We start from the raw sequence: 117,734 nt of genomic DNA on the forward strand, positions 1-117,734 counted from the left end.
AGCTGACCAATGTGGAGAGAGTCTACAGACACACATAAATATTGTGGACTTTGCCAGGTAGCTTGATTTTGTTATTCTTAGGGACACAGTACATCCCTATTTAAATTCCTGGGAGTAGTTGTTGTGGAAAAATACAATTTATTTTGTTAATGATGTCAGGATTTGGCCTGGAACCTGCTTAGGGACTACACACATACAATGCTTTCACAAGTCTGGGCTTTTTCTTTCAATCTCACACCAATTCCTTGTATCTCTTTCAATGACAAGGAAAAAGGCAGAAATGTCAAAGAGCTTTCCATGAGTGGTTTTCTGTGAATTCCACAGCCTCTGTCTCTTCTCCCTCCATATGAAGCAAGTTAAACATGAAATTTAAAAGCAAAAGGAAAAAGGAGCACTTACAAATGCCCTGTCAAGGCTCAGTCTAGTTTTTCTCCTCTCTCATCTGCCTTTTCCAGAATGATTCCTGAGGGGTGAAAAGCACTTAAAATACACTCTTGATCCTGACCCAAGTCCCACTGCTCCCTTATTCCTCTGATTATAAGGTAAAAACCACTTAAAAATGGGCTTTTTGGGACAATTCACGCATCTCCTTGCTCTCATCTACCTTTATGCTCCAGGAGGTAAAGGTGCTTGAAAAGAAAGGTTTTGTTGATACTCAGCTCAGTTTCCCCCTCTCTGCCCTGCTTGTGTTTTCAGCTCATTGGGTTTCTCAAGTCTCCTCCTCTCTGACAAAGTAAATCTCACAGCATATGATATCATGCTAAAGATCTTGAACTGAAAGTTACCGTATGGCTCCCATTGCATTAACGATTGCTGCATGGGGGAAATATGGATTTTGCAATGACCCAGTAAAAGAGCTGGCATGTCATTTTCTGTTTCCTCTTCATAGCAAAGATATATCAAGATATTAAAAATATTTACATTTACTCTTTGCACTGAACCACTGGCCAGGAGCAAATTCAGATTTCTGGAACTATATTGAAGCCAAGATTTTATAAGCTCAGCTGTAGTGATGGTGAAAGGTGAGGCAAACAGCACGATGCAGAGGCTGATCACAGAGCTCTGGGGTTTCCTTCAGTTGCTGAAGCAAAGGCATCTGCTACTGATGAAGTGCCTTCAGGTATTTTTCATCCCCTCCAGCTGCCAGTCCAACAGAGTCCAGGACCCTGTAGGTCTGCATCCCATCTGCTGGCACATTGCGTGTCCCAGATACTCTTGGGGCATTTAGGGGCGCAGGATGTTTGGTCAGCCTCACTGAGCTCTCCTGTTTCCATCTCTCTGTGGAGCATCTAACTCTTTTTTGAAGAGGAGAGCTCAGATAAGTATGGCTAAGAAGGAAGAAGAAATCTTTCTCCTGCTTACAGTTGCATAAGACAAGAAAAGAAATTAGGGAATATTACTATAATAAAATCTCTTTTCTTGTAAAACTGGATTGTCAGCCAATGAGGGCAGAATGAAAATATGTTACATTGGTTTTGTCCTTTTTATCAGATTTTTTTTAAGCAAAACTCTTTTTACACTTAAAAATCAGTTGCAGACAATTTCCAATATAATAAAAATTAAAATCAATCTAATAAAATATAATCAATAAATAGAGATGCTCCACATCACATTCAGGTGTGAAAATTCCTATTTTATTAGAGTTTTCACTGAACACAATGCTGCAGAACCAGATGAACCAAAGACAGCATGTCCATGACAGCAACCTGCCTCACTGGAAGGAGAGAGATCTGAAAGAAATTGTGTAAGAGAAACATCTCCATGGAAGAGAGAGAGTAGGCAGCACAGAACAATGCCTTGGAGTGAGACTTCAACACTTGTGAGCCCTTTCTTGGGTACGTGTAATGTGCCACTATCTTCAACACAGAGCCAGGGTGGTTCCACACTTACCTGTCCTCCCTTATGGCTTCAGTAAGGCACTAACATTGTTGGCTGGGTGAGGGGTAGGTGTTTATTCTCAGTGTAGAGAAGCTCTAACAGAACACAGGACAGCTTGCTAGAGCCCCACAGTCATGTGTTCTTGTTTTGTATTGGTCCCCAGAGCAACCTTTGGGACATATGTCCAGGTAAAAGTGTGTTCAGTGCACAGCACGGCCACTGCATCCGTTTTCTGTTGCTACAACAGGCAGAACAAAACAGCTCCCACTGGTTTTACCAGAGCCATTTGGGATCCTAATGAGTACATCTAACACAGCAGCTCTGGCTCTGGACCAGCAACGTGAATGTTAAAAATTATGCATATGTGAAGGAGGATAGTTTGTCATATATTTCTGGAAAGTAGTTTAAAAACTTGGCTTTAATAATGGGCATGTTGACAGCAACTGGGCTTTGATGGCCAAGTCCCTCAGATATCAACTGCTTGAGCATCAGAACTATTTTGACGTCAAAACAAAACAGGCTATTTACTTTTTGAAGTTAAATTAAATCCAGAGAGTATGATGCTGTTACAGAGCTGGAGTCCTAGGCCATTTCATCCAAATGAGCCAAGCAAGGTATAACTTATGAACAACTCCATAAAACGCAGGGGCCAGGCTTCATTCCAGCAATATCAGCTAAAAACCTGTATCAGGCCAGGCTGCAGAAGAGCAGCACTAGTGACTTTACAATGCATAAGCCATTTCAAACTCACTCCCTTTTCACTCTCTGTCATTGCAAATGGGATGGTTGGCAAATAATTGATTCTTCTGATATTGGTACAATAAGAAATTATTCTTTACAGTGAATTAGATCAGTTAAACAATATTTATCCAAGTTTAGGTGGGTAGAGTTTCCTGTCTTATAGTGGGCTCAGAAATTTCCTTGGGTATCCCCAAGTAATCCTGGGTAAAGAAAATACTCTGGAGAGGAAAAACAATGGCTGGTGTCTTAATGCTTCTGTTTCCCTTCCCAGAACCATTTCCTCTTTGTCACCTGATGGAGGTCCTGTCCCTACACTCTTTGCCTTTTCTTCATGCAATTGTTCTCTCCACTTGTTCTGGGAAAGGTTGCTGCTTGTGTCCTTAAGAGCTGGCACATTCCCTGGCACATGGACCTCTGCTGGACTTCCAGACAGGGCCCTTGGCTTCCCTGAGGTCTGTTCTTGCTGGAAAAACACCCATGACCTACACAGGGTCATTGCAGGGCAGGCTGACCCTCTTACTTGGGCTGACACTGGCATTTAGGCCACTGGTGTGCTGACCACAGCAACTGACCATGGCTACTCCAGGGGCCATGTGGCTGGAACCAGAGGAGTTCTGGACCCAGCTGGCTCCAGGAATGTGTCTGTTGTTCCACTGCTAGTCTATTCAGGCAGAGAGAATCCCCTCAAACAGCTCCTGAGATCAACTTCTCATCCTTCCTATGGGCAGAAATTTCTCAGCTGAATCTGCTTCCTCTTGAGATGGGAAAATCTTCCCCAGAGGGCTCTGAGGTCCCATTTTGTATCAGCTCCCCTGGGAAACAGAGCTCTTTTTCCTTGGTGAAGATGGAGGAAGAGCATTTCCCTGCCAGTGAGGAAGGAGTGACCTGGTGTCCCCAGGCAGACACAGTCAGTGGGGTTTTATTATCCTGGATTTGACTGCCCAGAATGTGTCTGAAAATCTCATTTGGAAATTAGTATATGATAAATACCTATCCACCTAGACAATAGAAGAGGCTGGTTATGGCCTCAAAGAACTACATTTAAGAGAAATTATGATCTTTTTGGCCTTCAGAAAGATGAAATAAGCAATTTTTCAACTGCTATAAATGAATATTTGTGTCTTTTCTTTTAGCTCTGCAGAGTCACTACAATTACCAATGTTAGGTTCCTTTTCATAGAGCATGCTTGTGTCAGATGATAAAAAATGTAGAGAGGGAAAGTAGTTAAATTAGCAGGCAGATCAAACCCAGCCAGTGTGATCTGTGCCACCAAAGATTCACACTGAAACAGATTTCTTCCATGTCCAGACTTCATGGAGCCCTTTTGGTTCTTTCATCAAGGTGCAGACCTAACACAATAATTTTTGCTTTTTTGATCTCAAGCTTGGCCACTGTAGCACAAGCAAGATCTTTGGGAGAAGCAGTGCTCAGAAAGATTGAGAAATTCTCATGTGAAGTTGTCCTAACTCATGACTTCAAGATTCCATCCAGACCAAAATATTGTCTCCATAGTAGTATACATGGGCAGTTTGGGACATTTTTACTTATAGAAGTGCTTATTTTTTTCTGCTAAAGTAATGAAATTCTGTCAGCCTAGAAACTAAAAAGAATTGCATATTCAGCCAAAGGTACTTTAGAAGAGTCTCCTCAGAATTAAAAACACTAGAATAAATCTTCCTAAATAGGTGCTTTTGGAAAGAGACAAAAAGAACATGTGAGGGAAAATAAATAAAGTGCCCTGACTTCACAGAAGTGCTTATGCACCATCCAGCACCAGGCAGTGTGAGTACTGGATTTATTTACTTCATACAATGTCTGCATCACTGTGTGGCCATTGTGGAGTCTCTGCACAATGACAGGTAAATGACACTTTGTATGTTTGGAATTTGTGACAAATGTCACCAGGCTGAGGGTGCAGAACAGATCATCAGGGTCTCCACTTTGGGGTGGCCACCAAAGGCCTCTTGCAGGGCTACTGCTGCCCCATCTGCTCTGTGCAGAATTGGGACTCTCAGACTTGCTTCATGTTTCTTCCCTGAAATTGCCAATCTTACCTAGGATTGCTAAATACTAATAATGCATGGGAACTTACAGCTGAGTAATGGATTTCCTGATTTCATTAAGACATGGACGTGGCTGCCTGCAAGCACAGAAGATCTGGTGGAACCAGTTGTGGCTATAAAAGCTTTTGGCTGGTAACTGAAGTGGCTTTTTCATTAGTCCTCTCATCTACTCTGTAAGGGTTCCAGCGACCTTTATGTGTTGTATTTTTTAAACTTTCACAGGGTTTCAACTTAAGGAAGCCCAGATTCTTGTTCTTGTGATAAATAAATTCTCGTTCTCTCTGTAAACACAAGAGAAAACTGCACATGCCAGTATTTTATAAACATGCCATGAAAAGCTCTTTTGCAGCTTAGAGCAGAGAAGTTAAATTTCACAATATTCAGTTCCAATTGCAGAATAACAAAAGATGGTAGTTGAACAAAAATGCTATTGTTTCACTGGGAAGCAATTAGGCTGGTGATGGCAGGTCTCAAGTGAGAATACAACTCCTCAGTGATCTATGAGTACCTGCTATTTGCCAAAACTGCCATTATAATAGGAACACTGTCCTGATTGAAAACCCTAATTACCCAGGATTTGGAGGTCTGTGGAAACTGTTGTGCTTTTAAAGCGCTAACTGCACTATTAATACAGGCTTTAAATTGGGACTAGGCTGAAACATCCTGTAAGTTTTATATGATGTTGTACTACCATTGCTTAAGATGTGAACTGTTGGGGTTTTTTTTATCAAGTCTTGATCATAATGGAATAATTTTTCTGTCTGAATTGGATGCACATTGCCCTGTTTTATTTCTCTTCTCTTTCTCTTCCAAGGGCTGTATGCTTTCACACTGAGAACAAATTTCTCTCTTTACATGGGACTGATCATGAATAAAAATGAAGTGTTGGAGAAAGAAAAAGAAATGTGGCTATGATTATACCATGTTTATGTCCACAGTGGACAGATGAAAGCAATAACACAAAGATGTTATTTTAGTAATTATAAAACCAGAATTTATTATGATTTAAAAGCTATCTTAATAAGAAATAAAAAGGCAACGTGCTCTGGAAAAAGTTTCAATGAAAGGATTGAGAACTTAGATTGACATTGAGTTTCTTGGAATTTTTTGCAAGGAAGCTTTTATTTTGTGACATTCAGAAACATAGAACTGTGGTTAATATGAATAGTTGTCACACTCACAGCCTGGCACTTGATCACTCGGCTTGTAATTTAAATTCAACTCCCTGTGAATCCTTGGTTGAAGGGAATTGTTTTGTTATTTGCACACTTACGATGGACGGATTCTTTGGAGGATGATTCATGGTATTCAAGGGTGCTAAATGGTCCTGAATATAAAATAAATAATATATCCATAACCTGTTACAGTGTAATGTTAAAACAGGCTGTAGGCAGGCCCAATAAAAAAATAGGTCTGAAGAGGTGAATGGTATTTTTCAAAAAGTATCAAAAACTTTTAGCAGCTCTTTACCAGTTTTAGTACAAAGAAGAAAGGTAATGCATGTAAGTGGAGAAACATCTTTCCTCTTACGTGGCTTATAAAAAGACTTTTTTTCTTTATTTGGGAAGCTCTATAAGGGGTGAAAGTGTAGTTTTCTGGAGTAAGCTCCTTATTTCTTAACTTACCAACCATGACAGAAAATTAGCATACATATCCTGATTGTGAGAGTTGTCCTTGAGATCTCTACAGGTTACTTGAAATTTAATGAGCAGGATGAGCAGAGAGGAGAGACAGAAAGTGGAATGAGTGGGAAATGAGGGGAATGAGAGGAAAGTCTGCTACAGAAATGATGGCAGTGCTGTGGACGGATTTGGGAAGGTTTATGTAGTGAGGAGAGGAAGAGGAGGAGGCTGATGTCATTTGAATGGACTCAGACTCTTCTCTCTTGTACAGGATCCCAATGGCTTTATGCTCCTGAAATTCAATTGGAAACAAAACTGGGCTTTTTGAAGTGGGGGCTCGATAATCACTGGCACAATTTTATCAGGCTCATGGTGAATTCCTCACTAGCATAAATTTCTTATTTGAAACGGAATTCCTTTTTTAAAATGAGGCATTGGTTTGTTGAGGAGTTCCTGGGTTCAGTGCATGGTTCAGTAGATGGGATGCCATAGTCTGGGTTATCACAGACTTTCCTTCTGTCTTTATGTTTCCACTGCTGAATGTGAGAAAGCTGCCACCTCCTGTATTTGAAGTTCTCTATCTGTATATCCACAGAATGAACTACTAAAAATAATTCCAATAAATGAAAAACACAAATTGAAGAGCTGAAAAAGTAAATAATGAGAAGTCAAAATGAAATTATTCTGGGGTGATTTTGACTTTTTTATTCCTTCATAGTTCTAAAGAGGGAATAACATAAGGGCTACTATATATCTTCTGATAAAATTAATTAACAATCACCACCAGACAGCACTCTAAAACTGTATAACATCAGCTACCAGAAAGTAGAAAATCAAACAGTCACTGCAAGAAAGTATATAATCAGGTTTCTCCAGTGGATTTATATAGCTCTGTGTAGCTTTGAAAATGCAGTTTGGTCCATATTTAGTTCTAAGCCCACTAGACATTATAGGTGGAAGATCAAAACTTTGCCTTAATAATTTACACTAAACCACTTCCTCATCTCATCAGCTTTACCTCGTAATTATAGTAATTAATTGTTCATTAATAACACATTATAATCCTATTAACTTTTTATTGTGTTCCTTAGTAGTTGAATAATTAAAAATGTATATCCTTATTAAATATTTTATTTATTAAATTTTAGTTATATATAGATTTTAAATATTTTTGAGTACAGATAGGAATAATATTTCCTTAGGCTTAAGGCTCTGAAGCAATTGACCTTCTCCTGGGCTCCAGTAGCCAAAAGAATCCCCTTTTCTGCCACAGGGAGAAATGTCTTTTCTGAGGCAGTTAGATAAGATTAGACTGGGGAAACTTTTTGGGGGGAATGACTGGACACATGATAAGGTACATATGTGTACAAAAATGAGTAGTAAAAAATGGGAGTAGCACAGAGGAGAACAGTGAGTTTTAGAGATGTCAATTGAAAACTTCACAGACAAAGATCATAAAAATTGAAAATATGACTATTTTTATGCTAATCAATGGAAGGCATGGAGGAAAAACAGAACTACTGAGCAGAAGACTCATATTTCCTTCCTACTGTATAAAGCCTCGCTGCATAGGAAGGATCATTAGTAAGTCAAATATTTTTTAAGATGGTGTGGACCTGAAAAGAAAACTTAGTGCTAGACTAATGTACAAATATGTATGAACATCCATATAGCAAACAGAGATTTAAGAGAATGATGAAGATGAAGAACAGTATAGGCCAATAATTTTAAATATATAAAAGGGAACATTTATTTTCATATCAGAAAGCATTAAAAAAATCACCATTACTTTGTAAAGGACAGTGGAGTTTTCTCCTGCAGGTGCCCTTTTGCTCTTGGCCTGTGCTCTCCACTGCCAGCTTCTTCCACCTTGGCACTGTGAACCCACTGAGCTCTGTGGGGAGGACAGGTGACAGAAGCACAGTTCTGAACCATCTTTTATGTGGCAGCAAAAAGGGCCTCCAGAACCCAAGCAAAGAGCTCTCAAGGAAGTATTTTCTATACTGTCTTGACTGTCACTGGTACCTTTGCTGCTCTGCCTTCTGTGCTGGTGGTCACTATTACGACAGTGACCAAAGATGTGTTTTAGTGAGGTTCAGAAGGGTTCAGCAGAGATGTGCCCTACTGCTGCCAAGGTAAAGCAAACTTCTCTTCTTCTCTAGCCATCAGTAAAACTGGTTCCTGACAGAATGCCTAGCAGAATGGGGAAGAAAGTATCAAAATCCCTGCTCAGAACTGCCTCAGAGCATAACAGCTTATGGCAGTTCAAACATGGGCTTCAAATGCAGAAAAAAGAGATGTATTGGGAGCACCTGGCACATCTTAGGCATGTCTCCAAAGGGCATTTTCACAGCTGGGGGAGTTGGAAACATTTGCAGTGATAAAAACGTGACTATCCAGAGGTTACTGGCTCCAAAATCCCACCCAGCAACCATGATGCTGAGCCCCTTGTCTTCTGCTGAGCTGGGCTGGGGAAATTTTCAGAAAGACACATACTCTGAATTGTAAGGAAGGTATGGAAGAAGCCATGATTGACAAAAAAAGCTATAATTTTAGACAATAGTGTTATTTCAGTAAGGCCATGTATGTGTGCTTTTTTTTTTTTTTTAATTTCACTTTTCTGCTAGCTAACAACTTCCATATACCAAATACTGCCTTAGAAATGAAATTAAATAGAGTCATGAAGAAAAAGAACGAGGGATTTCCTGAACAAAGCAGAAACAGGCTAAAATAATGCAAAATGTGTTTTCTTAGGAATTTTTCACTGTGTTATGCTGAAAACTGTCTACAAGTAATGTCAAGTGAGCTATTTTCCTGGCAAGTAATATGCTGGACGGGAACCATGGGTTTGATAATTGCTTGTACCTCTTGATGATGAAACATCTTGGCTTTCTTTGAAAAGAAATATGTCTTTCTGCTGTGTGGAGAGAAACAGAGGTTCTTGAACTTCATTATCTGGCCAGAAACCTTGGAATATTGAGAACTTGTCTGAGAGCCTCAGTCACTCCTGATTGTCTCCCACTTCTGCCCGAGGGAGAGTGGCAGCTGGGAGAGACCAGGGAACAAACTGCCGGAAAATCTCTTACAAGTGCCAGTGATGTAGAAAAGAAAGATGGGGGAGATGACTGATCACTCTGGTTGAAAGGAGCCAAGAGTTCCTAAAGCTGGTGTAACCATGGCATTGCACAACTCACACTTACTTTGGCAGTCCCAGAAGGACTCCATCCCTCTGGCTTGTGGTTGGCAGTTTGATGTTTGATGTGGTGAAGTATTGGAAGGTGGTGCTTGGGCACTTGGGTGGTACTAAAGAAAGAAAAAAGAGATAATAACAAATACCCATATTAGCTTAAAAATAAGAGTAAATCCCATTGTCATTCATTTTAGGATAAAGTGGTTGTAACTAGTCAAATTTGACCAACATGATAAAAGTGCTAACAGCACTTTGAGTGTTAACCAGCCTTTGAGAGAACAGCAAATTTTTCACAGTAAGTCTCTGTTCAATGACTGTGTACATTACATGAGGCCTAACAACATGGTGAAGGTCTATTAACCAGTGCTTAACTAATGCTAAATAACAATGACATTCACAGGACTACATCATGAATTTATAATGATATGGGCTATTACAGAGAATACAAAATGAAACAGTAATGAAGGGACATATAAACCTTTATTCTAATTTTTTTACATGCATAAATATTTTTTCTGGAGATCAGCTTCTGCATGGCAGAACAATGTGTTGGCTGGCTGATTCTTTGTTAAAAGAACCCTTGAAAAACAGATGACAAGCAATTGTCCCCTGAGCAGTGCACACATCTACGTTTGAGTTTCAGAAACAAGCTGAGGGATTTTCTTAGTTTCTGCTTATAAATGACAGATATATGCAGAACAGCACAGGCAGCATGATGAGCTTATATAAAGCCCTGGAAATGCAAGATCTCTGTGATTGCATCATACAGGGAATTTGGTGGTTTCTAGTTTAAAAGCTAAAGAAACACCAGCTTAATGTAGGGTGTGATCTCACAAGAGTGATGTGCTCCCTTTCTCTCCACACAAAGAACTTCAGATGAGGCCATTTATACAGATGCGAAAAGTGAGATCCAAAGGGCCAGCTTTGGGATTTTAATACCTGGAAGTAGGTATTCATCTACAATTAGATTATTCTGCACGTAGGTCCCTGACAGAGCACAACCTGGCCTGGGACGTTCTCATGAGCTGGGCTGACATGGCAGGAGCCAGCTCAGTGCAAGCAGAACAGGAGTGTTTTCTCTTGTGTCCTCCCCTGGCACCACACAGGAGAGTAGCTGTGGATAAGAATGGGAAGAGAAGAAGCTTAAATGAAATAATGGGAGATTTTACACCTTTGCTTCATGTAGTGATGTAGTAGTAAAGAAATAGGGAGAAATTTCAGAATCCGAATGCACTGTGTTCCACTCTATTCTGAGGAGATCCTAAGGTGATATGAGACTTCCCCAAATTTCTTGTGTATTCAATATTTTTTATAAAAGACAAAACCAATCCCTAAGTATGTTCAACTTCTCAGTTGCTTAAAAAAAGCTATGAAATCCTGACCCAAAATCCAGACAGTAGAGTCACAGTAAGTAGAGTGAACTGTCTTTTACTCCATTTGTCTTACCAGCTAATTAAAAAACAAAGCTTAAAGGCATAATAATTTGCCCAATTGCAACTGTATGATGACTGATAGAAAGAGGTGAAAGCCCCTGTGAGCGGGAGGGGCAAAATGCTCTCCAGGATAGAGTAAATGAGAGATGAGAAAAGTATCAGTGCAACCAAACTTTAGATCTGCTGAAGGTGATACTTAGAAAGACAAAGGAAATCATTAAAATAAGAAACATATTTGATAACTAGAGAACAGATGTGGTCATCATCTTCAAAGACCATAAAATTCTAGGAAAAAAAAGAAGAGGGAAGAATTTGAATTCGGAATTAATGTATAAAAGACGACAGGCATGTTATGTGGGATGGATGAAGGAAGGTTAGCAACGAGTGGAGAGATGGAAATAAAAACAATATGAATATCTATAAATATTTCTTTCCCAGTTCATCCATCACGACTGTCAGTGATCACCCTGCCTTGACAGGCAACAGATTAGGCTCTGCTACAGGAAGAAGAGAAGAAAATCCTTTCGTTAAATGCTCTTCTTGCTACTGCTATAGCTACAGACTCATTTTTGCTAACTCACAGAATGTTATGTCTTCTTTTCAAGAATGAAAATATACTCCTGTGATCCAATTAATAGGAACATTCAGGTGATCATCCCCCTAAGAATATAAGATGGAAGAGACCATAAAAATGACAGGTGATCTTTGACTTAGGTACTATGAAAAAAATTACACAATATGCCTCATTTGCTCTTTGAAGTTTGCTCTCTGAGTACAGTCCTAGGAGGCAAACTCACTGAATGCAGACTTCAGGCAATAGGGACACACAGTCCCCAAGCAGATTTCCAGAGGTGAACAGAGCAACTTCTTGTGTCCAAGTAGCAGAGAAAAAAGGGCTTCTCAAGTCCTTGTTCACTGAACACCAGGTGCTGCTACATTTCTTACGAAAGTCTCACATTGGAAATGTGTGCAACAAATGGGAAAGGAACACTGCAATCAAGGATCACATGCAAGTGCCTAGAGATTTGCAGGTGCCCAGAACTGCTGAGTTAAGCCTCTGTTAAATGTCAGTCATTTACCTGACCAGCACAGGTAGGACAGTATCCATTCATATCCTACTTGGTGATGTGTGGATAGCTCTACTGAATACAGCTGGCAGGGTAAAAGCACTGCGTTCAGCTGTTTTTCATTAATACACAGCACAGTCACAAAACCTACTTTTTTTTTTTTTTTTTTCTTGCATCCCCTTAAAACAAAAGCCTCAACATGAATTGGTAGCTGCTTAGGTGAATAATAAAATAGCAGGAATGGGAGGCTTGCAAAGTGCTATGACATTTCCTGACCGCTTTATTAATTCCAAGTTAAGCACACGCTTAAGTGCTTCACAGAAGTGGGGTCAATGGCACTGCCAATTTGCAGCACTGAACCTTGTGGCAGTGATGCAGAAAGGTTGAGGCACAAGAATTTTTTCCCCCTTAAGCTGCAAGCTGGCAATGCTTTCCTCATGGCAGTCTCTCTCAGTCTTTCTGCTTAGTGGGGAGGATCAGTGTTCTGTAGGACGTGTTGTTTTTTGGATTACTTGCAAAACAGAGGTCATGCTCGTGTCTGGTCATTAAGAATCCCCAGGCACTCTTTGCTAGCAGAGCGACAACTTTAGTACCCTGGCTAAAGACCAAGAAAGGATAGAAATTCTACCTAGTCTACCTTAAATCCCCCTAGTATTTCTGTTAGACACTCTACTCCTCACTTCTCAGCTCAGAAGCAGATTTGGAATTGCTGTTACAAAATGGCTACACCAGAAATGTTTCCTCTGAGGCTCCAGGCTCTGCAGAGCCCTCTGCATTGTACAGCCAGCAGGCATTGCTGAATTAAAGGATTATTCGGCTTATTGTTCATTTTTTTTCACTCTTCACACTTTCTGGTGGATGTTGAGTAATTTCCCTTGTTTGTTTCTGAGAGTTTTGTTAAAATACACTTAAAAATATGCCACCAAGGAGAGCGGGAGGGAAGAGATCCTCCCCAGCTATAAGCTATTCTGACTGGTACCAATGTAGCATATAATTGAATGTTATTTCCATACAGTCCAGCCAAATGTAGTTATCTACAAGAAATAGGAGCATCTCTTAGGACTTTAGGTTTTTCTTGAATGAAAAAGAATTTATTTCTCATAGGTAGTTTTCAAACTGGGAGCAATATTATTTCTAGATTATATTTTAATAGCTAGTTTGTTGTTTCTGTTTCTGAAGCCATCATAAAGCATCCATAAAGTGGTATTTCTCTTGCATTTTACATGACTCCAGGGCTTGCTGTTCTCGCCTGTCAGGTCTTTTCAAATCACTTAACGTTTACTGGAACAATTCTACACTGCAAGATTTGCTGCTCATCCAGCGTGGTGTTTGTATCACAGCTGCTACACCATTGCCATCTCAATAAAAGGAAGCATTTCTCACCACTTCACTAGTATATAGCAGCATGAAAACAATAATTTCCTTTGGAAAAAAAGCCCACAAACCTTTCATCTGGAAAAAATCAAGCAAAGGGTAATCTTGGTTTTATTTAGAAATGTTTGTGGTTGTTAAGGTAAACTTACAACCCATAGTTAATTTAATAAAAATATGACATAATTGTCCTGGGCTCTGATATTGTTGTACTTTTTTTTTCTTCAAGAGCGGATTAGAATATTCAGACATACTGAATAATGAAAGAGTCGAGTATTAAGGACATAAAATGGAAAATTTTCAATGTCATGCCTGGCAGGGCATTATCCAACTCTTTATAAATAGTGAAAAAAATATTTATTGCATGTTCTCTACTATAATTCAATTATAAAAGTAATTCTGGCTTATTGACATATCATTTGACTTGTTTTTCATAGTTCATTTGCAGATGCCAGAATATGCAGAAACAAGACCAAAGAACAATGTTTCACTTGTGTCTTACAAGAAAACAGTTTAAGGGCAGCCACATTTTCTGACTTTGTAGTTGAAGGTGGTATTTTATTCATTAGCTTCTTCATTGGAGGATAACAGTTCTTACTACCCTCACAAGATGACCATCTCTGCACTTGGAGAGCAACATTTCACTCACAGACACACCTCTTAATTCAGTGAAGAATGTTAACATTATTTTCTTCTTCAAGTTGCACTGCTAAAAAATATCTTCCTTTAGTATTATGAATTAGAGAGAAGATGTAGTGGCCGTGTCTTACATATTTTGGCAATGAATTCTTCAAGTTGTATTTTACAGGATTTGTAGGATTCCCTTTACTTGCCTGGAGAAGTGCACAGGGAAAACATTGGAAACCATAATCCTGGTAGCACTTGAAAGCCATATTCCTCCCTGATACTTTTTCCTGCAACTCCCAGGATGTAATATAACAAGGAAGGTGTTCAATAAAATGTGTGTTAATGTCACAGCTCAGAAGAGATAAAATGAATGTGGGGAAACCTTGCCCAAGTTTCCCTTCTCATTCCAGTTATATTCACCTTACTGTCTATTTAATTTGAAGTGCAGATCTAATTAAAAGTTAATGCATCATTAAAATGATTTGTAATAAGTATATTCAACTCCATGTGGGCATGATATGCTCACATTATCAGGTCCAGACTATAACTGGGATCCTTCACAATGAAGGAAATCATTATTCATAACAAATATCTTTCTGGTGACATTCATTCCATACATAAATGTGATCTAAATGTTTTATCTTTTAAATAAGTTTAACATGTATGAAGACCTGCTGCTGAATAGTTTTTTTCTTGGATGGTATCTGTCGTTAAGAAGAGTATTCCTTTAAGTGGGTTCGACTGTGTTTTTTCAAGAGAAGAAAATAAGCCTTCTACAGAATTAATGAAGCTGGCTTTTTAGCCTAGGGTAAAAAGCTGCCTAATGAAGTAATTCATAGTGACAGCCCATGATCTGAATTATATGAATTATTGCTTATTAATGGGATTAATTGCTTCTCATGCTATAATACAAAATTTATGCACTTGTCCAAAATTTAGGTCTATAATCTGAAACAGAAAGAGGGAAGAAAAGCTGTATTATTTATGTCATGTCCTCATCTCTGAATGTCCATACTTCAACAGAGACTGAATGTAGGTAATTTTAGAAAGAAAAGACACAAAGTGAAAACTATAAAAGAGGGATAAGAAAGAAAATGGTAAGTTCTGTTCAGCTGAGGCACTATATTAAATTGAATTTCTTTACTTTACTAAGGACTTCCATTATCTGTATGCTCTCTTTCAATATATAATAAAACAAAATATATCTCTTAATATACAGCATAATTATGCACTGAGTGTAGAGGTACCTCAGGAATATAAAAATAAAACTTCTAAGATCACAGAAAAGCTCAAAATAAAATAATATCTACTTAGAGGGGTTCATTTATTAAACATACAGTTTTATTTGTATTATGTTATTATTTGCATTGCACATGTGGACTGAGGATTTCATCTGGAGCTAGAAGCCTGACTGCACTTGACCAGACGTAACAGAAAAATGGGCTCTTACACCCAGATTTCTTGTTATGGAGAGGAGGAGTGAGGAAAATAAAACATATGAGTTCTATTCATTCAGAAATGTCAGCTAAATCTGTTTTGCCCGATTCTGGGTCTAACAAGGATATTTATATTCATGTGGTCTTATTTGCCATGGCATCTGTAAGTTCTGTTTAAAGGTATTTGAAGATATGATTCTATATCAGGTCAAATCGAGGACTCTCAGTTATCAGGAAATTAACAATCAGCTAAAATGTCCAAGACATTAGGCAGAAAATTGGGAAATCATTCAAACTGAAGAAGTAACTAAACCTAACTCTCTCTAACCCATCCTGGCTCAGTGCTCTCACCACTGTTTTACACAAAAGTTGTTTACAAATCAAAGCACAACTGCAAAATAGGACATTCCTTCTTTGCTAAAAGGAACTTCACATCAGTGCTGTCATAGAACTGTAGGATGGTTAGGGTTGGCAAGGACCTCAAGGATCCTCGTGTTCCAACCCCCTGCCATGAGCTGGGACCTTTCACTAGACCAGGGTGCTCAAGACCCCATCCAGCCTGGCCTTGAGCATGTCCAGTGTTGTCTTGGATCCTGACTGCACACAGGAGCCTCTAGAACTCTGAGATCTCTCTAGCATTTCTCAGAGATGCTGGGACCACGTGAGTCTCATTCTGCTCTTAGGGGCCGTTGTTTGGAGAGCACTCCAGCAGTGCCAATCACAATGATGCTTTCATAGGTACGATCCTGACACCTTCATGAAAGTAATGTTTGTGTCGTGTTGCAATCCAGCTTCAAAATGAACACCCTGAGGATCGTAACTTGCTGATTTTCTTTTACCATTCTTTCCATTCCCTGGCTTCTAAGGCAGTGGGTAGCCCTGGCCACAGAGATCCCAGAGAGGTGATGATGGTCCTACAGCTTTCCTGGTACACATCTTAGTGTAGATCAGTTCTATCATTATTAGGCTTCTCATTCCCTCTCCCCACCCCTACTTTTTTGTTGTTCTTTGCTTGTTTCTTTTCGTTTGTTTGTTTTTTGGGGTTTTTTTGGGTTTTTTGTTAGCTTTTTTTTTTTTTTTTTTTTTTTTTCAATTGCCAATGTTGAAGACTCCCTTAGCTTGGCATTACAAATAAAGTGAATAAAACATTTTAGTTTCCAAAGTATTTCCTGCATAAGTATTCCAAAGTATTTCCTGCAGACATACAGAATCCAAGCATGAACAGTAACATGCAGGAGCAGTGGTCTACATGCACCTTAACAGTATTACACTTGTGATTAAAGGGGAAAGTTTTTTGCTCTGCATTTTATATTCACTATTTACATTGCAGGTCCCATAGAAAGATGACAAATGGAAACAATGCATATTCAGAATTTAATATATTACTAGAGTTTTGAAAGAAGTATCTTTCCATTTAAAATTCTATAAATAATTTTTAAGGAGTAAAGAAGTTGGTTTTTGGTGTCCAAGTTACGAAAGAATTTTGATTTTATTTTGTGAGGCATGAAAGTTTTAACTTTTTTCTTCCTTTCTTATTCTTGAAATATTTAGGCAGCTGAAAAGGTAACTACAGCACAGAGCTGTATATATGTAAATCTGTAGATGTATGTGCTCTTTATTTTATACGTATATATAGCTAGATAACATAGCTCTCAGAAATATATTGCTACTTATAAATACAAATACAAATACAGATACAGATACAGATAAATATAAATATAAATATAAATATAAATATAAATATAAATATAAATATAAATATAAATAAATATAAATATATTTTCTAGATTTTCTGCTCAGTTCTTGTGACTGTTCCTAACATCCTTTGGTCTGTAAAGCTAGCTGGTCAAGCCCATTAAAGAGCACTCTTTAACCCCTCACTTAATGTCACCCCTGTCAGATGTCTCTTTTTCTCTTTTTCAGCCCCTTCCAGCTGTTCCAGCTGTGTGTGGCACTGAGACCTCACTGGCACCATGGTGCTTCCTCAGCAGCCAGGGGCTGGCAGAAGGAGGGGATTGCCCTGGTTGTGGTACCTCAGCAAGGCTCAGAGCTTGGCTCTAGAGCTCTGCAGCTTTGCTCTATTGCTTACAGGTGAATAAATATTTCTGGAAAATACCTTTCGAGCACAATAAAGTAGTCAGAGAGCAGGGAGGGGTAAAAAAGTATCATAGTCATTGATTGTAATTAATAATATAATTGACTCCGCACCAAAGATAATTCATATTTCACATTCTATTTTCAATTTTTACTTTTCCTGCTTGCCTTGATGCCTGGTATTAAGCATTAGGAAAAAAATATTCTCTTGGGATTAGGTACATTTTATATATTTACCAGTCTTTAAAAATCATAACATTTGACATAATAAAAGGCTTCATACAGTTAATATGTACATTTCAAAATAGAAACATTCTTCATTTTTATTAGTCAAAAAGAATTAGTTTCAAGGCTTAGACCACTGTGAAAATCCTCTGTTGATTACGCTACCACCATTTCCATGAAGTAGTTTTATTGCTAACACAGAGTTTTCATTGTCTGGGCAGAGGTGACTGTGTAAAACACCACTGGGACACAGCCCAGTGCTGTGGATGGTTTGGACATGAACAAAGCAAATACAGGCAAGCAGCCTTCTTTCCACAAACTGGCTTAAATTCCTATCAAAACTAGTTTTTGGGAAGCAGGGCACTTTTGATCCACCTTCTTGGCCCTATAAACTGCACACCAAAAATCTTCATTGGCAGTCAGGTGGGCAAAGGCAGCACACGAAAACTGTGCTGAGAGGAGAGGCTGGGAACGTCTCACTGGGAGAAGTTCCTTGCTTTTCATTAATGTCCAGTTTCCAGTGGAAAACAGAATTGGGCCTGGAACTTCCAGGACAAACCCCTGTTGTTGCCAACAGCCTCGTGCCTCCCTGAAGGAGGTCTTGTTTTACCCATCATCTCATGCCAAAGCAGCTCCACTTCCACAGGGAATATCTGCATTCATGCAAACTTTTCCAGCCACTTTGAACTGGAGTTTAGAAATGAAGGACATTTTCCTTGAAGAGCTGCTGCAAAGAAAAATATTCACACATTCTCGTCATTCTGGATTGCATTCCTAAGAGACCTTGCAAAACAGTCTTGCTATTATCCTTCAATTAACTGGTCAAATCTCTCTATCAGCAAACAGTGAGAGGAACTCCCAGCCAATACATATTATTGCTGTGCTCATTCCCCTCATTCCCACCTGCTGAAGACCCAAATACTTTCCTGTGAGTGTCAGGCATGTGCCAGACACCAAATTGCATCTGACCCTTCTGCTAATACTAGGGGTTGTACTTGGAAAGGGTTCCTTTTTTTTTTTTTTTTTTTTTTTTTTTTTTTTTTGTGGAAAATTTCCAGATTGTTGTGCTTAAAGCTTGACTCACTTTAAAGAGAAGCTAAAAAATAGAATTCCAACACAACTTCCTTTAAGAAAAAAGACATCAGGCTGAGTTACTTAGTTTGGTAGAACAATCTGTAATAATGCCATGATTAAAGTTTCATAAAAATGTGTTCCTTTAAACACAGACTTATATCTGACTTCTAGAGAGCAATTATAGTAACTATAATGTGACTCTTGTGGTAAAAAGTGACATGCACAATGCAGTGAGGCTTTTGAATTTTTAAATTAGTAAGAGCAGCCACGGAGAATATACTTCAAATTTCACCATTAAGGCAAAAGGAGGCTGAAAACAACTTTCAGTCTAGTTCATGTTTCACTTGGAGGTTTGAATTTTGCATTGGTTCCTGGGCCTTAGCCCACTGCTGCAAAGAAGCTGCCTCAGGCTTCAAATATGGCAATTGTTCCCAGGCTGTGTCATTTTCCTCAGCTTTCTTTAAGTCATGGTGGAAAAAGTTAGCCCTGGTAAAATTTAATCCTTCATTAAACAGTAATCTTATTTAAGTTGCTTTTTAAGGATTTGGTTAAATAGCAAGAACAAAAACCAGTATGTAAACAAACTTCTAAATGAATTTACTTTACCACATACATTTTCTGTGTTTAGCTTTTAAAGTGAAAGCTAGACTCATATGACAATGAGACTTAAATTATTGAAGAATGAAGATGGAAAACAGAAACAAATTTCACTTCTGTGATATCATACAGAGAAGAGTAAAATATTTGTTCAGCCTATGAGGACACATAAGAAATTACTCTGGCCAACAATTCGACATGACAGATGAAATTTCAGGTATGAGGTAAACTAAATATTGAAATGAAAAGCTGTGTTAACTGAGTCCCAGGACCAATGGAACAAAACTCCTACGTGTTCAACAAAATTAAACAAACAGTAAAATAAGCAATATTTGTCATGTGCTTTCATTAGCATAAATTATTCACTCAGCAGTATTTTTTCAAAGAATTTTGAAAAAAAAATAGATCAGCTTTGAAAAGGTATTTCCCCTGTTTGTAGACCAGTTGATATCTTCATAACTTGGGTTTGGCAAGCATATTTATAATGGTCTCTATGTTTTTAATTTGCTTTTTTGGGGATTGGGGCTTGGGATACAACTATTTTATCCCAAAAAATTATTGTATTCATGGAGAAAATGCAGTTTCAAAGCTATTGTGCCAAAACCTGCAATTTAAGAAAAGTAGGGTATTTGTGCCTTAGGAGATCTGGGTTCAATTTCTGGTCATGTGGCAATTAGCAGGATTGGACTTGTCAAGGCACTTAGGGGCACTTTTTAACTAATGATGTCAGAGATATGTTGTTCCAATCTCACTGGCAGTCAACATCTGGACACATGAGTTACAGTTCCTGTTAGGTTTATGTGAGTTGGGTAAGTCAATGTTTAAATCTCAAGACTAAGCAGTAGGTGGGAATCAAATGAAGTGGTCGGGTTCTGGATGGGATGTCTGGATTTGCCTTCAGAGCATTCCTGGGCAGCAGCCCAGGGCTTTGCACCAGTGCCTTGTTTTGGGAATTTGGGGTACCTAAAAGTGCACATGGTATGTCTGGAGCATCACAGTGCTCTGTTGGAAATGGAAACATTCTGGGTCAATTCTTCTAAGTTTTTTGAAGGAAAACAGTCTATTTCATGATGTGAATCTGCCTGAGATCCTACTCTTGTACTTTGGCTCTCCATCCTGCAAGGCCACCTGGGAACAAAACAAACAAAAAATCCAGGTCAGGAGTTTGTGTTCTCTGGAAAAGCAAAGATTTTTTTGTAGTTGCTGAGTTTTTGTGTTCATTACCTTGGTTAGTTACCTATTTCCCCCAAACACCAGCAGTATGTATCCTGACTGGCTGATCTCAAAGGTTGCAGTAAATGGCAGCACCTCTTTTACCCCAGGCCAATGCTTGAGAATCTCACTGAGCAGCCAGCTCTGTAGCTTACAGCCTCTCTGAGCTCACCCAGCAACCCAGGAGAACTCTTTAGTTTTCCAATTTAGAGTAGGAAACTTCAAAACAAAAAAACTTTATTCACAAGAAACTCTGCTCTCTAACCATCACTGAGCATAATAAGGCCTTTTAAAATAACTTTGTTTCTTATGGTGCAAAACAATTGAATTTTCTTGTAAAACCTCCATCTTCCATAAATTAAAAATGATAAATAATGAGCTTTTGAAAATTTTATTTGCTTTTTCTCTCATAATTCTATCCATAAATACTGTACTTCCTTGATTTTCTAGTGGTGCAAATTCTCTCTCTCTTTTATTCCTGAATATATTAAAAAAATAAAATTGAAAGGCAGAGTTTTTGAGGTAAAAAAAAATGCTTTCTATGCTTCAGTGGGAACTATGCTTTTTCTAATTCTTTATTTTAAAAGAGTTGCATTATTTCTGGCAAAACAATGCTTAACCAGCACCTCGAGGTAAAAAAACAAAATTAAAAAATAGCAGCTCTAAGGAGCATCTAGCATGATTTCAGCTTCCAATGAACAGGTATCAGCACAATGTATGCCTGGTGTTTTATCCATGCCTACACATTTGTACAGTCTCCTTCCCTTCCAGAAGACACACAGCCATGGTGTAGAACAGAACCTCCTGCTTCTTGCAACATTATGACTTTCTATTGAATTCTTTATGAATTTCTTTTCTTCCTAATGCTCACTCAGGAATTTTAGGGTATTGTCAGTAGTGTCAAAGTAGCCAAGTTTCTTATCTGCCATCTCCAGTATTTTTTTCAATAGCATGATTAAATTTAATAATTCATGTGGAGGATTATACTTTGTAGGTATTTGCTTCAAATGATGTTTTGTTTTTGTATCTAAGGTGCAGAGTTTTGTAGAGATATATTTGAGAGTGTTTGAATAACCACTTTATTAGTCACAAATTTCCTTGGCCAAATTTCCAGATCTGTTAAGGGACTTTCTTCTGAAGTATGTTAAAAATTCAGGACCATGGGTTGTTTCACTGAGAGATAAAAGAGACAGAGGAAAACAGTTTCATGGTCAAAATCAGATTTTTGCCAAAATCCTGTGAATATTTCCAACATCCTTCCCAGTAAGCTGAGACACATACAAGCCATGTCACAATCTCCACAGTCTTGGGAGGCACTGCCACCCTTTCCATCACCACACAATGGAGCAATCCTATTTGATTGTGTAGGGAAGGAAAAGTCACAGAAAGCATGGCATTAAGGTCACACCCACAGGTGGAAGGCACAAACTTTCTGATCTCAAAATACCTGGTTAGGTGTTTGAGCAGTCTGCTGATATCTGGAGTTCACAATAATAGTTTCCAAGATTCCAAAGTGTTTGTGGCAAAGGAAATAACTAAGAAACCATCCTTGCCCTGTCAGTGTCTCAGAAAAAACTGCACAGTGACAGTGCTTAAGCTACAATACAGCTTTTTTAAGAACTTGATGTCAACTAATCTTGTTTCAGGCCACCTGGCAGTATCAGCCTGGCTCTTTCACTGCAGCCCCACTAAGCCTTCCTTTCATCGGCTGTCTTTCGAAACTGCAAATTGGCCTGAATTAATTTAAGCAGGAAGTTAATGCTGAGGGAAGAGCTACTCTTCTTTAAGTTCTTTAGAATTAGCTGTCTCTGACCACTAATAAAGCAGAGCTCTTTAGAGCTGATAAAATGAACAATCGTCACCAAAACGATTCCTGTCCTTCCAACCCTCAGCCAAGACAAGGAATCAATACAATTACAGTTCATAAGGTAACATTTTGTGTTTTTTCAAATAAATGAAATGTGTCTTAATGCCCATGATCTTCCATGAAAATCTTTTTATTAATAACTTTCATAAACCCAGGCCAATAAAAACACAATCCTTTTGATCAGAGAACATCTAATTGGTGCAAAATATTCAATGTCGTACTTGTGCTGGGTTACTCTGTAGAGTGTACTAAGAATAATTTATTTTTTGCTTCTAGGAATATCCTGGTTTTTATCACTGCATATCATGCTCAAAGAGTTTGATAGGGTTTTTTAATCATAATCAGTACTCTCCGCTGGTTTTGTACATAGCCTTTTTTTTTGTGAGGTACTGTCCTTTCCACACTTTTATTTTTACTCCTATTCAAAATGTCATAAGCACTGGGGCTGGCAAACTGACAATTATTTTTAAGTCTGGAGGGAAAAGTCTGTTTCTGTACAACTGAGGAATATATGACAAATAATTTTACTGAAGTAAAATAATTTCCTGGTCTTTTTTTTTTGTTTTCTCTGATGTATTTCTGGTTTTGCCAGCCTCCTGTTCAGATAAATCTTCTCTCAAAAAAACAGCAGATCTATGGATAAGGAAAGAGCACAACCAATCCTTCCTTTGCTGGCTAAATCTATCCTGATATGTGAGTAGGAAATTATGAAAATTATTTTTCTTGGGAATTGTTTAGACTCCCTTTTTTTTTTCCCCAAACCCTTCACTCCCATGCAAATCATGGACATGCTTTTTCTTCCACCAAAGCCAGTGAGATAAGTGATAACATCATAATTTTCAAGATGATCCAAAGCCTGTTTTGACTTGCATTGGGAAAAAAAAAAAAAAAAACACAGCAGAAATACAAAATTTTAGAACAAGTTTGTAAAGATTATGACATGAGGCAGCAGGACAAGCCTCACTTTGGAATGTCCTTCAGCAGCAGCTCACTTGTTCTTATTTGTTTCCTGGTAACTCAGAGAAGCCCTCCCAGTGAATTCCCTGGAACGCTGAGCATGAGGATCACTATTCCTTCCTAAGTAGCCAGTGTCCTTATATTTTGGTACTGACTTGCACTCCTCTTCTTGGATTTAGTATTTCTTTCTACTAATCAGAAGAGTTCTTCTGTGGGACACCTGGAACTCACCAAGTATGTGAGCAACACATGTCTCCACTAAATTATTTTGCGTGTCTGTGCCAGAACATCTTGCTGCAGTAGATGCACTGATGATGTGGTAAATTCACACCAGTTATTAAATATCAGACTATTAATACTGATTGCTTAGTTAAAGAAATAATTTTCTGTTACTCTTCTAGAAATGTAGAAAATATTCAGATGCAGAATTATTTAGTATATCTGAGGGTTATGATTTCTATTAAGCTGGGAGCTTAATTTCTGATTTCTGCTTTCTGAGCCCACTTTTATTGGTGATGTCCTGCATGGTTCTCAATTTCTCCAGCTGACTGTGTGAAGTGGCACTTCATTGATTTTGTGTTTAGGAAGCAGTGCTTCCCCAAGAAGGGCTGTAAAGAGTAAGGTGGTTGGATACACACACTGGGATGCTCCAAATTGAACATAATTTTCCTGCAGTAATGGTCAGCTCTAGACCTTTCAGCTGTTCTACTGCCCTGGCACTGTACTCCAGAAAATGCACAGACATTTTGGCTATAATAATCCCTAGCAGCAACTATAGAAGGACTAAATAAATTCACTCTGTACTCCTGGGATCATTCACCGTGGCAGAGAGTGAGTTCTTCTTCCTCCTCTTTTCATAGGAACATGTATAAAGACATAATCAGGGTAGAAAGGCCAGAATTAAAATTCTCTAGTATGCACACCTTTTGAGACACTAAAAATAACTCTGATTAAACACTTAGATAGCTTTTTGTTATTTTAATGTGCTTTCAGTCAACACACAATTTTTGGATGGGTTGTTTAAATACTCAAATTTTCTGATTAATGTTTCCCCCAAACACTCAGTTCTCACTTGGCCAACACTTCCTCTGACAGCAATGCTGGGTAGGGCTGCAGGGCAAGGACTGATAGCAAAGATCTTAGTACAAGACAAATTCATTAGACAAGCTAAATAATTTAGACACATTTGAAAAGCAAATGAATGTAGAGGTGTTCCCTTATGATTATTGCTCACATAGATTTTTTTAAGAGGAAAAACATAAATTAATAAAGGCAAGAATGTTTTTAATGACAATATTAGTGGTTGCCCTGTGGCTATTAAGACATGCACTCATTGTAAACTATATTGATTTTTCCATCGGATAAAGTTCTTTGGTTAAATTTTTATTTGCAGCTATAATCCAGACTGGCTGTGTTGGTCATTATCATGATAAAATGTGGTTAGAAAGTTTTTCATTGGAGCAGTAACCACATATTTTCAGAAAGACCCCTTAACAGCATCAGGGAGAGTCAGATGCTGTCTCTAAGTGCAATAGTCCCTATTTTTGTGGAGGCAATGTTGCCATTGATTAATGGAATGGGTTACAATCTCACAAATTCTATTTTAGCTAAGAACTACCAGCTCTTTGCATTATGCACTGTGTGAATTTACTGCCTTTGCAAATTAAATGCCTGACCCTGTGAACATTCACATGACAAGTTCTACAGGGTTCATCCAAAACCTTTGTATATGTCCATAAAGGGTTTGGCCATCTGCAAGAGAAGAGCTTCAGCCTTGGCAGTTTGCTGCTACTTTGTTCAGGAGGAAATGGTCAGTTAAGATGCAGAAGCTTTAGTCTGCCCATCTGTGGCCCTGATTTTCCTTGAAGTGTTGTATGAACAAAAAGATATATGTTTAGAGATTTAAGGACATACATGAATGTCTAGATAAATTCCCCATAGGACAGGAGAAAAATTAAGAGAAGCTGAAAAAATGTGGATGCAAAAAGCCTCTTCCACATTCTCCATAACCAGCCAATATGGTACAAGTTTTCTTATGCTGCTTTGAGACAGAATATTAAAATTTATAATGGTTGCTCTAAACTGACCCTAAAATATTTTGTTGGACACCTTTTCATTGTACATGTCACCATTTTTTATAACCATAAATAATTTGACTTATGGTTTATGTTTCGCTCATCCTGTTTCAAGGACAGAGTGATTTAAAGCTTTCTACCATTTCAATTCTCAGACTGTCTGAGGTCTTCAAACCCTTTCCTTTACTGCTGAAGCAGACAAGAAATCAAAATCCAGCATTGTGGGAAAGAACGTGGCCCTAATTGTACATGGGCAATAACCTGTTTCCTGAAGCAGTATTTTTCCTGTGTGTATTTCACTGCAAATCTCATGTTGCGACACAGGGGAAGTTTGTGGTGCCATTTGGGTGCAGAGAGTCCTTGGGACCCAAGACACACCTTGCAAAGCAGTGATTTATATTCTTGCAGAGAGATGCTAAAAGCTGCCTAAAATACCATTAAATGAATTACACTGAAATAAAACCTAGAGCTTTCCGAAAGAATTCAGCAATGAAGGTGGCATGTTCTGTTCACAAGATTTCTGTTTTCATATGAATCATGTGAGGCAGAGCAGAATTCATCAGATCATCAGAGAAATTCAGAGATACTTCTCTAGGAATATGGAGCTCATTTTCTGTAGATCTCTGCAATTTAAGGCTGGTTTTTTCCCTCTTCCTTTTGGTCTTTGAAGGGCTGGGGACCTACAGGAGAGGATTGAGCATTTCAGATTTTTTAAGGGGCAGCTCCCAGTAATTTCAATCTTGAGTGACTTCTAAGATTTCAAGAATACAGTCTAGTATTGTCTAAATTACAGCTATTCCTGAATAGGAGCAGAGCAGTAGTTGGTGGCATGGCCTGGGGCCAGGGCACAGAGTGAAACAGTGACTGGTGTCTGTACACAAGCAATTCTCTGTCACCGTGTGCCAACCATCCATGCACACAACACACCCATGAAGACTAAGTGTAGTGACAAAGAATCCTGCCATATGGCTTTAGTCCCTGCTTTTTTATTGCCTTCTTCCATCAACTCAGTCATCAGAGTTTTAAAAACACTTAAATATTTCCCTTTTTCAGATGCCCAAATACTTTGGAAAGCTTAGCTATTAAATCAAGATTCCTTAATCAGAGATTTGGGAGAACTTGATGTTTTGGTAGGTAGGCATGCCCATTCTACAGTAATAGAGGTCTTATAGGTATTGAAAAGCAAGCAATACTGTCACTTCTGATGCTCTTACAGACCTTGCCTATGAGGAGAATAAATGACAATCAATGTATAAAGGAAGTCAGGAAGAGCTGCTTAAGAGTTTGCTGAACAGAGATGACTTTTTTTGATGAATACTCCATGTCAAAAGCCAACAAGCTTAAAAAAGGAACAAGTGCTGTAATTGTGATATCCTGTTCAGGTTACACTACCCTCAGGGAAACTGCTACTAATGACTGAATTAATTAATGAGAAATTGTTCTATGCATTACAGAATTTAAAGCAGTTCCCTGCCCCAGTTTCCCTGTCTGCTTATTTTTGCACCAGTGTGAGCAAAGAAGCCACTTGCCAATGCTTTGTTAACCTGTTACTCTCGCTAAGCATTTCCGTGTGGTGCTGTGGAAGGCAGGGCTGTGTGCATTTCAGCTGGGAGCAATGTCTTCTTGGATCACACACTTTGCAATCATTGTGTAGAAATGTGTAAAACAAGTACCTTCAGAATCTATGATTGCAATTTTTGGCATCATAACCACTTCTTTCTAAGCTTGTCTACATGATTTGTGCCATGGCGCTGTGGGAACAGACAAGAAGAGATAAATTCAGTGATGCAGCTTCCTATTTGGCTTCATACTTTCAGAACACCTTGGAAATGCAAAAGCCAGTGCATTATTTATATCACAGGGGTTTTTTGTTGTTTTTCTTCAGTATCATCTAAGAGTGCCTCTTGAGAAGATGAATGTCATGAGGGCAAGTTTTTCCTGTAATTCCTACTCCTTTGGGATTATATGATTATCCTTTCATGCTAAAACTGTTTTATCTTCACAGCTATTTACAGGGGTATGCTGCTATTACGTAAATTACAAAAATGGACCGTGCAAAACTACTAACTCATTTATGTGTGGGATACTGCAGTTTTGTTGGGAAGAGCTGAATAAAATAAGCATCCTTGTTTTTAAAAGGATTATGTGACACATGGGGTAGATATAGATAAGCTTGCACAATGCATCTTTAGTTTCTCTTTAACAAACAGAAGGACAGCTCCTTTTCAGCTCACAATTGCAGGCACATTTTGTTCTATTTTAAAGAATGCAAGAAATATTTTCCTGATTTTTATCTGCTTTTAATTAGGCTTCTTCAACAAAGAAAGAATTTGTTACATTTTTTTTTCAAGCAAAGCAACCAAAAAACCCCCAAAAAACCTCTTCATTCAGATACAGACTTGCCTTGAGTAGGAATGACTAAATTAATATTCATTTTAGTCCTCTCTGCCTCTGATAATGGTAGAACATAGTGTGTTTGCAGTTCTAAAGGTCTTGCAAAAAAGAAATTACTTTGTTTTGCTTGTCAATGTTATAAGTTCAGTGATATATTCTATATCTCTCTTCTTCAAAGCTGTGTCAGGATACTGTATGTGTGCACAGAATGAGGTGTGTAGAACCACATCTCTGCATCCAGCACAGCTCTGGCCTTATTTCCTGGCCCACATTTGAGGAAAAATCCCTAATGTTAACTCTACTTGCTACCACATTAACAATCCAAATGCTGATTGGGAAATAAGAAAATCTAACCACATCTTTCTCTTCAGCTTCTGCCTTCCCTGCTCAGATGTGTGCAAGGCTCCTGCTGTGGACTCAGGGCCATCAGTCTCATCATCTACTTCTGTGGCTTTGTGACAAAAATATCAAAAAATGCCACATTACCTAGCATAAAGTGGAAAACAGAGAGAATCTGAAAGTAAAATTTTGGTCCCCAGTGAAATCAACAGTGATTTCCATGTTGATTTCCTGCTGGCCAGAATTTCAGCCAGGGTTTGAATAGTTTTATTTATTTTGGATGCAGAAAATTGGAAAGAAGTATGTTTGCAGAAGTTATACTTTAATAAGGTACATCCTCCATGCTCTTGCCTATGAATGCAGGTGTTTTTGTTACCAGAAGATCAGTGATACATGTTCATAAATTGCTACAGAGAACTGAGAGAATTTAATCTTCTTTTACTGAAAGAATCCTTCTGGGAAAGGTAAAACCTAACACATAAAATTCCAACACTTGCTGATGAGTAGGATTTTGTTTTCAAATCCAGAATTTTGGGGGAATTGGTAGACAGGTGAAAGAGAAGAAGTATGTTTTGATCAAAAAAAGAGGCATTTAACTACCTGATTATGTGTAAAAACTTTCTTTTTTGAACTTGCAGTATTTTTGCAACACTGGTACTATTTGTATATTGCTGTTTATATTTACAGTTTATGAATATCTATATATAAGCAAAATATTTTTAAAATGTAGTATTGGTAAGTGTTTGGTCTCAAATGAGAGATGTGTTGTTGCAAAACAAATCTGAATTTTAAATTGCAAAAATATGGGTGTAGCCAGGGGCATCAGTTTTGTAACCAAATGATGACACAGCAAAACTCATGTAAAAATCTGTGTACACAAATTTAGCAAATGCAAGACAAAGGACACTGTCATCTATCTGTTTTCAGTGGTTAAAAAAATTATTGCTCTTTTTCTGCTGATTTCTCTCCTTCAGCTGAAAATTACTGTCCCTCAACCATGATTTGATATTTCAATGCAAAATAAACTAGTTTATAAACCATAAATTTGCTTCATTTTAACTTAAATATTTTACTTAAAGAAAACCATGTTTTTTTCTGGTACTGATTTAATGAGAGCAGTTTAAGGCTGAGGCTAAAAAATAGATGAAATTATTGCAGAGTAATTACCCTTAGGCTTCTGCACACACTGGGATCTGGACTACAACTCACTTATTGTGGAGTGGAGCATCTATACATGCACACCAGAGAGGTTTCCTGGGACAATCTATTCCACTTGAGTTACCCCAGTTAATTACTTTATACTGATGAGTCTTGAAAGTCAGCTCTGCCTTTAATGTTGAAACATTCTCAGAAAAAAGGGATGAATTTTCTTAAAACAGCTTTACTGCGAAACACCACATTAAAAGAAACAGTTGGGATGGTGGAGCTAAAAGAAACAGTTGGATTGTGGAGCGTTGCTCTGTGCCACTTTTGAAAAGCTTCCTTCTCCTGGCTCTTGGCATGATGCTCGCAGCGCCAGGGCACCCCCCAGCCAGCACCAGGAGCAGGCTGGTTTGCAGCAGGGAAGGCTTTGCTCCCATTTTTCTGCCACAGATCTCTGTCCAAAGAAGGCCCTCATGCTGCTCACAGTGATGTATGTGCCTCTCACCATGAGCAGTGCTGTTGATCTCATGGGGACTTGCTTGAGCAAAATGCACGTGCAAGTTGTTTGCTGATTTGGGGCCAAAGCATGCAAAAGCTAGTTGAGCAGTGCCCTGTGCACGATTTATCGTCTCTGGATGCAAAGGGAAGTGTGTTCTGGTGTGTTACTGGACCATATGCTGCACCACTCTCTGAGGCTTCTCCTCATTGCTGGGGTGTCTCATTAAATTAGTATGGGGCAGGAAGAATATCAGCAAAACAGCTTGATCCAATCTGAGTACGTTCCTTTGCTCCTACGGCTTCTGGCCGTCAGCCTCAAGAGTTAATGGAAATTGGCAAAAATGAGTATGTCCCACTACAGGCAGCTCATGGCATTAAACAATTATGCAAGAATTTTCCTTGGAAGCTATTAGGGATGATGACATTGTGCTTAATATTTGACCTTCCCAGCTTCAACTGCTCAATACCTCTTACTGTACACAGAAATATCCAAAATCCCACCTAATGAGCTGAAAAATGACATATGACAGATCTGATGGCTAACTGCAGCTAGAAGAAGAAAGACTCCGACAGAGCAAAAAATTCTCAATCTTGCTCTTTTTTGCCTACTTCTTCTAGTTATAAAGAGTGTTTAAATATGTCATTTGAAGGCACAGATTAAATAAAAACTTAATTCAAAGTAAACTGATTTCAGGCAGAGTTCTGTTGTTTTTAATGTCTTTTTGGCTCAAATCTGCAATTTGTTCACAAAGTTATTGGGTACTCATAGGATTTCAAAGTTTTTTTTCTTTCTGGGAAAGATGTTTTGGTCTTTTTCCAAGGGGCACTGTTTCAGTTCCATTTATTCCTGGGAGATTTACACACAGTTAACTCTTTTGACTTCAAGGAGAGGGAATGGTTCTTAAATTAAACTGTAATAAAAATATTGCTAGGGATAAGAGAATAATGAGTGCTTCCCACTGTACATTTGAGTCAGTATGTACGAATCTCAGTGTTTTTATAAATGATTTCAGTCTCTTTTCTCTCTTGCATTAAGTTTCATCTTAAAAGGCCACTACTAAAACTGCTATAATTACTCTAAAAGTGTAAAATAATTTTCAGCAGCTCCAGTCCTGTCTCAGTCAGACAAAACTCGTGTCCTCTTTTTGAAAAGAAACAAGGGAGGCGAAGAACTAAAACTTTAAATGTTAATTGATGTTCCTATGCAGCCCCACAGCCTTTTTGCAGAGACCTTGGGATCTCTCACTTCAAATAACATCAATCTGAAAGAAAATGTTGGCAAAGGAATGACATGGAAGTGTTTTATGGAGTGTTTTTATAATGTACCCCTCCTATTGTAATCAGGGATACAATGTAGGGACTTGAACTCTGAAAACTTTGTGCATCCTCTAAGGGACCTGAGTAAAGCATCAGTAAATCAATGGTATGCACACAGCCCTGGGAAAGAGCCTTAGTCTCTCTGTTCTTCATCACTTCTGTGCTTAAACAAGTTTATTATGACTTTATTTCCCCCCCTACTTTCCTACTTCTGTGACCTATTTTAAAAGGGGTTTTGATGCATTGCCACTTTTTTTTGGACCCCTGGTCCCCCCCATATATTGTCACTTCAATGGTAAATCACTAAATGGCAAATCTTGGTTAACTTAATGAGATTTTTATAAGGGAGTAAAATCCTGTGCAATATTTTGGGGCAAGGCTAAGCACACAATGTTTTATCCTTCAGCATCTGAAGTCGAAGATTTGGTTAAACAGCACCACAGATTGTGCCATTCTTCAACAGTATAAGCATAATGTGCTGTTGAAAGAGTTTATCTGTTCCCTTTCCCATGAGGTCAGCAATTTTGAAGGCACCTAATTAAATTCTTCATTAAATCATCAGAAAGAGGAGAAGAGGAAATAGCAAAGAAATCAATTATTTAGGAGATTACAGAAGAGCCAGAAAGAGTTGATTTTGAACTTGAGTTTTGAAACAGAAATATTTTCAACTATTAAGAAGTAAAAATGCCTAGCCTTACAAGACTGATTTTTTTTTTTTTTAGCTTTGTTAAGCTGCCTCCAAAATGCCTTTGGATTATTACACAAGAAATAAAGTGTATTGAAATGATATACTGGTTGAGCCAAATTCAGAGATGAGATTAAATCTCTTCTTGGTTTTACGATCTTTTGGAGTTTTTGAAAGAATGCATGTGATTGAGGCTTAAGATGCTGAACTGTCATGACATACATAGGGAGGGGCTGGGAGGGTTTCAAAGGCTGAATTTAAGCAGGCTACTTCAAGTTGCTGAAGATAAAAGATGAGAAGGGCTCAAAGTTCAAGCACTGACATCCAGCTAAAGGCAACCACATGGTATTTGTGGACTTGAATTTGGGTAAAACATGCTTAAACCCACATGCAAAACAGTACCTAGACGAATCTTAAGAAAATGTATATATCAGTATACATTTTAGCCATATAGTATGTATGGCTAAAAAGTCTGAATTATTTATGGGCCAGTGTATGCTGAGCAAGTGTAGTATACAATGTTTTGGGGTAGATTTTTCAGTTCCTATGGTTTGAATTGTACTGTGGTTAAATCGTAAACCAGAGCCTCTTGGAAAAATACCTGGATATTCCATGTGGAGTTTTCAGAGTGCAGATCATGACTGTACTAGCAAACAGCACAAAATAGCACCATGACATGTAGCTCCAATGCAAATAAAACAGGCTCCAAAATCTGCAGGTGGGTGTTATGCAGTATGAACACATGCGCATGCATACAAACAAAAGCATACACTAAATTTTTCCTTTTTGTTTTGGGAGGGAATACAGCTTTCAAATTGATTAAGAGAGCATGCCTAATTAGAAACATTTATCACATGTACACTCACAATTGCTTTTTTGTTTTCGCTCTTCATTTGAAATTGTATAAATCACAGGAAAATAAGTATCTCATATCCAAAATGCCCATCTCTTTGTTCTTTTTTATTTGATTGCAGTCAGATGAAAAGTGCTGCTTTGAAATAGAGGCAATGGCCAGAGGCCTATTGATTGCCTGTAAACAGAAACAAAAAAGCAGCCCTGGTAACATTTAGGATGGTTTATCAGTGATCAAAGCACAGGAGGTGCTGTCTAGACAGCCTAGGTGTGGACTAGCAAATGGATTTCATTAGGGGTCCTCTACTCTGGTGCCATTGTTTCAGCTCTGCTCTTCTTCAGGCCAATCTGTGATTGATTTCCAGAGAGGTGCCCAAGTGCCTGTGGCAATGGGATAAAGCTTACAGGACTTTGCTTGTTCTGACAAGGCAGAGTAGCTGCCTATCACATTAGCACAAAATGACACTTTCATTTACTTCCACAGTGCTTTGAAACAAATACTTTCAGCTACAGCAATTGCTCTTTGCAGCTTGAGCTCTGGAGTCAACTTCTTGTGTTCCAGAGAGTAAAAGGTTGTGAAATAATTTCTGAAGTATCCTGTAGTTAAAAAGCTTTATATTCTGATATCTCTGACAGCTCCATGCTTTCCTCTTCTTGCATAGTCACAATTTTTGTTTTAAGGATAAATTTTATTTATAATGTTACTGCGTGTGCTTTTCACTATAGGGGAGAACAGTTTTGCATTTTATCATTAAAAATTCCTGTATGCATCCCACATGTGCTGTGCCTGCTTGTAAGGATATTTGGCATTCACCAACTGGTGCACTAAATCATGGGGCTCAGATTATTCAAATGGTTTCACTACAACCCCTAATGTGAAAATGCAGGGCTAAGTTAACTTACAAAAAACGCCTCACATTCAGCTGGTGCAAATTACCAAATTACTATAAACTACCAAATTACCAATGCGCAAGAGCAGCAGATGTGGTCCATGTTGCCTCAGCCTCTCCACTTTGTGCTCGTGCTCTTTCACAGGTGACCTGATTCCACTGCTCAGATACAGCTGCTGCTGCATGAGCTCCCAGGGAGGAGGGTAAAGGCGTGTGGCAATCCTGCCTGTCACAGCACTGCAGAACTCTAGAATGGAATGGATCTCTGCAGATCATCTAGTCTGACAGCCTGGCAAGGCAAGATCACCTGGAGCAGGCGACACAGGAACATGTCCAGGTGGGTTTGGAATGTCTCCAGAGAGGGAGACTTCACTGCCTCTCTGGGCAGCCAGAGAGTGGTCTGCCACCCTCAATGAAAAGAAGTTCTTCCTTGTGTTTAGTTGGAATTTCTTGTGTTTTAGTTTATTACTATTGCTCCTCATCCTGTCACTGGGCACTACTAGAAAGAGCCTGGCACCATCCTCTTGACACCTGCCCTTGAGATATTTACACGCACTGGTGAGATCTCTCAGTCTTCTCTTCTATAGACTAAAAAGGCTAAGATCCCATAGCCTATATAAGAGAGATCCTCCAAACCCCTTTCTTGATGTCTTCTCTTTTATTTCCTCTGGGTCATTGTTTTGGTTTTGTGGATCCCACAAGTTCCACCGAGGTCATGGACCTCTTGGTAGTGACAATACCAGGCAGGGAGCTACAAAGGCTCCTGTTACCACTAATAGAATAAATATATGGAACATCTAATGCCGAAATCAATGCCTCATCCCCAGCAAGGGGATGTCAGATTGTGCCCTCCACACCAGAGCCTGGTGTGCAGGGCTTGGGTAGGGAGCTCTGAGCAGGATCAATCCCTCCAAGGCCTTCATGGGCTCCTTACGTTACTTCTAAGAAGTCCAAAAATACTGAGGAGCAGAAATCCAAAATGCAGTTGGTAAATTTGGGCAATTGCTAAAAGTATTAAATATGATTTTGTTTTTGCTTGCTTTTTTACTTTATGGAGCTATAACTGTGACTGCTGCCACAAAACAAAAGTCTTTGTGCGACTACATATACTGTGTTAGAAAGATCTCTTTAATACCCTCCAGACTAGGGCTAAATCAAGACATTTATTTTACAGATAAAATTTTGACCAGTGCTCTGATTTCAAGTTGAAAAGCCTTTTTTCCCCAGACTTTTTGAAAAACAGATTATGGAGAAATTGGCTGGGTAGTAGCAGGGGTTAAAAGGGGACATTGAAGAAAAATGGACTGAAGCTTGATTAAGATACCAAAGGGCTTTGCCATCTCCATATACTGGCTTTGCCTAGCCAGGGTGAAATAAAATAAAATTGTTTTCAGGATGGAGATTTTGTTAAGGAATCTCTATCCAATATGAAGGCAAGAGCAGCATAGTGTTAAAGGCATGTGCAAGGTCTGTGTGCCATGTGGGTGCCTGTCATGTAACTCCCGAACAGCGAAGCTATAAACCAAAAGATTCATTCCCTTGGCTCTGGGAACAGAGGATTTGGTGTCCAGGCTCACAGGTGACCCAGGCTGGATGTAGAAATGGTGACCAGCTATCACCTTTCAGGACAGCAGGCAACAGCAAGCTCAGGTGAGTTGTGCTATCCTTGGACTCCTGAGACTTCAAGGACTCACTGGATTCAGTAGATGCCATCACTCATATGGTTACATTCAATAACCAGTGCAATTCCATTAAAGGAAATTGCCTATTGATTTTTTCCCCATAGCATTTCATCCTAATTTTTAATTTACATTTTGATTTTTTCCCCATAGCATTTCAGCCTAATTTTTAATTTACATTTTTTTATTACTAAAGTGGGGCAAGACTGAAGAGAAAAATCTGTTTCAAATACCCAAATTCTCCTCACCATTTTTGTAATTGCTTGTGGTTGCTCACACCAAACATGTGGGCCATTTGCAGTTGGGATATAAATGTATGCACTGACACATAAGGCTTACAAAATTCAAACCATTGTGAAGTGATTGCTACTACCTCTCTAGCAAAAGCTTAATATTATTATTGGCTTTGTTGAAGGCTGAGGTTAAATAGAAGGTTAAACTAAAAAATTTTGCAGTCCTAACAAAATGCCATGAACTGGGAAGACTGTTAAAGTTTCTAAAAATGCGTTCCTCTCCTTCTCACTCTCTGTTTTAACCCATTCCATTTCTAGTCCATTGCAGAGATTGATTCACTTCTGGTTTGGAACTATTAGAAGAAGAAATTTAATTGATAGCTGAAAAAGCAAGGGCTGAAGACTGAGTGGCATATAAAATTTAGTAAAGCATTTTTGCAAATCTGTGTCTGAATCAATGATGCAGAAGAAGGAAAACATAATGAAGCAAGTCTCCACATTCTTTTCTTGTAAATATAGTGACCAGAAATGGGTATTTCTTTTTTTTGATTTATTGTTTTCCTCAACACTTTAGTGATAAAGTGAATATAAGCTGAACTGGGAAACTTTTCAAACTCTTTTGAGTAATTATCTGCTGTTTACTGGAACATCTTTCCTAAATGAAATCTTCAGAACTCACACACTCATAGTAAAAAGTTTAAAGATAATTTTCTTAGAAAAAATCTTTCTAGATTTCTTAGAAAAGATTTCTAACTTTCTTAGAAGTTATCTTTACATTCCTGTATCCTAAAAAAATATATATTAATGTAAACATTGTGTGAGAGAAGCAAGTGTTTTTCCAAAGAGCTATTCTTTTGTATGATAGAAATGTGTGAATGCCCCCAGAAAGGTGCATTTGTAACATTTTGATTAGTGATAGCCTTTTCTTTCACCAGTGTTGTGCCTTGTTTTGACTCGGACTGTTTAACATTTCTCTGTGTTCCTGTGCTCAAGTCAACTTTACAGTGACTTTGGTCTCATTAAAGAGAACTTCATACTTACTGCAGTAGAGCATGCTTGTCTACACTGAGCTTTCCAAACATTTCAGACACAGCTTTTTAACAAACTCAAGTTTTTTAAATGAAATGCTAATGAAATGCTTGGGACCTAATGAGATGCTGTAGACCTTTATCCACCCAGCTTCTTTGAGAGCACAGTTTGCCAGGCATTCTCTCGGAAATGTCCAGCAATGTTTTGCAACAGCAGCTACGTGCCTGGGCTGACCTTTGCCTGGTGGTGCAAGCTCCAAGTGCAGAACCTCTTGTGCCATTGCCAAGAGGTGTCTTTCCATCATATCTGTTGCAGTTTTCCATTGACATTTGGATGGGACTTTAACAGTGACCAATTAGCTCCTTCCTACTCCAGTGAGTGGTGTGGTGGTTGCCACATCAACAGACCTGTCCCATTTCTGAGCTGTGACCTCTTTTGGACCAATCTCTCTCTTTCCCCTTCTCTCACTGACTCTTTTCTTTTGCTGCTTTTGACCAGAATAAGATACTAAGATATTCCATCACCCACTATGCTTTGGATTACTTAAATATATTCCCCTCCCTTCCTCTGCTTGGCCTGTTCAGGCTGAACTGCCTTATACCATGTGTAGCCCCAAAGCAAACTTGAGACTTAAATAACCTCAATAAATCTTCTCCTTTGCTCTGGCATCTGGGTGTCTTGCAGGACGTGTAATGGGATGTTCAGGGCCTCAGCCGCTGGGAGATGCCTTTTGCTGCCTGCAGCTCTCGCCGTCAGCTGGGAGAGAATGATTTAATCATTTAAGAAATGCTAAACGACCAGGTGTGCCATTTTTTGACTTCTGTGCTCACTTCTCAGTGCCACAATTCAAAGGGCAGTTCCTGGCCCCAAGACATTATTTTTTAATACAAAGTAGCAGTTCCAAATGTATGTTTTTCCTGGGTATTCCCTCTGCTTTCTGACTGTCTGGAATTTTTCGTTTAGAAAAAAAATGTCACGTTGAATTAGAAAAGTCTATTTGAATGTAGTCTCCAGCCTCACCCAGTTCCTCTTACTCTTAGCTCCCTTCTCAGAAAATAAATCTCTCTTTCTTATATGATTTTTTTTCTTTGTCACTCTATGGATTGAAACTTTCCCTTCCAGCTTTAACAGAAAACAATGTCACTCTGATTCTTTGCATTCCAGAGCTTTGGATTAGTTGATTTAGCAGTAATTAATCGTGCTACATGTTACCAAATATCAATTTTCACATAAAAAGACTGCTATTTTAACTTACATTTGTAAGTTAAAGTAACTTACATTTGAGACTTTTAATTCTCAAAGTTATAATTTCAGACGTTTTATTCAGACGTTAAAACTCAGATAAAAGTCTATGGCAAAAACAATATACTATATGTTTTAAAACTTTATTCCAAGTGTCTTTTCTGTAACAGAGATGACAGCTCTTGCAAAAGAATATAATAGTCTTTGGTATAATCCAGATCTTTCAGTGATAGAAATAGTGACAATTAACATTACCTAGGGATTCTTTCTCCTTAATTAGGATTCATTTAGAATTCACCTGGAAAATTTTAATAACCCTTTTTTTCTAACTAAGAAGCATGTGGTGGAATTTTAATGACTCCATTATTTTAGAAACCCAGAATATGATTGTAGTGATGATGGGAATTTGGCCGTACTGCGTGAAGAACATCTGGTTTAGAATAAATATGCAAATGTATTCATATATGTGTTAATCTGTCAAGTCCAAAGGATGCCAGAGTTCAGTGAGACCAGACACTGAAGTGTAGTAACCAAAGAGAAGTGGCTGGCAGCAGCTTAGGTTTGCATCACACAGATCTGAATGCTGGTAAAAAAGACACTGAAGGCTACATGTTATACTCTGATGAGATACACAGGCACAGCAATAGCAAAGACCTTGATGTTCATCCCAATGTCACTTACACAAGGCAAAGCCCACTATTTTTTTCTTTAGGTTTGTGAGAATGATTTGTCTTCTCCCACAAACCTGAGCTGACAGTGGTGACTGCTGTGTCCATTTCCTGGTTTCTTTCTTTGGACCTTATTTCATGTGTATATTAGTTTACAGAGAAGGTTGGAAAACAGCTTCTTTTGTAAAAAACCTTTTGCATGGGCAATCATAGAATGGTTTGAGTTGAATAGGACCTTAAGGATCATTTCATTATAAACCCCTGCCACAGAACAACGTAGCATCCTTCTAATCATCCTTCCACAACTATGGTGGCCCAGCTGAATGTCCTCTAAAGTGATCACTGCTGCTCTGCATTGTCATTAGTGAGATCTGCCAGAAAAACCTCCCAGCTCTGGATGGGATGGTGCTGCAGTCCTGATCCATCAGGTTAACTAGGCTTCAGCAAAGTAGCTGGAGACCAGCAAGTCAGAGACCTTCTCTTGGTGACAGGCATTTCAACACAACATTGTGGACACGTGCTCAAGGATGGGGTCTTGTCAGTCCTGATGTAGGGGGGCCACTTCCCCCCTTCCTTATGGGAAGTCTTGTCTAATGAGAATCTGCAGGTGATATCCTTGTTTTGTATAATTCAGTACCAGTCAAGGACCAAAATTATGCTAAGAGATGTTCTGAGGAAGAGAAAGGCATTTAGTCATTTGAGATTATATTGTGAGACATCTTAGTTACATTGAGTAGGAATTGAGAGACATCTCAGATCCCAGGTTTCCTCCTTATTTACATATGTATGAACATTTTTATTTTGGTTGCCTTCAATTAGGTGATGCTTGTTTTTCAGTGGCTGTTTTATATCTGGGCTATACTGTGGCTGTTTTTAATCTGGGCTATATTATACAGAAAAAAGCTTCTTGCTTTTAAAGTGTATGAGGTAAGCAAACCCACCAAAAGTGCACTAGAAAATATTAATTTCAACAACTAATTCGGGAAAATTTTTGTTGTGCCATACGAGATACACATGAAACAAATTTTTCAGATCCCCAAAGAAAACAGAAAGAGGTCACTCCTTTACACTGTCCATACTAGTATGCAAGCATGTGGTTATATTACACCCTACAAAGAGTCATTAGGTCTGTTCAGAAAACCCCATGAGTCAGTCAAAATATCTCCAGCTGGGAAGTGCAGCTCTGTCTAGCCTACAGCACCATGCTGTGATTTAAAACCATGATGAAGCCCCTTGTGAGTGGGAGCCTATACACTTACTTTAGCCTGGGTACTTAATTTTCAGGATGTTTGGGATCTCAATGAAATTAAGTTTTCAAGGTCTGAACTTGTCTTCAATTTTATTTAATGGTTATCATCTGGTTTCTCTAGGTAGTTGACATGATTTACATTATCAGGACTTAATTCAATAAAATATTTCTGTGGGCTGTCTGTAAACTGAATTTCTGAAAAGAACTAAAATTTGTTCTACTTACATATACAGATAAAAGTACTATAAGCATATTTCAGAAGTGTAAATTAGCATTAAACCATTAAAAATAATGTATACATAATTTGTATGGTCATCTGTAATGTTTATAGCAATTCTCCTTACTGAGGTTGAACTGGCTCTTTCTACAAAGGTCCAGCATTGGTGGGAATTAACCCAGAAAAGAGAAACAGTCAATGAATGCTCTAATGTTAACCTGAGTGATGATTTAAAATGTACAATCCTCTGGTAATAACCATGAATTGGTTGTCTTGAAATGCAGACAAATGTTAAGTATTAATGCACTTTCAGATATGGGAAAATATGTATTTTATGATTTATGTTTCCTTCATTCCTATCACCTTAAATAAGAAAAATGCTGGTTCTCAATTGCCAAATAGCTGTATCTGGTATTTGTTAGATTATGATTAACAATAACCATTGACAGCTAGCACCTCAGAGCAAGCCAGCTCTTCTCATTACACAACTGATAGTTCAGACAAGATTTAATCAAACAATCAAAATATACAATGTTTATCTTAGCTACTATGCAGGCCTGCACAGATTGAGGGGTTTGTACAGATGGGTAACAAAATATGAGAAATATGACTCCCAGAGTTTCATCTGACTCCCAAAAAACAGGTGCAAACCTAACTTTAATGGGCATATGTACTTTGGCTGGCAAGAGCTTCATAAAGAGCCCCTTTGCCTGATGGTTTTTTTTTCTTTGTTCTGCCATGAGTGGAATAATTTTTGCAGATGGAAAGGATGAGAGAAGTATAGTTTCTAGGGTTGTGTTTCTGAGTGGGATGTCTTTCCAATCCAGTCTCAGAGTGGCTTCTGCAGCCCTCAAAAAGAGCAGTCAGCCAGCAAGAAGGAATAACTTCACTCCCTTAGCCTTCTCTTTATCCTTTTGTATTCTGGCTGACACCTGCAATGTATTAATCAGTCAGAATCTGGCCTGCAACACAATGTGTGCAAAAGTAACTTAAGTTCTATTGAGTGACCATGATGTCTCACTGCACTAAACATGCTCATTAAAAACAGGCAAACCCATTAAGTTAATATAAAGCAAAAACTGTTCCAAATACTATAAAATGGAAGTGCAGCCAAAATTCCCTGAAATTGGAAATGATTAAGCTGTATTCCATTTTTAGTACAGATGAACACACACGTGAACATGAACACATTCATACACAAGGAAATGTATATAGAGTTTGGAAGCACAGACTCTGCTTCCCAGGTGCAATGGGCTAGGAAATGTCACTAATCACAGAGAAAGCTGCTCTGTGATGTTTTGTAGTCCTGTGTGCTCTCACCTAAAAACCATATATATTTTATATATTGGATCTACTTTTCCTTACTCTTCTTTTTACTAGAGAAAATAAACATAAAACAAATAGAAAAGGTCTTGTCGCCTTGGAAGAAAGGAATATATAGAACCCAGTAGAAGAAGCAGCATAAATACTGAGTTAAAGGAATGAGTCTGAATTAGTCTCAGCAGAAATTGTTGAAGGACAGAAATGTCTACAAAACGAGCAAGTGCCTTGTGCAAATATGTCACTGCCCACAATAGGCTGAAAGTGATGGAAAAGAGTAAATTATGGTCCTATTTTATAATCTCTGAGTGTAGATACATTTCTCCTACATTTACACCAAGCTCCTGAATGCCTCCAGAGGCTCCTTCATTGCATTTCTTGTAATGACAGCTGGGCCCTCCTTCAGCAGGAAGAATTGCCCAGGACTGATCTCATCCAAAGGCAGATAAAAGCATCTAAAGGAGCCAATGTGAAGAATTCTGACTTTAACAGTTAGTAAGAAGCAATAGCAATGTTAGCCTGTAGAAGCATCACAGAAAATCTGCAATTAAGTATAGAGCCACACCTCAGAAATGCTAACAGCTTATATATTTGCTTAATTTAACATTTCTAAGGTGCTCCTGAGGACACTCTTGTGGCTCTTGGTAAGAGACATTACATTCCCCAGAGTTACAGGAATGTGCTCCTGTAGACATAGGTAGTTACAAACAGTTTTCAGAATAAAAACTAAAGACATTTAAGGACCAAGGCCACGAAGAAGTAAATCATCTGTAAGTATACCAAAGTATTAGTGACACACAAGTTGAAAGTCTCCAAGCATCCCTAGAGTATCCTCATGCCATGTAAAAAGGCTTGGCCATGGTTATAATCACGCCATGAAAACCACTTGTGCTGTAAAATTGCAAGCACAATGTCCCACAGGAACTACTCACCAAACTGGAAGGAATTATGCCAGCTAACACTTTCAAAGCAATAAAGGGTCAAGATTTCAAGTCTTATAAATACTTAGAAGCACTCAGTCTTGGCAAGAGGAGTAGAGGGCTTGCCTGCCCTCCAGCACCAATGCTTTCACAGTCTTTCTTTGGCTATATCAGAGAGTTCAGCTCTGAGTGAGCTCTCTGTAGCTGTGTACTTTGTCACCAGCTTCATCCAATAAAGCAGCAGTGGGGATTTTAAAGGGATAATTAATGCAAAAAAGTTGTTCTGACTAAAGCAATACCAGTCTTTACCAGTTTCATACAGGAGCCAACAACTTAACAGTTATGGCCTTATTAGAAACATGAGTTAATATTCTATATTTTTCCCCAAAAAATTGTACCTACTGTTGCTGAACTGAGGAGAAAAGAGGCAAGGGAGCTAACTAAATATGTAACTGGTCACTGTGGTATGATGAGGCCAGAACTTTCTCTGACTTATAAATAGCCCAGCCAAAGTCTGGGATGAAGTGTGCTGGGGTCATACAAAGAATTCATGGCACATGCCAGAATTGCACAATGTCGTAATTGTAACCCTTGCTTTCATTTATTAACTGCAGTATTTCTTGTGCCAAGTCTGTAGTTAAACTGCACATTCTCTGGGAAGCAAAAGTGTTGTCTTTATATTCAACAAGGTGCCTGTAACACTTTTGGAGCCACAATTTTTGTAGTAGAGTTCTATGCATTGCCGTAGAATTGATATCCCAAAGAGCCTTTCTGAAACATCAGTTACACTCTCCAGTGCTCCCCTCTCCTCTAGTTTTTTCTTTTTCATTTTTTATTTCTTCTTTTCTTCTCCATGCAAAAAGAGAAGAGCATAATGCCAGATGTATCAAGCTGCTGGGTTTGCAATATGCTTAGCAACACAAACAGCCTTGCTGACAATGATCCCAGTGAGAGGAAGCGTTTCACAATAAAGCCATTAGCCATGATGTGGTCTGAAGTTCCAGATGCATGTGTCTAAAAGTTGGCCTTTTTTTTTTTGCCTATCTGGTTTCCTGTGAATTCTGGACCGTGAAATGCACAATGTACCATTTTTATTGGCCCATGTATATTGGGAATTATATGCCTATAGTGTGCCTGCAAAATTACTGCTGAACACTTTGGAGAGCATGTGGAGCTCATTTGCATTTTTTCCTTAAGGCTTGGGGAAAGCTATCTATTTTTTAAAAAAAGACATTTCATTGTGAAAAAAATGCAATTTTTGATTCCCTTTATAGTATTTAAGAGAGAAGAAAAACATACAGCCTTTTTCCACTTCCCAATTCCCAGTATAAACTTCATACACCTTGCAGAAAAAATATTCCTCAGAATGCCTTCCATACAATCTACTTCAGCTAGTCTAATTCTGAATACACAATTAATTTGTATAATATCTACTGGGATATTTAAAGGCCTGATTACATTAGAGAAATTTGTAGCTGTCTAATGTTACCTCATTGATCACAATGATTCTTGTCAGTAAGTAGCTGTGAATTGCAGGCACAACAATTCACAACCCAGCACTTAACTTTACAGACTATGTCTTTATGTCCACACAGTTAATCTAAATGTACTCTGAGGGTGCCATTCCTTAAATATTCTGAGTCCTGACTTGACTTCTGCATTTCACAAGATTTCTTAGTCAACAGATATTGTAATATGTGATTCTAGGGAAATAAAATGGAAAAGGTCTTCTAAGCCATCAAAGCAGTGCAACAGATGCCTAGTTGAGGTGGGCTGGAGTGTATTTCCCTTTCTTCCAGACAAAACAGATCTACAGGAGAAGACCTAAAACTGTAGTGATACTGGGATTGAAGACAGGAGCAGCAGAGCTGAAAGACCATGCCCATATCTTAGGACATAGCAATAGCAAGAACCTTTTTACTTAATGATGTCACTGCTATGAGGAGGATTACTTGTGGAATAAGCTCACAAGAATAAATCAGGGTGACTTGGTCAATTGTCAGTTTTTTAAAGAAAATAATCCCAAAAGAGCTGCAGCTCATTTTTTCCCAATCAGTGTAAGAAAAGATAGCCTAAAACTAGATCAGACTGAAATAATTATTTCAGATTTTATTGGAAGATAAAGAAAGTAGAATGTAATATAAAATCTTCCAAAACTGATTGGAAGCATGTATGGATTTTAGAAATGAGATAATTTCAATGAAATAAGCACTTAAGCTATATTTAGGATTTATGACCATTTTCTGAACAAAGCTGCCAAGTAAGAATAAAATTTTACTTGGCAAATTTAAGCATGCTTTGTTTCAAAACATATGGTGTAGAAATTTGGGAAACTAATGATGCTTGAATTCTCTCCTTAACTTCCATTTCCCATTATACTGGCTTTGAGGTAGAGTGTATTTTATCAGCTGTTTCCCACAACACATCCTTCTGACACTGCTGTTTCTTCTCAGACCTGCTGCATTGTTCTTGTCTCCTTCTGCCTTATAAAGAATCTTTAATTGGTAAGACCTAACAGAAATCCTTCTCTACCCCCTTTGCTTACATTCAGCTCCTTTTGCTAACTTTTTCACAAAATAGCTGCATTATTTTGTGCCTATTTTCTCCCAACTTTCTGCGATTGGACACTATCCAAACTTTTCTGCCTCCCACCCCTGATTCCCAAAATCTAATTCCCCCAACTGATGGAGTGTTAGAAAACTGACAGAAGAAAAGCCATCAATTTCATTACAGAGATCAGGCTGAATGTCAAAGTGTCAAAGTGGGATTACTTAAAACTCTATTATTATATTTTTTCTTCATTTAGGGTGAAATAGTTCTAGAAAAGTCTGAAAAAATCCCCCACACACATTCACATATCATTCCATTAAGTTTTGCTGTGCATAGACCTACTAATATCATTGTGGAAAACAAAGAATATTTTCTTCTTTATGAAGAATCTTATCTCAATTTTGACTTCAAATATATCCTTCAGTAATCATGGGATGTCTACTAGCTGTTTATATTTTCTGACATCATTGCTCACTGTTAACATTAATTTTAATTTCCATGCTTTTAATTCATGCACAGTCGAATTCATAGTGCTTTGTGTTATAGTGTGCTGAGATTTTGAAGCAGTCTATAAATATCCACTTTACAGAGGTCAGAAAATATCAGGTACTAGAAATATCCTTGTTCCTTCCTTGTGCATGAGATTAGCTCTAGTTTGCCAATCAACACTGTTATTTAATTCTCATTTATATTTTTATTTCTTTTATCTATAGTATGTATAATATATGGGATGTTCATAATACACAGGATATCAGAAGTAAAAAAAGTATAAATCTGAAAAAAATTCTTCATGCTGTTTAATATTAATGTCACAATAAAAATTATAGCATTATAGGTTTTTAGTAGTTTGGGGTTTTTTGTTTGATTGGTTGGTTGGTTTTTGTCTAGTTGGCTTGTTGGTGTTTTTTTATTTCTGAGAAATAGATTTGATTTTAGTTCTGGTCCTGGTGTTAGCAACATTGAATTTTTAAATAATTCAGAATTCATTATTATTGTCTTCACTCTAATTCAGTGAATAGAACCACTAGATTCCATTGCTGGTGGTATCCTGGTATGACTTGGAACCTCCAAGGAAGGTCCTTTGTGACCACTAAGTGCCAGTTGTTAATGATGAGGGGTGTCCAGGGAGCACTAAGTTAAGTCTTGGGTGTAGCCATTTACAGTTCAGATATCTCAAACTCTTGGAAGGTTTGTTGGGAATTAGACATTTCAATAAACAGCAGTGCTGCTTAGCCATCTTTAAATTTTCTTATAATATCTTATAAATAAATTTGTAGTTTTGTTTTGATGGGTTTTTTTGTTTGTGTCCTGAGGTGTTTTTAGTTTTGCTTTGGTTTTCCCAAATGTCTAAATTTTCTTTTGTTCCATTAGAAATGATACAAAATATCAATATCATCTTGCCTTCTTCAAATTAGTTGCAAGGTGTAAAAAATATGTATCATTAATAAATATGTAAGCTTGAATATACAAATACTTAAAGAAGGGGAATATAATTAATATTTCCAGTCCCTTTTCAAGAAAAAAAATCTGTGTACTCATGACAGTCTTCTGTCATAATGTATTTGGCTACAAAGTTGCTATTTCCAATAATATTATGGTTTAATTATATGCTTTTGTTGTGTTTACTACAATAAAATAATTTCTTCATTGTTAAATAATGAAAACAGAAAACAAAATAAAATAAATGCTACATTATGCTTCTGCAAAGGAAAGGAATCAGAGCTGTTTGAGCAAACCAGCCTCGTTTATAGTGGGAGAACGGTGAAGTAGGAAGTCAAGGTCACCATTGGAAATGTTTGTGTGTGTGTGGGGGCATTTGCAACCACATCCAAGCACAAACCTCAGCTGATTCTGCAGAGGCTGGGGGAATTAAAGATGAAGCTCCCAGCAAAAAAGGCTTAAAGGCTGAATCTGCACTTTTAAGGCGTTGTAAAGGAACATACCAGAGTGTCAATATCAATCATTCCTTTATGCTCCACTTTAGCATTTCCTATTTATTTATCTGTTCTTCTTTTGTTTAGCAAAATCCTCAGCCTTCCAAACTGTGTTGATGTAAGAAGTGAGAGAGCTTTTACATAGCTAAGGTCTATTAGCGAACTAATTGACTAGTTCCCCTCTCCAGCCCATAAGTGTTCTCACATTTTAGACAATCACTCCACGTCTAACGTGTCCACTTTCCAAATCCCTTTTCCAACTTTCGCTGATGAAGTCAATAGGTTGTAGGACCACCATGGGTGCCTGTGGAGAGCTCAGCACTAGGGGAGTGCTGTGTGTTTCAGCCCTGATAGCCTGGAGTAGCTATTAGCTCTAATTGTTGAATGGTTGAATGCTTTGAAGGACAAACATATGTCCTAAGGCTGTGGCCCTGATGAATGTAAGGGTTTCTTTCACTTGTCATTAGTAATTGAGGGTAAATTAATATTTACTAAGCAGAGTTTCACAGGAAAGAGAATGCATGAGAAATCTAAGGAAAAAAATGCCACAGGAGAAAATGTTTCCTTTAACACTTTGAACTCAGCAGCAATTAAAAAACAGCTAGTGGAAACTTGGGATAAAATTAATAATTTTATTACTTTCCCTCCTTATTATAACAATAATTTCCTCTCCCTTGATATATAGACATTATAAACATTCCAGATGCATAATATAGGTTATTAATGGGTGATACCTGCTAACTAGAACTGCTGAATTTCAGAACTGTTGACTTGTACAAAATAGATTTCATTCACAATATGTGAAAATCTATCATGGCTGTATGTGTGCTTGCAGAAGAGCTACAGTGGAGCCCATTCCTATGTAGCATTTGATTTATCTAGTAAATTTGAAAATGCTACACAAATACAGCTTTTTGGACCAAACTGTAACCTTTAAACATCAGAGGTTCTTGTCATATGATATGTGGTTTACATAGACATTCACACTTTTGTTTGATGTTTCCTTAAAGCATCACTAAAGCCCTGAAGTCATCCATATGTTGACTGAATACCTAAAGCTGATTGAATTAAATATGGCATAGGCACTATTTGGTGGAAGTTGTTCTCACCAGCTCCGTAAGAAGACCTTTTTTTTTTTTATGTTCAGCTATTTAATAAAGCAAATAGAAGCACAGAACTAAAGCTAGCAGTGTGTGCAACCCAGCAGAACAACAGACACAAAAAACAGTGTGTGAAAGGGCAAAGGGGTATCTTTGAATGAAATCAAGTCCTGGATTTTTCTATTGGCTCAATGTCTTGACTTGACTACCAAACCTCTCAGGCTTGCTGATGGAGCCAGGACAGGCAGCCCTAAAAGGGACACAACGTGTTTTAAGGAGCAGTTTTCCTCTGGTGGAACAGCCTCTCCTAGAGCCAAACACCAATGTTGATGCATTCTTTTGCTCAGGCTCCATCATACCAGGAGCTGGGCTGGAGAGTGATGATAAGGGATTTTCTGTATTCAGACACAGCTATTTTAGATAAGTTTCACAGCACAAACCTGATGTAAAACAAGGCAGGCTGCAATCTTATGATGAGAGGAAAGGAAAGTTTGTGTAACAAGTAATTTCCCCCAGCTCTTCTACTGAGAAAAGCTAATATGCCCCAGGACCACAGACAATGAAATATCAGCTCCTCTATCTTAACTGAAGCATCAAAGGCACAGGGACAGCTAACAATTCTAACAGCTACCAATCTATACATTGAAATATCTTTATGGTCACATCCTAATACCCTGGATAAATGGAGCAGGAGTTAGGACTGCAACTTCATGGAAGTAAAATATGATTTCAGATGAAAAAATCTACTTTGGCCAGTTAAACCAGATTTAAGTCTGTTCTTGCTAAAAAAGCCACATGAAACGTTCTTACTGGAACTTAAAAGTCCCAAGTTAAATATCATTATACAGCATATACATTGGATTCATCTGTGTAAAGTTCCTTGGAATAAAGCAAAACTCTTTTTTTTTTTGGGTGTATATATTTGAGAAGAAAAATTTTTTAGAAAGCTAGCATCACATTGACTCTTTAATGTGGAAACAGCTATAGTCACTGGTAAGACTGTGTGAAATCTCATCTTAATCTTCATTAGTCATACAGATCTGTTCCTCATTTTGAGGCATCTATGCTTTCAAGTAAAATTCTTTCACAGGTAGCCCTGATAGAACACCACTTTCAAACACTTGGAATCATGAAATATTAATATTTTTCCTGAAATATATGACTCCTTGCAGAAGACATTCCCTAGGTTTCTTTAGATTATAAACAAAAATACAAAACTGCCCTCTAAAGTCCCAGTGGAAACTCATTAGACACCAATAAGTCAAGTTGTTTAGCAAAAACAAATGTTGTATCTGAAGCCGTGAAATCTGCACCTGGGCAGCTGCTGCACATCTCCATCGGTGGCTTCCTCATCCACTGAACATCACATCTGATTGCCCTGTGCTGTATGTCTCTCTGTCCACAGCAACCCAGCTGCTTTTTTCCTTCTGAGGCTGCAGAGGGAAATATTTCCAAGGGCTTAATTAATTTAGTATAGCAAGAAATTAATCCAAAAGAAGGGTAAAGAAAAAAAACCCCAACCAGGAAAGCTCTCATGTTAACTACTGACACGGTACTATACAATTTCAAAGAAAGCATGTCTTACTATGGGCTTTAAGAGCTCAACTTCCCATTAACACCACAAATAAAAATGTAATTAGAATTGTAGTTTCATTTTCTCCCTCCAGCAGAGCATTACTGCATTCCTCCCCTGCGCGGGCTCGGCGTTTCGGAGGCTGTAGTTAGCAGCCAGCAAGATGTGTCCTTTTGGCGGAACTTACCACTTTGTGAAAGATGTGGTCAAGATCCCAAAGAATCGTATTGATACCAGATGTAGTCCTGTCACTGAGTCTTAAAACAAGACTCTCATGAATCTTAAGTTTCCATTTTCTCTCTCTGCTCTATTACAAGGAAAAGAGTCTGAGTGAATTACTGTCGATGTTGCTAGCAGAAGTATTTTTTACTTGAAAATAGACGTCATCGTGGGAAAATGTTATACAAGAAACTATGTCAAAACAAATTTTCACTAAATTAGGCAAGCTGAGGTTGTCATGTCTTAATTAAATGAATGCTTGCATAAATATGTTAGTACATCTAGTCAGAATCAGTAGTCCTCAAAATCAATGCTGCATTGCCAATTTAGTTTTTAGACAATAAAGGCGTTGGTTTTTTAGCATTAGTGCTGTATGTGTTGCAAAACAAAACAGAAACAATTCTCATTGGTGAAGGATTTCAATAAAGTGTAATAATATCCATATGTACAATAAATATTTCTGGACCCTCAAGCACTTATATTTCCTTTTGAACTTGTGAACAGAAATTGATTCAAGGTGATAAATTTGTAATCCATTATGATGGATGGAGCTGCCTTTCAAAAAAAAAAGATAATGGTATATAATTTATATATTCTCTGTGAGTAGATTTTGGGAAAATATCTAAAAGGAAGCCAGATGTAATGAAAGAGAGTAAATGAAGTCAACTGTAATATTAGTTTTTACTGAAGCATGTGCCACATAATTAGGAGTTCAAAGAAATGCAAATGATGCAAATATTTCTTTTGGCTACCACAGATGACCTTGTAGCAACTTGGTTTAAAACAATATATTTATTACATATCTCACATTAATTAAGCAAAGTATGATATTTGAATTAAATTTTCAAGCTGGAAAAGCAAGTGTCATAAGATTAAACAGAAACACATGTGAATTTCCGAACACATTTGTAAAGTACAGCTTTGCCATTAAAAGCTCAGATGCTATAGTTTTGCATAACAGAAAACCACAGCTGCACGTGTGGTAAAACAGCAAATGTTGATTTCTAAATGGTATTTGGCACGTTTGCATATTTATTCCCCATTGTCTTGTAGTTTTATTAAACAATTTTCTATTAAAATTCAAAACATCACATTAGCAAATTCTGATGGCAGAGAAGATTGTGGCAAGGGTGCACACAAGGGGATGTTGAAAGCCTTGCAATGAAAAAAGGACATACTGAAGAGATCCACAGGATGACAGGCAAACAGTGCCTTTCATCCTACCTCTCCCTTTTGCCCTGTAGTGACACTGAGTTTATATTGTCATGGATAAAGAGAGGCAGTTTGGCCACAGGTTTGAGAGGAGACAGGTTCTGCCCTGGACTTATTTATCCATAATGGAATAATAAAAAACCTGGGCTAAGGTGACTTGAATGAATCCCTGTCAACACATCATATTATTGGCCCCAGAACAGAGGAGAGTCTATGGGAAAAGCCACACAAATTCTAAGGTGCTTTCCAGGTAAATGTGACTGGCTTGCTGAACTACTCACCCTGTGAAGAGCAAATACAACAGAGAGGACTTTTCAATTTATCTGCCTTTTGTAATGCAATATCAAAATAAAAAGTTTAAAAAATTGTAGTCTGTTTTTAACTAAATTACAAGAGATGCCACACACTGATGACCTGCAGGAAATATATTCTTTCCTTATTCTGCAAGGCTTTTACAGGTTTTTATATGAAATACAAGAGTAAGATGTAAAACCACAAGTAATGTGTAGCTAGTAAGAGCTAAGAAAAGCATAGAAAAAGTATTCAATAAGTAGTCAGTGATATAAACCATTACAATGAGCCCTTCTTATATATCTGAAGCCAGATGTTGTTCCAAATTACATCACTGTAAATCCAAAATAGTTCCACTGAAGCCAATGAATCTACTCCAGATGAGAGAAGAATTTTGTCTGCAATCTATTCACTTCAGATCAGTTTATATCCATATGTCCATAGTTTACTGTAGTATTTTCTTAAATTAAGAATATACTGACATAATCCAGTGATCCAGCATAGTGTTTGTCTGAAAGGACAAGCTTCCCTAGCAGGTAACTTTCTGCCTAACAAATCCCTTAAGTTCATTGACTGGAATCAACCAAAGTTCATATTGAAGGGTGAAGAAATAGTAAATCATCTTTTCACGTATATCATGGCCTGAAACCAGAATTCAGAATTCACTACTTAATAGGTATTCTGTTGACCATAGCTGCCAAAGTACAGCAGAAATTAGAGAAGTTTGTGACATGTCACAGCCCTCTGCCTTGCACATGCAGTGTATTTAGATCTACAAAGCAAGTGCAATTGCAGCAGATCTGCTCTTTAAGTGCAGCATGAATGATGGGCAATGGCAGGACTTCAGATGCCAGGGCTCCCTTACATGCCAATTTTGTGGCACAGCAGAAATTCATAAGAATTCTGCAGGCAACTGCAGAATTTATTTCATCTGGAGAAAGTGACAATAAACGGGGTACAGATTACAGAAAATCAGCTGCCTTTCAAGTGTATCTTGAACATTCCTGATGGTGAGTGAAAGCATGCTTGGTGTACGTGAACAAAATTATTTTCTCCCTGATTTACTCATGGATAGACACCACATTGCAGAAAGTAATTTTCTTTGCATTAACCCAGCAGGTGTGACAGTTTAGTAGGAGGAGAGATACTAGGGGGATTTAGAGAACCTTTCTCTCCTGCATGATTGATTAATAGTCAGATGTTTCCAAAGGATTAAAGGCTTGTCAACAGAACGCAAAACCTGGGGTGGTGTTTTTATCTTTCTTGAGTGAATTCAGACTTCTGATTCAAGAGGATGTGTACCTTTTATCTACTTGAAACTGCAGCTCATCTTGTGACTATAGGTATGTAATTGAACAAGAACCACCTTTTGTAAGACCCACTCAGATTGGTAAATGTTGTTTTCACCTAAGAATGCAGGTATTTGCATGCATATTTGAATGTGTGCCTGGGAAATGGAAAATGTGTATGATTTCTTACATCTCCAAAGGTAATTTGAATTCACAGAGACAAGTGGCCATGCCAACCATGCTCATCCTCCCACTCCTGTTTAACCATTAGGGTTGAAGACCTCTGCCTCCTTCCTTGATGGTGTTTTAAAAGTACCCCAGATTTAAGGCAGCTCTCATCAAACCAAGGGAGGACTAAGTGGGAATAATTATTTCTATAATACAGTGGCAGGAACATAACATAGAAGATGAATACTTTATATTTTGTCCTATTTTGTCCTCTTATCCTTGATCTTTGGCCCTTTGGTAGTTTTCCAGTTGCTCTGCAATGCTGGCTACATTTTAGAGCTGTAAATGGGAATAGTCCTGGGAGCAGAGCCCAGTTCCATCTTTCTAGCTGAGTACCAAAGCCATGAGTCTGTGCAGCATAATTCTCTTTAGCGTGCCCTCCTGCTGAGGCTTTGACTTTTGCACACCAGAGAAAACAATGGCTTTACTTCAGTAGGAGGGCCAGCAGTGACAATCCTGCCACCCAGCCCAGGCAACCACCTGGGAGTTTACCCCTTTCTGTCAAAAATGGGCCTGGATTTCCCCAGGGTAAGAAGGTTCTTTATCCTTAATTTGTCACTCCATGGATTAAAGCTGACTGGTGAAGGTAAGCTTTTCTAGAGAGATTTCCAAGGGAACATGCCCACAGCTGTTGCCTTTGGTACTGATCTCAGTACTGGCTGTGTGTGAATTTGCTCAGGATTTGCCAAACTTCAGATCCCTTCCAGGACACAGGTCCTTACAGAACAAGGCCCAACAGTCCGAGTTCTGTGCCATGAAATCCCACACTGCTCTCCATCTCTGGGCTCTAACACCTGCCTACACAGACTGAAATACAAGTGTTTCTACACAGGGCCTGACCAGCTGAGGTGCTTGCTGGTCTAACATGGAAATGTCCAGCAAAGTTAAGCATTTTTGGGATTAAGAATTGCTAATGATCAGTTTAGCTTCTCTCCGAGGACCTGCATGGCACAGAAATGGTGCTGTGGTAATTTTCAGGATGCTCTTTCAGGTGCCCTCCTGACTTGTGAGCTGCAAAACTCCGTGTTCTCCCAGCTGACACTTTGAGCAGCCACCAATCGCCTCCTGCTCCCTGGTTTCAATGGGGAGAAAACCAAGAACTACAGCCCAGCTGGGTGCACAGTGATAGGAGTCAGAGAAGAACTCCCATTCCAGCTGACTTCTGAGTATTTAAACAGCAGTCAAAGAGAGTTGCTGGGGGTCCATTTCCTCAGTGGAAATGGAGATTTTTCCTCTGATCATCAAGTTGATTGTCTGAGTGGAATTTTCTGCAAGACATCCATCTTTATTAAAATAGCACTATAATACAAGATGGAATTCACAGAGCATTTTGCACAACTGCAGATATTTTCTTAAGCATGAGCTATTACTTTTCCTTTCCCTAGTTTTGTGGTTTGCAAGGCTCACGGTCAATTTATCTTCCTGCAGAGCACAGATAATTCCCTTTGATTTGAGGGAAGTTACACATGACACACAAGAGAACAGGAACTTTATATTTTCTTTTAAAAGCAAGTAAATAAAAGCCGAACAGGGGGTTCAATTTTACACTGAATATTAACTCAATTGTGGAGTTATTTAGGAAAAACTATACACCACTTCTAAAACTGTGATGAACTATTCTTTTTAGTGGTTCTATTATACTGAAAATGATAAGATTCTTAAAAACCCACATTAAAAAAAATCCTGTGAATTTCTCTGTTTTGCTGTTGAACTTTATCTTTTTGTCAATACATGGCAACAACAATGTTCAGTGGTAGAAAACAATTTGGAAAGCTGCTGTTGAAACTGGATCTACCCACAGTGCTGACTCCAGCTGATGTTATGGTGGGGCCCTGCAACACTGCCACTGATCAACATCTCTCTGAGTAGATTTTCATCAGTTTTACATGCTGTAGATTTCAGCTTCAAACTGATTCTCATCTCTGTCAAAACAGTGATTTTTTTACCCACCAGTTTACTAAGTAGAGGGAATAAAGATAAGTGAAATTACCTCCTTCCAACTCTGTAAATGTCCTTTTAGAATAAATATAAAGCATGAACATGATGCATGAGTCACACAGAGCCTGATGTAACTATCAGTGACAGCTGAAACACATATGCTTTATTACATGATGCTGTTAAACAGCAGGAGAAAGTTCCAAATTTTTAGGACTTATGAAAGTTAGAGAAACCAGAAAGTCCTTCAGGGAAAAATGTCTAAATATTTTAAGGGTGTAATAGAAATCAGAATGGTGAAAGAGAAAGCAAAAGAATGAGGCCAACAAATTTTTGCAGCACATTGAAATTTATCTTTCTCTTAGGGGTTTTCTTATATTTTTTATTATTTTCTATCCATGTGCAATCTAGCATAGTGTTTATTTGGCTAAATATTTCACTACACATATACTTCAAAGTTAACTTTACCTATATATATGTTGAAAAAAAACAACATTGACCTTGTGGCTGAAGGCAAGGGTAAAAAACGCTTACACATAGATTAAAAAATATCTAGCATGCTGAGGTCAAGTATTTTAAGTAATTTATTAACATTTCAGATCAAAATCTATTGTGTCTTTTTCCAGAAATTTGTACATATATTCTATATATAAGTACATGTTAAAATAAATGTATATTGGTTTGAAATTACCACCTCAGCTTTTCATTCAATGTGACCCCAGTAAAGTGTTTGATGGGGAAAAAAGGTATGTTACCTGATCCGTGACCACTTTTACTTCCATGCATTTTTTACTCCTGTAACTGAAACATATCTGAGATGCTTATGTAAAGTTCAATTTAAAGACAAGAACACTCATTGTCTTCAGTAAAGACCATGGATTTTTCTATTCCTAAAGGAAATTTGTATAGATGAAATCATGTGGATGGTAATCTTGGATTTGGGTCTGACTGATGAGGAGTACAACTGATGTGCACAGCTTTGTGCATCTACTTCATGTGCTTTGAGTTTTAAAACACTTTGGAGAGTGTTGTGTCTGTTGCCTATGAGTGCTCATTCTCTCACTCTTTCTCAAAACAATGTGAATTATTCATAAATCAGCTGATAAGTTGTGCTCAGTAATATGCAGAATATATCCTAGGCAGGCAAGATCAGTCAAACTTTTGGAGGTGAACTGAAAGCAGTTTTTGATTGTTGGTCTATTGGAGCAAATCTGGAGTGCTCAAACACAGGGAATTTCTGTCATTTCAGGCATGGGAATTTCCAGGGGGGTAGGCTGGCTGCTCTTCAGAAGGACATGTGTTAGATAACACAAAGCATCCAGCAATGTTCTAGGTGTATGTGCTTGGTACATCCTGCACTAAATCCTCTTTAAGTCAGTCCTGATATGGACTAAGACATGGGAAGTGGAATCAGATGGTGACTGGGAAGTTGCACATCATCCCTGGCTGTGGGGACTTTGCCAGGTCAAGACATGTGTACACAAAAGGCCCTTTTTTTCTCATCCTTGATGGAAAATGACTGGGAAGATGATTTTCTCTTCTCATGTATGCTTACTGCATGAAATATTCAATAGTATAGAACAAAAAAGTATACTTTAGTTGGAAGAGACCTAAAATGACCATCTAGTCCTACTGCTTGACTAATTCAGGGCTGACCTGAGGATAAAGCATGTTGTTAAAGACTTTGTCCAAATGTCTCTTAAGCACAAACAAGCCTGGGGCATCAACCACCGCTCTAAGAAGTCTGTTCCAGTGTTTGGTCATCCTCTCAGTATAGAAAGGCTTCCTACTGTCCAGCCTAAACCTTCCCTGGTGCAGCTTTGAGCCACTGCCCCATGTCCTGTCACTGGATACAGGGAGAAGAGACTGGTACCTTCTTCTCTGCTTTCCCTCCAACAGAGAGAAATTAGGTCACCCTCCAAATTGTTAGCGTTTTTCTGGTGTTTGGCCTAGCAAACATGCTAGTGCAAAGAATCTGCCACAATCTTTTCTTACTAAGGATCTCCAAAAAACATTGTATTGTGTTTTGGGAGTTTTCAATAAAAGGATTTCAAGTAGGGGAATGTAAACAGAATTTATCATGGAACGATAGCACCAAAGGGAATAGCTGTGAACAGACTGGAAGAAAATTTATGTGTGTGACATTGTCTGTGCATAACTGGTGCATATTGTAATAATCATTATTTGAATTATTCTTTTCCTTTCTACTCGACAGGCCTATCCATTATGAAAATTGTTATTGTTTCAATGAGAATACAAGTTGTTCTGAGTTTTTGGAAGCAGGTTATAACTATTGTTGCCAGATCCTAAAATGCCTATTGGGCATTGCTATTTTATTCAGTAAATAAATAGTTTAAAACAATAATTGTTATTTGTTAGAATGAACATACTTGAATCAGTTCTTGTCCCTATAGCACAAGGCCTTTCAGTCAGCATTTGCTGTTTCTAACTGCTACCAGCATTTGCCAGCTGAAAATGCTTTAACAGTCAGGATATGAAAATGAGAGATGTCATAAATTAGTGACAAAAGAATATTTCATAGAAATCATAAGAACCATAGAATGGTTTGAGTTGGTAGGGACCTTACAGATGATCTAGTCCCAGCCCCCTGCCATGGGCAGGAGCACTGTGCACTAGACCAGGTTGCTGAAAGCACCAGAAATAGTTTATTTTGAACTACTATTATTTTTGCCATCTGTAAGGAACAAATGTGGCATTTGTAACATCTAAAACCACCAGTACTGAAATTAAATACCAGACACCTTAAAGTTAGCCAGGCTGCTCTGCAGCTGAGACATACTGAGTTGCTGGTAATGGATATTGCTGAAGACACTATTGTAGGTGGTATCAGCTGTTTTAACTCTAGATTATGTCCTGTGTGTACCCAGCTCTCCTTGATATTGGTGGGAAGTAAGATAGCATGATATCTTTGAGTATTTTGGCTCTTAGGGCTTTCCACTTGAGCCGGAAAGCTTTCTGGGAAGAGCTCTTGCCATGGTCTAAGGAAGCTCCTCACATAGGAAGTGAGACTCTTGAAGTTTTTTTAGTTTTTAAAGACAGCAAAACATTTCTCCTGTGAAGTCATTAAAGGGAAGGTTTCTCCCTTCCCTTCCCTTCCCTTCCCTTCCCTTCCCTTCCCTTCCCTTCCCTTCCCTTCCCTTCCCTTCCCTGGTCAAAGAATTTTCATGTTCACTTTAAAGAAACCAACCTCTCAATCACTGTAGCTGGAGCTTACTCTACTTTAAATTCAGTTTTATAAGTGTCTGATAATGCTTAATCTGAAAATTGAAGAAGAGGGAACAAAGAAGAGGGAAACAGACTGTTCTCAGTGGTATTTAGGGTAGCAAGAGGCACAAACTGAAACACATGAAATTCCATTTAAATGTAAAAAAATTGGCCAAACACTCTCACAGGTGCCCAGAGAGGTTGTGGAGTCCTGTAGGGAATGCTGTGCTCCAGGACGGTTTAGATGAATGGAGACGAGAGATCTCTGAAGGCTGCTCTTGGGATATCAGGTTTGTTAGGGATGGAGGGATGGAGAATGGTCCTGCTTGGAGCTGCCAGACGCAGCACGGGGCAAGGCCTGAGGGGGTAGGGGAGGGGAGAGACAAGAGGTAGAGAGGATGCTCTAGGAGAGGGTGAAAGATCCAAGAGGGGGGAAGTCCAAGAGAGCGTCTAGCCCCTTGGAGACCCCTTATCAGGGGCTTCAAGGTGGGCTGGAACAAGACTTGGGCCAATGGGGTCACAGGCACCTGATGTTCCAGGGGAGGGTTACAGGTGTAGGGTGAACCATACATTTTGGGGGTTGAGATGGAACAGTCCATTTGACTTTTAGACCTATCTGTAGGTAAGGGCATTGTCCAGCCAGTACGGAGGATTGTTTTCATCCTGTCTGTACTATTGTGAACCTTTTGCCAGGCAATCATATTTATCCATCCTTTCCAACAGAGTCCCTCTCCTTGGACACACTCAGAACCTGACTACCATGGTCCAGAGCAACCCGCTGCAGTGATCCCAGCCTTGAGGAGGACCTTGGGCTAGATGATCTCCAGAGGTCCCTGCCAAATTCAGCCATTCTGGGACTCAGGGTGCTGTGGAATACTTTTGAAATCCAACCTGGGATTAACCATAGTTAATTTTTTTCTGTATGTATGCCACTATTTTTTTTCACTTTTCTTTCCTTCTGCAAGTGGGAGCAGCACCTCCCACTGGAAGTGCGGATGAAATGAATTTTAGGGATACAGAATGGATTTCTGGTCACTAATGGAAAATCTTCTGGGAGGAGGACAGAACAAGTGTGATTCTGCAGATCAATGTTTCTGATATAATGAATCTATGCACAACAGTAAGTATTTTACTATATTTATAGCTGTCAGGCTATAACCAATTCTAAGATTTTTTTTTTTTTTTAAAGATCACCATCTCAAATATACCCATGCACATATGAACATGGTTTTTTTACCTCTTCACACTCATAGAGATCTACTTCATAAATGCTCCTTTTATCTAAGTGGAATACTGTTTGTCAAGATCCGGGATAACACCTTCCAACATGTATAACCACTGCTCAGACCACAATATTTCCTTTCAAGTGTGTATTGCAACTTGTCTTTCATTTTTTGTTTTGCTTTTTGAGCCTTAGAAGTTGCTTGCTGTAGGAGTGATTTTCACATCCTGTATTTTTGGTGCAAATGTTTTCTACAGTTTTAAAAATATATTGTCTTGTTCTGAATATATAAAAAGTTTATTTTTGCCTCAATATATTTTATTAGTTACCAGTTAAGCATACCCACAACAACAAAACCAAAAATACAGGGTTTGTCATTAAATTACTTTGAGACAAAAATGTGAAAATTAATGTATTTATCATTTTCTTTTAAAAGAAGATTTCAACAGTATTTTTAAGCCAACAGAAGTTTTCCTCCATATACTTTGAAGTCAGAAAACTGTAGCTGTTAAAAATGGAAGCATCATAAAATCATAATAGGAAAAATGTTTTTCATAGAGAAAAGGTTATTTAAATTTTTCAAATCAACTGGATGAAAGAAAGGAGTCAGGGATTTATAGTCTGGTATCACAATTCTGTCTGCTGGGTTTTTACTACTAAAAATAGGATATGTGTATTTTATAAGTTCCATTTAATTCCAGTGCACCATATCACTCTTAGAGCTTCACACATATTGCACTGAAGTAGGAACTGGGATAGAATATGTCAGGAAAATACCAGGGGAAATTCATTCCTTTGTTGTTATTGGTATCAGCTGCTGGCAGTGTGAAATCCTCAGGGGAAGATGTACCCTCAAGGTCTCATGCTGTATTATTACACACAACACACAGGTACATTAGTTACACTGTCTTTCTCCCACACACACCGTGTGGTATTCGAGTACCAATTAGCATTCTACATTAAACAGGGGGCATCCTGGGGCTGCCTGTATTTAATTACTTTAGTGTGCCATTCTGTCTGATTATATGTCTAGCTGTTCAATTTACCTTGTGACATATTCTGTATGCAATGGTTTAGTGAAGGTGATCTTCAAATTAAACACCATCCCTGTGGGTAGCAGTGCTGCAATGTGGATGACAGAAGCAGACATCATCATCTCCTACATGAGCCTTCTCTTTCAGCAGCCCTGCTTCTGAGTACTTACACTTTGTCATTTCTGTATTTCTCTGCTCAAGTCTCCTAACTGGGTATTTGCTCATTTGGAGTCTTCTGGTTTTACTTTTCCTGCTTTTGAAACCCAAATTGCATGCAGCAATGGAACCTTGTACTGATGCACCATGGCCAGCACCTCTCTTTGGAAAATCAGTTTAGTACCTCTAAATCTTAATTACAAGCTTCAGATTTGGGGTAATCAAACTCATTAAGATAGCCTGGTTTAGAGCAACCTCTGGTCTTGCTCTTGTGTGTGGGGGTGTAGAACCTGACACACCACAGGGATGTCAGAGATGCTGCTGCAGATGGGCATGTGGAGAAAATAACTGAGCAAGGAAATGAGCAAGGGATTATGGAATAGAACCATGCTGCTCTTGCTTAGAAGAAAAGTGATCATTAATCAGAGATGACCTCCATATTAATTTAATAAATGCATTTCCCTAATGAACCTTTGCATGTAGATTGAAAAAATCCTCAACAGCCAGCAGGGGAAATGACAGGGCTGAGTAGCACCTCTGAAAAATGATCCTCAAGGGCATGTCTCCATCAGTGTCAGACTCACTGAGCCTCTGCTCAGAACGAGCTGGGCTTGGTGCAGCTGCATCCTGGGCACCAGCATCACCAACCTGTGCTGTGGGGGATGAAGAGGATAACAGGATGGGTCCATGCTGGCCTCTCCTGAGCCACCCAGATGCTTTCCCATCAGAACTTTTCTCCATTTCATCCAAATTTGTGGGAACATTATAATTCTAACAAAACTTGCCTTAGTTACTTTATGCCACCTATCTGAAATCAGCCATCCTCTTCTTTCCCTGGCAGGCTGGTTGTACAGCTAGGGAGCCCAGAGTCACAAATTTCCAAAGCCTAGCAACTGAGAACATCAGAATGTGCATCCTATATTCCATGGGGAATGCAGCCAGAAATATCATTGCCTAGATCCCATATTTCTGAGGGAATTCCTTATGCTTGTTAAACAATTTTTAGTTTAGAGTGAAGCACTTATTGCAAGGAGAAATATTTTTTATTTGTTTTAAAACTACTGCTATAGAATATCATTATCATAACAGAAAATAGTTTTTATTCCCTTATCATCTCCATCACTCACACCTACACACAGAAAGAATATTTTTTTCTTTCTTAAATGTGTTTGTAGAGGGAGAATTATCTTCCTGATCTATCCCCAAAGGAGGCAGACATAAATCTCAATACTGGCCCTCTGTGGCTGGTTTGATGGTTTATACTGATTCTGTCCTGGAGGTGACATTGAAGCTCCTCTCAAAGAGGCAGATGTGGGACGTGCAGGAATTTTCCAGCATTGGATATATGGCTTCAGAAAGTGTGCTCTGGCAGGCTGAGAACTGGGTGTGCACTCAGGTCCACTGTTTTCTTCTGGCAAAACCTTTCCCTTACAGCCAAGGCAGACAATGAACAAAGCAAGCACTCATGCCATAGAGAGCAATGCTGCAGTGGCACACGCTCCTGTTGGAAACCTAAAGATCTCATGGTTAAAGGTGAGATAAGGATGTTATGCCTTTTGTCAGCACTCTTGAATGAAAGAATGAAGCACTGAGGAGTATCCACAGACAAAGTAATTTCTGGTTTCTGTTTCTTATAAAAGCAAAATCTCTATTACTTAAAAATTGACAATATCATCAAAACTTCCTGTTCCTGCCTTCCATATTGTCCTCTGGTGTTTTATTCACATTTAACTTTTAGCATTTTTCCACAAAAGTGCATTTTTCATGGTAATTAAAATTGTTCTTTGGTGAAGGTTTTGGATAAAAATGATAGAACAAATAATAATGATAATGATAATTATAATAAGAAGAATGAATACCACAGGAGAAACTTCACTCTTTATTTTTTTGAAAACATAAATGTTTTCAAATCTTTTCCCAAAATATTTTGCATACTTTGGCCTCTTTTAGTGAGGACAGTCAACTCTGTCAACACATCACTTATTTCAGGTTAAACCATTCACACAGATTTGAAATGTCTCTCTTTTTTTGTACCCCAGTAGAAAACAGGGATACAGGAATACAAATAGCTGCAGGGAATAGAGTATAGCTACAAATACTTTTTGGCAACTTCTTGAGATACTTCTGGCCTGATACACAAAGCCTGGTGCAGCCTTCTTCAGCTGATAGCAGGTCCTATCAGGATTCAAATGGGGATCAGGCAATTCACCCAGAGCTTTGCCTCAGTCCAAGCTTTCTGGCAAGGTTTCTCTCTAAACCTGGAACATTACTAAAAAATTAGGCTTCATTGAGCAGTTTCTGTCATTAAATTCTCATTTGCAGTCTTCTTTCTGCTCCTTTGCCCACAGTCTGACTATATTTGTTTTTTACTTCTGAGCCATTTTCTGCATGTTCTCCATGGAAACACAAGCTCAATATTATTTTAGTTGAGCACAAAATCCCAGCATAGTTTCAGCACACTTGAAACTGGGACTCTGCTTCCCTGGCGACATCAGCTGAACTAGAACTGAGAGCCCCAAGCAAAGCAATTCAGCAAAGAGCTCTGAGATTTGAGCAAGACACAAAGTCCTTTTTCACCCTTTTGACTTCAAGCATTTCTATCACCCTCAGTGCCTTCCCCATCTTGCCAGGGCATTTATATTTTAGAGGTTTTCCCACAGAGTTATTTACTGGGTAATGTCTTCACTGAGAACATTTAACTTTAAGTCATAAATGGCGACTTGTTATTTTTATTATTCTGTAAAAGCCTTTTGTCCACTTTGTTTAACATCACAAGTCTTTGCCTACAGTGAATTCCACTAGCACTACAACCAGAGTATCACAGCCAACAACTCACATTATACATGAGCCTTGGATAAGTCTGTGGACTAAGCCATGCAAAGAATCAGTGAGTGGTGTTCTTTCCTCCCTTGCTTGCCAGCATTATTTAAAAGTGATGCCAGAGCATTTTTCACTTAAACCCTATAAATATAGCTCTTTGAACATGTTCTGTTGTTGATTTAAAATTTAAACATTTAATTTAGCTTCCCATTAAAACAAAATCTCACAGGCTCCTCTGAAATGTAACATGCTCTGAGGCAGCTTTCCATTGTGAGGCAGAGTAACAGCTAAATGAGATTTTTTTTTCCCTCTTAAATTGAGATTTGGAAATTATATTAAATGGCATTGTTTATTGTAGTGAATAAGAAAGAGCACTAAAAGGATGGTTCTGCATTCAATATAGTCTGGCAATTTCTGCTTTAAGGGCTTTATTTTCTGAATCACTGAAATGAAAGACAGGATTGCTACTGATTGAAAAATGAGTAGTACCATGCTCTAAGACCCCATGCTCTCAGATCCTGCTGAAACCACTGGAAAGCTTTAGACTTTAGACAGCAGCCATGTGAAGAGAGACATGCCTCCTATGGATCTTGTGGAAATACACCTGGAGAAGGGCACTGAAAACCACTGGAAAAGTCTATGAAGGGAATGAAGGTCTGCTCATCTCCAAATAGTGCAGGAGGAGCCAGGCAAGTAGGAAATTTGGATCAAGGCAAAACAATGACCTCTGCCAGGTTTTCCTTCCTCCTGTGGTGTGTTCTTGTTGCCTTTTTCAGAGAGCTTTTGTTCACCTTCCTGAAATATAAATAAACTCCATTGAATAGACCGAGTTGGTTTTGTACTGCAACAATTCCAAATCCTGCATCTCTTCTTTTCCCTGTTTGAAACAGAGCCATCACAACTTGAACTCCACAACCTTAAAGTGAAAATAGGAATTTCTTAGATATAGAAGCTTCCTCTCCAAAATGGGTGTTCACTTATGGCTGATATTATTTGCCTAATTTCCCTACTCCCAGAACAACTTAAACATCCATCTTGTGTGCCAAGATACAGAGAATGAGCAACTGCTTATGCTTTAATGAGTACAAATGAAATTAAAAACCAACATGCTGCATCTCGTTACAAATCATATCATGAGCAGAGACCATGTCTTCCTATACTGGGAGCCTTTCCACCAGCTTGTAGCCAGCTCCTAGTGAATTTGAAATTGCAGTGGTAGCGATGCAAGCAAGAAATTATGAAGGAAAACCACTATTTGAAATAAGAAAGTGAGACTGTATAACTTACCAAATAGGTCACTGTTTTCTTTAGTACTTAGCTCTTTAGCAAGTACTGGTAAACAATTAAGCCATGTATCTCTATGTTTTATGTTGAAAAAAATATCTTGACAATGATTCCCAAATGAAATTTGTTAAGATGAATTCAACTTTATTGGAGGCATCTAAAAAGCTTCTATGTCAGCTACCATTTCTCACAGAAATACTTCTTCCATCTGTCCTCCAAGAGGAATTCTGGGAATGATGAAAAAATACTTCATTTTTTTACTAATTGTAGAATTGTACGGCAAGTATTTTGTACAGCCCTGTTTTGCAGCTTTAAGCCAGGAGAAATTGTGGAAAGCTTTTGACAACATTCCACACATAAATGGGTCATGGAAATGATCACAGTGAAAGTAGTGAGAAAGCTCATCCACCCCAAAATGAATGGAAAACACTCACTGCAAAACAGAAAGGGCTAACTTGATTTCAAGCTCAGCTGTAGTTCAAGAACTCCTACACTTAACTGCTCTTAACTGCTCCACACAGCAGCTGTAAAGATAAATATGGCCATTTTTCCATTTGTAACTGGCACAATGAATTCAGAATCTTCTGGCAATTGCCAAGTTTTGCAGTCAAACCAGTGGCATGGACATATCTGCCCAGGTTCCTGAGAAGCTGAGCTCAATGCTAAAAGTTGCTTTGCACTGTTTGATTTAGAGGTCAAATTATTTTCATCTCTGAGTAAAGGAGGAGAGGGAGGAGAGATGAGTGGGGAGGAGAATTGACACCTTTGTGTTTTACAGTCTTTTCTTCGAATATGGGCCAGGTTGGTGGCTACAGGAGCATGAAGCCTTGAGAATTGCTGCTTTGCATGTGTAATACTGAATAAATTGCTCAGATACACTAAAAGCATACAAATGTTTACAAATATTTATGTGCATCTGGTGTATAAAACTGAATGTATTTAATCCCAAATATTTTGGAGCACACCACAGCTGTCATTAGCAGTGACATTTCTATTCATGCAAAATAATATGTAATTATCCAGTCAAATCTAACCTGCTCATCCTCATGTACAGTTTTCCTCTGCCAAAGAGCTAAAAACTAAATGATAGCTCCCCTATGCTCCAGAGCTGGAAGCACACTGTGTTTTTAAAGATCCATCCGTCGCAAACCTGGCGAATCCCGCTGCTCAAATTAACGGGGCACATGACTGGAACACAAGCATCCAGGGGAGGAAGTCCTCATTTGGGAGGCAGCCACGGGCTGAGAAATCCCCTCGGCCGGGGTCACATGCAGGCGGCGCACGGGGCGCTGGGCACACCTTTCCCCTGCCCAGCAGCTGTCATGGGAATGATCAGCTGCCTATTACATGCATGCATGCACTTCCCTGCCTCGGAGCACACAGCCGTAATGCGCCCTGCTCACAGGGAAAAATTTATAGCCCTACTTTGGCGCAGAAGGGCAGTACCCCCTTGCCAGGCAGCCCCTGCCACCGCCAGGAAATTAATTGAGTGATTTTCCTGCTTTGTTGATGGCGGTGGGGAGGGAAGGACAAAATCTGCGCCATCGGTAGCGAATTTATTGCAGGATGAATTAAGCACAACCAGCCCTCAGGGATTACCATGTTCACATGAGCATCAACAAGCCAGGGTCCACCAGGCTCCCCAGTCATCCCAAGCAGTGGAGAAAAGCATTTTCTTCACAAGCTACTTCTTCAGAGCAGCAAAATATCTCATAGCCCTTTTCTTTTTTATCCCCTATGATCTCCTTATCAGCAATTCATGCCATATAAAGAGGAGAGGGCTTTTTAGGTGTAGTGTGTTTTTTGTGAAGCGGAGCTGTTAGGAGGATGCAGTGCCACAGAGTCCCCCAGTAATGAATTACAACTGAGGAAAAAATGGTTTCAATGGGAACTGATTTGGAAAGCAGTGAAAGCAGAATATTTCTTTCCTCTGTGAACTGAGCTATCCTGGGGGCCTACGAATCTCTGGAAAAAAAGTCTTTTTACAAAGCAGCACTGCCTAACTTCAGTAGAGAAAGAGCTAGGTGTGCAATAACACAGACCTGCCCTCTGAAGGACATGGCCTGAACACAAAAAGAGGAGATCAAAGAAATCAGCTGGGCATCTCCAGTGGCAGGCACAGAGCCTGTCAGGTATCTGCTGTCATGAAGTGTACTGGATACTGACCATACATCATTGATTAAGGCCCATAAACTATCTTTGGTGTAGGAAATTGAGCAGAACATATTTAAACTGCAAAACCAGATGATATTAATGCTACTACAAGCTCTGTTTGCACAGTCTTCTTTTTTTTTTTTTTTTTCTTGAAAGCAGAGTCACCTTGTTGGCTTTTTAAGTATGTACCTGGCACTTACTGGCAGTAGAACTTTGACCTTTTCAGTGATGGGTAACCATTTGATTTCCATCCTCTGTTCATCATTTTATTTAAATTGTTTATTTAAACACCAACATAAACACTGTCTATTATCAATTGACAGCCTTCTCTTTACATATGTAATTTAAAAATCAAACAAATCTTCCTGGGTCCTGCTCCTGTATTTCTATTGACTTCAGAAGAATGCTAATAATTTACCTTATCAGAGACCTGGTTTTCATGTCATTCTGCAGCTCCAAAAAGCTGTGAGGCAAAGGCAAAGCAAATCCTTATCTGTTCTATACTTTGTCTTCACAGTTCATTTCCACAAGAGTGCACGTAGCATTGATACAACCTGCTTTTCCAAAGAAACTGAGAGAAATATGTGCATGTTACATGGCAGTTGTTAAAGACATGAAGTGCAGCTTTAAATTGTAAGTTTAAGATAATGTCATGTTTGTTTTTTGGAGATGAAGTGCGTAAATTATTGAGTGCCTGACTATTTTTGCACACACTTTTCTTAATGATTGAAATCCCAGTTCTGAAGATTACAGTGATTGTCAAGATCTCTGAGTTAGCAAAACATTATACTCTTCCACTGCAAGGACTCAGATCTGATGAGAAAGGAAAATTTGTGATCTTGGCTTCCCCTGAACTTTCACTGTTAGTCCAGAGCCAGAAGAATGAGCAGAGAAGCAATCTTGGAGCCCAGAGAAACATGTGGTTTCTGTCTACCACAATAAGTGACAGACCACTCATGGCCTGTTCTTATCACCTTTAAAATTTGAAGGCTTTGACTTTGGTTCAAATGAATCTGGATTTGCAGGAGGGTTTTTTTCCTTTTTTTCCCCCCTCAGTTGCTCAAAAGTAGTTGGCAAATTCTACTGTTGCAGCAAAGCAATATGGACCCACATGGTTTGGGGTCAGATCCTGGATCCAGGAATTTAGCCAGGTGTTTGGAGTTATCATTTGTGTAACAGGCACGTGATGTGTGTGGTGAATTTTGATAAAACCTCAGCGCTGTTGAGTTTTTTCTTAGGAACCAAATAGAGCTTTTGCAGATGGGGCACCAGGAGGGTCTGACCAGTTGCAAGTTTCTTCAAGCTCCCAGTTCTTTGTAGCATTTCCAGAACCAGGGCAGGATGCTCTCAAAGGGGTCACTGGCCACAGCTATAACTGACCAGCCCACTCTTGCCGACTCCCTGGTTCACACCTTCTTGTTCTGCACATCTGGGGGCTAACTGCATGCAACCTGGCAAATCCAGGGGGCTGCAATGTCCTTCTGCCCACGTGGGAATGGACAAAGTGAAAAACAGCAAGAAAAGGAGATTTTGGAGTTCAGTTCCAGCCAGTGTTTTCCTGGTGCTTCCAGCACTCTTGTGCTCTGACTCAGAGAAAATAAAGCAAGCAAACCCACAAACCCTCCCAAAGCATTCTGAGCAGGGACAAGATTTCACCATCCACAGCCTGTCTCTCGATGCATCTTTAAGAAGACAAACGAGACAGACCATGGCTCTTTCTTGCTTGGTTTCCTACTTTTAGCATTTCAGTTCCTGTTCCTGGGCTTGAAGAAATCACAGGTTTCCTTGAAGAAGGAGTTGTTTCTATAAAGTTGAAACCCATGAAGACCAAGTGCCTGATGTCAAGGCACAGAAAAACTTCAAATATATGCAACCAAATCTCAGTCTGTATTCAGCAAATGCACTGGAAAATACTGATACAAATATTAATAATAATTTTGAGGACTGTTCTGCAGGAGAAAAACCCCATGACTTTTTAATTTTGTTCATTTGTTTGTTTTCCCCAAACTTATTTTACACGTGGAGAAAGATATATGCCAATTTTATTGTATTTAAAAAGATCCTTACCTAGCCTCAACCCCAAACAGCCTCACAAGGCTAGTAGATAAATATCTAGAGTGATGTTGACTACATTTATACAGACTTTTAAATTTTGCCAATGTGTGTAAACAAAAGTTTTTAAGCAGTTTCCAAGTTCGGGTGCAGAGCTGCAGGTTTGAGGTCCCGTTAATTGATCCCAGGCTGCAAAATGTAATTTAGGGCTTTGAGTCTGTGATATTAAAAAAGTAACTTATTACAGAATTTTTACTTGGACTTACAATATGGTTTTTGAAGTTGTCTATCTCTACTTTCCCTCATTTCTAAAATACTGGGAAAAAAAGAAAAAAGAAAAGAAAAGGAGATTATAGTTTACAGTGGAATTTGGGAAGATTTGACCCCAGACAACCTTTGCCAGGAACTGTTAAAGAGCAAATAGGGCAGAAAGGCAGAAATGGTTTGTTGCACAAAAATGGTGACTCTGTGCTAAGCTTCATAGATTGGAAAGAGCATTTTGAAAGTCCAGGCAAAAATGTGACAAGAAGCCAGTTTAAATAGGAGCACATAGGTGTGATATGTTCTGAGGGCCAGGTGTGACTTGGGAGCCTGGCAGCTTTGTGCACATTGTAACTTTGACATCAAGGATGAAGAGAGACAGGCTAACAAAGACTGGTGATAATTAAGTCATGAAAAGGTATGGCTCACAGTGTTGCTGCTTTTGTGAGACACGGGCGAGCAAATGCACCATGAAGGGTTACTTGTGTAAAAGGCAAGTGCATTGTTTGTGGCATAGCCATGAGCAGTTTACAAATGCACTTATTTTGTCTTTGAACATCTCTACTTGTAAGCATTTACCTTGTAATAACCAGCTCTGAATAATGCTCCATCCTCCTGCTTTTGTGTATGAGGAAGAGGTTAAAAGACAGAAAGCAATAACCAGCTTTCTCTTCCTTTTCTGCAGTTGGTGGCTGTTGTTATAATTTGCTGAAGAGGTTTTAAGCACAAACACAACCTTCAGGATCATGAAAGTGTATGTGCCAGGCATCAATTTTTAAAACCCAGATCCTTTGTTTATAACCAGGCCAAGTGGTACTAATATTAGCAGGGTTCCACATGCAGAAAACCAACGCAAATTCAGCTTTACAAATGCTCATTTTCTTTGCCAGTTAAAGAAAAATGATTTATTATCCACCTTTGTCACTTCCCTGAAAAAAAATCCCTGATGGATAAGGGCATGAGAAGTTGAAGAGGATGTTCAACTCCACATCTTAGAGGAACATCTGTTTCTCATGGTTGTATTTCCCACATAAAACATTATAAAAAGTTTTGCTGTGTATATGCATGTGTCCAATGTGTGCATTCTCACTTTCACTCCTAGTAGCCCTCTTCTGCTCATCTGTGTTCAAACAGACCCTTACAGCAGGGCAGGGGGGTTGTCTTGCTCATCCATTGGTTTGAAAATGTTAGGTGGCAACTTAAGATAGCTGTTCAGGCTCTCTTTGCAGTCAATGGACCAAAAATAATGTCCTAGAAGATGGTGGAGGTGATTTCACTGACTGCAAAGGGAGCTTAGACAACCAGTGTACACAGCAGTCAGTCAAAGGCAGCAAAGTTCTGCTCAGAGAGGCCTGGCTGGTGTTCTGGTTTTACACACAAATAATGCAGTGCATACAGACTAGGGGAGCTGTTTGCTCCACCTCTCTGTGCATGGAGCATGGCTTCAAAACAGAACTAAAAATTACTTTTAATATAGTAAAATATTTGACCATACTATATCGCATTTTTGAAGTCTACAGAGGAAAAAAATCCTGCTTTAAATCATGAAAAGCTATTTAAAACTGAGCACATAAGAAAATATAATTCATTTTAAGAAACACTGCAGTGATTTTAATATAGGAAATAATCCAAAGTCCAGAATGTGGGAGTGAGACTAATATACACCTCTATTACTACATATTATTTCCAGTGCTTTTTGAGTATCTATTACACCTTCATAAATCAATATAGCATTGCACAAATATATGAAGTTAAAACAGTTGATTGGTGAAGCAGCATGCCCATCATGAGGAAATGGGTTCCAGGTCACTATGTGGTGCATTTCTAACAGGTCTGTGCTAAGGACATAACACAGAGCAGTAAAATACCAAGATGCTTGTCCTTGGTCCTGGTCTGTGCACCCCACGTGAGGCTGCTGGACACTGCAGTGGGAGCACATTTAGGTGCAGGCAGTGAGCCAGCACTGTGCAGTGTTTGCTTGCTTGGGCTGGGTCACTCAGCAGCCCTGGGTACAGAACCCCAGGTGTGCAGGAGAGGCTCTAAGGTCTCTCCCAGTGCTGCTCCTGCTGATTGCAGTGCACAAAGCCAGGATGCAGGACTGGGTGTGGAGCACAGGCTTTAGGTTTTGGTGTGAGTTTGTGCACCCAGGAGAAAGACCCCAACAGCCCAGCGTGCTCAGTATAACTGTGTGTGTCGGGCTTCTTTTGGCAGGCTGCTTTTTCATGCTTCAGGAATTCCTGTTCTTCATACATTCCATTCCATTTTACATGATCTTAAATTCCTTTTTGGCCATCTTCTTGTTTTTAAAATGCAAAGCAATGTCGGGTGACTGTATGTTTCACATCACTAAGTATATTTCATTTGACACTTCTTTTCCTCTGCAGTTCCTTAGATGCCTTAACATGTTGCTTTCTCCCTCCTGGTGTTCTCTGCTTAATGCTCTTTTCTGCTCCTTCCTGGAGCTTCCTTAATTGATGCATTTGGCAATTTGTTGCATTAAAAAAAAAAAAAAAAGACCTTTGACTTACAAGTTTTAAGCACTTCCATTGTCTCATGTTGTCAGTTTTTGTCTACCGCTTTCTTTCCTCAAAGATAAAGGGAGTGAAATTAAAATGTGTCTCTTTTTCAGACTCTAATGTGATTTCCTTAAGCATGGCTATTCTGCATAAACTTTCTCAGGGGTCACCACCAGCTTCAAAGGATTTTTTAATAAGCACAGGAAAAAAAATTCCTGTCTGGGTTCAGTTCCTGTCATGTTGGAAAAAGATGTGACCAGTGTTGGATTCATGCAGCAATATTTGCTTTTAGATTAAAGATGTGTTTAGATTGGAAGTAATTTCTCTTCCACCCATGAATAGTGGGAAACAAACACCACTGTTACTGTGAGCTTTTTGAAAGAGCTCTGAATGTGAGCAAACTCTAGGGAAAAAAGTACTCAATTAATGACTGAACTCTTCCAGATTTACTAATAATCAGCATTATTCATAATAAATGTTAATCCATTTTAAGATTGGCAATGGTTTCCTCAAGCATCTGGAGGATGGCTCCCCCAGACAGATTGCAGTGGAAGGGCAGCAGATGGAAACTGGAGCCTGAGCCTGCTCTTAACCTACAGGCTTGAGATGCAGACAAGCAGTGGGAGTTTGCCCAAAAATGTGAATTAGCCATAGCCAGAATTCCTAGACAGGATTGCCTGTGCCTGGTGGGGACTCCACAGGCACGTGTCCCCAGCCCCAGCAAGGAGCCCCATGGGAACGGGGCAGAGGAGACAGGGGAACAAAGACAGTGCTGCAGCAAACTCAGCATTTTCATTTCCCTCAGCTGGTTTAAAGGAGGGAATCTAGAAAACCCACAAAGCCCAAACAAGCCCACCCTCATTCTCCTGGGTGGGTGCACTGCTGTGGGTGGGCTGCTCCAGCACAGATGGGATGGAGCAGATTTGCCCCCAGCCCCAGTGAATTCTTCATCACAAGATGCATCTCCAAAACTGCCTGTGAGGCAGGATTCAGCCCTGGAACGTGCAGAGGCTGGGGAAAGCAGGTTTTTGGGTTCAGTCCAGGCTGAGGTGGGCTGGCAGCTACATCCCAGGGTAAAGCTGTGAGGTCAGCCAGGGAGGGCTCAGGCAGAGCTGGATCATGGGCACTGCTCCTCTCTCCTGGAGATGTTCAGACTTGTAAGATGCACTTGAGGCAGCAACAAGGCAGGTTTTCCTCTGCAGCTGGCCCTAGAGAGCTGCAGAGATGGACTGAATTCCTGCATGGATTTCATGCCAATGGGGACTGCATTCCTGCATGGGCAAACCTGGGCTGGGGGATGCTGAGGATGCTCCATGACATCCTGCAAGTAGAAAGGCTGGGATGGCCAAACCAAATTGTCAGCACTGTGACAGCAGGAGTTCTTCCTGGGTGGGTTTGGTAGTTTTGCTATTTGCACTTTTTCCTTCTACCTATTGCTTACCATTGTATTTTCTTTAATATAATCCTGACCTTTCTGTTTCATGGGGCTATGAAGCCATCGGGCCCAGAGCTGGTGCAGATGAGTGCCCAGTACCCAGAGGAAATGCACACAGGAAAAATTCCCAAATGCCTGCTCCTGTGGCTGCTTTATTTTGCAGAAATCCTCTGCAAAATCCAAGGGTGCTTTGGGAAAAATCAGAAACAAATATTAAACCACAAGTTTTGCTTCTCAGTTCTGAGTTTTAATTGTACCCAGATATGTATTTTAAGTCTTTCTGAACAAAAATCCCTTGTGGGTCAGCTTAATCCTAAAGGGACTCAAAGATTTCTGTCTAAATTCTTAGGCAGGACTCAGTACCTTATTCTATCTAAGATATCATTCTGATTTTCTTTGTAGATCAACATGATTTAAGCAGCTTTTGGTAATGATATGTCAATACTAGATTATTTTGCTTATATCAGGAAGTAGGAATACACTGCCCTGTCCATGTGTATTATCCTGGGGGATCTTCAGTTTGCTTGGCTATTGGGACTGTACTTCTGTTACTGTGACATTTTGGTGTTTAAGGAAAAGAATAAATTCCATTTGCCCACTTAACTTTAAGGATAAGAAAAGGAAAGCTGTGCTCATATGTCAATAGTGAAATTATATTCAAGTGCTTCAGATGCAGAAAAGATGGCTCTGGAATATGTTTGTATGATCTCATATGGATTGCTTGAAAATATTAATACTCTGCATTTAAAAACATAAACCTAAACTTCTGTAGTGTGAAATTGTCCTCTAGAAAACTATAAGGAACTTTTTACATGTTTAGGTTAGATTTTTAATCTCATTTGTAGGTTTTTTAAACATTTATATCAACCACATGTCACTTACATAGTCCATTTATATTTTAATTTAGTGTCTGCATATCAAATGTATAATGTACAGCTGGACACAGCACAGCGTTTTGTACAAAAGGCATAGGGAGCTATTAGCCTATAAGAAATACATCTGGCTTTGGTGTAGCAGAACTTTTTCAAAGACAGAGAAATTTCTGTGATAATTAAGCTTGAGACTCAGAGAAGAAAAGAATTCCTGGTGGAGTATTAGATCTTGCTCAAAGACTGGGATCTCAGTGAGAGGGTGCTTTTTTTTATGGCTAATAATCTATTGTATATTACTAAAATATTTAAGAAAAGGTGCAGGCAATTATTTGCAGCTGTTACTTGGTGACTCTGTCCAGGTATTAGACAATCTCTTACACACCACTTTAGGAATCTGTCATATCTTTGCTTACAGTCAACTGAGTCCTGAGCAGCTGAACACGCTAAGCTGTCTGCCCTGGCGCTTCCGTACAAAAGGCTTTTAAATTAAAGTAAAAATTCATTTCAACAGTTATGTGTTTTCCCTTGAGGTTTCTAACACTGTTCACTTTCACTGCCAAGGATGTTTCCTCCTTCATGGTAAAAGCTCTATTTTTTTTTTTTTAATCCTTGCAGCCCTTGTTAGATTGAATAAGTCAAGGTGCTACTGCCTTTGTGTCGCTGAAGCGCCCGATCCCGCAGCCCGGCTGCGAGCGGCACTCGGAGAGCTGGGGGTGCAGGGGGGCACAGGTAAAAGGAGAGAGAACTAAATGGAAAAGACAAGTGGTTTATCTGTCTGCAGTTTGTTCCTTGTCACCTACAGCTTCCTCTTAGTGAATGGATGGCTTTCTTTTCAAAGCAAAAAGGCTTCTCTGGAAAAATTAAAATACTCGCTAGTTTTTACTCACTAATTTAGTATGCAAGAAATGTTAGTTTCTGCTCTCAAACACCAGCAGACAGATGGCAGAAAAAATATAGTAGACTCTGGACTCCCACTGAAAGCTGACCTAGTCTCACCCCTGGCTTTATTGTTTTTCTTTCATAATTAGCTTTTGCTCAGCTTTGTCATTTTCATAAGCCTCGATATTCTTCAATTAACAAAACAGAACAAGAACAACAAGAGCTTAGGCAGCTCATGAGGTCACTTCTTGCAGGGGCTGGATTATGGCACCAAAAGAAGCCTGAAAAGCATGTATTGATCCAGTCTGACAGTTCCTGCCACATTAAGCCTCACCACAGCTGTGATATAAAGGCGCTTAGAGCTGTTATCATAAATACCATCCACTATCTTTAAAGATCATCAAAATTGCTTCACATTGTATAAGAGTTATTGTCATATAATTTGTTCAATGCATTTTAACAGCATAAATTGGTTTAGCATTTTAATACTAGCTTAAAGGTCAAATGCAGATAATTTAAACTAACATTTATCCTATGAAAGTTATCATATAAGCTCAATTTACTGAATGTATGGAATGAAAAACAGTCATCTTTATTATTTTGTTCATTTATCTAAAATCTAAATAAAATAATTTTAAATGTTAAGGCAATTCCAGTTAAGCTGTTGAAGAACATATTTGAGATTATTTGTTAATGTCTATCATATTTAGGATATGATCATAAAGCAAAATATTGTCTTATATTTTGTTCTGTAGAAAGGGGATTATAAGAGAAGAATATTTATTATCAGAAATAATGGAAAAATACTGCTACAGCTTTCATGATGAACCAAAGATATTAGGCAGGAAGATATCTAGGGATCTCAACCCCAACCACAGCTGGATGTCTGCTCCTCTGTAGTCCTGCTGTGCACAGAAAACTCCCTTCCAAATTGTGGCTCATTGAACCAACAAAAAATAGAAGATAAATGGCTGTTTGAGGGAAATAAATAAATTAGTGATCATAGGGGCGGAAGGGAGTATAGACAATAGCATCAGCAAAGACAAATAGGCCAAATCTTGTAAAACACACCTTCCCAATGAGGTGTCCTGGAGTTTTTCTGCTGTAGGAAACTGGTACGACCTACAATAAACTGTTCAATCAACAGAGCTGGAGCAGCAACCAGGTCCCAGAGGAAATTTCTGTTCCCACCCAGAATGTAGCTGGGGAGGAGTCAGTGGCCTGCTGGTCACACTGCCTGGGTGGGACAGGACAGACCCAGACACATCTCCTGAGGCTGATCTGAAGCACAGTCAAACCCAACACTTGTGCTGGCAGGGGTTTGTCTGACATGTGGTTTGTTGCAGAGTTTTTTTCAAACAGTTGTGTAAACAAGTGTTTGGAGGAGAAGGAACTGGAGCAGAGGTTTCCAGCATGGCGACAGACTTCTCTATCATCAAGTTGTAGAGATAGTTTCTCAAATGAGTTGGCCATCTACATACTTAGTTTTTGTACTTTGTGTTTGGGGCAGAAAAGGCAAAAGTAGTCAGGTAAAATCACATTTGTTAACTTTCATATAACTTCTGAAGCCAATAAAAAATTTCCTGGATCATTCTGACTGCATTTTATTTGATCACAGTTTCTAGAGTCAAGATACCTCCCCAGTGCTTGTCCACAGTTGTAACATCATTTATTTTGCAGGACTAATAGTCAAATTTTACTGGGGCTTGAGCTGATATCCCCAGAGCTCCCCACAGCCTCGTGGCACCCCTCTGTCCATCTCATCCTCACTGGAGCCTGCCCCAGGCTGCAGGATTTGCCTCCTGGGGTCACTGACAAGCTCCTGCCCTCTCACTCCTTGGTGGAGTCAAGAACAAGTGCAGCATTCAGAGCACTAACATCTGTTTGGGGTGAGGTGGGGGAAACACCAAAACCAGACACTTCTCCAAGGGTAAGGAAACGGCAAAAACCAGTGGTGATGCCCTGAACACAATCAACATCCAGGGATTTGAAGCCAGAGGTGTTTCCCAGGCAGGTGAGAAGAGTAAGGGCATGAGTGCTGGGCTGGCACCAATGCAGAATTTGGAAGGCTCCCTTGCTTCCTGTTTTGTCTGGTTAGCCCTAATTTCATGCAATCTGCATGGAGATTTTTATTTTTGTTCCAATCTTTTTCCTTCACTGTTTGAGCAGTCTAATCTGATGAGACAACTACTAATCTAGTCTTAACTCTTCCATGTTTTTTCAAGCCTGATGTTTGTGAGCATTTCTAACAAGCTTCTAACTGTACAAATTAGCTAGTTTAACAAGCATTATAAAGGAGCATGACTGTCTGCATTACCAGAGGTCTTGCTGGTTATGATATTGTGAGATGAAAGATTGAGTGCATGAATCATTTGTGATAACAAATTTGACTTATTATTCTATTCATGAATAGTCCAGAAAACAAGCTGGTTATGTCAAACAGTTTTATAATTGAAATTATTTTGGCCTTTTTCCACTTATTTTTGGTATTTTTCCTCTGGAGACACAGGGGTGGAGGGAATCACTTTCTTTTTTGTTTGGGATTCCTTTTCTTCCTTTTATTAGAGAAAAAGGAAACTTGAAAACCTGCAAAACCATTGTCACTTTACATTTTGGTCTCAGTGACAAAACAATAACTAAAAACCAGCCCTTTTTCCTTTTTATCTAGAAGTAATAACAAAAGAATTGAAGAATTTTATCTCATTGGACAAATAATTGGCAGTACTGTTCCTCTTTTTTATTGTCACTGGAAACTTCTGGTGTTGTTCCTTCAGTGGGATTCCCAGTTAAAGGCAGCACATTGTAAAATCTGCTGATAATACTCCATACTCCTGGCACAGCACACCTACTCTCCTCTAAACTATGCTTCATTTTACAATGTGAAGGGGTGTCTGTGTCACTTCTTTGAGCAGAATCACAAGTGAATCTCTGAACCACCCATTAATTTCATTGTTGCACCACAGAAGGTGCGTTGGGAATGACCCAGTGTGCAGTAGTTACCATGATCACTTCATTTTTATCAGCTGCTGATAGAAAAAACCACATATTTTACACAGAAAGGAATAGCAGGAAGCCTAAGAATTACTGTGTTGTGTTTTTTTCCCTTGTCTTGGGGGGTTTTTGTGCAAACAATGTTATTTATATGAAAGGCAGAATCAACTTTTTTATTGCCTTTTTTTCTCCTGTATCGATGCAAGGTGAGATGCCAACACCTAGTTTCCTTTTCACCTGTACCAGCTTATGTAAGAATTTCATGAGTTTTAGTAGAGTTAATCTGATTCATTGAGATCTAAAAGAGATCTATCTTTAGAGCAAAAAGTCAGCCTTGTAAATAGCACATACTGAGAACAATTTGAAGCAGCTTCTGTGATAACAGATATCATGTCTTTTATTTAAAAATGCTACTTGTCTAGATGTGTCGCCATCACTGTATTGCCATAGTAATCCTATAAAGAACTTGTCTTATACAAAATCTCTAAGGAGTTTCATTTTGCTCCGATAGGATGTGATCATATTATTTGCCTTTCTAAACATGAGAGTATCAGAAGAAATATCACACTGGAGACCTGAATTTGCCCATGCCCTTACTGCCTCCTTTTCAATGGGTGTTCAGAAGTGGAGGAGACTCAACCTTTTGAATTCATACAAATTCCAAAGGCTACTCATATAAACCTTAACATTTCAGCTGGGGTGTACCTTACAGCACACTGTCACATTGGCCCCAGAACCACTGAATTGCAGAGGTTGGAAGGGATGTCTAGAGGGCATCTGGTCCAACTGCTCTGCCCAAGCAGAAAACTAATCGAAACAATGAGATAATTTTTTGGGAATTTGGAAATCCTATGAATGTAAGCTACATAAATTACTGTTAGAAACCAGGTGAAAATAGCCCATGCTCAACCAGAGATTTAACAAAACTAGTTCAAACCTTGCATCTTTCCTTCTAATACCTACAGGTGCAAAAACGAATTAACTTTTCACATGTTTTCGCTCCCACCACACCTTGGAAATACCTATGTGTGTGCACACAAGTCCATGCAGCAGTTCCCTGAGACAGAGCCCAGCCCTGAGCACTGACATACGTTCCTACCTACGCCGCACATGTTGAGCTGTCACATCGCCTACGGCACAGCCCGACACGCGAGGATGAGAGATGGGCAGGGAATGCTTTGAAGCTGCTCTGTCAGGGCTCGAGACTGAAGGATTATCCAACTGTTCTCAATAGTGCTACCAGCTGCAATGTATTCTCACTTAGACATTCCTGAAAGCAAAGTGGTCTGGTCATCTGGAAAGGTGAAATATCCCATCGTTTTGTTCTCTCGCTGTGGGGACAGTGAGGCTGTGATTGATACGAAAAGACTCCTTAATGAGAGGTCCCAGATAATCTTTGTGGCTCATTTTTGGGTGTGGTTTTTTTCTGTCAGCTTTATTGATGAATGAATATCAGTATTTTATAAAAAAGACCCCTACACAAGTTAGTAATATTTCGGGGGTTATAGACTACCATGGTTTGGCAGGAAATGTAAAATTTAGTTAATAATTTGTATGCTGTTTTGTTGCACTTATCATCTAAACTCTTCATGACAAATAGAAATTTTACTAATTTTGTATGGAATTTATATTCTTTATTTTAAGAGTAAAAGGAACAGACCAGAGCGAGCTATATACCCAAGAAAAAAATTATTGAAAAGAAAGTGATTGTCATTTGAGATATTGTCACCTCAGGAAAAAAAATATACAGCAATATGACTAATTTTTTCTCTTTTTAGGGTTTGTAACAAGGTCAAAGTCATTCATCCAATGTGTTTGGGATTAAAACACAGAAAAGAGATGTGACTCAGAGTGATGTTCAGACTCATGGATCCCTCACACAGAAGACATCTCCAGACTCTTCACTCCTCCTTCCTGTTGCAGTGCTTTCTTAAGCACTTCCCAAACATCTCTTATGCTGATTCCTTAAGCTATTTCAATATTTAATCTGAACCAGCCTTTTCTTTCTTCACACCCTCCTTTCTTCTTCCTCTGTCTAAATCTCTTGCTCAAGATCTTATACCAAATAAATGATGAAAGGTAAAAAAAAACAAACAAACAAACAAACAAACAAAAAAACCCCCAAAAAACCCAAAAAACCCCAAAAAAAATAAAGGAGGATACACTGACTGCAAGAACAGAGTGACTGTGATGTGTGCGTGTTACAAAATTAGTGACCTCAGGAAATGATTTTGTGTAATCCTCGACCTATCCTTTGCTACTGCAGTCATGCGTGTTTCTGTCCTGGATGTTAAATCATGACTGTCACATACAAGAAGGGAAGACATTTTAATTACTGGTTTTAGTCATTCAGATGCTTTTATTCTGGCTCACATTTAGTGTGATGAGAATGTATCCTTGCTCCCTCTGACACAAATACCCCATTCTGACAATAGTGTCTGTGCACAGAGAATAACCTAAGCCTGAGGCCCTGTAAGTCAGCCTTTCAGGGAAGGAGAAACCAGTGACACCATGTCTGGGTATATTCTAAGTATAAATAGTTTTGTTTATGTATATAAACCAGGCCTGGTGGTAGAATTGGTAAAACAGCATTTTGTTCCAGGCGGTTATTTCTTTAAGGAATATTTGCTTAACAGTCATTTTTGGTTGTCAGAGAATAATTATCCTAATAATAAATACTTAATTAGAGAGGAAAGGCCATAGAATATACCAGTGTCCTCTAGCTTTTTTCAGACTCTGGTGTTAAAAAGGCAATTTTACGTGTCATCTCAAATGGAAATTTTGCACATGTGCCAGGGACTTGAAAAGCTAAATATAAAAGTAGCACTTAAAAACACTTGCCATAATAATATTTTCTTCTTTAGCCAATATTCCAGTGCATTTATTGCTTGTCATTACTTCAAACTATTGGACTTTGACCCTTTGAAGTCTGTGGCATATGCTGAAAATTAAGCAAGTCTTAAGTGTTTAAAGGATTGGTTTCACTTCAAAATAGCTAGTATATTTAACTTCCAGCACTAATTCTAAACTTCTGTCTTCAGCAAATTGTGTCTCATGATGACAATAAGCGCACTCATTCTGTGTGTCTGTGACTTTTTACAGTAGTTATATACCCTATGTTTTCCCAAAGTGCTTGTGGTCAAAGCATGTGGCTGTGCAAAGCCATGGCACAAAAGGTGGTACCACCTTGAGCTGCCAAGCTTTTCAAGGAGTGTGAAGTCCAGAGTATGAAACAAATTACAGCTTTGGTCTGATAATAATGCATGTGATCAGCCAAGAACAAATATATGTGGATTATAACTTACAAGTTTTTTTACAAGTGACATTATTCAGGATTTATGGTCCAAACTCCTGGCAAAATTGAAAATCATAGCCCAAACACAGTGTGGTGGAGATTGGAATAATTTAGCAACTCATTATGTCAGAGTTTCTTTGACAGAGTGATAATGGCTGTTGTCCATCCCTTAACCCTCTCCAGGCCTGTGAGAGCTCACATGGTTTTTGCAGGAGTGTTTCTCTACCTGCTGAGGCAGATGGGAGCCTGCCTCCTTGCTGCAATGCCTTTCTGCTCAGCTGAGACCCTGCTACAGAAATAATTGAGGGCATGGGGGTGGAGGATCAAGCAGCACACAGACTGCATGGTTACTACATGCATTTCTCAGAGATAAGCAGAAAGGATGGTGATTGTTCCCATTAATGTCACTTCCATCTCTTTGGTACGAAGATGGGTTGAGTCTTAATGAAGGAACTTTGGCCAAACTGGCAGAAGAGGATTGGAGGGTCCCTTATTCCCCGTGCTCAGGGATTTTTTCCATACAAGGATATAATTTAAATGGAAGACCTAAACTACAAACTGCAAACTTTTCCAGTGTGATGCATCAACCTCCTTGGATTAACACAATAACCACACAGAGACTTTGCAGTTGCCTTTAGGGCCAGAGAGTTCAGTTTTATGGAACTTGGGGAAAAGTCTGAAGTCTGTTTGTCCAAGTATAAGCTGACATTCCCACAGTATGAACACACAGGCCATAACACTCAAATCCTGTTCTACAGGTTGGTATATCCCAATTTAAGCATGCTGTTTTCCTCCATGGGGTCACATACCAGCTGAGGAAGACAGTGGGTCATAAATAGTGAGTTGCAGTTTAGCTTGCCAGGGTGTCCTAAGCAGAATACAATATTTGAGACAATGCAATGATTGCAAAATCCTTAAATCCTTTCCTAACATTAAGACTGCAATTATCCCATAAACTTAATGGGACTGCTGTCATAATTGATGTCAGACATGGCTTAGTTATCTACATGAACATCTCTCAGAACCACAGACTCAATTACGTTGGAAAAGAACTCCGAGATTAAATCCAACCTATGGACCCATCACCACCTTGCCAACCAGACCATGGCACTGAGTGCCATGTCCAGTCTTTTCTTAAACACCTCCGGGGATGGTGAATCCACCACCTCCTTGGGCAGCCCATTCCAATGTCTAATCACCCTTTCTGTGATGAATTTCATCCTAATGTCCAGCCTAAACGTCTCTTGCTGCAGCTCAAGACTGTGTCCACTTATCCTGCTGCCAGTGGCCTGGCAGATAATAGACAAATGACAATTATCACTTCCTTTAAAAAATGCACTGCAAATTTCTTGCTCTTGCTGTGTGGAAGGGTTTGAAGAAAACCGAAATAGAACAGAAGTTTTTACTCACTTGAAAATCCTAGGTCAGCCTGAAGTAATTCTGGGTACAGACGAGATCTGCTTTTGGAGACAGCATGCACAGAGGAACACAGTGATTTGTGCCACACCTTGAGGACTTTCACTTCATGTCCTGAGTGACTGTTAATGACTTATGTTGAAGGTTTTGAAATGAAAGATGTCTTAGACAATAAAATCTCCTTTAGCTCTATTTACATTGAAGATACGGGGGTTTTCCAGCACTGCAATACTGTGTTTCATTTCAGATGGGCTAATTTCTGTGGTTACACATAAAAAAGACTGATTCATGTCAGAATCAAAATGGTTTTTGATTGCACACAGAGAAATAATGATCTGTGAGCCAATAAAAATTAATTATGCACCATGTAAAACTGCTTTCTCAACCTAAGCCATTATTGGTTTTAATTTTCTTTTTTATAAGTCTATTTGAAAGCCAAAAGAAAACAACTTGAATTCAAAGTTCATTTTTAGAATCTAGGAACTAAATATTTGATCATATTTAAGTTACTGCATTTGTATTTTTGAGTTCTTTCATGCCTTTTTTCTTTACTGAAATGGGTTTCAATGTTTAGCCATTTTAGTATGTTAATTAAGTGTTAATTTCTGCTGCCTGTCTCAATCCAAAATTCCATTTCTGGGAGGATATCACTTGCTAACAACCTCCTTGTCAGTTCTCAATAGGGAATGACATTTAAAAAGTGGAGAAAGCACTCTGAAAATGATAGATTTCGTAGGAGTAGCAGGGTTAGCTCAAATGTGTTTTTGTGAACTGGGCACTCTATCTTTTGAGTAATAGGTGATGGGTAATTTTATTAAGTAACCTAAAACCTAAAATCAAGATGAAAATGAGGACATTTAGAAGGCCCTCCATCTTAGACAGAACAGCCAAGTACAAGGACCTGACAGGTATGATAAAGAGCTTAGATGTTCTTCTAATATTGTTCTTGCCATAAGCCCCCAGGCTTTGTTCTACATGCTTAGTTAAACTGTTTTTATCTTACATAAATCCTGGTAAGCTACTTTAAGATCCATCAGACTACCTCAATTGCCATTTAAGTGTTTTTTTCTGCACTAACTGCTTCTTGTTAAATAGTTTGACATTTATGTGTCTAGACTTGGGTTGTTTTGATATTGATTTTGGAAAGAATGATAATGGAGTATAGTGGTAATATTACTTTTGCTGTCATACCTAGTAGCAATATATCTCTTTGAACTTGTGTTAGGAGCAAAATCCACACATATGTAGGTCTAAATTTAGGAGGTTCTTCAAAGCTACTATTCTGCTTTTGTTATTTTTCTGCTGCTACTAATATTTCTTCCTTACTTTACTGAGAATCTTTATTTTGAGAAAAATATGTCAGAACACAAAGCTTCCAGGTCACTGTCTGCACAGGAAAGAAGGTTGTGCTATCAGCTAACTCCCTGCCTTCTCCCTCACTAATGACCTTACTGTGGGTATGGAAAGCTGCTTTCTGTGGATGCTTAAAGTGTACATAATAAGCCAATCACTTTTAAGATGTTTACTGCTATCTGTTAAATGAGATGAGCTTTAGGCTGACTTTCCAGTTCATCCCCCACCCCAATATGTTTTGTTGTTTGCCTGTCTCAGATCAAAATACTGGAAAGAGTCCCATTTTTCTGGCTTTGGTTTAAATTGAGTTGCCTAACATACAGCTAAAAAAAGTATTTTAGGCAGAAAATGAGGAAGTCACCAATTTTCAAGAAAAAAAACCCTCCACTATGAGACAGGAAGCTCTAAACTATGAGATACACAGGCCATTAAAAGCAAAGTCAACCATCAACATTTTAGCACCAATACAGCTTTACTATATTGGTATTAAAATATTACATCAAATATTGTACCAATTTTGTATGCTAAAATCTTCAAAGCTAAGCTGATGACAGCTTTGACCTTTAAAACTGCCCAGGTGCTTTCCTCAGCTTAAATTTCAAGCCTTTGATAGAATAAGGATATGGAGGTCAGCTTTTGTGAGCAGAAAGAAAGAGATTTCACCTAGAAGCAACTGAGTTAGACTTTTTCATGCCTTTTTTTTCTCTGCCTCTTCCACAGGGGTTTCTGTTCCTCTGTTCTCATCCTCTTGCTTCCACACCCTGCTGATAACTGGGGCAGGGGAGGTGTGTTGGGGTGGGCACACAGGGATGACACTTCAGCTGCTGCAGCTGAGTCCTGGTGTGTCCTCAGTTTTACAGGTCTCCAAGCTGCCACAGCTCTGCTGTCCTTCCAATAAGTAGATATGAGCAACGTCAAAAAGGGCATTTCTGGTCTAAGCAAATATATATGAACTAGTCAGTAAGAAAATACACCAATATTAAATATATAAGTTGAGAGCATGTAAGGTAGTAGTTTCCTGTAAATTCCTGAAAATGCAGAAAATCACATATAATCTGCTTTTTCTATATTTTTACACTCTACTATCTGGGAGACATCTCTCTCCAAGACACTAACTCTTCTCATTGAGTACATATGTATTACAGCTTTTTTCCCCCTAAAGAAAATAAAACACTGGCCAGTGGCTGAGGTCTTTGCAGCAGTGATTTAGGACACTTCACATCCCTGGGCTCAGGGCAGCTCTCACAGTGCAGTGCTCAAGAGGAAAATGGCCCTGTGAAACCCCAACTATGATGACTTCAACAGGAGTTGTCAAACATCATACTCAAGAAATGGAGTGAACTTTAGTTCAAAAGTAGTGAATACTGCTCAGCCAGTATTTACACTCAGAAGATGGCTAAGCACTGCAAAACCCATGTTTTTCTCAGCAGGAAAACATAAGCACCAGGCTATTTTTATATTTATTTAAGGAACTGCCAGTAAGCCTTAACTATTCCACTCCCCATGACACTATCAATCTTAGTGGACAGGTATTGAATTTGTAAATTATGTGCTTCTAAGTGAAAAGAAAATCTCATGGGTATTTATTTCATTTCACAATGGTAATATATGTCTTACAGTCTGTTCTAGGGAAAGCCAGTCTAAATAAATGAATCAAACCCTTTAAACCCATGGACTAAGGCCAGAGTCTTCTCATCTGTGTCTCCTTCTCTATCAATGTGCTGAAGTCTGTAATATGTGAAGTGCTGTGATACATGTAGATCCAACTCCAGTTTTCACCATAGTGATGTAAAATGACTGTCCCAATAACTTTCATGGCCACTGAGAATTTAGTTTCCCACCAATTCTAACATTTCAGGGCTCAAGGACAATTCAATTCTTACTTTTCTTCATTCAAATATTTTGTGTAATCTGACAGCCAAGTTAGCTGGGCATTTTTACATAGTTATACTCTGGACAGAAGGGTTGACCTTTTCAAATAAATATTAGATTTTCAGGGAAATATATCCCTTCCAGGAGTTCTGGTGACTGTTTCAGTTTTATATAATCCTTGCATAAACTTGATGGGTTTGGCCTCACACTGTAATTTCTTCTGCAGAGGGAAGTGCACATTGCCTCTATCTTTGGCCCAGCAAAACTCATCTTTATCCAGGACTGTCCAGCAATTTCTCTCCTCTCTGGTTTCTTCTTAAATAAAAATTTCATGCCTGCAAACTCCAGTGTTATTTATGACTTCAAGATCACATGGTCGTTCTTATGAAAAATATGACAGAGCAATACAGGTAGAAAGCAGCACAATGTTTATATATGTCATGCTTGAGTGCTATAATGAGACATTGATGTTAAAAAAGAGTTCTAAAATTTCACTCTAATAATAGTCAACATCAGAACCCAGCTCCTCATCTACAGGGTCTCCCATCCATATAATTAATCCTGTCTTTTCTGAGCCTTCCCTAAGACTGTGGAAAAAGATTGGACTGATAAAATATACCCCATAGATTATGTTTTTCTCTGAATTATCTGAGTAATAGAGCTAGCTGTTCAGGCTTGCATAATACTCAGCAGAAAGATATGGAAGCTTCTAGAGGTCTATTTTACTCAGTCAAATTCAGATGGCCAAGACAGGGGCTGAATTACCCTCTGGAAACTCTTGTTTTAGATGGCTATTAAGAAAATTTGGGCAATTAATTTGGAATAAATGCCTACCAGAAAAATAAAGCGGAAGGAAATAATTTGTCATGAAAAATATAAGGTACTGGGTGTTTCAGCAGTCTGGGCTCTGCGGAGTGTATTCAACCCGCCTAAATTTAGCCTTGTAAATTTCCATTACAATCAGTTAGGGGAAATGGACTTTTCAAAGACCTTTTTCACCTGCTTTATCTGTCTGTATTTAATTCCACCTAGCTCCAAAATGTAAGTCACCATTCCCACTACCATTTTATATGATTCCTTGCTAATGAGAGAAAAACATCGACAACTTCTCAGTCTGCCTTACACAATGGGAGATTATCCACTGGAATTTTAACGTTGGTGTGACTCAATGCTCTACCCTTTCAGGCTATTGTCTGGAGCACGTCTGCAGAGGTGATGGACACTTTCCACATGCATGATGAGCAAATGTGAATGCTCCTCCTGGCCCACCAGTGAGTGCCCTACCTGAAGCTGTTTGGTTCTCTTGGCAAAACACAAAGCCCAAATGTTCAAAACAAAATCAAAATAAGGAAGAAGCAGACCACAATTAATGGGACCTAGTCCTTGAGGGATGTAAGTAATCATCTTTGAATCAGAATGAGCTCATGGGAGAAATAAATCCACATCTGGGGACAAACAGATATTTTTACTCATGGATACTGATCTCTTATGGGGGAGTATTGGATGAATAAAGTTTATTCTCTTCCCTAATTATGGGTAAAATCTTGGAGTGATTGCTCTTTGTAATAATTGTGATATTTTAGACAGTTTTGTGACTAGTTTGACCTCAAAATATTTTAGTGTTACATCCTTCTGTTTTCATTGCATTATATATATATATATATATATATGTATATATATGCATTTTTCTATTTAGTTGCTTAAAATAGTTAACTAAACAGATCTAAATGGAAACCTTCATGGACCAGATGTTTCTTTCCTAGACTGCAAAGGCTTCAGGGTACATTAGAGACAACTTAATAAGCCTAATAACACAGTGGTGGTCCACAGAACTTGCCCATTTTAGATCTCATAAAGTCCTAGTAAAAGTTCTAGTACCACAGGCTTCCTTGAAAAACCTCAGACTGGTACTTCTAGTCCATAAAATTGCCAAAATATTTTGGAACTGTAGAAGCTGGTTTGTAAACAATTGTGAAATCAGCTGAATACAGAAACTGGAACATAGTAATTAATTTAAAATGAATCAGAGGGTCATTTTGGTGGTTGAAAATAGAAGCCATGTTGCAACCTGTGAGATTTCTGCAGCATCTAAAGTCAGCTTACACCTTTCCATACAGGAAGTGACTTGGTATTGACAGTGGCACATTGCCAGCTACTTTGGCAGAGCTTGGAGTGTTGAGCAGTGACGAGCGTGGTGCCAGGGAGGAGCAGACCAGAGAGGAGCGGCCTTTTTCCTAACAGCTCTTGGTGCTCCTATGGAGAACTGAGGATTCCCATGGCCTGGGGCTATCCTGGTGTTGGGACACCTTGTGGATGCTCAGACTGTCCACTGTCACACAGCCAGTGTGTTTTGTGGCACCACCAGCACACCTGAGGGTCACGGACTTGCTGTGGAGGCATCTGTCCAGCATCTGCCCAGAGAGCAGTGGGAGGACCCTGGGAGTGCTGCAGCCTGCGATCAGCTGAGGTTCTGAATATGCCTGGAACTGAAAGCAAGTTTTGGAGAGGCAAGCACAGCTTCAGGGAAAGAGATACTTGAGGGTAGGACACTGGACAGAGGAAGAAAAGAAGGCAGGCAGAAGACAGCAATATCACCCAGTGGGACATCAGGAAGGGACCAGACAGAAATGCTACATGAAGACGTACCTATTGTGAAATAAAAATGGATATGTCAGAGGAAGGTAGAAATTTGGAAAAAGAGTGTAGACAGATGTCCCTCCCCAAAAAAAATTGAGAATGACATACATGATAGAAAAGACCAAGAAAAAATGGTTTTGTTCAGGTCAGTGCTAATCAGAGTCAACAAAGGCAATAGGGCTTTTTCCAGAATGTACTGAGTGATGGCTATTTATCTTCAAAGGAGAATTTGGATTCTAGCTGCCCTTGCTGTTTGAATAAATCTACACTGTCTGTGTGAGCCTCATGAGCATGCCAGGGAGATTTTACAACCCAGGAACTGGACAACTATTCCTACTTTTTAATGTGATAGCTATAAACAAGTATCAAGTGTGGGAACAATTATATAATAATAAAAAGGAGATGAAGAATGTATATGTTCCTTTTTCCCATCCAAAAAAATAACCCTCTGTGTTGGAAATTAGACTTTTTTCCAGCAGACTGCAATGATAAATAGGAATGGGAGTAGTTAAAATAAAATCACTCTAAGAATAGCAGTTCTGGTTCTTTGTAGTCCAGTTGGAAACCACTCTAATTTGAAAACTGGACACATGACAATGGCAAAAGACTCTAACTTGATAACTCGCAGGCTCTACAGGTGGACCAAGTATGGAGTTATGAGACCCAATAAAAATAATGGTTGGACAGATATTGAGTCCATAAAATGATGGCAGCCAGGCATGGAGTATAATATGATACAGATGTAGGTGTATCGCTCTGAATAGTTTGCACTCTGTTTCAACAATAAAAATGTGTGATGTTTCCAGTACTAGCCACCAACCATATGAGAAAATAACTTTTTCATCTGGTTTCAATATAAAACACACCATCCTAAAATCAATTGATATTTCATACTCTTTGTATTCTTCTTTCCTGCACATGCAGGAAGTATTAATGGTGACATGATTGTATGTTACTGCAGTTTAACAAAATGATCAGGAAGACAAGCTATGTTAGCAACATTATTCAGACATTTAATAGCATTTATCCTTTTAACTTCATTATAGTGAATGCCCCAAGGCCCAAAGAGAGTTATTTTTAACGTGACTTCAGACAGAATGGAGAAACTTCTCATATGAACATGCACTGGCCTCTTTACAGAGATATATTACCAAGGCTCCAGGATACAAAAATAAGAGGCTGCCACCCCTTATTTTATTCCATCTCCCCTCTGCCCTCACTCTTCCTTGCAACCACTCCATGTGGTCAGTACTCTCCAGTTTCTCCCTAAGGTCAGAACCAAAAGTCTCAGCCCCGAGGCCTTCACAGCTGTTACCACTCTCCAGATGTCAGCACTCGCCTGTCCCTTGTCCCTCTTTCCCCCTCCTCCAAAAAAAAAACCCGAATCTGTTTAGGCTTGCATCTTTTCCCATGTCTCCCTTCAGAAAGCAGTACAAGCTTCTCCAAGAAACTGAGCATGTGTGTGTGTGTGTATCTACATGTGCATGAAAAATTATCTTTTTCTCAGTAAGTATCCCCACCATCCCCTCCCAAAGGGGAGGAGAGGAGAGGGGAAAAAGGAAAGAAAGACCTTGTCCTGTCTCGAACACAGGAGAGTCCTTGGATGCCATCAGATGCTGGCGATCCCATTAGGGCCCACATGGCCAAGTGCTGCTGTCACTCCCCCAAATAATTAACTCCATCTTCACCATTCCTCAATTCAATGAGAGCAAAGCTTCCAGACAACGTTGTAACCACTCTGCAGCAAGCACTGACAATTTTAAATGGTGTTTATAGATCTGATTGTACACTGCTTTGCTCTATTTTGTTTCTCTTTTCCCCTTTCATTTCATTTGGTATGCTCATTCCCTTCTGTTTTCTTTACACTTCTTCATCACCCTTTGATTTTTCCACCCTTAACCCCTCAGTTCCTGTTCTTGTCCTGTTTTCCTTTACTTAACTACTTTTATGCCTTAACCATATTTTTTCTTCTCAGTTCGTTCTTGTCAGGTTGGCTGATGACACTTCTTTAATTATAGCAACTAGTCCCAGCAGTTACTCCTTGGTTCTTGAAATATTTCCTGCTTTTTAACTTCTTTTACTCTTGAAATATCAGTTTTAATGGTATATTTGTCACCTCTGTCTGAGATGAAAAAGAGATGTTTGCTCTCAGACTGACTTTCAGTCTTCTCCATTGTCTCTATAAAAGATTCAATTTTGTTGAACAATTCTTTTAGCAATGCAAAGGAGGAAGAGTGAAGGCAATCTCAGGATTGCTTTCATGCATAGTTTTCTTCCTTAGTGTTTTTTTCAAGGGTGTCCCCATGCAATGAACTGTATTTTCATGGCTGTGAAGCACTGCACATGTTGCTCACAGACCTGTCTCCCCCGTATTATGAATCTCCTACATGGCCTTCTCATCTATTTCTCTGTATTGTACTTTGTTAAATTTGTGATTTTGATCATTTCACTCAAGAGATGCTCATTGTTCCTGGTTTTGTCCATCTTCTCACATAGCTCTTCCATGGGCTTGACCAGTCTCATATTCAGTAGGACTCTCTATAGTTGACTGTCTTTCCCTTAACACTTAGGTTAGCAACAAGTGCTAAACACAATTTTTCCATATTGCCTTTCTCAGGTCACCCTCATGTCTCCCCTAGCCTCTGTCTAGTTTATTCCTCTATTATTAAACATAAAAGGTAGTGGTTGGGGTTTTTTTCCCCAAAAGGATCTCATCCTTTATAAAGCCCCATGTAAATTGTCTTCTAAAAAAAAGGAAAATACCCAGTACCACACAGTTCTTCTAATCCTGCAACACACAGTCAGTTTGCTATTGTGCCATTCTATTTATATATTCAGTATAGAACGCTCCCTTACTCTGCCAGTTCTTTACAAATATTTATAACAAAAGTTACCCTTGACACTGAAAGATATTCACTTGTGTGTTCATACCAAGTTCACATTTCTGCCAGCTGATCTCAATGCAAAGCCCCCCTCACCAGTTTTTATTGCAACACTGCCACAGTTTTATTTCAAAAATCACTTTGCTGAACTGCTGAGCCAGGGAAGAAAAAAATACCTGGAAGTTCAGGATGCTGACCTCTTCCACAGGCTGGGACTGGCCCTTCTCAGGTCACTCCACTGACTTCAGCACTGGCAGGGCTGCTGAGGGAGGGCAGCACCTTTCCTGCAGGCCAGCCTCCAGCCAGATCTGTACTGTGTGAGCTTTGTCTGACAGTCAAGAATCCATGTATGAGGCTCTATCACTTTTTGTCTTCTCCTTTGTTTCCCTTTGGCTGTGATTAATGGCCTCTTCTTCCCAGCTCTTGCTGAAACATAAATGCTTCAAATTCTTTGTTGTGGTCTCCTTAGTTGGCATACACCACACCCAGTTCTGGTCATGTAAAAATATGCATTGAATATTCATCAAAATCACAGAATTACAGGCTATGCTGAGTTGAAGAGGCCCACAAGGATCATTGAGTCCAACTCCTGGTCCTGCACAGAGCCATACCCAAGAGTCATACCATATGCCCAAAAGCACATTGAATTATGCATAGAAATAGATATTATGCAAGAGTGAACATTACAAAAGTGTTAGAAATTCCAAACAGTTTGTTTTGCCTCTTCAAAAAAATGCATCTTTTAACCCTCCAAATTTGCCTACTACACAATATGTTTTCGTGTGCATATAAAGAAACTAATTTGAAAGGAGGGAATAAATGCGTGAGAAAAAGGAACGAAAAAAGATCATTCAGCTGATTTACATGCAACAGTGAAAAACAAAGACAACAAATATGGTGGGAAAAATATGCCAAGTTTTCAGAATTAAACTGCTAAGTGTCCAAAAAGGGAAGATGAGGGTTTTTCTGCTCTTATCTTCTGTTCTAACTGGGTGGTCATGTTTGCTGACGCTGACAGCAGACACTGCTGGTTTTGGTGAGGGCACTGCAGAGTGTTGTCCTTGGGCTTCTGCTGCACATACATTCCCACTGAGACAGATTGTTGTAGGAGCTCCCTGCACACCTCTGCCCTGTCCCTCACAGCTGAACCAGAGAAGCAAATGCATCACTCCTGCTGAGGAAAACAGCACAACAAGCTGGTGAAAGAAGGGGGAAGTGGAGAGGAAGACTGAGGACCTTATACAGAACACCGAGAAAAATTTCTGCAAAGGGCATCAAAGACCACAATACCACTGTGGAGCAGAATAACACTGAGGAAATAAGAGGATGAAATGTAACTCATGAGTGGGAAGCAGCAGATGTTCTTCCTCAAGGGCATAAGCAGAACTATAATTACAGAAAGCAAAGACATCCTATCAAGCAGAAGAGCATTAGCTATGCAGCTGAGAAACCCACAAATAAATTGACAACTATAATTATTTGCCTTTACATAAAGGAAGTAAAGAAAAATGACACAGGGTCATCCCCAGGCACAAAGAAATGGGCATAGGGCAGACATAAAGGGCTAAGAGCACAAAAGAAGATATTTTATTTACAATAATATTAGACGTCCAATAGCATATCAATAGCAAAATTGTATGTGGTATACTTTAGACAGAAGAAAACTTCATGAATCCTTCTTCAGAGGCCAGTGAATTAGTCAGAGCCTACCCAGATGATATTTTATGTGAAAGCAACCACCAGGTCACAGATGTGTCAGTACAACCTCACTGAATTCAGAGGGAACATGCCTGTATGAAAGGCTATTTGGACATATTTTTACAGGATTAGTCTCCAAGGCTAAATGAATGCAATGTATTCAAGCACCTACACCCATCTCACCTAACCAAGCCAAAACCTCTCTGTGATAAATTAACTTGATGTGGAGTGTAATTTTTTTATCATTTTTTGAATAGCACATTGTTTTCATGAAGAAACTAACTCAAAAGGCACTAATTCACTGAAATTCATTATATCTAGTAACATTCAAAAGCAGTTTATTTAATTTTCTTTTTTATCAGAGGCCCCTTTTGGTACCAAAATACTGAGACTGAAGTGGTTCAATTCAGAGTGAAGCTGACCTCACCCTATTTAGCCCCACTACAGCTTTGGTGTAGATAGACCAGAGGTGGGCTCAAGACCAAGAGTGCTCAAAGTAGTCCCTGCTAGATCTGTAGGCAGAAATATCTGCATCCACCCTTTCCAACTCTACAGCTCATTCAGTTGAAAAAAAGTGAAATGCTCATGAATCATCATCTACAGAACTTAGTGAATTCCAATCAATAACAAAGGTGTTATCCTACCAAGTACAATGGACACCTGTGCCACAGAAGGTATAACCTGAAATTAGTAGAGGTACAGGTAACTTGTACAGGTTTGCCTGTACAGTCCTATTGTTTTCATATTAATATTGTAGAAAAAAATGTACCTTAGTTTGCAAAGTGAACATTATATTTTAATTGCAAAACAAGAACATTTTATATGGAGTCATTGAATTCAAAAGAAAAAAAAAATTGACATTCAGATTCCAGATGAAAAACTGATCATGTTTCTACAAAAGGTATCAACTAACTCAACAGATCTCTCTCTTCAGTGCATTTGGAGTCATATCTGCAAAATTCTGCAAGAGAAGCTTGTTTTGTTTATGCTTTATTATTTGGTGCATTGCAGGCTCAGCTTAGCGGCAAGAGGGAAACTTGACAATTTCACACACCTTGCAAGTCATAAACCTTGTGATAAGCTAAAAGGGTGGCCAGAAGACAAACGGGGACAAGGACACAGTCTGAGCAGCTGCTGCTGCTTCAAGAAAGCTGCGCCAGTGGTGAGCAGAAGGAAGTCACCATGGCTGTGCTGGGGAAGCCTGAGGACACTGAACTCGTGTAAAGCCCCACAGGTTGGTCATCCCAGCATGATGAGGGCATGCACAGTTTGGGTTCAGTGTCTCAGGTGGCTTGGACATCAGGACATGCTCACAAAAACCCAGTGGATGTATAAAAAAGACAATGGCAAGTGGATAGAAATGTGGTGAAATGATGGGCTTGTGAATAGAAAATTATATAAAAGTTTCTGAGCAAATGTGTAGTCTTTAAATATCATTAAGAGGTAAGCACATTATGCTGTATTACAGATAAACTTCAGGAAATACTTTTTTAATTCTAGGATACAAAACCAGGTAATAAAATTGCAGTTGGTTGTATTGGAGCATCGGCCAAACATCCTTAAGAAGTGAAGTCCATTAATGTGCTCCATTAACCTTCATGTACAAAAACATCCCCCAACAGCCTAAAGAGAAAAACAAACCTGGAGCTGTTGTTTACATTTCACTTCTCTGTCTATCCACCCTATTTTGATGTGCAATTGACAAGTGCAACCCCCACCCCTCAAAAACTATCCATTTGGACAAAAAAATCTCTAGTTCCATAAAGTATTAAATCGGCAAAGATTATCAAAACAATACCCTAAGGGAAAGGGAAATTTTCACTTGCATACTGTCAGCTGTCAGTCATACCCTTTTATTATCCTTGTCTGGCCTCTATAGTTTGCCCTCTGTACGGGTTAGGGGAAAAACTTTTTTCCTTCCTTGTATGGTTTATTTGTAAAATGGAGATACTGCTGTCATAATGTATGTGATGGTCCCTATGCACATGAATTGTTGTAGTAGAGAATGCAATAGGACAGAAAAAGAAAGCATCCACAAACTGGAATGCTTCTAAGATACAAGCACACTCGAAAGGTCCAAAAATGTCCTGTGCTCCATGCTTGCTCATTGTTCTTCAGAAACCTTATCTCATTGATTTCTAAACTCACTTTAAAAATTGGTGTTACATTGCAGTGGAACAAAGGAAAGAATTTAAGAAGAACCTACCTTGGCTTGAAGAGATTTCCTCTGGAACTGTTAAAATGGTCTTTGGAAACAAAGTAACTAGAAAATATTTTGAAAATATGAAGGAGTATCTGAATGATTCATTTGTTATCTTATTTGTAGTCTGAATATCAGTCTTGGATAATGCCACCTTCACAATTTCAAGACACCATTTCTTCACTTAAAACTGTTATCATTAACTACATTGGAAATTTCTTTCTTCTCTGGCTTTAATGAAACCATAAAGTTGATGAGTATTTTCCATACATAAAGGGGAAATATATTATTTTATATATCGCATAGGTCTGGAGTATATAGGAAAAATAACATGAAAAAATAGTGTAAAAATCTGTTCATAATATATTTCCTGCATTTTAGCCAAAAGCCTCTGCCAAGATTTAGTACTTTTTTGTTTTAAATGAGTGTTTTAAAAGAAAATAGATATATACATTGTGGATTGCTTTTTAGCAAATTATATTTTTAAAAGCAGAGCTGGCAGTTTATGTTGCCTCTAGACACTTTGCCTCTTTATGTTTGGTTGTTATTAAAAAGCATTTAGCACCTTATTCTTGGTCCTCAGTTGTCAACATTACAAAGTCATCACACAGTCCCAAACTATTGCAGTCCATGGTTAAAAGGAGAAGTGAAAATTCAGAGTTGTTCTTATTATAGGTCACGTCAGACGTGGCAGATACTGGGACAGAATGACACACAAGAGACTGCAAAACATCTGTTCACAGTTTGTGCTCCTCAAGTTGGTGTTACTGGTTTTGCTCTTTAAAGAGCCCTGAATTCACCTACTAAAAGGACAAAAATATAGCTTAGGGAAACTAAAAGCAAGATGGCTTTCCTTTATTCTACAATAACCATGATTTCCTACTTTGTGATGATTCACCACAAATTCATTTTCCGATGACCGTCTCAGTTCTTTCAAGCTCTCCAAGCTGTCCATAATGCTTCTGCTGCTCTTGGTCCTTCCCACCCTCACCTCTTCCACTGTGTTGAAAAGGGAAGGGCTTTTCCTTTCCTTTCCCCTTCAGTCTGTTTTTCCTGTCCTTCTGCAAGTTTCCCCCCAGTAACCTGCTATTTGCCTCTTTCATGTCTACCTCCCTACACTAGGGAGGACACCTACAGCTTTCCTCCACTTCACATATGTATTTGCTTAATCCTGTGCTTCCATACTCCCTACAAATGCAGTCCTATCCCCAGGATTTAATAATCCTATTAATTCCTTTCCTTGTTTTCTGTGCATCTGTCGAGCACTCCTGATTCACAGACTTAGTTGGAACCACTCAAAATTCTGATGGCAAAAAGTGTTTAACAGATTGGATTGGACAACTGATATAAATTCCACCAGAAAAGTGTTTTATTATAGTATATCCAAAGAGTCAAGGCTGAGTGATGGAGTCATGCCATGTTGGAGATTAACACTTTGTCTTGGTTATTTATCATCACGTGTAGTTTCAGCCAGGATTCAGTAGCAGTTGCCTTCTGTAAAATGTGTTTTTAACTGCATGTTAATATGAGCTGTGTGTTCTGGAGAACAGAGACATTTTGTCTGATAGTTGCAAATTACATTATGAAACCCAGAGAAGTTTCTCACTTTTCTACAGGTAAAGATCTGCCAGAATTACTGTCAAATATCAAGTTTGCCAAAGACACAATAGTTATTTCCAAAACATTAAGAAAAGTTACTAACCCAGAAGTTCAGAACTATCTTTCAAAAGTCCAATAATCTGAGGAATAAAAACTGAAAAGAGATAAAATATGATTATGCATGAACCCTCTGACAAACCCCAGGTAAAGACAAGCAAAACTCTTAATAAACTGAAGAGTCTTTTCTGCAAATGGCCTCGAATTGTGCACAACCAAGCTGCCTGGTTCTCTGGGAGTGCTCACACCTATGCAGCTGGGTATGGAGAGGAAAATAAAACTCCCTGATTTGATCTCATAGGTAAATATGATTTTATTTTCTGTCATCTGCACACCTTTAAAACTTTGTAATATTGTTTCAGATTTCAGAAATAAATAGTCTTAACTAGGCTCAAACTGACAACAGTAGGTTAACATTAGAGCATTTAATTAATAACATAGTGTCCCAAAATAATTTTCAAAGGTTCCCAAAAGATGAAAAAGGTCATCACAAAACTGTGGAGCTAGCTTAGAAGTTGTAGCATTCAGGCCGGTATGGAATAAATGTCTTCTAGTCAACAAAGAAAGAGAGAAAACTCCCTGGTATACAGCAGGACATTCCAATGGTCTGAAGAGAATTTACAATAACCTCACAGACCTCTTAAAAAAAAAATAAATACAAGTCAGCTCTTGAAATGGGCATGAATGAACACCACCTCACTGAACCTTTTCATAAGCACAAGGTGCTGAGAAATGCTTATTAAAACAGCAAGTGCTTGAAGCATGCTGGAATATCCTGTGCCAGATGTATGTGTCCCTTACATCCTCTAGCCTTCCACCAGGTTTTTTTTTTGTTTTTGTTTGTTTATTTACAAGCCATGTATATGGCAACACCATTAAGCGCGTCATAAAAAAATTACTCAAGTGCTTGTCTAGTTTCTCTAATGAAATTACATGGTTTTTAAAACCTTGCCATTCCAACTGCCATGTGTTATGAAAACTGAAGCCTACTGGGATGCCATTTCATGTAAAGTTTAAGTGCCTCACTGGTGAATATAATTAACCATAATAGCATTTTATTAGCCTTAGTTACGACTGCAAGTGAAATAACCTATTGCAAGTCATGCCAGCACACATAAAAGAGAGAGCAAGCACAATGCATCAGCTGGGAAGGAGACAGGCACTCCTAGCAATTGCCCTCCTGTCTGGCCTAGCCAGCAGGGGTAGAGGATAATCCTTAAAAATCTCTGCTATAGGGCATAACCACAGCTATCAGGAGGAGAGCGAGGCAGGGGGCGATGGTTGAGGAGTGCTGGGGGAAGCCAAAAGCCAGACTGAGCTGCAGGAGGAACATGCTGGAGAACCACTGAGGCAGAGAAAGCTATGGCTGCTAAATGCTGCAAAAAAGATTCCCTGGCAAATTTTGTAAGCTTGGCTTTTAACCTCTGGAAGAAGATGCAGTGCACAGCAGATGCTCCGCTGGCACTGGGAGGTTGGTGATGTTCAGAAGGATGCCCTTGACATGCAGCTGCAGAGAGCAGCAAATGCCAGAGCTGGAGCAATCACTGCTATCAAACCTGAACAAAGCTGGATTTTCCAGTATACACCTTGATCTTTGCCTTGCCAAAGTCATCTGACCATCCCAATCTGTCTGATCCTCTGAATTCCATCCAGATCACAGCTGGCAGAAGACAGGAATTGGGAACAAGGGATGATAACACAGAGGAGAACAGGGCAGAAAAAAATGGTCAAGGTAGAACAAATAGAGAAGTGAAATGGTTTCACAGGCATAAAGAGCTACACCAGAGAAGAGCAAACATTCAGAAAATAAAAAATGCTCTTAAACCCTGCGTGTTACTACTGACATCCACAGGTCTGTGCTGAGGCTGATGAAGCTGGTTACATATTTTGTGCGTGTAGGAACCACAAGACTATATGCAAATGATTTTCTACCTGTCAAGGAAGGAGTTAAAATATGCTGGAATGCATCCCATTACACTGTTCTGAACCTGGGAATACTCCAGAAAAGAGAAGTTTGGCCATATCTGCCCACTTCCTCTTCCCTTCTTTACAACTCTTTCCCACCTTTTGCAGTACCCACTGTAACATATTGCTGTAATCACATGCCTGTTTTTGCTTAGCTGGTTACTACCAGAGAAAACTGTTGTAGCAGAAAACCAACAAAAACAATAATCAAAACTGCTTGAAGCACTAGATATAGACTACACATGGGAAACAGAACAAAGATTCTTGTTGAAATCAGCCCCCAACTCTTTCAAAATGCCCTTTTAACAAAATAGTGAATTCTTTGATGAAATAGAAGTACAGCCAAGAAAAAAACTATTTCTATGACTGCTTTAAATAACCAAGTTTATATTTTTCATCATTAAGAGGAGTACTATTCACCTGAATGAATCTTAACCTTTATTTATGGTGGTACATGTAGTGGAAGATGTTACCTTCAGTCAAGTTAATTATTAGGGTAGGGCTTTATATATGTTCAAAACACAGAAAAAGAAAATAAAGATTGAGGCTTCTTGGTCTCTGACCACTCTGCTTGTCAGAGAGCCGAGTCCTCGGAAGCCGGATAGCGTAATGAAATCTTCCTCTATGAAGGCGGGACGGCTCACAGGCGGCTTTTTTCCAGGAGCGTTTATTGAGGAACAGCAATTCAGGGAGCGAAGGGAAAACAACCACTCCGGGAGGGAGCTCGCTCTGAGAGCGTCGAACAGGGGGCGGAATCGGGATTATAACGGGGACAAGAGAGGGAGGGTCCAGGCATGAAGCGTTCAGTGAGGGAAGGCTTCGGGGGCAGAGTCAGGGTCGAGTGGCAGGGTTATAACCAATGAGGGTAAAGGGAAAGAGCGGTTTCAGGGAAGGAACCAATGGAGGTATAAAGAACAAAGAATTTTCTAGCACCAAGGGATGACAGACATACTGATTGATAACAGGGGAGGCAGGGAACTACACACCTGTCACCTCCCAGGGTAATTCGGGGGGACAGTTTCCCAAGTCCCCTCCCACATCTCCCCCGTTCTTGTTAATTAAATAAATATTTGCCAAAGTCTTGGTAAGCGTCTTTTTGAAGATGGTTAAGGCAACTGAAATCAGAAGGATAATTATGAAAATCCAAAAGAGTCCTTTTAAAATGGAGGCTGCCCACCCGGGAATGCCCCACTGCATCAATAGTTTGTGGACGGGGTCCACAGCCGAAGTTTCCGTTTTGATGTCCTGTACTTCAGTCCGGATCCGCTGGATGTTGGCTTGGATGGAAGTGCTCCGTGATGTTAAATTGAAGCAACACAATCCTTCGAAGTCCTCGCAGCTGTGGCCATGGGCGAGCAGCAGGAAATCAATAGCCGCTCTGTTTTGTAATGTGGCTTGCCTGGTGGTTTGCTGGTCTGCCAGAAGATCGGAGAGGGCGGCAGACGAGGCGTTGGCATGCTTGCTTATCCAACACTCCAGGTGAGAAAGCTCACCGAGGGCCTTAGCTGCTGCATACCATGGTAAAAAGATGGATACAGCGACCCTCTTTGTTTTTCCCCAATCGTAAATTTTGGAGTCACAATTTTCGTCGAATTGAGCATATGATCTTTTGGTGCGTGCCAATTGTCTTTCTTTTTTCCAATCTAGAATTTGAGTTCTGTTTGGAGTGAGGGTAGCAAGCTTGCCAAGGCTGCATGGGCCTCCCTGGAGCCGAGATGGAATTCCCGACCATACTCTGTCTCCACAGATAAGAAACATCCCCCTGGGCAATGTCTTGGGATGAGTGGATGAAACCGAAATCACCTGGCTAGTATAATTGCACCAGGTTTGGCTGTTATATTTTTTACTGATAGGTGTTACATCTTTCCGGTATGTGTCTTTGGCCAAGTCAATTCCGTGCCAATTTTGACTTGGCCTCCTATAATAGAATTTGACACAATATCTAGCTGTGGAGGACCCCAGTAAGTCCAATTCTTGGGGTTCCTCTTTGCTGTTGGGCAAAATTTTGGTCCACTCATCCCAAGTATCGACCGGGTTAGGCCTCCTACCCGTGGTTCGGAGCAGGTCGGAATTGGATACCGGCCAATCATCAGCTACCAAGGGGACCCCTACCAGGCAAGTGGACAGGGGATTGTCCACGTTGCCCATGGCCAGACATAGGTTATCCTGCTGCAAGGACTTTGCCAGCGTGATCCAGACATTTTCTTTCGGCTGTGGTACCACCCAGCCATCTGCTACATGCAGCCACAGGAGGATGGAAAGCGTGGCTGCAACCAGCTGGGCGCAGTGGGACATCTTCTGTTGTTCCTTTTGGGTGAATGATGTTCTGGCAGCCATCCTAGTACTAAAATTAAACAAAACAATATTACCAACATACATTTGGTTCCCTCCCCTCCCCCAGCTCCCCCTTTTGGGTTAAAATAAAAATAAATTTCAGGACGGAGGGGTAAAGGGATGACGGGTTAGGTATGAGGGTAGAGGGAACGGCACAGGAGGGGATGGGGTGGCGGAAGTTGTTAAGTCTTGCAGAGGTAGGTATGTCCTTGTGATGAGGACCCGGGAGACGATGTTGGGTGGTCTTCCGGTCCTCTTCTTTTTTCTCCGTCGCCACGCCACTGCATTATCTGGTGGTGATTGTGATGGGGTCGCTGGGTTGCTCCTCGCTGGGGGGTCCGTGGTAGTGCTCTCCAGGTACGGTTTGACGTATTTTCCAGGAATCCATTTGGGACCCTGGGCTGTGGAAACACAAGCGTACCCTCTCCCCCACGTTATCAGAGGGTACGGCCCTGAGATGATTTTTGATTCTGGGTCTCTGATGAGGACTGGCGGACGCTCTTTCAAAACTGCCCTGGTGTTATTGCAAAAGTGTCTGAGTGCAGGGGGATTCGGCTCTCGGTCAGAACAATTTAAGAAATTAAGAACATAAAGTGCCTTGCATAATCTTTCAACTGGTGTCATGGCCAGAGCCGAATCGTGTTGTTGTTCTAGCAGCCTTTTTAACTCTTTGTGGGAGCGTTCCACTATTGCCTGTCCTGTGGGGTTATGGGGAATGCCGGTGGAATGGGCAATTCCCCATTGTTGTAGAAATTGTGCGAATTTTGTCGAGGTGAATCCAGGCCCATTGTCCGTTTTGATGGCTTTTGGGACTCCTAATGTGGCAAATGCCATGAATAGATGTTTGATGATATCTTTTGTTTTCTCACCAGTGTGGAGTGACGCGAACACGGCCCCAGAAAATGTGTCTATGGACACATGCAGGTATTTCAGGCGGCCAAAAGGATTATAGTGAGTGATGTCTGTTTGCCACAGCTCCAATGCTGCCAACCCTCGGGGGTTTATCCCCGTTGGCAGCGGTGGAAGGGCGAAGGACTGACAGTTTGGGCATGTGGCTAGTATGGCTTTGGCTTGTTCTTTTGATATTTTAAATTGTCGGGCAAGGGCAGGTGCATTTTGATGGAAAAACGCATGGCTGAGCCTTGCCTGTGCAAAGATGTCTGGTAAGGTTAATGAAAGTGCAGGTGCAGAGTAATGAGATGTCATTGCAAGGAGGTCGGCCATCCGGTTCCTCTCTGCAATAGCTCCTGGCAGGTCTGTGTGAGCCCGGACGTGCATAATATAATAGAGTTGCTCTCGGTGGGAGATCAGCCAGATTAATTCTGTGAGCAAATCGAATAACTGTTTGTTTTGAACTTCTTTGAGCAGGGCGTGTTCTGCCCGTTCTGCTACCCCGGCAACATAAGCCGAATCTGTTACTAGATTGAAAGGTTGCTGAAATTTTTTGAATGCTCTCACGACCGCAGCAAGTTCTGCGATCTGGGGGGAACCCTCAACCAGTTGGATGTCAGACTCCCACTTCTGACTCTCTGGGTCCTTCCAAGTGATCACCGATTTGTGGGATTTTCCCGACCCATCGGTGAACACCGTGAGAGCACCTTTAATAGGTGTTTTATTTTTGAATGACTTTGGGGCCAAATATAACGTGTCTTTGAATATTTTATGTTTAGGGTAATGAATGGAAATCTGTCCAGGGTAACTGTTTAAAGCAATTTGCAAACTTTCGTTTGTCTGAAGCAGGGATTCCAATTGTTCTAAATTAAGAGGTAGGTAAATGCACGCCGGGTCACACCCTGCGAGGGTCCGGAGGCGTTGTCTGGCCTTTATTATTATCCTAGCCATTAACTCTGCAGGAGTTGAAATAGTTTTCGCTGGTTGGTGCGGGAGAAACAGCCACTCAATGATAAGGAGTGGGTCCTTCCGCCCAGCGTCCCATTGAAAAAGCAGACCATGGAAGTTTGGGCACTTACCCAGTATGGCAAGGGTGACGGGAAGGAGCCGATCCACACGGTGGGCCTGACGGGATCGTATGGCCTCAGCGACTCTCTCCAGGGCTCCTTTGGCGGCAGGTGTTAGCTCGCGAGGGGAAGCTAGGTCGCCATCTCCTCGTAGCAGGTTGAAGAGCGGCGCCAGCTCCTCCGTGGTGAGTCCCAGGAGAGGTCGGATCCACGTGATGGTACCGCAGATCTGCTGGAGATCCCGCAGGGTCCGTGGGTCGTCTTTGACGGTGACAGATTGGGGCGCGACAGTCCTTCCCGTAATGTGAAAGCCCAAATACTTCCATGGCGCTGACAGCTGGATCTTTTCTTCAGCAATTTCAAACCCTGCAGCTTTAATGGCTTTAACAGTTTTGGAAAGTGTGATCTGCAGATAAGCTTGTGTTTCAGCGCAGATCAAGACATCATCCATATAATGCAGGATGATCGCTTCAGGGAACAGCTTTCTGATCGGCGAAAGCACCTGGGCTACAAAAGTTTGGCAGAGCACTGGAGAATTTTTCATTCCCTGGGGCAAAGTGGCCCATTGGTACCTCTTATAAGGCTCCGCCCTATTGATGGAAGGAACGGAGAACGCGAATCTGGGGGCATCTCCGGGATACAATGGGATGTTGAAAAAGCAGTCCTTGATGTCAATGACTGCGAGCTGCCAATCCCGGGGAAGCATGGAGGGTGAGGGAAGGCCAGGCTGCAGGGGGCCCATGTCCTCGATTACCTCATTGACCCTGCGCAGGTCTTGGAGCAGGCGCCATTTGTCTTTGCCAGGTTTTTTAATAACAAAGACAGGAGTGTTCCAGGGGCTGGTGGAGGGTATTAAATGCCCCAGGCGGACCTGCTCCTCTACTAATTCATGGAGCGCTTTTAATTTCTCCTCCACAAGGGGCCACTGGTCCACCCACACTGGAACATCGGTCTTCCAATTCAGTGGTGGGGAGGTGCGCTCCGCAGTGGCCCATACTAAAAATCCCACGCAGGGCTAGGGATATCGAGGCGGGCACCCCATTGGGACAAAACGTCCCTGCCTAATAACATGATGTTAGATGAAACAACAAAAGGCCGAATGGTGGCAATCTGTCCCTCAGGGCCCTCCACACTTACCAGGTGTTTGCTGCGCATGGAGTTGACAGCTCCTCCCACTCCGGAGATTGTGCCACAAGGGGGCACCAACTCCCAGTCGCGGGGCCACTTTGACCGGGGTATGATGGTGACGTCTGCCCCGGTGTCTGCCATCAGGTCCAGTTTGATGGACTTTCCCTGAAGCGATAAAACAGTCTCAATCATTGGTCTGGATTTGCAAACATTTTGTGTGAGGAAGACAAAATTGTCTTCCCCGGAGTCATGTCCAGCGAAATAGTCCTGTGCTGGTGGATCGGTGAGGTCGGCCACGTCGAGGAGGTACATGGCAGCGAAGGGGAGCCCCTTGGTGATGGTGCAAGGTGGTTGATGGCAGACGACTGAGACGGTGACCTCGGACCCCGGCTGAAAACACACCACTTCAGGAACGACGGTAACACGGTCTGGTGTGAGCCTGCAATCTCCGAGTATTAACACTGTTACCTCACAATTACGGTAAGGGGGTTCCAGGAACCCAGCGGGAACTCTCACCAGGTCCTCATCCTGGAGAGTCACAGTGATGGAGCTTTTGAGGACCCGGTGAGTGTCTGAATTTAAGTTGCGGGTTCTACGGAAGAGGCGGAGCCCGTCGTCGTGGCTCCGCCAACCCTCCGGAACTGTCCGCTGGGCCACCGGTCCTCCCGGATGGTGGGGAGGCCTGGGCGCTGTGAGGGGCCACTTGTTGTCCTTGCGCGGCCCCTCCCCGCGCTCCGCGACCCGTTTCCCGCCTGCTGATGGTAGGGCATCGGGTTCCTGGGTATTGGTCTTGGGGAGGGTGTGTACGAGTAGTGTGGTTGCTCCGGGGGCCAGTATGGGCAGTTGGCTTGTATGTGGCCCATCTGGCCACACCCGAAGCACCGGATGGTGTTCATCGTCAACATCGCCTCCCCAATCCCCTTACTTACTGCAAGGGCGACAGTGGTCTCGGTGGAGGCGGCTTTCGTGCAGGCCTCCACCATCTGTGCGATGGTGGGTTCGGGGTCCTGAGGTAAAGTCCTTAATATCTTCTTTGTCTCGGCTGTCGCGTTGGTCATGGCCATCTTTCTCAGGAGCTCTTCCCTCGCTGCAGGATGGTCTATCTGCCGGTCGATGGCCTCCCTCAGCCGGTCCACGAATTTTATGAAAGGTTCCTCTGGGCCCTGGGTAATAGCTGAAAAGTTCTGGAGCGGGGTTTTCCCATCGGGGATTTTTAACAGTGCCGCTCGGCCAGCCTCCTTGATGTCATCTAGGACCTCCGTGGGTAACAGTATTTGGTCCTCTGGCTGGCTGAACTCCCCCTCCCCTGCCAGGGCTTCTATGGCTTCCTCTCCCTCTCCAATTGCCTCTGCTAAATTGTGTTTTTTCAGAAGAGGCTTGAGGAGCTTTCTCCATTGAATGTCCCACAATAAAAGCTCGGTGGGAGTGAGCAGGGACTTGGCAATATATTTAACGTCATGCTGGACCAATGTATGGCCCGAGAAAGTGAGGTCCAATACATTCTTAAAGAAAGGAGAGTCTCGACCATAGTCTTTGGCAGCCTTCCTCAGTTCTTTAATCTCCACATATGGGAGTTGCTCCCAGTGTGGCCGCTGCCCCCTGGTCCTCACCACAGGTGCTGCGAACGGCCCCAGATCTTTTGCAAATTCCAAATCCCCATCCTTAATTGCCTCTGCCCTGATCCGGGCCCACCCACCTCCCGGCCTAGGTGTGGGCCGGGGGCTGTCGCTGTCCTCATCCTCATCGGAGGATGAGGCAGGACGAGCAAGGGCTCGGACCTTCCCCTTGGCCGGTGGGCTTCGGTGGCATGAAGCCCGGCAGGCCAAGATGGCCTGCTTCCGGCCAGGCCGACTTCCGGTTCCGGTGGCGTGGGAACCAGAAGAGGCCTGAGGGGAGGCGTGGCCAGGCTCACCCACCGGGGCGTGGCCTTCCTGCAGGGGGTTCCCTCCCACCGGGGCGTGGCCTTCCTGCAGGCCGGTCCCTCCCACCGGGGGCCCACCCAGGGGTGTGGCCATGGGGGCTGGAGGGGCGGGTCCCGACGACGTAACAATCGACGCGGTGGTAGGGGCGGGACCCGACGCAGGGGCGGCACTCGACGGAGGTGGAGCCTGAGGGGGACTGGCAGGGGCCCGAAGGGAGTGAGGAGGTGGAGAGGAGGCGCCATTTTGTCCCTCGGTGGCGGGCTGCTCGGCCATGTGGCCGGCGCCATTTTGTGAGGTGTGGTGACAGAGATCAGGAATCGAATAACATGGTTTTAAACTGGGTACAGGGGTTTGAGGGCTTTGGGGAGAGGAAAGAGTCGCACTGGGATGGCCAGTCCCAGGACGAGGAGAGGACAGAGTGGGGCGGGGAGCAGCAGGGAGACGGCAGCAGCCCTGTGCCTGGTTATGGCAGGATCTGCTGCCCGACCCACCCTTAGGGGAAACCGGGTTAGGAGTGGGGGGGGTGGAATGAGGGTTAGGAGAACCGGGAACCCAACTCTCACCCTTTTGTTTAAATAAAGTGTAAATAGAATGAAAAAGTGGAAAAAAATGCCCCACAGAAAAATTCCCATTTACTTGTAATGCGTATAACAGTTTCCCAATATTTCCCCAGAAAATAAGAGAAGAAAAATCATCCCTGGAGGTGTCAGGGAAGTTATCGAAAATAAGATTAACAAAAGCCTTAAGGTCCCTCTTTTTAAAAGAAATGTTCCCCGAAACAAGGGAGGATTTAACGTGGAGGTAAAAATCCCGCCGGGCAGGAGACAAGCGATTGCCCATTCTCACTGCAGAAAAAGGAAATCCCCAAAGAGACAAAGCGAGAAACGAAAAGGAAAAGAGACAGGGTCGGGTGCCAGACAGGGCACCAGGAACTCACCACAAAAAGACCGCTGTCAAAACGAAAAAGCCTCTGAGGGGGAGAGGAAGCGCTGCAGGTCTCGTCCCGTTCGGAGTCTGCTCCCAAACTCGAAGTCGAACCAGGACGAGGTGTCTGCAGCCCGCGAGTTAGGCGATCTTCTTCAACGAAGAGCAGCCGCTCGTGGAACTGGCGGCGAACGGCGCTTTTCGTCCTCGGGCAGCCGGATCACAGAGCCGATGCAGCCGAGGAGACGCTCTGCGGCTGACTCCTGAGAGGGGCCAGTCTGTTCGGGCGCCAGTTGCGGCTTCTTGGTCTCTGACCACTCTGCTTGTCAGAGAGCCGAGTCCTCGGAAGCCGGATAGCGTAATGAAATCTTCCTCTATGAAGGCGGGACGGCTCACAGGCGGCTTTTTTCCAGGAGCGTTTATTGAGGAACAGCAATTCAGGGAGCGAAGGGAAAACAACCACTCCGGGAGGGAGCTCGCTCTGAGAGCGTCGAACAGGGGGCGGAATCGGGATTATAACGGGGACAAGAGAGGGAGGGTCCAGGCATGAAGCGTTCAGTGAGGGAAGGCTTCGGGGGCAGAGTCAGGGTCGAGTGGCAGGGTTATAACCAATGAGGGTAAAGGGAAAGAGCGGTTTCAGGGAAGGAACCAATGGAGGTATAAAGAACAAAGAATTTTCTAGCACCAAGGGATGACAGACATACTGATTGATAACAGGGGAGGCAGGGAACTACACACCTGTCACCTCCCAGGGTAATTCGGGGGGACAGTTTCCCAAGTCCCCTCCCACAAAAGATATTCATCTTTTAAAATTTATTTTATGTATTATAGTGTTGCATTTAAATTTCGTTCATTATAGTGTTGCTGCTAAAGGTCTGATAGTAGACAAAAATATTTTATCTAAAAAGCAATTGACAAAAAAACTAGCAAGTGAGTGAGCACTAGCCATTTGGATGGATGAGGGTCTGAGACATTTGTAATTTATTCAGTATTACAGCAGGCTTGGGAACTGAACCAGAAGTCTTGATTAAAGATCTCATGATGGAAACGTGCTTTATTTTGTATTTCTTTATAACTTTTAATAAGTTTTTCCTGTCACTATAATGTTCCTGAGAAATAACAGAAATCACATCTGTGTGATACTGTCCAAGACCTGGAAGTTTCTGTGAAATTTTTAGTGCATTGACCTTCAGATTTGTGGTAGATATTATAGTCTGCCATGTTTTCTGTGCACCAGGGTGACTGAAAAGCCCAGAGTGTGCATGGCACCATTTCTCACCCATCTCTACGTGGCATAAACTTCAATGAGAGCTTCAGTCTGCTCAACTTTTCTTCACTTTTCCTGCTGCTTTCTTCCTGTGGCTCACTGGGGTATTTTAAAATGAGCCACTCTGTACTGAAATGCAATCTTAGATGGGCTGGCTGCTATCAGCATGTCTCAGTGAAGTACAGCAAATTTGCTAGAGCTAACATTTCAAAGACTTCATTTGATCTCAAGCTTGATGCCTGATAAATCAAATAAAACTTTATTTGACTCTGCCAACGCCATTCAACTACCCATCCAAGACTGGGGTCTGCACCACAGTAACAGCCTTTGACCTTTTTGGCTGTGCTTTGCCCACTGTGATTATCTATTTTCTTTGAATTAGCTTAAGCAGAATCAGCTGACATGGTGAGGATGCTGATGAAAAGAAGGGGTACGGTAGACACATCAATATGTATATTTCAAAAATAGTATTAATAAGTAATCCTTTTTAAAAATATAATTTTTGGCCTAGTAAAAAAGTACATTTTTAAATATATATTGAAAAAATGCACTTTTCTGTTCTTCCTGGAATCTATGGCTTTTCTTCAGCCATCTAGAACATCACTGAAGAATCTTTGCAAGATCTCCAAACTGGGTCTAATATTTACATTTACATCTAAGAGTTTAAAAACTTGTATATTTGGGCTTTTCTCATTGCTAAGTAGTTATATTCATGAAACCCTTATACTAAATTTCCAAATCTATACTAAATTTCCAAATCTTCCTCTAATTTATACTCCTGACATTTCTCCTAGAAAAATTTCTCTCTGCAATACACATTTCTTTGAAACATAGTCTTAAAAACACACTGAATTTCACACACCGCATAAGGGGGTTTTCCATTAAGTTAATGGTGGTGCTGTCAAAATTATACATTAAAGCATTTGGAATGTTGTTTTGTTTCCTGGTTTTGTTTTGGTTTTCCAAATGCTACTCATGAAAACCTGGACTGCAGTTTCTCTCTTTTATAGGAAATAACTTAAAATAAAGGACTAAAAAATGTTCCTACATTAAATATGTTTTACAGTACTATTATAGTCAATATTTAGTTCATGTGTAAGTGGATATATAATGTAATAAAAGTTTTGTTTAACATAGGTTAATGTAAAACAGGTAGAAATTATATCCTCTGCCTATTGTCAAACATTTAAATTGGATGTCTACTTGTTTTTGTATTTTAGGGTCTGTGCTCCTCAAAAACACATCTCAAGTTTAACTTACTTTATCTTTTCTTCCTATAGATTTCTTCCTCCTCCCTCCAATCCTCCAGTCTTTTTCTCCTTATCTTCAGCCAGTTTTCACCCATTCTCCCTCTCTGCAGCAATCTGCCTGCTCTGACTTTAACCCAAGTGAGCAATGAGCTGTAAAATCTCCTCTGCATGCCCATTTCTCCAGGAATCTTTTCCCAGCCATTCTACTCCCTAGCTTCCATGTGGTCTTCCTGAAACCTATGCAAGGTTCTGAAGTGCCTTTTGATAGTGGGGATTGAAACCCAAAAATTATTCTGAAGAGGGACAAGCCTGCACAAAATGGGTCAAAACACTGCAAACATCATACTTACATTTCCTTCCTCTCTTATCAAGAATCCATTCAAGATATCTATTATATTATACTACAAAAGGCCATAGACATTGCAATCTGGATAATTCTAAACCCATCACCCCTAAAAACTCTATTAAATATCATACCCTTACCTTACTGAGTATTGTCCTTGCTTGGTATTTTTTTTGCTTCTGTACAAATAATTGTATTTTCCTAGCCACAGATTAGGTAAGAGGTGACAATTCCATTTATTTCAAGTTGTAAATTCACTTCTCTTATTAAACTCACAGTGACAGCATTAAATTCTCAAAAAGATTATCCAGTTAAGGTTTTCTTAATAGTGGAATTTTTGGGGGTAGAAATTGAAACAGAATTAAATGAAAAGTAATTGCTGCCCTATTGAACTTCACATGGTAAGAGGCAACAAAAATGCCAAAAAGGAAAACAATGGAACATTTTTAATGCATCTGTATATTAAATAATAGTCTCTGTAGTTGACATGAGTCAGAGTCACGATGCTTTTGAGATAACCTAGGATGTAGCAAAAGTTTCTCCAGATATGTCAATGTCTGTGCTGTGTAGCATGACTTGCCATGTGACCAGGATATTCCAACCCTGTTGTCCAGATTTCAGAGTCCCAGTCCTTGTTGGTGCCTGTTTGCTCCATGGAAAGCAGACTTCCAGTAAGCACTTAGCAGTACATGTCACACAGGAAATTATGAGCACCACATATTTGGTGAAACATTTACAGACACCACCTTTCACCCTAAAGGTAAATTAACTGTTAAGAGCAAGAGAAGAATAAAGTGAGTGTAAATTAAGACTAAAATAATCTGTTATGTTTTGTGATTTTTTTAAATTAAAAAAAAACCCCAAAACAACAGAAAAACAAACAAAGACAAAACCCCCCAAAATAACCCCCAGTCTCAAACCAAAACCAACAAACCATCCATCAAAAAAATATCCCCAAATGAACCCACAGCAACTGTAAATATATATCATAGCAGTGTATGTGAAATAAGATATTCACAAACTAAGGCAGGGCTGCTCTTGCCTTTCACTGCAAACTCAAAGTGGCTCACTTAATTTCCTAGAAAATTTCTTCACTTATGTGAATATTTCCAAACAAAATGTACTCATTTTCCAGGGAAAGTTGAAGGATGTGTAATAAAACCCAGACGTATTTCTGAAAGGAAACTGGCTTGTTTATAGACTGAAAATATGCCTTGCATTAGGGAAGTGTGATCACTCTCAAGTCTGTGACTTCCACAAAGCAAAAACTCCAAACTCCCAAATCTTATTTGTGAAATGGAAAGAATGGGACATTCCATACTGGATGAAACCAGAATCCTGGGTAGCTCAATATCCTGTTTGTCAATATCCAAGAGAGCAACCTCAAAAGAAAGCAGGAGAACTCCCCCAGGGAGCGCGTTTCGCACAATCTATCCACCCTTGGTTAATTTCTAAGGGTAATTCTAACTTCTAAAGTTGGAACTTGAAAACAAGTTCTTAAATAAAGAGCTTTTGTGTAAGAGTCAGAGGTTTTAGTAAATTTGCAAGAGTTATACTGAAGGTTATTTTATACTTCTGCTACCATAAGGCCTGTAAGTTACTTTAATTTGTTAGTAGTGAAGTATGTGAAGACGCATACATTATTTTGAGTTTTGCAAGAAAAAGTTGCCACAAATTACTCTGATCATCTAGATATCTGCAACCAATTAAAGAATTTCACTCATTTTTACTAATGGCTCTGAAATATTCAGAGAGGGGGAAAAGGAAAAAAAGAGACAAATTTTGAGAAGGTCAGGAAAACGCTACCTGGTCAGCAGTTAAGCAATTGAAGCAAGCACCACGTGGTGGGGTTGCAGCTTTGGGGTGCACAGACGTGTGGGGATGGGGAGCTGTGCCGTGGGGCAGGCACCAAGCGCTGCCTGGTGGGACGGGGAGATGGTTTGTCACCGCCACGGCGACTGAGAGCTGACAAACATCCCTGACCCGCAGTGAGGCATTAAGAGCCACAGCCTACCTGCAAGTGGCCTGAAGCTAATGTGAAATGGCAGCTGAGAGCAGCTCCATACAACTTTCTCAGCCTCCCCAAGTAATTGGTAACCTCTGAACCCCGCTCACATGAGTAGCTGGGGGGAGCTGCTCCCAGATAGGCAAAGAGGTCAAGCCAAAGCCTGATTGTCTGGACCTTCAAACATGTGACCTTCTTCCTCAAAACTTTTTTTCTCACACCTCAAGATCATGCCACTGGCCTCCAGAAGTGCACTTTGATCAGGGCTCAGAGTGCTTTGTTTACCTTATGTATTGAGCCCAATCAAATGTCCTTGAACTGTACAGTATCAGCTTTTCCCAGGTCCTTTTAATTTGGGCAAAGAGAAACTAGCCCGTCTTAGCAAACTTCTACTTTACTTAGTGCTGATCTTGGACTTTTGCAAAACTGACAGTATCACTAATCTAATCCTGATGTCTGCAATGAGGTTTAACACTTGAAACATCCAAGTGAAGTTTGACCGGAGCTATTTGCTGAGCTTTTAGGTCCAACATTTTTTTGGGGCATATCCAGCTTTTAAATTGAATATGACAGAATGTCCTGATTAGCTCAGTGTTGTGAAAAGTGGAATCAAAGCCTCATTTCAGGCTGCTACCAGGTACTACAGCATTCCTAATCACATGTAGCATTTGATCATGCATGCACTAAAATTTTGCCAGGCCTTTTGAGATGCCAAATTAATTCTTTCATTTTTAAAAACAAAAGTGAAAGAATGGATGTCAATAGCCATGTATTTTTTATGAGAATTAAATAATTTTATTTGGACAAATATGTAAATACTCTATTTGTGGAACACAGTGGTTATGTCTACCAGCATTTTCTGGAAATACACCTCACTGTCTGATCATGATCCTATTTTCCAGATAAGCCTTTGTTACTTAGTTTTCTCTGCTAGAAACTATTGTTACCTAACATCCCTAACTCTGGATCATGTTAAATATTTCATTTCCCCTTAATAAATAAGATGGTGGCTTGGAGGTAATTATTCCTCCAAGAATAGAATTACCTATTCATCGACTCTACTATCAGTTTCTTTTACTGCATTTTGATTTCTGTTTTGGTGGAAATAATTTTCAGAGCAGGCTGCTAATAAACTGGCAAAGGCCCTGCTCACAGTGGTATTAAGAATAACTATTCTGGCATTCTCTATTACTGAATTTCACATAGCAATCACTGGCAAGCCCTAAAATTGATGCAAGTTTTACCAGTAAGAAAGGACATCCCAGTACTCCAAAAATTTGGTACTCACTTAACCTAGTCAAATTCTTTTATAGTTTAGAAAGCCAGCTGTCTTGCAGTGACCGTCAATTTTTTTGTACAAATCAATTTGTCTCCACTGACGGAAAATAATTGCAAAGCAAACAAATTATCCATGCTACATTGAACCCTATTCACTCTGGGGACGCTGAGTTTACAGCTTGAGAAGATTTTCCTCTGCCTGTCTCAGAAGTTGAGCTTGTTATTAAAAAAATCCCAACAAAACATTAAAAAATTGTACTGCTTTTACTCTTAACTGCTGCCAGAGATTTTCAGTATATTAATTTTGCATTTGTCTAGGCATTAAGATGCCATTATGTGGAACTTTTCTGAGAATATTTAAACCCTAGTATATGGTATGGCTTTATATACTCAATTTTCAGTACAAAGAGCACTGTTGTTGAAAGTGGAGGATTTGGAAGTGCTCGAAGGCTTACCAAGTCACTTAGGATCTTATGTAAAAGCATACTCCAGCAGCTCTCTATATAGGCCAATATCCACAGAGGGATTTAAATCCCTGAATAGACTGGAGGGTTGGAGTGCATTTGCTCAAATTTCACTCTTCAAAACTACCACCCTCTTTTCATCTGCCACTGGAAACATTTACATTCTGTCGACATGTCTGATGTCCCAAGAGTTCTGCTCCTGCCAACCCCCCAGAGCCTCTCCTCAGGTGAGGGTCTGGCAGTCCTGCTGGGAAGATGGAGACCACGAGCCTGGAGTCTACAGGTGTCATTTCCCAGCAAATGCCTACCAGCAGCTGGGCTTCCCCAGTAAAGCTGGACAGCCCCTGGAGCAGGTCCCACCTTGTCCTTACTTGAACATTGCCATGCTCCTTCTGGTGTAACAGATATTCAAGTACTTCCATGAAAAGTAGATCAAACTTCACCGTGCCTCAGGAATATGTTTCATCCACTCTTTCATATGCCTGGAATATCCCTTCAAATCCCACATGAAGCTTCCCTGGGGACAGGGTAGTGCTCAGAGCAATGGCTTCACTCAGCTCCAGGTGGGGTTTAGGTAAGGCCAACACCAAATCCCAGTAAAACTGAAAAAAGAGGGACTGACCTGAAAGGAAAGGTCTGCTTGTAAGCCATAAGGAAAGGGAGGCACTTCATCCACCTGGGAAAATCATGGAGCTTCTGGAAGAAATACCTTGTGCCTTGATCACTTCCTAAGGAGTTGGAAGAGTCCGTGATTAAAACTTCATTACCTTTGGCAATTGAGGTCATAGAATCTACAGATCATGAATGCCAGGTCATAGTCCATGTCCAGCTTCAGACAATACAGTCTTTACAGGTTCATGACCTAAATTCAGTGGGTAGAGAGCTCAGTGCCAGGCCTTGCAGAGCCATCGAATATCCACTGGATAAAAAAATGTAGTGGGAAAACACCCAATTTTTATATATACTCACACTTTGTTTTTGTTTTTTTTTTTACTTCCACCTCTTTGATTTTGAGTGCCAAAAGCAAATATCACCATAATTTGACATACTTCCTCATTTCTGTTCCATCTCTATGGGGCTATTTATTTATATACAATATTCATTGGTATGGTAGAAAAAAAATCTCTAGATACTTGTGTTGTGATATCAGTAAATTTTGAATGGGTAATATGATCACCTCGCCTATTTTTGAATAAAAATGAGCTCTGTATAAGTAAGACTCATATTTCTGATTATTCAAGTCTGTCTCAACGATCACCTGGGCAGTAACTTTTGGTCCTAGTAAACCGACCTTTGAGGCTGCATTTCATTTTAAAGGTAACTATTTAATTTCACTGCCTTAGCATTTCAAAAAGAAGAGATGCAGCAGTTAAGCTGCACTTTTTCCCAAAGATTACATTGAATGCAGTATTTGATGAAACATATCCCATAAAGCTTCTCTTTTTAAAGATGGTGTTTCTAAGAAGAGGGTCCTGTCATTCTAAGTAAATATTACAGCCTTTTGTACTTTCTATTTTTCTTTATCATTTATTGGAAGATTTTAGCAAAATGTATCCACTTGTATTGATGTAAATTTGTCAGGGGAAAGTTGGAAGAGCTCTCAAATTTTCTAAATTTTGTGAATAAGCACTCATTATTAGGTAAAATTACCTCCACTGAGGAATTAGTTTTGGTAAAGTCCCTACTTCTTTCTGACTCCATAAAACCTACATAAAGGACAAGCCTTATGAAAGCTCTAAATGCGCAAAATGAGGCATGGACTGGGTTAGAGCTTCCTCCTTTTTATGTGTCAAAGCCAAAAAACCTTTAGACAAACAGCAGTGAGAAGCCAGACTTCCTCAGTTCCAATGTTCATACACCACCTCAAGCTACTTACCAGGCATGAAAGAAATAGAGGCCAAGAAGTCAGGGAAGGGAGTTACAAAATACTTGGGAGCATAGAGCCCAAACTCTTTAATGATATTTCTAGTAAATGTTCTTTCTGCCAAATGTAGTTTTCTTCATCATCAGATCTGTCTCCATTAATAATGTATAACAACACTTCAAAATTATTCTTGTAAAGAACTTTCTTAATAGGAGACACGAGCTTTGTTCATTGCTACAGAAGTCTGTTTTTTTGTGAATGTATGGAGTTCTTTATCTGAATATTTGCAATTTAAAACATCACTAGGAAATATGAGAATTCCCATCAGAAATCCATCCTGAGAGGCTAAAGTCAAATCACTGGAGACGCATTTCCATGATCCCAACCTAGGAAGAACATTGTCCGATCTAGTCTGAGATGAGAAAATATTTGAAACAGGGACAAATTTCTCATTGACCTCCTCTTCCCCCACTAAGTTCACATTCTTCACCTCCACTTCATAACTTTGCATGGACCCAGAAGAACAACAAGTATTTTCTCCATATGTTTCTGCTCAAACTCTAGTTCCATTTGTGGAGAGGTTAACTTTCCAAATAAGAAGGGGCAAGAGTATAAACTCCACATTTGTATAAGAAATAGTGGGCAAGAGTATAAGCATTCAGATGCTTGCAGGAGTAGAAGGTTTAAAAAGAAACCAGATATATTTTATAGAACACACATTTAAAGAGATTTCCAGGAGATTCTTCAGCTCAGCTCCTGAAATAAAGAGACATATTTTTACCTACATTGAAATGTGTCATTTTATTCTACTTCCAGGTGAAATTTTGGGAAGTCTTGGAAATTAACATCTGGGAGGAAAAAAACAATGTGGGAGGGAAAAAATGCCAAAAATGTTTGCTTCACCCATGCATTAACATCCCATTATACGTTCATAAACAAACTTTACTATAACTGTAAATTAATTCTAAATATTATAAATTACAAATTATAGATTAAATATACTAGAATAAATCTGGGCTTCTACTGAGCACTTGAGAAGAATTTCTAAGCATCAGATATTTCTCTTTTTACATGTCATTTATCTGCTAAATACTGAAAACATTAATTATATGGTTATCATAACATGTTTATGTGAAAGGAACTAAGATGAGTACTACACTCAATCATGTATAAAATAAACAAACCACAACCAAGCAGATGGCACATTTGGGACCTGATGCTGCCTTGTGAAGTCGTTTGCTGTTTTTAAACTGAAAGAGCAATGTCTGCATGGTCTTCATCACCAGTTTAGCACAAACATTTTAAAACTACCTTTTCACTCAAACAGGTACAAGCCTGTTTGTTATGGTCATGCTTCCCAGGCTCTCTAAATAAATTTATGAAGCATGGCTTTCAGATCTGCACTGATTTAACATTCAGGTAATTTCTTCACCTTTAACGTGTTTCCTCCCAGTTCCCACCTACTGCTCTGAGGGATAAGGAATCCCATTCCACTCATTTAGTATTTCATTGATTGCACTTTAAATCTGCAGCATAGCCATGCACTGCTACTGGGAGGACAAAAGGAAACACTGTATTAAGATAATATCGATTCAATTAAAGAATAAAATGAAGAAAAGGTCAAATTGGGGCAAAGCTAGTGCAAGGAAATGCATCCCTGGCAGTTAACTGTTGTGATTCAGCTTCCGACAGCTGCAGAAAGGGCATGGAAAGAGACTCTCCAGTGTTCACTAAATGTGCCATTACTGTGCAGTCATCAAACTGCCTCGAGTTGGGTTTTGTCCCCTAGGCAATCATCACAATTAATTGGGCACGCAATTTATCATAGACTAATTAAGTGGCTTCTACTGCATTTATCACTGCTTGTAAAGTGAAGGAGCTCATTCTGACTTTTTTATTTGTAATACTGGCAATGCAGTTTAAAACACATGATTCATCACTTCTGGATGGGTTTGAGATTCCCAGCACTGAGTGTTGTGCCCAGGAGGGAGCAGCACATCATCCCAGTACTCTGGGGCATTGCCAAGAATATTAGGCTGGTTTCTGCAATAAAAATCCTTGATATACATGAATTTGGGGGAGTTTGTGTGTGCATATGTGTTCATGCAAATATCTCTGCTTGCCACTTGACTTTTGGTCAGTTGCAAACAAAATTTGAGAGGTGGAGAAAGATTTCTGCTAAGACATCTACTGAGAAGATGACTTCTCAATAAGTTTATCCCTGCTTGGACATGGTAGATCTTCTTGGGAATTCTACCTTGAGTCACAAACCAATAGGACACCAGGCATCCTTGGTTCCTTTGCTCACAGATTTATATGTACTCACCACTGCTCCTCTGTGCTGCTACAACTTTCTGCTGCCACCAGGATATTTGCTTTGCTCATACTGATCGGGGAGTCCTTTTACATTCTTTATTTAAATTTACTTAAAGAAGATAGTAATTTCAAAGTAAACCCATTTGAACCAGACTTCATATTTAGAGCCATGTCACTTTTAAAGACAGGGCAGATCAGGGGTACCTGTGTGGACATGGTGGGGTACAGTTCCTTCTGAAAGGTGTTTTTTCACCAAAAATCTTTTGAGTAG

At 39.8% G+C, this 117,734-nt stretch overlaps 1 protein-coding gene and 1 long non-coding RNA gene across 4 annotated transcripts; one reads left to right on the plus strand and one right to left on the minus strand.

Moving 5' to 3' along the window:
- Positions 1-20,561: 20,561 nt before the first annotated feature.
- Positions 20,562-93,806, plus strand: LOC110481887 (uncharacterized). 3 transcript variants are annotated; one of them, XR_014954688.1, is made up of 5 exons: positions 20,562-28,726; positions 33,793-33,984; positions 58,484-58,880; positions 78,402-86,764; positions 87,490-93,806. It is a non-coding gene; the product is annotated as an uncharacterized LOC110481887 (long non-coding RNA). The 3 variants fall into 3 exon arrangements; XR_002467339.3 differs by having other exon boundaries at positions 79,215-86,764; XR_014954689.1 differs by lacking the exon at positions 58,484-58,880.
- Positions 93,807-103,695: 9,889 nt separating this feature from the next.
- Positions 103,696-107,472, minus strand: LOC146767529 (uncharacterized). Its single transcript, XM_085577640.1, has 2 exons — positions 104,760-107,472; positions 103,696-104,276 (listed from the first exon to the last, which is right to left on the minus strand). The coding sequence occupies exons 1-2, from the start codon at positions 106,590-106,592 to the stop codon at positions 104,019-104,021; spliced, it is 2,091 nt and encodes a 696-aa protein (XP_085433766.1). The 5' UTR covers positions 106,593-107,472; the 3' UTR covers positions 103,696-104,018.
- Positions 107,473-117,734: the final 10,262 nt, after the last annotated feature.

The sequence above is a fragment of the Lonchura striata genome, chromosome 4 (genome assembly GCF_050655825.1).
Source record: "Lonchura striata isolate lonStrDom1 chromosome 4, ASM5065582v1, whole genome shotgun sequence".
NCBI classification, from domain to species: domain Eukaryota; kingdom Metazoa; phylum Chordata; class Aves; order Passeriformes; family Estrildidae; genus Lonchura; species Lonchura striata.

What these genes read in the sequence shown, in the direction of transcription:
- LOC146767529 (XM_085577640.1), bottom strand. Translation starts at nt 106,592, where the DNA reads ATGGGCAATCGCTTGTCTCCTGCCCGGCGGGATTTTTACCTCCACGTT. An exon ending in AGACCACTGTCGCCCTTGCA is followed by an intron (nt 104,277 to 104,759) that starts GTAAGTAAGGGG and finishes TAATACTCGGAG; the next exon opens with ATTGCAGGCTCACACCAGAC.